The following is a 120923-nucleotide window of genomic DNA, read 5'->3' as shown; positions in this document are numbered from 1 at the left end:
GCAGGCTGGCCTCCAGCAGTTTTATTCCAGGCCTGGGTGGCCAAGTGCAGAGAAAAGCAGACGCCGACTTGGGCAAGATGGGGAAGAACAAAGCATCGCTGCCTGACGCTGGACATGGGCAGGCACAGATGCCATCTTGTGAAAGGACATGAACTGAAAACAGGGTAGCCTGGCTTAGCACCAGGAAAGACATATCGTCTCAGTGGCAGCTCCAGTGAGCAGCACCCAGCTCTGCTGACCAGGCCCTACCAGGCCAGTTGATCAGAGCAAAACCACGCATGGCTCTCAGTGGCTCTATGTATTAAAGCCAAGACAGGGTCCCGACTTTCCTGGTGGCCAGGGTCACCACAGATACGGGCTGCCCTTACAGGCCTGGTGTCTCTGTAGGGAGCTCCCTGCCCAGACACCACTGAGGGGCTCTCTCCAGCAGCCTGAATGGGGGAAAAACCCTAACCCAGGCTGTCATGCAGGGTGTCAGGCGGGGTCTCAGCTCCTGCTCCCCACATAAGAACACAGGACATGGTGAGGCCAAAAAGGAACACCCACGGAGCCATAGATACGGGAGTCATACCACTATATTCTCACTGGCAGCTGTGTTGGAGACACAGGAAGAAGGAGCCACACGATCTGCAACCTGCTGTCCGCTTCTCTGCCAACCAACCAACCTGTGGGGACAGAGCCCCAGAGAGTAGTTTACAGGCTCTCGGCCTCACGTGGAGGGGTGCTGGCTCGGGTGGTGGATGGCCGTCGGCTGTGGCCGGTTAGCCGATTGGCCGCTGGTATAACTGCTGCGGCTACGGAGGAGAGCCGAGCAGAGCCAAGGAGAGCGGAAGAGGAGAGCCGAGGAGAGTGGAAGAGAGGAGAGGAACAGGGTCAAGAGAGTGGAGGAGAGTCGTCGGTCAGGTCGCGCGTCCCGTGGGCCCAGCCTCCAGTGAGACCATAGTGGTATGACTCCCCTACCTATGGCTCCGTGGGTGTTCCTTTTTGGCCTCACCATATCCTGCGTTCTTGTGTGGGGAGCGGGACCAGAGACCCTGCAGGCTGCCCCGCCTGAAAAATGGCGCGGTGAGCAGGGTCTCCCGCACGACACAACCCCAACTTGCTAGCTGCAATCCATGCTTGCTAGCTCAGCCACCATCTTCTTGCTAGTCCCCATTTGCTGCTAGCGTAGCCACAACAGTTATATTAGTGGCCAATGGCTCACTGGTTACAGCTGACGGCCAACTAGCCACAGCTGATGGCCATCTAATCACAGTTGATGGCCATTTACTACCCGAGTGAGCACCTTTCCACGTGAGGCCAAGAGCCTGGAAACTGCTTTCTGGGACTCTGTCCCTACACAGGGTTACCAAAAATGTGGGCCTGAGGCTCCCAGCATCAGGATTGTATGAGGAACAAACCCAGCTGTTTTAGCCCCACCTGGGCCTCTCTAGGGGTGGGCTTGAGAATCTGTATGTTTGATGAGCTCCCCACCCCAAGTATGAGAACTACCACACCAAGCCTTCCTGAGAACTCACTTCCTCCCTGCTCGGGCCCCAGGTAGCTGATGAACCTTCCATGGGGGATGGTTCTCAAGAATCAAGCCCAGATGGTCCCCTTCCGTATAGCCTTTGCAAGTCATACCATCTCTGTCCCAGCTGCTCAGCTCTGCATTGTAGTGTAAAAGTAGCCATAGATAACACGGAAATGGATAAGTGCAAACGGATGAGCAAGGCTAAGTTCCAGTGAAACTTTATTTACATAAAAGGGCGGTGGGCGGGATCTGTCCACGGGCTCTAGTTTACCGGTCTCTAATCTACACTGCAGACCCACAGGTCAATGGTTACAGAAAGGCATGCTGGGGCTTCTGAAAACCCCTTCTGTCCTGAGATGTCAACTCAAACCATTTCTACTAACAGGGGTCAGAGCAGTGCTGAAGTGAGGGGTCAAGACCAGTCGAAAAGAAGACCACAGGGATTCCGGCTTTCTGCTGGCAGCCTGGGTGCTGCCCTCAGGGGCCCAGGTGGCTGGATTTGGGGTGTATCAGCCAGGGTTCTCCAGAGAAGCAGAACAGGATATTTATTTTTATATATCTTTAAATGTCTATGTATTTCTATATGTCTTCTTTATATACATATTTATATAGATTTATTTTAAGGAATTGGCTCACACTGTTATAAGGGCCAGCAAGTATGAAATCTGAAGGGCAGTCCAGCAGGTGAGAAACTCGGGCAGGCGTTGATGTTGCAGTCTTAAGGCTGCATTTCTTCTTCAAAATCTCAGCGTTTGTTCTTATGGCCTTCAACTGAGTGGATGAGGCCCTCCAACACGAGGGAGGGTAATCTCCTTTACTTGAAGTCGACTGTTTGTAGATGTTGACAAATCTACAAAATGCCTTCACACAACATCTAGATTAGTGTGTCATTAAAGCCTTATGTACCATGGCCTGGCCAAGTTGACACAGAAAACTGACCATCACGGGGGACTGGGGGTGGGGGGGTGGGCATGGTTCCCAGGCTTCACTCCTAGACCACAGCACCTGGGCATGTGGCAGAGTTGTCTTTGGCATATTGTGAGCTCTGGGTTTCCTCACTCCTTTGCCAGCTTGAGCGTCAGGTGGCAGCAGTAGCTGCCATCTGTCATGTACATGTGCATGCGTGCCCTGGTGTGCCCAAACGAGTGTCTACTCAACGTCAGAACATGAAATCTCGGAGTGGGGTGTCCGTGTGAATGGACACATGACTGGGTAGGCAAGTGGCTAAACAGAGGTGCCTGTGTCCCTTCGTTGTACCCCCCCCCACCATGAGGCCCAGGTGTATCCTGAACCCCACGCTTGTGCCTGGAAGACCGTGGCAGGAAACCTGGGCTCCATCCGCCCTGGTGATTGGTCAGTGCAGTGGGGCAAGTTGGTCAGCTCTGCACTTTGTGGTCCTGAGCTGTTGTCTCTCCCTGTCCTCAGCCTTGGCCTTATGTCAGCGCCTGGCACAGAGTGGAATACAGTCGTCCCCCCTTATCCACGGTTTTGCTTTCCATGTTTTCAGTTAACTGCAGTCAACCATAGCCTAAAAACATTAAATGGAAAATTCCAGAAATAAATAATTCATATGTTTCAAATTGCAAGCCCTTCTGAGAAGCGTGATGAAATCTCGAGCTGCCCCACTCTGTCCCACCCAGGATGTGAATCATCCCTTTGTCCAGTGTCTCCATGCTGTACGTGACACTTCCCCTGTTAGTTACTTAGTAGCCATCTCAGTTATCAGATCTACTGTTGTGGTATCGCAGTGTTGTGTTCAAGTAACCCTTATTTTACTTAATAATGTTTCATTCACCTCACTTCATCTCATCACGTAGACTATTATCTCACATCATCACGAGGAGTCCAGTACAGTAAGATATTTTGAGACAGAGCCCATATTCACATAAGTTTTATTAGAGTATATTTTTGTAATTGTTCTATTTTATTAGTTATTATTAATCTTTTGTGCTTAATTTAAAAATTAAACTTTGCCAGTATGTATGTATAGGAAATAATATAGTATACAGGGTTTGGTACTATCCGTGGTTTTGGGCATCCACTGGGGGTCTTGGAATGTCTAAGAGAAGGGAGGGTGGGTGGATAAGGGGGGACTATTGTACATGTTTAGAGAGGAAATGATTCATTCGAACACAACCCTGGCCTCTGTTTATTGAGCTATTTATTGAGGCACCCATCCTCTGGTAGAGCGGAAATTGTTGGACCCCATTTTGCAGAGGAGGAAAACTAAGGCACTGAGAAATAAAGGCCACTCGTCAAAGTCAGGCAGTAGTGACAGTGCCAGGGTCCTTACCCAGGTCTCTCTGACTCCGAAACCTGATTATGTCCACTGCCCCCATGTTGTCTCCCAAATGCCTCAAGTTTATTGAGCACCTACTAGGAACCGGTCACCTATCCTCACACCCCCCCACCCACTGCCCAGCTCACAGAAGCTGTGCGGCTCATCCAGCCATTACCAAGGCTGCTCTCAGGGCCGGTAGGGGATAGGACCTCTGCTGGGCAGGCCCCAGCCCTGGGCTTCCAGAACCAAAGGTCATGCACTCACCTCAGGCTGCCTCCTGGAGGAGCCTCTCAGGGAGCACTAGGATCAGGTTTCCTCCCAGGGACTTCCCAACTGGTGGAACCTGTGGAGGCACCCCACCCGACCCCACCATCTGCTTCCTCATTCTTCTCTTATCTCTCCCTCTGCCTGAGCACCGGCTCCCTGACTGCCTGTCCCCCCCCAAAGGGAGGTGCCACCTCATGGAGCCTGTGCAGAGCCAGGCGGGGAGCTGTCTGCAGTGAGCCAGCCCAGCAGCAGAGGGTGAAAGCAAACACCAGGACCCAACCCATGACAGATAGGCATCTTGGAGGCTCTGGGGCTCAGCCGCCATACCCGGTCTTGTTTGTGTCTGAGCATCTCTAAGGCGCGGCCAGAGCCCTCAGATGCCTCCCTTGGAATTCCAACCCCATCCCCACGGAGAGAAGGTCAGGCTGGACAGAGAGAAGGAGGTGGCAGCTTGAACTTGGACAGAAGGACAGAACCAGGACAGGCAGTGAGAGGCGGGAGGCAGTCAGCACACATTTAATGAAGACCTGCGTGTGTGCACATACACTTGTGTGTGCACATATGACATACAGACGATTGCTGCAGCAGGATAAGGGGAAGGAAGAAATGCCATAGGACAAAGTTAGAGAGCTGCTGTCTTGGGCAACAGCCTCTTAAATCCGCTCTTTCTGGCTGGTGTCTAACAACCAGTTTCCTAGTATCCAACAGGGCCCAGGCAGTCTCCTTTTCTGCTTTTCCCACACTCACCAAGGGGTCCATAGGGTGTTCTGATGGGTTCTCTGATGCCTGATTTGAGTGCAAGGGTCTCTGGAGGGACAGGGGAGTATCACAAAGTGTTTGCTGAGGGCTTGCCAGGGTGGGGCAATAATTTGCATAGGACCCTGATGAGATGGCAAAACAAAAGGAACATCAGGGATCATTGGCTGCATTCTAAGTCTCAGGGAGAAGTAGTCAAAAAGCTTGGTTGGGCCTTTAAAAGTCAGCGATGGAGGCTGCTGTAAGTTTGAATTCTATGCCATTGGGACAAACAGTTCCAAATCAGCACCGCCCCCACCCCTTTGTTTTGGTTAGTCACAAAGACCGGTGTCCCCTCTGGAGAAGGGGGGGCTCCCACACCTCCCAGCGATGTCCAGGTGCCTCCAGAAAACCCAGGAACTGGGAGTAGCAGCCCATCCACCCTGAACGATAGTATGGACACGGTGATTTTACTGACAAGTCATAATGGCCTCGATACCTTCAGAATCTTGGCATCAACCAGAGCCTGTGCTGAAAAACAGGGGATGAAGTCTGGGAGCCCCGGAGAGCCACCCCAACTCCAGTCCACAGGGTTCTATTCTGTTCCTTCACTTCTGCCCATTTTTGCTGTCTCTGCTCCCAGCAGCTGGCATCAGAGGGAGAAGATCCCGTCCACAGATACAAAGAACATCACCGACCAACAAAACACCAGGCCTTCCCCAACCCTGCCAGAACTTAGGCCAGAAACACAGACGGTGTGTTTGTGACAAGCTGAGCAGAAATGCTGGAGGACAGGACATCAGATCAAATCTCAGTGACATTCCCTGTGCCACCAAGGGCCACACCCTACCTTCCAGAACCTTCTCTGATGTGCTTTTGTGGACGGCCCTGCCTTCTCATAGGTACATGTGCCTTTCAGACAGTGTTTTGGTTCTTTTCTCTGTCGGTTCCAGTTTGATTTGCCCACTTGGGAAAGGAAGGGGCCGGGCCACCTAAGAATTGTCAGGTGTCCAGGACTCTGAAGACCAAAGGACAATTAGAAACCATTTCAAAGCCTTTCATATGGGATGCCTCCTTTGTGCTTCACACAACCCCGGGGTTGACTATTACTGTCCCTATTTTCTAGATGCAGAAAAAATTTCAGAGACTAAGTGGTGACTAACCCAAAGTCACACAGATGTCAAAGGTCAGTGCTGGGGTCGATGTTGCTCAAATGTTAAGGCCTGGTTCCCAGGCTTTGCACATAGGAAAGGGGGATGGGTGGACTCTTCTCTCCATCAAAGGGGACTTTTCCAGCTGCTTCAATCCTGGTATTTATTGGGCGCCAGGAGATGCTGAGAGGCGCTGAAAGATGCTGCGTGTTTTTCACAGCAGCAGGGCAGCTGTTCGCTTCCTGAACGTTTACAAAGTGCCAGGAGCTGTGCCAGGGATGCTATGTAAATGATCCCACGTGATCCCCACAATCACCCCGAGGCTAAATAACTTGCCCAAGATCACTTTGCAAGGAGGAGGCAAGACAGGGATCCAAAACGTACCTTTACCTGAAGGACACAGGCAATCACAGGAAAGGCACGGCTGTGGCTGCTTCATCAGCCATTTCCATAACCAGTGGCACTGACCAAGTGACGTCCTCAGCGGAGCCTGGACTATCTGTGGCGTCCTGAGGACAAGCAGGGAATTGGGTGGCAGGTCTTCCAGGTGATGGGAGGAAGTGGTGCACACAAATTTGTTCAGTGGATGTACCTCGGTTCATTCCCTGAGCACCCAGCATGCCCCAGGCCAGTGTTGAGGTTCCAAGACCCTCCTAAGATTTGCAGTCTAGTTGGGGGTGGGGCAGACAATAAACAAGTAAACAAGTAAATTGATAGGTCAATACCTTCAGATATTGGTAAGTGCTCTGAAGAAATTACAACAGGACAGTACAACCAACTTGGAAAACAGTTTGGCAATTTCTTAAAAAGCCAAATATACACCCGCCATATACGGTCCAGCCATTCCACTCCTAGATATTTACCCAAGTAGGTGTTCAATATCTATTCTCTGAATGAATGAATGAATGAATGAATGAATGAATGAGTGAATGAACTAATGAATCTATTCTGCATGTCAGATTCTTTGCTGACGGTACAAAGATAAAACTTGGCCAAGACAGACAGGATTGGTCAGGGACATGAAAAATTTAAACTTGGGGCGGCTGGATGGCTCAGTTGGTTAGAGCATGAGCTCTCAACAACAAGGTTGCAGGTTCAGTTCCTCACATGGGATGGTGGGCTGTGCCCCCTGCAACTAAAGATTGAAAATGGTGACTGGACTTGGAGCTGAGCTGCGCCCTCCACAACTAGACTGAAGGACGACTTGGAGCTTGATGGGCCCTGGAGAAACATACTGTTCCCCAATATTCCCCAATAAAATTTATAAGAGAAAAATGTAAACTTGACTTACAAAAGTATGACCCCCAAAACCTTGTGGAATATGCTTTGTGGGGGTCCATTTGACCTTCCATAGTTACCACTGGGTCAAGGCAGGAACGCTGGCTCCTTTGAGAATGGTTTCACTTTCTTTTGTTCCTGTAGGCTCCCTCCCCACCCCAGCCAACTGGGTCTGTCCCCACTTCCCCAGCTGGTCAGGATGAATAGTGTTACTGGGTGGGCTGCAGGGACATTCCACAGACCCAGCCGTGTGCTTCCCCTGGCTCCAACCTGTCTTCCCCTCCTTGCCTCCATCCTTTGCATCTTAGCCTGGGCAGTGTTTCCCTGTGAGGTGAACAACGGAGCTGAGTGGCTGAATGTCAGGGGACCCAAACCTCCTTGGTCCCCAGCCCAGTTTTGTATCAGCTAGTGATGTACCTTTGGGCAAACCTCTTAACTTCACTAAAGCTCAATCACCTTACTCTGGATAAGAACAGTAGCTACAGCATTGGGTTCCTGTGAGGACTTATTGTGAATACTTTTCACACTGTCTGCCACAAAATAAGTACTTAACATGTTGCGTGTGGATCACGAGAATCTTCACGAGGGATTTAAACCCCGCCGTACGCAACATGTTAATAAATGTCAGCTCTATCCTGGGAATTGTTTGTTTTGCATTTTCTCCTTACAAGGTAATCAAGGTCTTATTACACACTAACAGGCTTGGATTCAACACCTCTAGGATCTGGGGTGGATGGAGGATATTTCTTAGAAGGAAATTGATAAATAGTAATCTAATAATAATATTATAATATCCACCACTTGGGGCTAGCCTGGTCGCTCAAGCGGTTGGAACTCCGTGCTCCTAACACCGAAGGCTGCCGGTTTGATTCCCATATGAGCCAGTGGGCTTTTAACTACAAGGTTGCCGGTTCGACTCTTCGACTCCCGCAAGGGATGGTGCAACTAACAATGGCAACTGGACCTGGAGCCGAGCTGCTTCCTCCACAACTAAGATTGAAAAGACAACAACTTGACTTGGAAAAAGACCTGGAAGTACACACTGTTCCCCAATAAAGTCCTGTTCCCCTTCCCCAATAAAATCTTAAAAAAAAAAAAAAAATACCCACCACTTATTGAGGAATTACTCTTTTCTACGTACTCTACTGACAAGAATAATTAACAATAATACACTAATAATTACTAATAAAAGTATAGCCAATCCTGACTTAGTGCTTACTGTCCGCCAGACACTGTCCTAAATGTCTTTCATGTATTAATAAATCCTAACAACGTTTTGGAGGAAGACACTGTTCTTATCCTCATTTTACAGATGAGAAAACTGAAGCACCGAGAGGCAAAGTGACTTACCCAAGTTCAACCAGTAAGCGGATAAAGCCAGGACTCAAACTCTGTTGCCCTGTTCTAGCGCAGTTCCCCTGTGCTCTAAATCCCCAAAAATCAAGCTAAATGAGCTGTACCCATTGGGCTGGTCTCTAAAGATCACCAGCTCTCAGTTACAAGGGCAGATGCTATGCTGCTCTGCCCCTGGGCTGCAGGGCTTTGTCTCTGAATGGGGCATTAAATTAGGTCAGTGGGTCCTGCAGGTCTTGCAGTCTTTCCTTTGTGTTGGAGAGAGTATATGTCTTGATATGATCTCAGGACCCACCCAGGCAGTTTCGCAGGTTCCCACGTGGTCTCCTGTCCTGGAGACAAGAACAAGTTGTCAGACAGACCCCAGGGGACCCTCATCCCCAGGTGACTCTAAATGAAAGCTGGTGTTCTCTAAATAAAGTTTTCTCCGGTCATGGGTGAAGGATGGGGTGGAGGGGAGGATGGAGGTAGTGGGAATTTACATTCCTGTTGGGAGGTGGTCAACAGCCTTTGAGATGGCAGGTGAGACAGCTCTTTCTTTCCTCAATTTCTTCCGTTCTTGGTTAAGAGGCAAAGAGGTGTCTTGACAGAATCTTTCTTCACTAGTCTGCTTTTTTCTGGAAACACGTGTGTCCTATAGGTTTTCTGCTGGTCTTCCGGCTGGATTTTTCTACAGCTTTTAGTATGTTCATTCAAGTGGCCCCTTGTGTATTGATAACAACAATATTTTGTATGTACTGCTCATCTAATAAGTGCCAGGCACTGTTCTAGGCACTTTACTTTGACAAAAACTCTATCCTTGACCAAACTTTAGTTAGGCCCATAAGCCTTCTCCTCAAACTAGGCCTCAGCCTGGCCTCGGTGTGCAACCTGTTCTTGCTGGGCCTGCATAGCCCAGTTTTAGCAAGAATCCCCCTGCCCTTGATAACTGATCACCCTCCCATCTGATCAAGTTCCTCACCTGCCCCTCCTCACTTTTCCATGTCTAAGTCCTTGGCCTGCCTTTAGCAAGAATCTTGTTAGGTCAGTTTAGCAAGAATCCCCCCAACTTTTAGTGTCTCCTCTTAGTAATTTCCCATCCACGGACCCCTCACTCTGTGGCTTGGCTATAAAACCCCACTTGTCCTTGCTGTGTTCATAGTTAAGCTTGATTTTTCTCCCCTCCTGCAACATCCCTATTGCAATAGTCTGGGATGAAGTCTTCCCTACCATTTTAACAAATGTCAGAATAAATTTTTCTTTCACAAAATTCGTTCATTTATCCTCACAAGGATCCTCTTAGGTAGGTACCGTCAATGTCTCTAACACTGGAAGGTAGCGAGGACGGAGGATGCCCTAAAGGATGAGACAGCAGCTGTGGCCACATCCTCACTTTGCACCTGGACATACGCCCAAGTGCTCCTGGCTGCAGGTGGTCCTTCGGTCCACCTGTTGGGATATTAACCAGGCACGATATTGCTCCCTTCGCGGCAAAAGTCCTGATGTTCTCCAGCCTCCCCCGGGAACTCCCCGAGCAATGAGTGGACAGAGCTGGGAGCCGGCGGGTGGCGGGTGCTGGCGGTGCTGGCGGACGCCGTCACCTAGCAAACCGGCAGAGGTCATGTGACCCGACTCACGTGGCCCGGAGCTGAGCTGGGGTTGGAGCCCAGGCAGCAGGGCTGAGTGGGGCCGGCAAGTTTGCTTCCCGAGTTCCAAGACCCCGCGGCTGTCGCACAGGTGCCTTCCGCCTAGGTCGGGATGGAGCTGCCAGCCGTGAACCTGAAGGTGGCGACGGGCGGGGCGGGGGTGGCCACGCCGCAGGCGGGCGGGCGCGGGGCGGGTCTCCTGGAGTGCGGGGGCCGTTTGCGCTTTTAAAGTAGGATTTTAGAGGTGAGAAGGCCGGGAGTTTGGGAAAGAAGAGGGGTAGGGAGAAAGAAAAGATACAGACCCCAGGGGAGAAGGAGGCAGGCAGACAAACCAAGGCCGGGAGGGAAATCCAGGAAAAGGCCAGGAGGGAAAACCAAGGGAACTGGAGGCGGTAAGGGAGGGCAAGGGCCGCCCCCTCCCGCAGGCAGATCCCTCCAACTGGGAGCATTCGGCCCTGGAGGATTGCTTTGGCCTACGCCACCATAATTCCCCTGGAGAAAGAGGAAGGCGCAGGGGAGGGACTAAGACCCGGAGTGGGGCTTGGAGGCGGGACACCTCCCTTCCACCTGGAGGGAGAGAGGGAGGGCGGAGGAGGGAGAGGGAGAGAGGTGTTAGACCTTTCACCTGGCCTCCCATAACCTCACGGTAGCCTCCTTTGTTTGCTAAATCCGGTTAAGAAAAGTAGATGTGCCCGGACTGGTGGTTTCCAAAATGTATAAACCCTGCGTCCTTATTTCCTAAGAAACACGAATTCCAGTAGAAGTTGCTTAACAGCAGAAAACCACAACTTGGTGCACTTAATAAAACACTGCAGGGCTGCCTGGGATGTCTTCATTTCCTGAGCGGCTCTCCACAGCTCCTCAGGACGCCACTGGCGGAGGTTCATTTTCTCTCGCCAAACCCCAGCCCGCTGTGCTTCTTGGCTGGGTTTGCGACAGAGGGGCTGTGGCCATTAGCTTTGGTCAGGAGGGTGTGAACCTTCACCAAACCTGCCATTTTGGGTCTCGGTGCAGTCCCCTTTGAGACTGTATCCAGGAATGCCCTTTTACTCACTGGTGACAAAGCATTTAGCAGCCATGGTGTCCGGTACTAAAGGAACCCAAGAGATAGATGACTACAAAACAGCACATCACTCATATTTGGGTTTTGAGACGTGCTCTGTGCTATGACTTCATACAGGCAGACTTCCAGTAATCACACTCGCTGGGACCAACCTCCCTGAAGCTTCTAGTCAACAGCTGCGTGGAGAGATGGCTGGAGCAAGAGAATGGGCTTGGGTTGATGGTTTAGCTGGGAAGAAATTGCCATGAGGGAAACATCCATACTCACTCTGTTCCAGGCAGTGTGGAGTTAATGCCAACTGCCTTTTCTCTAGATATTTGCCTAAAACAATGCTAAGAGAAAATCAGGTGAAGGACAAAGCTGCAGGAGTTGAGAAGGGAGAGAACTCTCATTCCTGGGGCATCTGTGGTGTGCCAGGTTATTTATTTAATCACAACAGCCTTCCCGGAAAGCTGATATTGTCGTCTTTTACGGATGAGCAAACCTTGGCTCAGATCAGATAAATAATTTGCCAAAGTCCCACAGGGATTAAGTGGCAGAGTCAGGATTTGAACCCACCAGGGTCAGACTTCAAAGCCAGCCTGTGACCTTGCCTGGTCACCAGTTAGGGCTGACTTCTGCCTTGACAGTTTATGTCCATCAGGGGGACTTAAATCTGTTTGGGGCTTTTTTGGAGCGACTTATTGGCCTGACAGACCAAGCACCACCATGGGGGTGAGCTGTGCTGGCTTTCGGTGCCCAGAATGAAACTCTGGTCCTTCCCTTGATTTGGGAAAAAAGACCCTCTGTCTCTATATAGGTCTTCTGCTGTTACTAGTCAGAGACAAGTAAGTGTCAGGAGGCCCTGAGGGACCAGGGTTGCCAGGTAACATATAGGATGTCCAGTTGAATTTGAATTTCAGATCAGCAATGAATAATTTTTTAGCGTACGTATATTCCAGGCAATATTTGGGACATACTAACAAATTATTCATTATCTGAAATTTGAAATGAAGTGTGCTGTATTGTTAAATCTGGCCTTCCTATGGAGGGTAGCTGTTGACTCAGGGTTCACAGGCACGTCCGTGGGTCATTCCGAGATCCAGGCCCTGAGGGAGCTGGGGAAATGCAGCCCGTGGGCCTGCACTCCCTCCCCACTCCCTTATTTCATACATTCTTTGGGAATTGGCCGAATGCCTGCTTGTGCCCAGCCAGAGTGGACAGTGGTGCCAGGTTAAAAGAAATAGCTGCCCTAGGCCCTTTGCACAAAAGGTAGTCCCTAACTGAGCCCCATCCCTGAGGCAAGTCTTGAGCCGGAGGGATGACATTGTGACAAGCTTAGAAAGGACTAGACTTGGGTTCATGACGTCTTGTGGAAAGAGGCCCTTGTGGGAAGAGGGTGGGGGTGGGGCGGGTAGTGGAGCATTTGGGTTGAGAACTCAGGAAGCTGACTTCCTGTAGTAAGGAGGACGGCTTTGTATCGGGGGCTGTTACCTGGTAGGCACTGTGTTGAGTGTTTCACATACCTCTCCACTTCCCTGTACCGCTAGATCCGCACAACCCTATGAAACAGGCATATTGTCCCTACTTTACGGAAGAGCAAGCTGCAGTTCTGAGAAGTCAAGTCACTTGCACAAGGTCACAGAGCTTCTGCAGCATGGAGCCAGGATCAGATATCTGGCTGCAGCGCTCATGCAGTTAACCACTGCCTGACTCCGCCTCCCCTCTGGGCAGCCCTGGTTTGTGTCCCTTAGCCCTAGCCACCCTCTGGGATCTCACTACCTCAGATAACAAGTCATGGAGTGTTTGCACGGGACTGGTAGGACTATATTTCATATGTCGATCCGTATGTTGATCTGAGAGGTCAGTGCACTACCTGTGGGGAAATCCCCCCCTACCCCCCGCATCCCTCATGGGCTTCTGGTGGCAAAGTAGTCTAAGTCCACAGGACCCCTTGGTTTCCCCTTAGCCTTCCCTTCTCCAGGTTAAACCTCATTTCCATCCGCTTTTCCAAACCCTGACAGTATAGCATATGGACAGAGCACAGGCCTTGGGGCCAGACATTCCAGGCTGGGCTTTGCTACTTATTCACTGTGACCTTGAGCAGGTTTCTTAACCTGTCAGTATCAGTGTCCTCAGTGTAAAAGAGGACAAAAATAAACCCTATCTTCTAGGGTGATAAGAGGAGGAGCTAGTGGTCCAGGAGGTGGTGTAGCTTTACATTTTTACTGGCATAAAAACTCAGACCAGATAGACCATCTGAGATCTGCACCTGGGCTCCCTTATTTGTAGGTGTTACAGTGTGGGCCAATTTACCCTCTCACAGCCTCCGTTTCTTCATAAGTAAAGCGAGATTAAGACTCCCCCCCCCTCCCCCGTGTACCGGTAGTTGCAAGGATGACAGGGGTCAAGTGCTCAAGGCAGTGTAGACACTGGCAGGCAGGGCTTCATCAATAGCAGGAGTTGCTTTTGCTGTTCACGATTATAGGGTACCTGTCCTACATAGGTACTCATGGTTATGAAGCAGACATGTACATTGACTGTCCAGATGCCTGTGTCTCTGCAGTTGAGGCATCCCTAGGGGACATACAGGTAATAGGTATTGCCTCCATCTCACAGAGAAGGAACATAGGGCTGACACAGAGGAACATGGCTTCTAGACCAGAACCAGGTCTCCTGTGTCTAACCCAGCATCCTGCTACCCTGTGTTGCCTTGGCTCACTAACCCTCTCCTCCCTCGGTCTTCTGACACATTGGGCACCATCTGGAAAAGAGCCCAGCAGCCCCCCTGGACCGTGCATTATATGAAGAGTCTCGTTCAGGTCTTTCTTTCCTCTTGCCCAGCCAGGAAAGTGCTTGGGCCGCCAGGCACATTTTCAGATTCCGCCCCCCTCCTTCCCCGCTTCTCTGTGGAGCCCAGGTTTCCCATTGGTTACTGGAAGTCTCCCCTAGAGCCAGCAGACAGTCCCTTTGTGCCCAGATGAGTCACTCTTCCCTCCTCCAGGACTCTGGGGAAAGGCAGGTCCTGTGGCCCAGTTTCTTGTTGGAGCTTTCCTGGACATTAGACATTTTTAGCCCTGGGAGGGTGTGTCCTCCCATTACAAAGATGGGGAACCTGAGGCAGAGGAGGCTTAGTCTTCAGTGGGTTTCTTTTCCCAGTGGCTTAAGAGAAGTGATCAGATAGTGCTAAGTTTCTTATATATGAGGACTGACAATTAAGTTTGTGAACTTGTAGCAATGATGTTGCTAACCGTTTTTGCTGTCAGAGGGATTATTATGAATTTTTTTTTATAGTGCCTGGTTAAATTATTATTACTATTTCCCCCCTTCTTCCACCTCCCCCGCTCCCACTTCGGTTCAAGCTGTTGTTTCTCAGTCCAGTTGTGTAGGACACAGCTCCCTGGCCCATGCTGGTGTTATGAGCCTTGCGCTCCCCTCGGCTGAGGCAGTCAGTCGCCTGTCGCTGGTCGCTAGTTGGCCACTCACACCAGCTCACGGCAGCTCTCGCCGGCTGCCAGCCGCTCTCAGCAGCCCACGGCCCCTCCTGCTGACTGCCAGCCCCTCACGGTGGCTGCCAGCTGCTCATGGTAGCCCGTGGCAGTTCATGGCAGCTCATGCTGACGTCCAGCTGCTCACGGCAGCCCAACTCCAGGGAGAACTGTTGTTCACAATCTTAGCTGTAGAGGGCGCAGCTCACTGCCCATGTGGGATTCAAACCGGCGACCTCAACGTTAGGAGCATGGTGCTCCAACCACCCAAGCCACCGGGCCAGCCCAAATTTTTTTTAAAGGCTTTTTAAAAAAAATCAACTTTTATTTATTTCAATGTGTTTTTCCAGGACCCGTCAGCTCCAAGTAGTTGTTTCAATCTAGCTGTGGAGGGCACAGTTCACAGTGGCTCATGTGGGGATCGAACCGGCAACCTTGTTGTTAAGAGCACTGTGCTCTAACCAACTGAGCTAACTGGCCGTCCTCATTATGAATTTGTACCAACTAGACAAACAGTTAACCAAATTTATTATTTGGAAGTGCTGGAAAAGTTGTGTGAAAAAGTTAGACCACCTGAAATTTTGCCAATATTTCATGGCTCTTGCATCATGACAATGCACCAGCTCACACGGCACTGTCTGCGAGGGAGTTTTTGGCCAGTAAACAAATAACTGTATTGGAACACCTTCCCTACTCACCTGATCTGGCCCCCAAAGACTTCTTTCTTTACCCAAGATAAAGGAAATATTGAAAGGAAGACACTTTGATGACATTTAGGACATCAAGGGTAATTCGATAGCAGCTCTGATGGCCATTCCAGAAAAAGAGTTCCAAAATTGCTTTGAAGGGTGGAGTACGGGCTGGCGTCGGTGCATAGCTTCCCAAAGGGAGTACTTCAAAGGTGACCGTAGTGATACTCAGCAGTGAGGTATGTAGCACTTTTTCTAGGATAAGTTTGAGAACTTAATTGTCTGACTTCGTATTTATAAAACAAAAGTGATGTCACATGGCAGAGACTGTATGTCTTTTGAGGACCTGCAATATTTCCAAGTTATGCTCTTTTCTTCCCAAGAGACGGCATGTTTTTAAACTTTGTCCAGGTGCTCATTCGTCTTACAGAACTTTCTGGCTCTAGGAAAAGTCTTTATCTCCCAGGTTCTGTAGAGTGATTTCCCCACAGGCTTCCCTGCAGATCAGCGGCCCCTGTGGCTCAGCGTTTCATGTCACCCTAATAAAGCCGTGCTCTGCAGGGCCATTTGTTCAAGACCTATTATGTGCACAGTCTAGATGTCGTAACCAAAGCACTGGGAAATAAAGACCCGTTCTGAAAGAGAAGACAACGGCGGGAAGGATCAGGTGTTCTTTTCAGGAGGAAGATGGTGATGTGAGCTGCCTCACCTGTGCCTCCTTCTGCCATGTCTTCTCTTAGTCTGAAAGCTGAACACCAGGACGCCTGTGGCTGCCCACTCAGCTTGGTCGTTGGCAGATCCCCTCCCCTCTGAGGGTAGGATTTCCTGTTAGAGGGGATGGTGGTTGGCTTTTAAGATAAAAATCAGAATTTTTCCCCATCAGATTCTGGGGAGAATCAGAATTCTCCCCAGGCCCAGCCCTGCCCTCCCCCAGCTTCCTGTCCCTCCTCCACTCTCTTATCTTCTACTCCAGTCACATTGGCTTCTTTTCAGTTTCCAGAATGTTCCATGCTCCCTTCTGCCACACAGCAGGTGATGTCCCTTCGGTTTGAAATGCTCTTCTTTTCTCTCTGCCCATATTTAACCTTCTGCTCACCACTTTCATCTTCACTTAAATATCATTCTCTCAGAGAAGCCTTCTAAGCAGCTCACTCCCCCACTGCTCCTGATGTAGAATGAGGTTCCTTTTCCTCTGCTGTAACTTTCCTTCAAAATGGTGTCTCATTGGCTCCCTCGTTCCTAAAGTGCTTATTGGATGAGCCAGTGTCTCCTGCTGGTGAGAACAGGGCAGTGCTACATCTGCTCTACTCACCACTGAATCCCCAGGGTGGCTGCCAAGCTGGTATCAGGCATGGTGGGTTACACTGTAAATGTTTAAGAAACTTAGGACCATATCTGATCGTTTCTCTTAAGCCTCTGGGAAAAGAAACCCATGGAGGACCAAGCCTCCGCTGCTTTCGTTTCCCCATCTGTGTATCGGAGAGAACACATCCACCCAGGCCCGGAGAGCCTAACTGTCATGGCTGAATCCTGGCTGCGCTCCTGAACCACTGTGTGACCTTAGGCAAGTCACTTACCTCTGAGCCTCAGTTTCCTCAACTATAAAACGGTACCTCAGGGGATGGTAAGAATTAAATGAGTTCATGGGCAGGAAGTCCTTAGAATGCTGCCCGACACACAGGAGGAGCTCAGGCACACACAAAGGTAGAGACGATCGTGAAGATTGCTTCTAGAGCTAGAAGACGCCTTCTGGGATGTACAGCCTGCCTTTTTCAGAGTCTTGGGACCTCCCTAAAGTTGGGAAGTCCTCACATCAGTCCTCACAGAATACTTTCCTAGTCTTCTGAGTTTTGGGGGGCTGGGGAGCCAGGTCCCTTTCGACTCACTCGCATTCGGCACCAGGGTGAAGGCAGGGTGTCCCAGGCTTCTGCTCCAGGCTGCCTCTCCCCCTACGTGTGGAAAATGCCCACATCTTTCGCGGGGCCTCCAGTGTGAAGGTTAGGTGCACAGGTTCTGGAGTCGACTTAAATTCTAGCTTTTCCACTTGCCATCGGTGGCGTCTTGATCAACTTCATTTACTTCTGAGCCCAGCTCTCTCATCTCTAAGGTGGGAATGATAACAGTGTCTGTCCCAGAGGCTATTGGGAGGCCCAGAGAAGGTCGTTGAGGCGTTTGGTGCAGGGCCTGTCACATAGCAGCTGTGCATTAAACAGTAACTCTGCTTTTCCCTCCTCGGCCAGAATTCTTTATTGCAGGGGGCAACTTCTCCTGCCCTTTCACGAGACCAGAAACCGGGGCCTTTCGCAGCAAGTCCATGCTGTGTCTGCCCTCTCTCTCTGGGCCTGGCATACTGCCCCTGCCCTGGGCTCTTGGCATGCCCCCCTCCCAGCTTAACTCCTCAGTCCTTTGAGTAAACTCCTCCAAGGGCCCCTTGATGCTCCTGACTTGGGGCTCCTGGCCTCCCATCGTGTCAGTGCCCCCCCACCCCCTCAGCCATTGCTACACCGTCTTCCTCCTCAAGGCTCTGGGTCCTGCCTTCTGCCTGCACGTCCATGCCCCCCCTCTGGAACACCTCACTCTCCCTCCCCTCTGCCTGGCTGATCCCCACTCATCCATTAGCACCCTCCTTCTTTGGAAGCTCTGGCTGATAGCTGCCCTGCCTTCCCAGTAGCATCTGCTCCTTCCTTCTTTATTTGCTTTCCAGTCAGGACCCTTTTGATTGCCAGGAGTAGAGACCAGTTCCAGTCAAGGGGGCTGTTATTTTAAGGACTCCTGGGCAGTTAAAAGGGTGGAGTATCATAGAAGCCTAGAAAAAAGCGAGAGGGATTTTTTTTGTCTTAACATAAATCAGGCCAAGTGATTTCCTTGCAGAAGAGCCTCCGGTGGCTTCCCTCAGTGCACTTAGGATGAGATCCATGCCCCTGACCGAGCCCACCGCCACCACCCCAGCCACTTCCCCTGATTCCAGAGCAGATTGCCAGGTTCCCCAAAGGAGCCTCCAGCCTTTGGAAGCAGGAAGGGGTGTAGGTGTCACCTGCCCCCAAGGTTATGGGGAGTAGTGTCGTGGCAGCGTCCCCTGGCCTGTGCTCTTCCTCCTCCTCTACCCCCAATTCACTTGCCGTGGCTGATGTTTCTTCAGACATTGGTGAAGCCCTCTTAGGTGCTAAGCAGGGGCCGCCTGTGTTTTCTGGCTTCCAAACCTTCCCTACCTCCCACCCCCATGGTCGCATTCACAGATGTCTTCTTCCGTCCCCTCCCCCCATTTTGTGCCATAGATGATTCTCCTGGTTCACTGGCTGCTGACGACCTGGTGAGTGACTCCACGGTGTCTGGTTCTGTATCCACCTGGCCCCTGGGATCTGGGTCCACATGTCTCCTGGGGTCTTGTCCACCTGTCTCCCAGCTGGGTCCATGACTGAGTAGCACCTTCGTCAATAGCATCATTAGCAAGCTCCCCACGTCCCAAGCTCCAGGCATTTCCCAGAGGTCTCTGCCATCACTGCCTCCCAGGCGCTTTGAGCCCTCATCCTAGGGGAGGTGGCCAGCCCAGGGCAGTGCTGACAGCTCAGCTTATCCTCCAGATACTGCGCGAGCCTTCTGGGGCTTGGCGTGACTCTGCTTCCTCCCCGAGGCCTCTGCATCCAAGAGGCCTGAGGTGCTGCAGCCAGGGAGCCGGTCTCATATGCCACGCTGCGTTCCCCGAGGCAGGTAGGGTGGACATCAGGTAGAGCTCTGTGTATCTGTGATCTTAGGTGAGTCACTTAAACTCCCTGAGTTTCTCATCTTTAAAATAAGTGCATCACTGCCCCTCCCATTTATCTCATAAGGTCATTGAAAGGTGAAAGCACGATTATAGAAATAACTGCTTACATGTGTGGAGGATTTCCCGGTGCCAGCCGCAGGGCTGAGCTCCTTGCCCTCTGTGGGTTAGCTCAGCAGCTCAGCAAGTAGACACACGATAAGGTCTACTGACAGAGGGGTGAGGTCACTTGCTTAGGGGTGGACCCTCACTCTTACATCACACCCCCTGCCCACAGACAGCAGACTCGGGATTCCATGGACCCTGGTCATGGCCTGGCTCTGGCATGTTCCAGCCAGGCCATCTTGAGCAAACGACTCCACCTCTTGGGGCCTTGGTTTCCATCTGTAAAATGGGTATAAGGCCAGCACACTCCTCAGGAGCCGTGAGGGAGAAGCGTGGCCTGCTCACCCGACACTGCCCAGGGCCTGCCACAAAGGGCTGGCTGGAGGATTGCAGCACTGACTCATCATTACTGTCTGTTTTATCTGTTGAGCCTCTGGGGAGATTTCTCTGCCAAACCACGAGTAGAAACCATGGAGTTCACGTGTGCACTTTGCAGACTTTGAAGAGCAGTGCACATGTAAACGGTTGTGAATACTGTGAACGGTGATAATCATGGTTAATGGCCTTGGGAAGCAAAGTCAAATACCGATTTCCCAGTCACACTCCCCAGCTTCTCAGTTGGTGAGTCTGGGCTGGGGCCCTAGAAAGCACTTGCTTTCTTAAAACCCCAAAATGAAATTACTTAAAGACCATGGAGCCTAGTTTCACTCTATCCTTAACTGCTTTGCACGTGTTTTCCGTATGGTACACTTCAGTGAATGTCATTTAAGTTTATGAAGTGCATCACTGCATGCTGGGGCAATCTAGGCCCAGTGGAAATAGTCAGAGCGAACATGGCCTCTGGAGCCAGACTGCCAGGGTTCAAGTCCTAGCTCTGCCACTTAGCCGCTGTGGGATCTTGGGCAAGTTCCTTGACCTCTCTGCCTCGCCTGTAAAATGAGGAGCAAAATAGTGCCCCCTCCTGGAGTTATGAACACAAATGAACAGAAATTAGGTAATTTAAAGCATTTAGAACTGTGCCAGATTCCAGGAAGGCCTCTGTGTTCACGATTATTTTCATTGGCTTGACAAGCAAACATATCAGTACCCTGAAAAATAAAATAGGGTGGGCATTGTGTCAGAAAGGGACGAGGTGGTACTTCAAATTGGGTGGTCAGGAAAGGAGTCTTGGAGTTAACATTTGAGTGGAGACTAAACTGATGAAAAGGGGCCAGGTGTTCAGGGTAGAGGGAGCAGCACAGGTGATGGCCTGGAGGGAAAGGAGGGTTGTGTCACGGTAACTCCCACAGGGCCCCTTAGGCCACGGGGAAGAGTCTGTTTTCTTCCAAGTGGGAGAGAAAACTGTTGGAGGATTTTCAGGAGTGACATCCCTGGACATTACTGCTATTTAGACAATGGCCTGGCGGGGGCAGGAGTGGAAGTCAGGAGACCAGTGCGGGAGGCTGCTGTGGTAAATCCAGCCAAAGACAGTTTTGACCTGGAGGGATCCGATTGGGAAGCAGAGCCAATGGGATTTCCTGACATTTCTGGGGCACAGCGGGGGAGGAAAACAAGTACCCTGTGGCCTGGAAGACTTTGGCCTCTTCTCAGAGGGGGCCCTGAGACCCTGCTGTGCAGGGGAGGTGACCTGTGTATGGGAGGGGGTGGGCAGCTGTGGGGCGGACACCACCTGACCTGACTCAGGCGCATCTTCCCACAGGGGCTGCCTCGTGTTCTTGGGCCCCTATGCCTGGGCCAACTTCACCGTCCTGGCCTTGGGGGTGTGGGCCGTTGCTCAGCGGGACTCCATCGACGCCATAAGCATGGTGAGCTGTGAAGCAGCGCGGGAACGGGCTTCAGGGTGCTCCATGGCCCCTGTTCTGTCTTCCCCTCAGCCGTCCCAGTCTTCTCTCTTTCCCTTGTGTCCTCATTTTCCATTTCCCACAGCCTTGCAGATAAGCCCGCCCAGGCTGCCAGCCCACGTGTGTTTTCACTGGCCTGGCCTGCCTCTCTGCTTGCCTGGCTCAGAGCCCAGAGTCTGCTCATTGTTTTCCCCAAGAAAGGTGTGGGGTGGGTTCCCACCAGTGCCCCAGACTGGTCACTCCCCGAGGGGAGTGGGGCATGTACCCAATAACCCCCCTCTAGGACCCTCTTTTTGGAGGGAGGGATGTGGCTGGGAGACCTGCAAAGAGGGAACTCCACTACTTTGTGAGGTCAAAGTGGACACAGCCCAGCTGAGCTCTGCCTTGGGGGAGCTTCCCGACACCCATTTAGCCCCAAGGGGCGGTGAGCGCTCCAGCACCAGCCTCTCAGCATGACTGAGGCTGGGGGCCTCAAGGACGACAGAGAAGGGATTTCCTTGGTGGTGGAGACAGGTTGGGTGAACTCTGGGGGACCTTCCGTCTCGGAGGTGCTGGAACCAAGCTGTGTGCCTTGTCATGGTCTCAAAGGTGATAGGAGACAGGTGGAGCCCCCGAGTCCCTGCTCCGGCCCTGCTGACATCAGGCATCTCCTCCACAGGGTCCTGCTTGCTTGCTTGGTCTGTTTTCCATCAAACTCTAAGGGCACAGTAGGGCACAAATGGAGCTTCCAGATTGGTATATGTGGTGGGGGAGTGATGGGGGCGTGAGGGGGCATCGCTGTGCCCATAACCTCCAATGACGTGGTCACGCCTGGGCCCTGTGCCGGCCTGTCTTGCAGTTTCTGGGTGGCTTGGTGGCCACCATCTTCCTGGACATCATCCACATTAGCATCTTCTACCCACGGCACATCCTCACGGACACAGGGCAGTTCGGCGCCGGCATGGCCATCCTCAACCTGCTCCTCAAGCCGTTCTCCTGCTGCCTCGTCTACCACATGTACCGGGAACGCGGGGGTGAACTCCAGCTCCACGCTGGTGAGGCCACCCCCTCCTGCCAGTCCCCGACTCCTCTCTCACCGGCCAGGGGACAGCACTGCCATCTCCCCACGTCTCCTCTGTCTCCCCCTCTGCCCCACGGCCCCGCCCCAGTGAGCTGATTTTGCACCAGGTGACGAGGGCTCAAGGTGCAGGGAGGGGCTTGGTGTAGTGCTAAGCGCCAGGCTAGAATGTGTGCTGGCTCCTGGGCTCTGCTGCAGGGGCCCCGTGGTCCCTGGGCTGTCCCAGCCTGGTGTGACCTTTCCATGGCCTTAGGCTATGAGCAGAGTTGGGTACAGTGGCTAGGCCCCCGCCCTTCTGAGCTCGGGCACAGATGCAGCTGGGGGTGTCATGCAGTTCCACGGGCAGCTGTGGGCAATCTGCATCCTGAGGCTTGAGGGCACCTGTCGGGCCACCTTCTCTCAGCTCCCACAGACCCGGTCCCCAGAACCTTGTGGGGTCTGGGTGGCCAAGGGAGAGAGGGTGCTGGCATGGGCCAGGGAGCCTCAGCCAAAGACAGCATTGAATGGCAGGTGCTTCCCCTGCGGACCAGTCCTCTTGCCTTAGTCCCGCCACACGCCCTCTCTGAGCTATACCTTCTTATATTGGCCAAGCCATTTTCCTGTTCTCTCCCACACACTTTCTCATTTCCTTTCTCTCTCTGAGAAATGGCCTTCTATTAACTTCACTGCTGAGAAGAGAGGCCCAGGGTGGCCCATGACCCGCCTGAGGGAGCAAATCAGCCAAGGGCAGGAGTGGCCTGGGGCCAACCTCAGCACTGCCTGGGCCTGCCCTGGAGTGAGGAGGGACCAGTAACATTCCTGCCATTGGACAGATGGGGAAACTGAGACCCAGAGCCCTTGGGACTTGTTCAGGATGACAGGACAGATGAGCAGAGGAGGGATGGGAGTGAGGAATGCAGGAGTGAGGAATCCCTGCCTTGCACCCCTGGCCCTAGCTCTCCAGCCTCTGCAACTGTGCCAGGCCCTGGGGCCTTCTGGATATAATACCACGGTGTCCATTCTCCCTGGGAGAGGAGCTGGGGGGGGGGGGGGGGAACGTGGGCCCAAGGCTGGGGATTCCCCAGCGCAGATTCCTGAGCACATGCTGCTTGGGGAAGTACCGGGCATAGTGCCTAAGAGCCCTGGCTTTGGGGTCATGCTGCCTACATCTGAATCCTAGCTCTCAGCTTCATGCTGTGTAATCTCAGACAAGTCAGTTCGTCTATGATGCTCAGTTTCCTCATCTACAAAGTGGGGCTAATAATATCTCTAGGGTTATGGGAGGATTGCATGAATAACACGTGCTTACAGCTTGCTGACTGGGGCTACGGCCACCATCACTGTCCTGGTGCCGGGATGCCCAGCGCTGGCCTGCCTGGTGGGGATGGAGTGGATCTTGGTTTGCACTTAGTGGGATGCCCTGCGCCCTCACCCATCATTTTTTCTTTCCCTCCATCTCCCCACCGCCTAGGTTTCTGTGGACCTTCACAGGAGCACAGCGCTTACCAGACAATTGACTCGCCAGAGGTGCCCTCAGACCCTTTTGCAGGCCCGGAGAGCAAGGGTCACACCCCCCAAGCGTACTGAAACCAGCCGCACTGGGCCTGGCCCCAACCCAGGGGCCAGTTTGACAAACTGTGGGGGAGGTCCAGGCTGCATCACCTTCCTTATGCCCTGGATGCCATCCTAGGACTGCTCCTCACCTGCCTTTCTTGGACCTAACGTGGAATGTGCCTTCCCATTCCCCACCTCAGGTGTTGCCTGAATGTCCTATGCCCACACCTGTCCCAAGCTCCCTGTGGCCCCCCTCTCTTCCAGGTATCCCACTGGTCCCAGGCTGGGAACCATGGTCTCTTTCCTTACCTCCACCCCTAGCTCCTCTGTGCAGGCCCCAGGTCAAGCCCTGTGGCCTTCTGGTTGTGCTTAGCCCCGGGAGTATTGGGTTAAGGCCCTTTGGCTTCTCACTGCCTGGTCACTTGGTGCCTCAGGACCCCAGGACTGGAGGCAGAGGTATCTGTAGCACCCGAGACTCACCACAGCTCCCAGCTGCCCTCTCGGAGCCGTGGTATTAAAGTTTGGGGACTTCTGTAGCTGGCTGTGTGTTGAGCCATGATTACTTTCCCAGCTGGGCTGGGTCCTGCACCTGCCATTCCCGGGAAGGTTCCCCTGCGACTCCACGGGCTGCCGGGGCTCAGCTGCCCAGAGGAGGGAGGGGCTCATGACCAGTGGGGCCTGCCCTGCGCCCAGCTCTGGCCTAGCTGAGGCCCCAACAGACAAGGGCATCTTCCAAGACATCGGTTCCTCTGAATCAGATGACTTAGGTACTGACTTGAATCTTGCGCTGCCACTGATTGTCTGTGTGTCCTTAGGCAACTTAGCCTCTGACCTCAGTGTCTTCTGGACAAAGTGTAATGCCTGCCAAAGGGCGATAAGGCAGAAGAAATGGTAAGTGCCTGGGCCACAGAAGGGCTCCCGAAATGACAGCAACGTTGTCAGTGGGGTTGCTCCTTGAGCCTGTGATGATGTCGGGTCAGGAAGCAACAGGCAGCCTCTTCCTGGCTGTTGCCTGTGCCAAGCAGAGGGGACAGTATAATCACAGACCCCAATTCCTCATAGTCCCAGAGCCCCAAGTCTGACTGGATCTTTGGGTGGGGGCAGAGGAAGGTTCTTGTCTTAAGTGCATTCCCCAGAAGCAGACTCTGAGATGAAGTGAGACATGGTGCAAAGCAAGGGAGCCCGGCTTTCTTGGTCATTGGCCACGGGCTGCCCCGGGGGGGAGGGGGGAGGGTGACAACCACCCACGCTACTCAGTGTCCCTGCCCGTTCAAGCAAAGTGGCCCAAAGAGCCTGAGCACCATCCTGCAAGGAGAGGTTCTCAGAAGCACACAGAATCGGTGAGGACCACCAGTATAGCTGCCTCCTTTCCACACAACAGATCTCATACGAGAGAGCTTGTAACATTTATTCGACATTCAAAAAACCTATGGGAAATAGGCAGTGTTCTAGATATTGGGGATACCAGTGGTACCTGGGAGACTCCATCTCACATGAGAGGGTTTGAGTGGGCGCGTGCCTGCCTGGCCTATTTGGGGGCACCACCAGGAGGCCAGTGTGGCTGGAGCCGAGGGGAGAGGGAGGGAATGAGGGCAGGAAGGCAGCAGGGCCCAGATGGTACAGGGTGAGTGGGTCATTTTGAAGACCGGCTCATATTGAGTGAGATGGGAGCCCCTGCAGGGTTTGGGGCAGGGTTGGACACAGTCTGATTTACATTCTAACAGGGCAATGTTGGTGGCTTGGACTGGGAGGTAGAGGTGGGGGTGGTGACAAGTGGTCATGTGGAACAGAACACTGCACCAATTGTCAGTCCCAGGGGACGACTCAGATCCTGCTGCCTATTGTATCTTGGTAGTGGAGGCGCCAAGGAGAAAACATGGCCGTCAGGCACTGGGTGGACGCTTCACTCACACCAAGAAGAGACAGCGAGATCAGCGGCAGTCGTGGGGGTCCATCCCCCAAGGACAGTCGGTCTCCTTGCCAGCTGCTACTCACCCTCTCATGCCAAGGTGGGAGGACCCTGTCCGCTCCCCGAGGGAGACAGATACAGCAGTGGGGTTGGCCGAGTGCCATATGACACAGACGCTGAAGTGGGACAAAAGAGCGTACATTGAGCCTGAAATGGAAAGACATGCCCACACAAGGTGACAAGCTGGGAACAGGCTGTGTGGGCTCTATCTCTTGGTAAGGATGTGTTCCAGGCCCATGGCCCGTTGTTAGGCAGCTGAGGGGGGTTGGAAGACAGCGTGCAGGAGACGAGGAGCGGCCTTTCCCAACAGGAGCGCATCCTCTCAACCACAAGGTTGCAGCTCCTAGGTACTTTTTGAAGGCAGAGCAGCAGGAGTCACTGATGGACTGGATGGAGGAGGAGGAGAGGAGTCCATGATTGCAAGGTTTTGGGCCTGAGCAGCTGGAGGCTAGAGCTGCCACTAGCCAGGAGGGAGGACAGCAGGAAGGCCAGGTTCAGGGCAAGGCTGGTCAGTCAGTCTTGGATGGGCCACACTTGAGGTAATGGGGCTTCCAACCAGACCTTACCACCATGTTCTTTTAAAAACACCAGCTTCTAAAAGGACTTGGAAATAGTCTACATTTTAGTCTGTAAGAGTCTGACATTCTAGAAACTGTCAACCACAGGAAGTAAAGTCTTCTTGTCTCTGGACTCCTACTGGAGAGGGCTGAAGTCATTTGTCTAGTTTTCTAGTTTACAAAGCTTTTTTTTTAAAATTCATTTATTGGGGAACTGTGTTTCTCCAGGGCCCATCAGCTCCAAGAATTGAACCGGCAACCTTGTTGTTGAGAGCTTGCTCTCTAACCAACTGAGCCATCTGGCCGCCCCCTCCAGAAGCTCAGCAGCAGCTCTTTGTCTTCAATCTAGTTGTGGAGGGCGCAGCTCAGTGGCCCATGTGAGAATCGAACCAGCAACCCTGTTGTTCAGAGCTCACACTCTAACCAACTGAGCCATCCGGCTGCCCCTAGTTTACAAATCTTGTGTTTCTTGTTTTCACAAAGCTGAGCCTTCTGGATGAGGAAGACAGAGGAATTGCCCAGGGTGGTCTCTGTTTTCTCCTTTTGGCGAAAACCAAACCAGAGCCAGTGGTTCCTACAGAGGCCCCACCTCACCCCCCACCTCAGGCCAGTCCTCAGAGTCTCTGAAATAGTCTGCAAATTCCAACTCTCTCAGCCTTCCTCCAAACCAGCTCTAGACAAGGCCTTGGTTTAAATCCAAACTGCCCTTTGTGATTGACTGTGTAAAAGACTAGACTGTCTCTTAACCTTACTGTGCCTCAGTTTCCTTATCTGAAAAATGGGGATAATAATAGTGCCTGACTTAGGGATTAGTGAGGATTGAAAATCAGTAACATGTTTCATAAATGTTAGATCTCATTACCTGTATTCAGAGAGCGGGACGGTGTGGCCTGTGTAGGGGAGGAGAACGTTTTCTTCGACCTTCTTAGGGTTCCTGGCTGGGTCTGAAAAGAGAGGAGTCCATGATCGCAAAGATTGCACTGTTTGCAGAGATCAATCAGGAGAAAAGGTTAACAGGAGAAAAGCCTACAAGTTTTATTGAATTTTTATATATATATATATGGAAGCCTTCACAAAAGAATGAAGACCCAAAGAGATGACCAGAGCAGGAAGCTTTTACACCTTTTAGACAAATTTGTAAAGAATTGACAAGACAAAGCGGTTTGAGCTAGAAATAGTAAACGGTAAAAAGTAACTAGGAGGATAAGGGTGAGTTTAACAAGGCTCCTTTGTACAATTTCTCAGCCATAAATTCCCTATCTCTGGTGAGAAGAATGTCTTTCCTCCTGCTAGGAGGAGGGAACCTTTCACAGAGGAGATGTATGACCTGAGAAGAAGGCGAGGTGGGGGGAAGGTCGGAGTAACCTTCCTGCTTCTGCCATTTTCTCAAACAACTTCAGTTTAAGATATTTAATATGCCACAGTGCCATATTTTGGGGTAGCATGTCCTGAACCCCATCACCAGTCTATCTGACCATCCATTCATTTGTTATTAATTCTATAAACATTCACTGAGAGCTTTCTACAAATTCTCAAAAGACTGAAAAAATTGTCAGGAAGTAAAACAGAGATCTTTATCTGGCAACCGTAGAACTCTGTGGGTCCAGCTCTCGAAGTGGCTGGGGGCTTGTGTGCACACTTGTCAGTCCAGAGACCATCAGCGGAGTCCATGGGTTGCTCTAAAATATTATCATCTCGGAGAGCTAAACACAGAATCACAGATTTGAACTTGAAGGGAGCTGAGAGCCTCCCTAACCAGTGGATTGAAAAGTCTATTTTCTTTCAAACGCTTTGTTTAAAATTAATCTTACCCAGTATATTAAACAGAGCTAGTCTGACAGAGCTCAGCGCCACCATCACCACCACCACCGTAATCTGTGACCCCCAAAGCACAAACTGATGAAAACTGATCCCCTAGGACCTCCGTATTCCACAGCTGAGAACACAGACCCAGAAAGAGGAGACTCGGACAAGGGCACATGGAGATTTCTTGATTTTAGAGCCAGAATGTGGCAGTATGGGGACTGGGATGCCGAGTTAAAGGAAATAAATAGAACTTCTACAAATGAAAAAAAAAAAGATTGAATTAGAAACTCAATGGATAGATTAATTCCTAGAATAGATACACTGGAAGAGAGAGGGGCCGGCCCGGTGGCTCAGGTGGTTGGAGCGCGGTGCTTCTAACGCCAAGGTCGTGGTTTGATCCCCACAAGGGCCAGTGAGCTGTGCCCTCTACAGCTATGATTGTAAACAACAGCTCTCCCTGGAGCTGGGCGGCCGTGAGCGGCTGACTAGTGACCAGCGATTAGCAGTCAGAAGGAGCACAAGGCTCATAATACCACAATGGGCCAGGGAGCTGTGTCCTACACAACTAGACTGAGAAACAATGCCTTGAACCGGAGTGGGGGGGAGGTAGAAGAAGGGGGGGGGGGGAAGAGAGAGAATCAGTAGCTTTGAAGATAGATTTGAAGGACTTATTTGGAATGCAGCAAAAAGAAAGACTATGAGAAATGAGAAGGTCTCACATAACTACACTCAGAGTTCCTGCCGGGGACAAAGGGCGAGAGACAACATTCGAAGGCACAAAGGCAGAGAATTTTTCAAAATAAAAAGACACCAAACCTCAGAATCTGGAAGCCAAGTAATCACTAAACAGAATAAGAAAAAAAAAAAAATCCACGCGTATAGTCATCATGGCGGAACTTTGTTCATATGCTGCTTTCAGCACCTGGAAAGGTGCCGGCACCTGGAATAGTGCCAGCATCCAGTAAGTGTTTTATAAAAGGTGGGGAATGAATGGATGAAAAAACTGTGGAACACCACACACAAACATTAATATCCCCAAAGCAGCACGTAGAAAAGATATCTATCGTCCTAAAAGGAATGACAATTACACCAGCAGCTGATGGCTCAACAGTGACAATAGAAACCAGAAGATAGGAATGGTATCTTCAAAGTAGTGAGAAAAATAACTGGCAACCTAAAATTGTGCACTAGTGAGTTATCTTTCAAGGATGAGGGTGAAATAAAGACGTATTCAGAGAAATGACAATAGAGTTTATCACCAACAGACCTTCTAAATACAGAAACATCTAAAAATCTTTTTGTGGAAGAAGGAAATTTTTCCATAAAGAAGATCTGACATGCACAAAGGAAATAGTAAACATGTGACAATAATAATATATTTCAGGAGGAGCTGCCCAGACAAACGTACTATAAAGTCTTTTTTTGTCTGGCAGAAGGGTAAATACTGCATTACCTTTAGACTTTGTCAAATTAAATGTACATATTAAAATGTCTTGGATAACCACTGAATGAATAGAACTAGAATGTAATTTTCAAGCCAGTTGTGCATGTGTGTGTGTGGGGGGAGGGATATGAAAAAGAAAACCTTGATTAATTCTTAAAAAGGCAAGAAAGGAGAAAAAAAATAAAAAACCCATGAAGTCTGACTATTAGTAAGCGCAAAAATAAAATAGTTTGTATAATTATGTCACCATCACACAGTTGTAAATTATTTTTTTAATTCTAAAAAAAAAATTCTAGCCATATTGTGTGTATAAGAGACACACCTGAAACATGTAGACAAAGCAAGGCTGAAATTAAAAGGATAAAAAATTTAACCAGGCAAATAACCAAATTATAGCTGATGTAGCTGAATTAATATCAAACCAACTTGACTTGAAGGCAGAAGTATTACTAGAGATATAAGAGGGACAAGACTTAAATACCTAAAGGTTCAATCCACCAGGTTTAAGAGGAGATATTAGATGCATAGACTTAAGAAGGAAGTAATGATCACCCCGTCCTTCAAGAATTGTTTTAGAATTTAAAAGGCTCATTGGCATTTATTTGTCAAACATCTGACTCTCATATCAAACCAGAGAGGTAGTAGAGTAGGTGTTACCACTCCTCTTTTACAGATAAGGACCCTGAGGTTCAGAGAAGTTAAGGACTTGTCTAAAGTCACACAGCAGCAGAACGATCTTGATCACGTGTCTCCTGACTCCCCGCCCAGTGCTATTTCTCTTTTAAAAAGGAGAAAGAATACAATCTGAACAGAGGTAGTAAAGGGCAGGGCAGAACGCTGTGGGGAACAGCATGGAACAGGTGGAAAATGCCTAGCGGGAAGTGTCATTAGGCCAAGCACACAGCGCAGAGAGGAGTGGGTAAGAGTGGATTCATTTCAGCCAGTTTCCAAGGAACCCGAAGGCCGGCAGTCTTACCTGTCTTGCATGTGCAAAAAGTTTGCACGGTCCTTTGCCATCGGATGCTCGGCGCAGGGGCCCGAACCCTCTTGCGGAGGGACCGTGCACTCCCGCGGAGGGACCGCGCACTCCCGCTGACGTCCCCCTCCGGCGCCCTCGGGCCCACGCGCGCGCAGAGGCTGCCACGTTCGAGCCCCGTGCACCCTCGAGGCAGCTGCCCGGCACTGGGCGGCGCTCTCTGACGTTGCCCCCAACCCCCACCTACCTGGGTCGTTGGCCGTCCTGCCTGAGGTCCCCTCCAGGTTCAAACCCAAGGAGGTGACAGAGGACCCGAGGAAGACAGACGCACGGGAGGGCAGGTCCAGAAAAGCGAGATAACTGACTGCGAGTTCTTTGGGTGGGAAGAGGAGGAAGGCTCTGATGTCCTTAATCATACAGGGATGCGGCTGGAGTGGCGTGGGAGCGGGCAGACAGTGTTGGGGAGGAGCAGATAGACAGAGAGACAGGCATGCGGTGGGGAGAGGACGGAATTGAGGGTAGAAAGGGATAAGTGGATTAAGCGGCCTCAAGTCTCCTTTGGAAAGAAGTGGGGGCTGCGTGGTCCTGGCTAGGAAGCATGGCTGTAGAGTCAGCCCCAGGAGGTCCCTCTGCAGCTGCTGACCAGCTGTAGGGCCTTGGGCTGGGCACGTAGCCCCTTAAGCTCCAATTTCCTCTTCTCTAAAACAAAGAGCCTCATTCTTAGGGCTGCGGTGCAGATTAAGTGACAGGATAAATCCTAAAGGCTGTGTGGTGCTTGGCATGGTTCATTGATTTAACAGTGTATGAACCCTGTTATGTGCCAAGTCCTATTCTATGTGCTGTGAATGCAGCAGGATAAAAGAGAATGGCTCATAATCCACTGGAGGGAGAAAAGCAACCATTAAGTTTTTCAGCCAGTTAGGTGGTGGTAAGTCACGGAGAAAAATCACACAGGGTAAAGACAGGAGGGAATGGGGAGGGTGCTGTGGTCAGAGAGAGGGTGGTCAGGGAACGACTGTGCTGTGTGAGACAGGAATTGAAGGAGAAAGAGAGAAAGAAAGAGAGTTCTAGGCAGAGAGAAAGCAAGTGCAAAGGCCCTGAGGTCAGAACATGCAGGGCATCTTAGAAGAACAGCGAGGAGGCCTGTGTGTTTGGAGCAGAGAGAGCACAGGGACAGGAGTAGGGATGAGGTTGGTAAGGTAACTGGGAGCCAGGTAACTGGGGCAGGGGTCAGCAAACTTTCCTAAAAGTTGGAGAGTAAATGTTTTAGGCTTTGTGGGACCATAAGGTTTAAACTACGCTGCCATGTAGTGAGAAAGCAGCCACAGACAAGCCATAAACAGATGAGGCTGCGTTCCAGTATCACTTTATGTACATAACAGGCTCCCTGATGTAGGGTCTTGCAGGCCTTCACTGAAGACAGAGCCGTTGGGGCTTTTGAGTTGAGTCAGGATCTAAATGTTCACAGGATCACGCTGGCTATTGTGGGGAGGTGACTGCCAGGTGTGAGGATGGGGGGAGAGTGGGAGACCAGGTAGGAGGCAAGAGGTGTGGTCTCTTGACCTAGGGGGGTGGGGATGGAGGTGGTGAGCAGGATCAGAGACTGCGTATTTTTGAAAGGTAGAGCTGATGGGATTAGCTATGTGAGGGAGCAAGGAGCCAGAGTGGCTCCGGGATTGTTCCCTGAGCCAGCCGGAGGCTGGAGCCACCATTCTCAGAAAAGGGCGGGAGGATGGGAGTCTGCCTTAGAACTGTCTGAAGCTGAGATCACCTGGGGTGTGGGTGCCTCAGGGAAGGGAGGAAGCAGAGGGCTGAACCCTGGTGCCTCCATCGCTAAGGGGCCGAGAAGAGGAAGAACAAGCAAAGACTGGGAAGGAGACAGCCCGCAGGAGAGAGGGAAGCCAAGAGGTGGTGTCCTGGAGTCAGGGAAGCAAGGACTCCAAGGAGGACAAGTGACCATCGTCGTGTTGCCACCACTGGAAAACCAAGTGCTGAGGACTGGCCAGGGACCTGGTATCTCGGAGGTCACCTAGAGGAAAGCAGTTTTGGGGTGGAGGGGAGCCCAACTGCAGTGAGGTCAGCAGAGGTGGTGGTGGGAGAGGAATTGGAATTTGCATCTGATGAGAAGGGGAGAAATGGTCTGGGAACTGGAGGCTCAAGAGGGGGAGGGTGTTGGTATTTTTGCTTTTGCTTTTTAAAGATGGAAAAAAATAACCACCTGTTTATGTGCTGGTAGGAATGATTCAGTACAGAAGGGGGACGTGTGGATGATGGGGGTGGTGGGGACTTCAGGAGCAGGGACAGGGCCCTGACATGTAGCCTGTGTCCCACCCCCCAGCTCTGTGCCCTGGTGTGTGGTGGAGTCAACTATGGGGCTTGGGCTCGTGGGTCTTTTTCCTGATTGATAGAATGGCACCTGGGAGGTTGTGGTGGCCCTGGGTGCTGCCCTTGGACAGGGGAGATGGGATGGCACCCAGAGCTTAGGGGAGGGTCAGGCTGGGGGGCGGACCACACGGGATGGGGGAGGGGCAGGAGAGGCTATGGGCATGAAGCTGGTGGGGGAGCTGGTGGCCTATCTCTTCTGATGGCTCTGTTTCATGTGTACAACAGGAAACAGGTCTGCTGTGGGGGTTGTGGGAGGAACAGGGCAGAGGTTTGAAGACAGAGGAGAAAGTGTGAGTTAGTATCTAAGAAGGTGGGGAGGAGGGGACAAGACTAGTCTGATTCTCCAGCAGCCTGGAGGGCTGGCTTGAGACTAAAGGTCCTAATTTTGGAAGGAGGCCGTCCGTGCAGTTGTAGAGGGTTCTTTAGCCGTTTTAACTAGTATTGTGATTTTGCTGAGTGAGTGTGTCAGAGAGGGAGCAGTGGGTGTGCAAAGGGGGTGATTATAATCCTGGACGGTTAAACCTCAGAAGGAGGGGAGAGAGACATCAATGGGCGAGGAACCAAGGGTGGGGGCGTGGGAGAGTCACGTGGAGGGAAAGATTGTTGGGGTTGGGGCTCTCAAGGGAGTAGGCTGGAAAGATGGGGTTGGGCTCTGAAATGGAAATTCTGGAGGGGTTACTTAGTGTGACAAAGTCTGGGGGACCGGGAACAACTGGCTGAGGTCCGGTGAACAGCAAGATGGTGGGAAGGGAGAAGGTCAAGGACCCCACAGGCCAAGAGTTGGAGGGATTAGCCATGTGGATGGTGAAATCTCTAAGAGTTTAGACAGGTGTGTGTCGGAGAAAGTGACTGTGAGCCGGAGTTGAAATCTTCAAGGAATGATGGGGGCATGACCAGGATTTCCTTCATTGCCAGCCTGGAGCTTAGAACCTGAGTGTTTTTGAGAGGAGGGAGGGAGAATGAATGGTCAGGCAGTGGTGACAGGAAGCAGAGAGAGCCTCACCTCACTTCTGGCCAGGCAGGGGTGCTGGAAAACACAAGAAAATGACAATGGAAAGGGGGTGGGGAGAGGATACCTCAAGGGGATCTGACCAGCACAGGTGGGGCTGAGCCCTGAGGGCAGCCAGGGGTGCTGGAGAAGGGTGGGGTGGAGACCAGGGCTAGGGCGTGCCCAGGTGGGAGCCGGGGCACCCTGTCTGTGCCCCTCAGATTCTGTCTATTCAAACAGGCTTGCTGGCTGTGGTGGGGACCAAGGACACTGCCGCCCTGGCTTTGCCCTGCAGCCCATGGAGCTGAGACCTGGCACCAGCCACAAGGAGAATGTGCCCCCCAGGCCTGCGACCCCCCTGAGGCCAGGCAAGAGGCTTAATGGGTCTGGGTCGGAGATGGCAGGAGCAGCGTCCCCTCTAGGTATTGGCTCGGAGCCCGTTCCCCAAACAGGCTAGCCCAGGGCCTCGCTAATTCCAGAGGTTACCTGTACAGGGCCACCTGGGCCAGGACAAAGTCTTCCCAGCCTAGGGCCCAAGGGAGGGTCAGGAAGTCAGGAAGTGAGGTCAGGAAGAGGGGGGACAAGGAGTGGGCCAGACTGGGGCCCCTGGCTGAGAAGGGGCCCCCACAGTTTGGTCTGTGTCAGGGGTGGTGGGCTGGGGAACATATGTGCTCATGTGCCTGGGGCTTCAAGAAGGTCACAGGTGAAGACAGCCCAAGAACAAATTCAGATTCCGATTCACATGCCAGTTTCTCCAGCTGTGTGACCGTGGGCAAGTTGCTTAACCTCTCTGAGCTTTAGTTCCTATCTACAAACTTTTATGGCCCACTCTACCTGCCAGGCCCTCCCAGGCAGCTCACCAGCCTGCAGGAGGCCTTGTTTCCTGTGGATTAGCCTTGGGGGCAGTGGGGGGACGCATGGGAGGCAGAGGCTTTAAGCCTCACCCCATCGTCCCCACAGCTCATTTTTAGCTGTGCTCATACGCTGGGTGTTGCTTTCATGCTGAGCTGCTGCCTCCTCCCAATTACCTCTTTGCTCAAGTTGGAAATCAGGGACTCATTTCTTGACTGTTCTCTTTCCTTTGCCCATCTTCTAAGTCTCCACATCCATAGCAGATCTAAACCTGTCTCCTCTCTCCACCCTTCCTGCCACGCCCGATTCCACCCCTATCGTCTTGCCTGAAACCCTTCCAAAGCCTCCTGTCTCCCTGCCTCCCTCTGCCCTCTTCTGAGTCACTGGTCTTGCTCAAGATCTCAAAGCACTGCCTGTCAGTCTCCAGAGCTGACACAGAGCCCTGAATTTTGGTCTCGTTCCTGCCTGGGACCCTGTCCCTCCCTAGCCCCACCTGTCCCATCTGAGCCCTGACCACCTATCGGGTCCTCCCCCAGGGCATGATTGTCTCTACTCTCTTTAGAGCAACAGAGACTCCTGAAGAGCCTGAATATCAGCCTGGGCAGTGGGCAGGTCCGGTGGGTGCCCATGGGCCAGGCTGAGAGGGGAGGGCCTGCCACCACCCCCTCCCCAGGGGCAGTGCTTCACCAGGAGCCCTGCCGAGTCCAGACCAACCTGGCCAGCCCTAGCCCCCGCCTGGGCCTCACCCTGAAGGACAAGACTGGCCAGCGGATGAACTCAAGCTTCTGGCAGCAGAGCAACCTGCGGCCCCTGGGAGTCCTCCCCCAGGGGAGAGCCCGAGAGTGTGCCATTCGGCAGAGCAACCTGAGCATGAGAGAGACCAGCTCAGCTGAGTGTGGAAGTCACACCAGCCCCCACCTCTGGTCAGATCCTCAGGAAAGCTTCTGGCCCCACATGATGCCCCAGGGAAGCCCCCTACCCCGAGGGCCACTGGCTCGCCCACCCTCCAGCCTGAGGCAGTCCCGGCTGCTGGCCACAGACACCCCCTGCCGGGACTTCAGGCCTGCTACAGGCTATGCCCCTTTTGATGGGCAGACACGGCCAGGCCCCAGATCCTGGGGTGGCCTGGGGAGCTGGACCTCCAGGCTCATGGGGGAACCCCTCACCCTGGAGGACCTGGCTGTCCCTGCCGAGAGCCAAGGTCGGGCCCCATCCCAGGCTGCCATCTCCCAGTTGCTGGCCTCTGTGCGACGCCTGGAGCATCAGGCAGCCCGCCTCAGGTGCTGGGCGTCCCAGGAAACCCCTGGCCCTCCTCAGCAGGAGCCCTGGACCAGTAATGGCCAGGCCGTCTCTGCTCACCGCCCGCCCAGCCAGCCTGTTCTTGCTTCCTGGGATGAGAGGAAGCAACATCCCCGAAGTCTCAGAGGAACTGAGGATTTCCCAGACACACCAGGGGTCTGGGCTCATCTCCTGGACTCTCAGGCAAGCAGCAAGCCCACGTCACTGGAGGCCACTTTGGAGACACTGACTGCAGAGTTCCTTGACCCTGAGCAGGGGGTCCTCTCTGCCTACCCTGCAAGGCGAGGAGAGAACAGATCCCCGGGGCCTACATACAGCAAGGAGCAGAGGGGGGACCCCTTGCTCCCTCTAGGGGTGTGCAGCAGGGATGCCAGACTCTGCTCCTTTGCCTTCTCCAGAGCAGCCTGGGGTGTCCTTCCTGGGGGGGAAGGAGGGGAGCAGGCCCCATGGGAGCAGGTCAGCAGAGAGGAAGGGAGAACGGCTTCCTGTCCGCCAGACACAGCCCCAGCCAGAGGTGCCCTGCAGGTAGAGGCCAGAGGAGTCTGGGAGTGGGAGTTGGGGGGCTCCGGGGGTCCCCACTGCCTCTCCCAGGAATTCTCACTCCCAGCTGGCTGTCACTACCCTGTCACACCCCCTTCCCTTAGAAAGGGAGGCCTTGGGCAGGCAGGCTTGGCAGGGGTGTCTTGTCCTGCTTGTTTCTTGACCTGAGAGCTGTCTTGTCATTTTGTTTCCCAAGAACAAAGCCAGAAACATTGTGAGCCTGGAATCTGAGATGACCCGGTGAGGCCATGGCTGTGGGGTGGGTCTGGGGCCCCACTTCTGGGACTGCTCCTCTCCCATTTCCCTGGGCGAATGGACACTCAGGCCTGATGGCAGATCTGCGCAGGATTTAAGGGGGAGGGGACTTCCTTCACACTGTCCCTGCTGAGGTGACAGGGGCCTCTGGGCCCCAGGTACAAGAACGTGGGACCAACCGTGTGCTGCACCTGGGAATTGTAAACTGCTGAGGCATTCTCCTGTCTCCAGGGGAGTTCTTGCCTGAGATGTCCAAGGCCAGCCACTGATACCTAGAGGGAAGGCCTTCCTACTGTGCCGCGGGCATCCCCCTGTCACCCCGGGCAGGACTGGAGAGGTCAGGTGGGGGGCGCTGAGCCTTCAGCTGCTCCCTGGGGCTGAGGGGCCAGGCCCTGATCAGCCGTGGTCCATCCCCAGCCGGCAGCTGCTGTCCAGATGTTTCAGAGCCTGGTGGCAGCTGGTGTGGAGGCAGCAGGCGGTGGCAGTGGCCCTGAGCCGTCGGCAGCTGTTACGCAGGGGCCTGCAGGCGCTACGGTGGGCGCTGTGGCTGCGGGAGGCCCAGCTGGAGGTGGCGTGGGGGCGACACACTCGGGCCCTGCTGGGCCGGAGCTTCCACAAGGTCAGGGGCCTTCATGGTGGGCCACGGGGAGGGGATGAGACGCTGACACGACTGGGGAGGAGTGAGCAGCAGTAGAGCAGGTGGTTGTCAGCCCACCTGAACCATTCTGCCCCAGTCCTTGCTTTCCTATTTTCTGGCTGTGTGGCCTCAGGCAAGTTACTTAACCTCTGTGCCTTAGTCTTATATCTCTAAAATGGGATAATAATAATAGCACATACCTCTCAGGGTTGTTATGAAGTTCAATAAATATAAGGGACTCAGAGCCATGCCTGGCACAAAGCAAGCACTCTGTTGCATAAATGGGTGCTGTCTTTTACCAGTGGTTTGTGGGCCAGGACTGGGAGGGCACTTCCTTCCTCAGAAAAGGGTGCTCTGGGAGGACGCAGTTCCGAGTTTGGTCTCCCAAGGAAAGCCCTGCCTCTTGGGCTCCATCTCTCTGGTCAGTCATGCATTCCCAAAGAGGCGGGGTAGTCTAATGGTTAAGACCACAGGCTTTGGTGTCTGACCAAAATGTTTGACTCCTGTCCCTGCCCCTTCCTGGCGCTCCCTCTCAGGGCACATTTGAGGCTGTAGCCAACGTCCCTCTTCCTCTTCTCTCTTGATCCAGTGGAAAAAACTGACTCAGCAACAGAAACAAGGGAAGCCCCACATCCAGGCTGGTCCAGGACCTCCACCTTCTGGGGGAGGCTCCTCAGGAAGGAAGCCAGTGGTGGACCCTGCCCAGAGAAGCAGGTAGTCTGGGACCCCCGAGTGCGGCTGGGGCAATGTGGATAGCTTTCCCTCCTTGTCCCCTCCCCTACAAGAGAATGAGGACAAAACTAGCAGATGTTGACAAAGATGTCCATCACAGCGTTATTTATCTTTGTAAACACTTTGAAACAGCTTAAATGCCCAGTGAGTGAGAAAATTGTGGTTTAACCATGTGATGAATATTTGGCAACCACTCAACATGAGATTCATGAAGACTTAAAAAATTTCTCCCCACTCTTTTTTTCCCCTTTTTCTTTTCTCCCCCTTCTTTTTCTTTTCTCCCCCTCCCCCCCACCCCCCCACCCCCACCATCTTCTGCCTCCCCTCCCCTCCACTGCCTCCGGCTGGAGTGGACAGGTTGGATCGTGTGGCTTCCCACAGCCTGGGCCTCACTTTCTCTCTGGGCAACTTTACTTTCAGTCTAGGGAGCCTGAGGGAGGAGGCAAGAGCCCAGCCGATCCCATCAAGCACTGCGCCAAGACCAGATGGAGGAGACGGGAGAGTCCAGAGCCTACAGGCCCTGCAACAACTGGCTGGTGAGATGTGGGGCCCCGGGAAAGCAGGGGAGGTGGAGCTGGGCAGGGCTGAGCCCCAACACGGGCTAGAGCAGGGGGTCCTGAGTGAATGAGTGTTTATTGAGCATCTACTCTAGCAACTTTCCAGACATGATCTCATTCGAGCTTCACGGTGACCTCGGCAAGACATTGTGTCTGATGGCGAACTGAGGCACAGGAAAGAAAGTTTCCAGCTTGAGGACACACAGTGTGAGAGGTGCACATCCTGCGTTTGGAAGCCGTAGACACTGGTAGAAGTCCAGCAGAAGCTTGAGTGTTAGACCTGCAAGTCCCTTAGACATCACTCACTCACGGGAAAACTGGAGCCCCGCGATGCGGACACAGCTTGGTGTCGTGGCCCCTCCTGGCCTTCATCCTCCCTCTACTCACTGTCTTCTCTCTGCTTCTTCCCTCCCTGTACAGTCTTCCTCCTGTGGTGCCATCAGAAGGAATGGGCCAGGCAGGAGAGGGTGGTCCAGGGAGATGCCTCCCGGGCCACGTTGAGGACTCAGAAGATGGAGAGGCCCCCCCAGGCCCAGTGTTCTCCTGCTGCACACGCAACCTTCACAGCCCCACTGGACCCCCAGCAGCAGAGAGATTGGCTTTGCAGGTGGGTGGAAGGGTATAGAGTGGGGCGCCCCTTCCCTGAGGCAGAGGGTGGGTGAGGCACAGCTGGGAGATGCCCGTCCAGTCATTTCTTGACTCCTTCTAGTATTGAGAGACGAAAGTGAAAATAAGAACTGAAAACAGCAGCCATTTCCTGAGAGCCTAAGACCTGCTGGACACTACTAGACACCACCCAGGAGCTGGGATTTAGTTATAAGCAAAGTTTAGTGCTGGCCGCCACCTGCGGTGGTAGAACCCAGGGCCAAGTGGGGGGACAGTCACAAAGCATGTGTGTGACTACCAGCTGAATGTTGTTGTGAAGGGAAGGAACATGGACCTGTAGGAGTTTGATTTTTTTTTTACTTGTTAACGTGTTTGTTTTCTAAAGGTGGCCAATTTTTTTTTTAATTTTATTGGGGAATATTGGGGAGCATTGTGTTTCTCCAGCTCCAAGTCGTTGTCCTTCAATGCAGTTGTGGAGGGCGCAGCTCAGCTCCAAGTCCAGTCACCGTTTTCAATCTTTAGTTGCAGGGGGCACAGCCCACCATCCCATGTGGGAATTGAACCTGTAACCTTGTTGTTGAGAGCTCGCGCTCTAACCAACTGAGCCATCTGGCCGCCCCACTCCCCCTTGTTAACTTTTTTATTATGAGACATTTTTATCTTACACAGAAGTAGAGAAAATAGGATAATTAACCCATGTGCCCACTGCCCAGCCTCAAGAAAAGCACCTCCTGAGAAAACTTGTTTCATCTGTACCCCAATTGCTCCCCCCTCTACATGATTTCAAGGCAAACCCCAGCCATTACCCCATTTCATCCATAAATATTTCTGTGGCATCTCTAAAAGATAAGGGCACTTTTAAACAACCTAACCGCAATGCCATGCTTACACCTAAAAAATGAACATTAATACCAGCAAATGTCTGGTCAGCCTTCAAATATCCTACTGTTTTACAAACATATAGTTTGTTTGAACCGGGATCTAAATAAGGTCCACATGTAATTGGTTGAGAAGTCGTTAGAGTCTTTCTAAGTTATGGGCTCCCCTGCATTTCTTTTTCTTTTTCCCTTGCAATTTATCTGTTGAAGAAACCACGTTGCTTGTCCAGTAGAGTCTCCTGCTGTCTGCATTTTGCTGATTGCATACCCCTGACATAGTTTTCTATGAGAAGTTTTTTTGTTTGTTTTTAAAGATTTTTATTGTGAAAGGGGAACAGGACTTTATTAGGGAACAGTGTGTACTTCCAGGACTTTTTTCCAAGTCAACTTGTTGTCCTTTCAATCTTAGTTGTGGAGGGTGCAGCTCAGCTTCAAGTTGGTGTCCTTTCAAGTCTTAGTTGTGGAGGGCGCAGCTCAGCTCCAGGTCCAGTTGCCGTTGCTAGTTGCAGGGGGCGCTGCCCACCATCCCTTGGAGGGAGTCTAACCGGCAACCTTGTGGCTGAGAGGATGCGCTCCAACCAACTGAGCCATCCGGGAGGCAGCTCAGCTCAAGGTGCCGTTTTCAATCTTAGTTGCAGGGGGTGGAGCCCACCATCCCTTGCAGGACTCGAGGAATTGAACCGGCAACCTTGTGTTTGAGAGCCCACTGGCCCATGTGGGAATCGAAACGGTAGCCTTCGGAGTTAGGAGCATGGAGCTCTAACGGCCTGAGCCACCAGGCCGCCCTATGAGAAGTTTTAACAAAGGGAGCTGAGTTTAACCAGGGTTCAGCAGGGATGTGAAGGATGAATGGAGGGGAGCAGACGAGAGAGCGCCAGTCAGAGGGAACAGCGTGTGCAAAGGCCTGTGACAGCAACTGTAGTCAAGTTGGAGCCCTGTTAGTATGGGGCGGAAGGCTGGGGATGGTTTGAGATGAAGTTGGAAAGGTGTGCTGGTGGCCTTGCGGGCTTCGAAATTTTATCATACAAGCTGCCACTGGAGGATTTTAGCAGGGGAGTACAATGATTTGATTTGAGATTTTAAAAAAATCACTCTGGTTATTGAGTAGAAACACTGACTGGAGTGGATGCAGGTGGCCAGGTAGGAGGCTGCTGAGGCCATCCAAGCACCCAGAGGTGATGGTGTCAAGTCCCATTTTATGGATGAGACAACTGAAGCCCAGAGAGGTGAAGTGGCTTGCCCAAGTAGTATGTCTGGCATGTGGCAGGTGGCTGTAGCTGCAGTCTTTATTATTAGCACCTGCACTTTCTCTTGACTCTCCCAGGTGCTTTTGGGCCTGGCAGCAGTTGGTGAAAAGAGAGACCCGATACTGGCACCACCTGGCCAACTGCCAAGTGGGGACACTGAGCATGTGCCTGCAACAGTGGGTGTGGATGAAGCAACTCCGGGCCTCGGATGGGGTGAAGGCGACCCAGCTGACCCTCTGCCAGCAGAAGGCAGGTGAGTGTTGGGCCAAGGAGTTTCACTTCCCTCCCACCCCAGCAAACAGTGTCACTTAAGCTCCTTTTGCAGTGGGCCCAGTTGAATTATATATTCTTATAATAAGAGGTGATGGAATTGGGACCTTTCTTGGGGGTGCAGCCTGGTGGGCCTGGGAGGGTCCAGGAGGGGTCCCTGGAATGGGCTGGCCTTGGCTGGACCCCCTCCTCGTGCACATCACGAGCTCCTTTAAGCAAGAGAATTTGTTCCATCTTTTGCCAGGAAGGTCCATGCTCTTGGGAAGCTCCTGGTCTGAGTGGGACATGGCTTCTTCACCCCACCAAAACCTGACAGGGGAAGATGGGATCTTTGAGGGTCCTGGAGAGGAGGGTGTGGAGGCGGTGGGAGGGGGAAGTGCCCATGAGGGGAGAGGGCCTAAGGGGACCTGAGGCAGCAGCCACCAATGGCTTTGGACAGAGGGAGGTCACTGGAGACACAGCTGACTTGTCTCTTGCCTGCTTTTCAGGAAACATGGCCCTCCACAGCTCAGCCTCTGGAGGGGCCACAGCCCATGGCCTAGGCCACTGCCCCCAGGGGCTGCCCCTGGAGCAAGGCCAGGGTTCCCTGCAGAAGGCCCGCCGGAGATTGGCCCTCCACTCAGTGCTGCTGCTCTGGAGGAAGCGGCTCTCCCAGCACCGGCAGGCAGAGTAGGTGTCCACGAACTCGTGACCTGGGGTTGGGCCTGGGGTCACAGGGTGGTCAAGGGAGCAGCACTCAGCCAGCCCTGGGAGGAGTGTCCCATAGGGAATAGGCCACATCCTGCTCCTCACCATGGCCCGAGCATGCGGCCTGGCACACTATGTGTCCCAGTGGGTGTGGGGCCAGGGGAGGTGGCAGGGACACTGAGACAGTGATTGAACAGAGAGCTGTGGGGACCATGGGGCACCTGGGGGCACAGAAATAGAGTGCTGCCAAGTTGGTGGGAACGTGATGGGGAGGTTGGTTTAATTCTGTCTCCCTCCTCAGAATCTGGAACCATCTCTCACCCATCTCCCAGCTGGTGGCAGGAACCCTGTCTGTCTCCTCACCACTGTCTCCCAGCACCTTGTAGGTGCCTGGCCTGTCACAGGCATGGAGTAGATACTGTAAATAAATAAGTGAAGGAGCCACTTTATCCCCCTGCCCCCATTATACAGCTAGAGAAACTGAGGCTCAGAGGGGTCAGGCAGCTTGCTCTAAATCACACTGTGTATCAGGAGCAAGAAGGTGGGATTCAGAGCCCAAGCTGAAGGTTTTGTGTGAGGAGGGTGGTGGGGTCAGGAGGGGTCAGCTTCCCGACAGGCTGTCAGGAGGAACTTAAGCAAGCAGTTACAGGGTTAATAAGTCTGTCCTTGAAAGCCGTTCGCAGGGCTGGCCCATGGTACAGGTGGCTCGAGCACCGAGCACCGTGCTCCTAACGCTAGGTTCGATTCCCACGTGGGCCAGTGAGCTGCGCCCTCTACAGCTAAGATTGTTAACAACGGCTCTTCCTGGAGCTGGGCTGCCGTGAGCAGCCTGAGGTCAGCATGAGTGGCCCGCAGCCCGCGGCTGTGGTGAGCAACCTATGCCCACGGACTGCCTCAGCCGGGGTAGGGGTGGGGGGGCGGTGCACACAAGGCTCATAACACCAGCATGGGTCAGGGAGCTGTGTCCTACACAACTAGGCTGAGAAACAACTGCTTGAACCAGAGTGTGTGTGTGTGTGGGGGGGGGGAGTGGAGGCGGAAAAGGGGGGGGGGAATTATTTTAAAAAAAACAACAGAAAAAAGAAAGCCATGCACCTGGCATCCATCAGCCTCACACCCACTTGGTCCACTTGGACTCTCAGTTTCTTTTAATGCACCCCTGGAACTCCAGGGAAAAACCAGTTAACCATGATCCTTTCTAATGTAACCCTCCTGCCCCCAGTCCGTCCTCACTCAGGCCTTTGGGCATCAGGGCACAGTCGATGTCTCCCTGTGGCATAACTGGGCTGACTGGTGGTCTGGGATGAGTGTTTGGATCCCAGGTCTGCTGCTGTTTGGAGTCTGGGGCAAGGCCTTCACCCAGGCCAAAGTTTCCCTATCGTTATAACACAGCTGAGGCAGAAGCACTGCCGTGGTTATGCACGTGGCCTGTTGAGTCGGGTCCCTGAGCCTAGGGCCTGGCTCCACCCCCATCATCTGTTAGCCCCCACCCACCCTGGGAGCATGGAGAGGCTCAGCCAGGTGGTCAGCACAGGTGGAGCGGTGGTCAAGCTTTCACTGCTCAGGAGCTCAGGCCACACCCTGACCATGAAGCCAGAGTCCCTGGGGGTGGGACCCGGTGAGGCAGCGGACAGCTGGTTTCGGAGGCGGTGGTGCAGAGCTGTAGCCAAGTGTTTGGCGGCGCCCTTCCAGCTCAGCCCTTTCCCTGGGTCCCAGCTGGGGGTGGCCCCTGCTTGGCAGCCACCCCAGATGGGGTGAGACTGGGGCCCAGCGACTCATTTGCCCCTTGTAGCTCCTATTTTCAGGGCACACAGCGGCAGATGCTAAGGTGCATCCTGAGGGCGTGGCACCTAAAGGTGTGGGGTCCTGGCAACGTATCAGGCAACGCCAGGATCACCTTGGCTCCAAAACCGCTACGTGGCATCCTGGAAGAGGAGGCCTCCCTGGGCTGCAGCGCACCCCACAGCTCACTGGGGAAGGTGAGGGGCAGGGGTGGGATGGGCCAGGGTAGATAGGGACCAGGTGGGACGAGAGGGAGGAAATGGAGCAGGGCTGGGTACTCAGGACTCTACATGCCTTCTCCAGGCATCCAGGGCTCCCGCCCTCCTGGAGACCCTTCGGCTGAACTTTCTGTGGGCAGCTGGGTGGCGGCAGCAAAGGCAGTGCCTTCTGCTCTGGCAGGCACGGGCCCAGCAATCCCAGGGTGCAGCAAAGTGGCACCAGCGCACTCTTCAGAGGCGGTAGGGACCCCTCTCCAGGACAAGTGAGCCATGCCAGTCACTACTCAGTGGATTTACTGTTTCCCTGAGGTCTCTTTCCCACCAATCCTTGAACTTCACCACAGCATTCCCTTGGGGTCTGTATCCCAGAGGGCTCCCCTCTCACACCCTAGTCAGTTGGCTCCCAGACTCAGATCCTCTTACCTCCTCCTGCCCCCCTACCCTGACCTGCTGAGAGGTTTGTGTGTGTGTATGTGGAAGGAGGATAGGCACTTAGCAGGGTGACCATTTCTCTCAGAGACGTCACAGCTGTGGTTCATTCATAGCACAATGCTTAAGAGTCAGTTTGCCTGGGTTCTAATCCCAGCTTTGCCCCTCACTGGCTGTGTGATTTGGGTAAGTTGCTTAACCTCTCTGTGCCTCCATCTCTCCATTTGTAAGGGACTAATAATAGTACTCACTCGGATAGAAATCATGAGACAGCGGCGCATACACCCCCTAGCCCAGTGCCTGGCACATAGCAAGCACTCAGGTCACAGCAATGTTTATTACTAGATGCTGAGTACAGAACCTAGTATTGGAGCTCTGGGGTCTCATCTTATCTTCACCACCTGTCCTTGGGACCTTGGAGTAGCATTTCAGCCCTCCAGCCCCCAACCACCCATACTCCCCCATGATGGAAACAGGGAGAAGAATTATCCCAAACCCATCCCTGCCGCTGAGGGAGGGGAGAGCTGGTCTGGCCACCAATGGCAGTGACCGTCCTCCGGGTGGACACTCCCTTTCCCAGCATCCTCCTCGGCTGGAGCCACTGGGCAACAGCCCAAGGGTCCCTGAGAGAACTGGCTGCCCGCTGGACCTGGGACTGCAGCTGCAGGGCCACCCTAGGCCTCTGGCGGCAGCGGCTGGAGCAATGGCAGGAGGCGGAGCAGTGGGCCAGGGAGCGAGGCCGGAGACTGGTGCGTGATGCCCTGCGCCACTGGCACTCCTGTTGGCAGAGTGAGTCGGGGACTGGTCGGGGCAACAGGGTTGAGAGGGGGCCTGGGTCTATCAGGGATGCCCAGCATTCTGCCCTCTAGCACAGAGTTCAGTGATGGGACCTCCCACAGGGCATGCCCAGGACTGGGGTGGCAGAGCAGGACCTGGGGGCATGGCCACTGGCCCTCAGGTCCATGTCCCCGCTCTTCCCTTCTCTGGCTGTGTGGATATTAAACAAGTTACTTAACCTGAGTCTCAGCTTACGTATAAAACAAGGATAACAGTAGTGCCACCTCGTGGGGGTACTGTCAGGACCCTGTGAGGCACCCACCAATGTGCGTGGCTCAGAACCCAGCTCCCACTAGGGCTGCTCTTCATCCTCGTCCTCCTGGCCTGGCTTTCAGGGGTCACGGGTCTGAGCACTCAGGCACAGGAGGCAGGGATCACTGGGGGATTTTAGAGACTTCCCACTACACCGATACCTCGTATTGATGGGCTTGGTTGTTCTAGAAAGCTCAGGTCCTAGCCACAGTAGGCAGGTGTTTCTCCAGCCCAATTGCTGTCCAGTTGCCCAGGAATGCTGGCCCGGTATTGCCAGACCTTCTAGTTGTTAGAGAAAAGCTGGAGATCTAGATTTTTACGAAATTCTCAGGATTCCTAAACATTATCAAGAAAACAAAAACTCTGTCAGTTGGGTTGGCTTGGTCACCAGTATGCCACCTATACCCGAAAGATTTTAACCCAGGCAGTTAGGGTGGCCTCCTCTGTTCAGACTTGGGTAGAGGGCAAAGGGCTGGCTGAGCAGCAGCCCATGGTCACGTGGGGCCCAGGGCTGAGGCTGGGACAAGCACCCAGTGGCACTTCAGCATCTCTCTGGCCACAGGGCAGCAGTTCCTCCATGGACAGTACTGGAGGTGGGTGCAGGCGCACCTCCAGGGCCTGCGAAGGGCCGCGTTCTGGGGCTGGCAGCAGGCGGCAGCTCGTCAGAGACACATGATAGCCAGGTCAGAGCAGCTTCTACTGCAGAGGTGCGTGGGCTGGTGGTGGGAGCAAGGGGGAGGGTCGTCTGCACCCTGGGAAAAGCAGGGAGAAAGTCCAGGGGGCCATGAAGGGAGGCCCCAGCTTGGAGCTGTAGAGCCATGACCACCAACCGTCCATTACCTGCTTTGTGAGGGAGGCGGAGGATGGCAAGCCCCTCATCCCACCTGATGCCCTGATAAGCTCCAGGCCTCCCTGCTTTTGGCTGGGTCAGTCCTTTGGTTTCAGAGGATACAATTCAGATGGGGAAATCAATTCCTCAGACGTGCACCATAACGTGTGTTCCAACACGGTGTGTTGTTTGAGGAGTGGGCGTGGGGAATCCTACTGTATACAGTAGCTCAGAGAAGAGAATGAAATCTTAACTAGAGATGCTCTCGTAAAACACACATGTAGTTCATTAATGCACATTTAAAAGCAGAGGGCACAGATGATGCTTCCTCCCACCGCAGTTACAAATTTGCAAAGGTTCACAGTGTCCCCCAAGGCCAATGAACCTCAGAGTGACTGATTTCTGTGATTTCACATATGAAGAGCGTAGACATGTTTTTGGTCCCTCAGGGAATGGGGACCATGTTCCCCTAACTGGCGTCCTGCCCCAGAGCAGGCTTATGAGGGGAGGCTGGGGTGGCCTTCACCCCAGTGGAACAGGGGCTTGAACCCACAGCTGCCGGGTTCCCACATGATCCTTGGCAGCACATTCCTGCCATCCCACCTTCTCCAGCTGGAATGTGTGTGGACCAAGGCCGCAAATGAAAGCCAGCACTTTCCCCATTGTACATCAGTCCCTACGTTTCTAAGGCACAGGGTTGTGTATGCAGAACCGTATAGAACCTATGAGACTTTGAGGGGGAGAGGGGGTTGCGGTGTAATTTTGAATAAATGTGACTTTTGATGGTGACAGCAGCTGGGCTCCTCCTCTGCTTGTGCTTTGCAGCCACTTCCAGGCCCAGTGTGAAGCTGTGAGAGACGCAGGGATGCTCTGGGTGCAGCCTCCACCCTCCCAGGATGGCCTGAGGAGAGGGGCACTAGGGGCTGCATTCGACATGTGGCAGGAAGGCCGAGTGGCCACAGCCCGGGCTTGGGAGCAGCGCTTGGCCCGGGCCTCCATTGCCCACTGGCGAAGCCTTGTGCAGGGGCGCTGGGCTGACAGGCAGCGGAGGAGGACCCGGGTCCAGCAGGCCTTCTTAGTGTGGCGAGTGGCCCTGGGCCAGCGCTGGGAGGCCCACCAGCAGGCAGCAAAAAGAGTTCAGGCCCGGGCGCAGGTAGCGCTGTGCTGGACATTGTGGGTGCGTGAGTTCCGCCTACACCGGCTCAGCCGGGCCCACGCTGCCCGGAAGCTGAGCACCAGGTGGGTACCCACGGCCCCAGGGCAGCCCCCCACACTGTGCTTTTCAGCTTGGGCCTTGAACTTGCTTTTGGCAGGGATAGAGGTGGCCGGTGCCAGGGCTCAGGAGGCTAGGGGTGATAGGGAGACGTGATCCTGGTCATTGCAGCTAGTCCTGGGGTCACATCCCGTCTCTGCACTTTGTAGCTCTGTGACTCCTCTTGGCAAGTCTAACCTTAAAGGTCAGAGGAAGATAGCAGGCCTACCTTGCAGGATAGCCTGAGGATTAGAGAAACGGAATGCAAACTTTCAGCTCAGCTCAGGGCCAGGGCAGACACTGACACAGCAGGTGCTCTGTCTAGGAAAGAGGAGGCAAAGTGTAGCTGGCAGAACTGCTTCTCTCTGTCCCCTAAACGGGACGCTTGTCCGTTATGTGACATTGAGCTGCTCTCCTTGCCCATTTTGACCTGATTTCTCCAGGAGAGGGGTATGGTTGGAGGGGCACAGCACGGCACTGGGCTTTGCCTGGTGGTCACCTCCTGCAGGGCCCGGGCCCTGATAGCCTTGAGTGTGGGCTCTTCCCTCTTCCCCAGGGTCCTAGAGATCTGGGCCCAGTCAGCTGCCCAGGGCCGTGTCCAGCGGGTCACCATCACCCAGTTCCAGCAGGCTGGGCACAGGCGCCTCCTGCAGACCCACTGGGCCCAGTGGCGGACGGCACTGCTCAGAGTGTGGCTGGAACCTCGGGCAGAGGCCCAGAAGGCCAGCACAGCCCTTCCCAGACCCAGCACCTGCCTCAGGCATCCGCTCAGACTGGCCAGCAGAGGACACCTCCTGTTGCTAATGGATGTTGCAGCCCCATGGAAGCAGGTGAGGTAGGGCCCAGGTGGGATAGGAGGTCCAAAAATGCACCATGAGCCAGTGGCCTCAGAATCACCTTGTTTCAGCCCATGGTGGCAAGCATGGCTGGATGCTTCTCTAGGGACACAGCCTCCTGTGGACATCACCCCTCCTTGGTTCTTGGACAGCCTTCTGGTTCTGGAAGACAGCCAACTCCAGGTCCATCAGCAAACATTTACTGAGCATCTACTGAGTGCCAGTCCAGCTCAGGTCCACTGCAAAGATGAATGCTGGGGTCACAATCTATTAGGGAAATAGGCACCGAAACTCACTAAGTGTCATGCAGTCTAGAATCAAGACAGGAACATGGGGACAGTAGCAATTTTTTTGTGTGTCAAGTTCTTTGTTTCCTTATTGAAAAAATGAAACATGTGCATTACAGAAAAATCAGAAAATATAAATGAAAAAAAAATTATTTTTATCTCTCTACCCAAAGGTAACTGCCAGTCCTTCTCCAGACCAGAAGCAGTTTAGTTCTGATACTAGCAAATGGTGACAAGAGCTTGATGGCCTTGCAGGAGGGAAGAGATCACAGTGCAAGTCACGCACAAGAAAAGACCCTGCATGGCAATCCTGGGACATGTTATGACGGGACACACAGCCCCAGAGTTAATAGCAAAGCCACATGGTGCTCCTAAAGATGAGTTAGCACCATCAAGAATCCTGTTTCAGAATGCCAGCAAGTGTCTAATAGACTCTCGATAGTCTTAGAAAAGGGATTCAAGTGTCGGTGTGTTTGTTTAATGGAATTGAAAAGGACTAGCTTGGTCATTTGCAGAATCCACATATTCACATATATGGGGCGATGGCAACAGCAAATTCTAGGGGCTCAGGGTATTTTATTTCTAGGTCTTTGTTATGACACAACTTCATTTTCAGAGTATGTTTATAAACACATCCATTCCACCCCATTTACTGTTGGAGGCTTATAGAAACACTGGAAATAAATGCTGGGAGTGGTAACCAGGGTGCTTAATTCCGGGCCCCTCCTTTCTACCACATGAACACGCGCCCAGGCAGCCCCTGCCTAACATTGTGAGCAGCCGTTGTGCCATCTCACGGTGGCAGAGTCCCTGAGAGAGCCCCTGGTCTGTATAGAGCAGTAGCTGGGCTCTGGGGCTCTGGAGTCAGACCACTCCTGAGAGGGGGTGGCCTCAGGCAAGTGGTTTAACTTTGGAAAGTTTACATGGGAGAGTAATGTGTGCCTCACAGGCTGTACCTGGTATGAGCAGGCTCTTATCGAGTGGTAGCTATTATTAATCCACCTCGCAGCCCGGGTCTCCAGCGGCATGGCAGGATGGGAAAAGGGCAGGGGTGTGTGCTAATGGCCATAGCATGCTTGGGCACCTGCTTTGTCTCCTCTGGGAGCCTCTGGGCTCATGGGCTCATGTGAGGCCATATGAACTGGCCCACGTGTGCACACAGAAGTAGGAGGCCCCGCTATCTGTCAGGGGCAGGGCGGGAAAGGAATCCCACCAGGTCACCCGGGCCCCGGGAAGGCCAAGCCCGTTGGGTTCAGGTTTTCCTTTCTGGCTGTTCCTTTAGACCCGCAGCTGCAGGCCACAGGCCACGGGGTCCATGCTGCCCAGCCCAACACAGCACCGCAGCCTCGGTGGACAGAGGAAGTGGAAAGAAACGTCCTGGGCTCAGAGTAAGGAGACCTGTCCGTGGGGATAAACATCCGCAGTGTCGGAGGAGACAGTCACCAGCCCTCAAGGGCCTGGAATCCACGTCCCGTCATATGTATTTATCTGTATTTCCCTCACCCATTTCCTCTTCTGGACTATCTCAACCATTTTGAGAAAATAATTACATTTTCTCCTGTTCCACCCATTTTTTCTCCGTGGGCAGCAGCCCAGGACCGCTGGAGGCTTGGGCAGGTGTGGTGGAGGTGGCAGGCACAATGCTTAACCCCATTTGTTGTTCACCCCGCTTCGTTGTCTCAACTTCTAGGAGTGGACTAAAGGAGAATTTGCCCTCCTGAACGAATGTGTTAACCTTTTCTGATTCTATTCCTATTTCCAGGTAACAGGGTGTCTCTCCTCGGCCTGCAGTGGCCTGGATGCGCCAACTGGGCCCAGCGCTGGCCCCGCACAGGACCAGGGGAGGACTGCAGGTCTGAGACCAGCGCCATCAAGGGCAAAGGGCAGATGGAGACAAGGTGGCTGGGGGAAGAGCAGCTGCGTGGAGACGGTGGGGTTTGGGGGGCCAGGGCTGAGGGGCTTGCTTGAGTCATGGCCAGAGCTGGGCCTCTCTGGCCAGTGCTCTATACTGCAGGACCCTGGAGGCGCAGGCCCAGGCCTACAGCTCTGCCTTTTCCTGGCCGTGAAGGGGTCATGATGCTCTTGCCACCAGGAGGAAACACCTGCAACGCTGGCCCCTTGAGGCACTGATTTGCCAGCTGCAGGGCTCCCAGCAGGCAAGGCGCCTGGCAGTGACATGGCAGCGCTGGGTAGATGCTACGGGGACAGAGGAGCTGGGGCGCACACTGGTGAGTGGGGACTGCTGGGGAGCACAGCTGCCCGAGGTGGCAGTGGGCCCAATTTGGGGCCTTCTCACCAACTGTCCACACAGCTCAGGCAGTGGCACCTGAGACGGGCCTGGCGAATGTGGCGGCAGTGGGTTGTGAGGCTGAGGGTTGCTCGGCAGTTACAGCAACAAGGTGGCTGGGTCCTTTCTCAGGTACTGGTGGGGCAGCCCCCACCCACCCCCAGCAGGCCCTTCCAAACCTAGTGCCACACCTGGACATTTCTGAGCTGTGGACCCTCCCTGCTTGCCATCCCCAGGACCCCTTCATTTTCAGGGGAGGGGTCAGTTTGGTCAGAGAAAACAGCTTGGATTCTGGAGCCCTTTGATTTCGCTGGTAGCCCAGCCCAGTGCAGTCCTACCCGTCACTCAGACTGAGCTGCTCACACGGGCTTCTGTAAGCAATGGGGCCCCGAGTGTCCCATCCCTTCTCTGCTTGGAGCACAGCTTCCCAGATCACAAGTTAGATCTATTCTGAGCCCATGCATTTGGCCTGGGGTGGGGCTGGCTGGTTGGCTGCCTGGGGTGGAGGGAGGCACCACCTGTTCCTTCAAGGGACAGAAGGAGCTGGGTACCTGTGTTAAGTCTAGCCTAGACAACACAGACTCAGGAGGGAGCCGAATAACCTTTCCTTTCCACTTCCTGATTCCAGGCCTTTGAGAAATGGCACCAGAGCCTGGCAGCCAGGGGCCAGAGAAGGGGACCCACCAGCAGCCCAAGACCGCCTGAGCAAGGAGGGCACCAGGAGCCCTAGGGGCAGGCTGGAAGTTGCCTGAGCCCCTGCGTGTGATGGACTCGAGGAGCAGGGGGCCCAGCTCAGCTGTGACTTTTTCCCATGGAAAGAAAAATGGAACCAAGCCCTGCCTTCCTTGGGAAGGAACTGTGCCCACCGCCCAGGGAGTGCAGGCTGTCAGGCCACAGGGCTCTCCCCTATAGCCTAGTGACAGAGGGAACAGCTCTGGGAGGTCTGAAGGACAATAAAATGGCCTCCTTAGTCCCAGCTGCTCGCTCCATCACTCCTAAAGGCTGTCCCTCTGCCCCAGCCAGGCAGCCTGGAAGGAAGGGACAAGCGTGTACCATCAGACTGCCTTTGGATGCCACCCCTACCCTCCTTCCGCTGAGCCAGCCTGTGTGCATCTGCCAGTCACCACCCCAGGCAGCGGGGCTTGAGGACTGATTCCTGGGGAGCAGTGCCAAGCAGCTAAATTCTGGGATGGGGCGCACAGAAGGGGGAGCAGTTGGCAGGAGGAGGTCCCACCCAAAAAGTAAGCCAGGAAGAAATAAGTCCTGCTTAAGCAGCCTCATCTTTGCCCTCGATGGTAACGCGCAGGGTATCCCTCCGTGGCCAGGGGGAGAAAGGGAAGGCCGAGGGCCTCACCAATCACAAGGGTTTAGACACCTGGAACTCCTAAGCGATACTTTGCTAAGCCAGGAGAATACAGAGACAGCTGTTTGAAAAAGCAGCATTCTAGAAAGGTGAAAACCCAGCTGAGCTCTGAAGTGGAAGGTGGTAAGAAATGTTTGTATTAAGTTTCAGCCCCAGACCCATCCAGGGGCCTGATGCCAGGGCAGGACAGTGTCTGCCGTTTTAGGCACAAGGAGGAAATGCCCAGCTGCTAACATCTTGGAGGCGGAAAGGGGCAGCGCCTCGCTTTGCCACAGCTCTTCTGCAGTGCCACAAGTGCCTGCTGCCCATGTTCGCTTTGCCCGTCCTCCGTAGGTCCCAAGTGCGAGGTCACTGGCGGCTCCAGGCCGGCTGCTAGTGGCTGCCTCAGTCAGCACTAACCAGTCTCCTCCCCTTCTCAGGTCCTCTGCAGGATGGAGGCGCTCCTCGCAAAAGAGCAAAATCTCCCGGCTGAGCAGGGAACACCAGGCTCCTGTGTGGGGCTGACTCAGGTCCAGCCAGAGCCCGGAAGCCTCACACCAGTCTAGCTGGCATCATCATACAGGGCAGCAGAGGCCAGGGCTCGGGAGAAACAAAGGGGCCTCCAGGACTGGAGAGGAGGAAGGCAGGACGCAACTGGCCTCTAAGGATGGCAGGGGGCTGGGTCACGTAGCCTCCATCTCTCTGTCAGTCTGAGGTGGGCGGTCGAGAAGCTCAAATGTGTCCTCTATCACCTGCCACAGGCAGTTGTCCAGGGGGAAATCATTGTCCACCAGGTTGACCAGGAAGTAGTTGTCGTGGATACACTGGATGATTTTCTGGGATGGGGACTCCTCGCCGTACAGCTTGCCCCACTGCTTGATCCACAGGGCGAAGGCTTCATCCTACACGTGCACGCATCACGGGCACAGATGCACACACAGGCACAAGCACACACCGGCACACAGAGATGCATGTACACAGGCACAGACGAGCACACACAGGCCCAGATAGATGTGCACACACAAGCACACGCACACACACACACACACACACACAGGCAAGGTTACAGGGCTGTCCTTGGGGCAGGTGTCATGCATGAGAGCCTCAGCCACTGCCTAACAGGTCATTTCCAGGAATAGAAGAAGGCCCACTGCCAGTGCCACCTCCCCCCCCCCGGCCCAGAAATAAACACTGTGACTCAGAATCAGGGTACAGCCTAGTCTGCCAGTCCTGGGGGATGTGGCCTCCAGCCACACACTGGGGCCCAGCGGTACTGCCTGGAGGTGGGCAGGGTAGGCCTGCGGCCGGCTCCCTTACCTTCCAGAACATGAAGCTGACAGGATCGACCACCATGGGCTGGATGATCTCTCGCCCAGGGAAGATGCCCCAAGTGACAGCGTTGGGCTGCAGCTCAGGGGCATTGGTGATGTTTTCACCCTGGGGGTGGGGGGGAAGAGGCCACATCAGAGCAGACAGGCCAGACAACTGCAGTGTTCTGATTTCCCAGGGAGCGCTCTGCTCCACACCCTCCACCTGCCCCTCCCTCCAGCTCTGCAGCTCTGCGAGCCCAACACCTAGATCCTGGCCATTTCCTCCTCCTCTCTACGCTTGTTAGCTCCATACCCAGTCGTTCCACTTGCTTCCTTTCCAATCTGTCCCCTCGTGTCTAGCTCAGCCAGGCCTCTCTTTGCTACTGGAGGGTCTCTGACTAGTCTTCCCAGGGCCCATTAGCCATCAGCTGTTCACTGTGACCTGCCTAAAACAAAATGCGGAGCCAAGGCATTCCACAGCTGAGCAAAGCTACCTCCTGCCTTCAGGGGAAAGCCCACATTCCACCAGGACCACGGAGACCCCTGAGGACCTGGCCCCTGCTTAGCACTTCGGCCTCACTCTGACCCCAGGCAGTGTCCCCACAGGCCTGCAGCCGATGCCTTTGCACACCATCGGCCCTTTCCCGGGAATGCCCTTTTCCTCCTCGTGCTTAAAGCTTCAGGCCACACAGGAGCCTCCAAGAAGCCTCTGTCACCTCCCAGGTTAGCTGTCCCTCCCCTGGGTCCCCAGTATCCTGTACTGAACTGCACTGTCCTCATTATCCACTGACGGGCCTCCCTCACTAGGATGGGAGCTCTGAGTCGGGACCTGGCCGAGGCCAGGTGCCCGGTGATTGCTGAGCCGGGGAGTAACTGTGGGTGCCCTCAGCGCTGGCAAGCCGGCCCCGCTGAGTGCCCTCTGCCCCTGGAGTGGGCCTACCTTCACATTCACGATGTGGTAGTTAACCCGGAACTCGTACTTCTTCAGAACCTGCAGAAGCGCTTCCACTGTCTTGCGGGAAGTGAAGAACTCCAAGTAGGCCTGCAGGGAAGACAGGCTCCTGTCACACAGCCCAGGTCCCTGCCGGACGCCTTGCGTGTGCCGCCGAGCATGCTGTCTACACTCAGGGACATCAGACGCCTGCCCCCTGACCATCCCCAGGAGGGACCCACACACACGTGTGACAGGACACAAGGCATCGGGACTGGGGGGGCCACACGGATCGAGCCATGAACTGTGGAGCTGGCAAACACACAAGGAAAGGTGAGGAGAGCAGATACGTGAGGGTCTGTCTGCACAGGTCTGAGGGACCTCTGCCACCCCTCTTCCCATCAGTCAGGGAAAGCTCCGTGGAGAAGCCACTTCAGAAGCTGCACGGGAGGTGCCGTTGGGCAAGCTAAGGCTTGTCAGGGGCCTGCCACGTTTCATGCCCCCCACTCCCTGGATGGTAACAACTGCACTGAGGGCTTCTCAAGCACCTACCGTCTATCAGGGATTAAACTGGGTTTATTTAAACTCGTTTGCTCTAATGCTCATGATACTGCAGGGTGGGCCCTATCATCCCTATTTCACAGATGAGGAAAGTTCAAGAAAGTTGAGCAACTGGGCTGCCCTGAAGGTACACAGCAGAACTAGTCTCAAACCCAGGTCTTTCTAAACCCGGAGCCTGGGGGTGGCTCAGTTCAAATGTAATTTTAACTTCAGCAGCCCCAGGAGAAAGGTGTCAATTCAGAAGCGTAATAACAGCCCCCAGTTAGAGAATGCTCCCTGTGTTCTTCCCACATGCTAAGCTTTCCGTGCTTTGTCACGTTTCCTCCCCAGAAGGTGATGTGATAGAGCCCCGCTTTACAGAAGAGAAAGCTGAGGCTCAGAGCAGTCATGGGGCCTGCTACCCAGGGTTGTCTGCCTCAAAGTGACAGCTCCCATCCACCCTGATCCATTGCCACTTGGAATGAAGAGCCCCCGGAGAGGAAGGCTTCTCTGTCCCCATCTCTGGGCCTCCCGGATGCCAGTCAAGGTGGGGTAGCCCTGTGCATCTCTGCCACACCTTCTGGAAGACATAGCCCCCGCTGGGGCCCCAGCCCAAGACCGGGTGGGAAGATGGCTGCCCGTTGATGTTGGGCTGGGAGTTGATGGTGAGAACGCCCCGCCGGTTCATGCGCAGCAGCTTCTCCTGCATCAGGCCGGTGTCGGTTGCCAAGGGCTTGTCATTCCAGGGCAGGCAAGTGACCTGAAGGTGAGCGGGCGGGGCCAACGATGGGATCTGGCAGCCTGGGTCCCTCCCTTTCTTGGGCCCCATCAGAGACGCAGACTGTCTCTGCCTCCATAGCCCCTCGAGGGCCCCCCAGGTGGGGGCTTCCTAACTCACCCTTCTCCCTTTGCTGAAGTACCACGTCCAGACACAGAGCGATGAGGCTCAAGGTGGGAAGTCCCAGCCCCACGGTCTGGCCCCCAGGGAGATGAGGCGGGGGCATGTAAGCAGGACTCCCACCCCAGCACCACTCACTTGACAGCCATTCCGGTTTGGCTCTCCCGAGAGGTAGTGCGTAAAGACTTCAAAGACACTTTCTTCGCTGTTCAGCTCCTCCCCCCACATCTTCAGCAGCTCCTCCTTTGGGCATGCGCTCTTCAGGTAGAAGAGGTGGTAGTCCGTCAGCTCCCCAAAGGCTGGAGAGGAAGAATTGCCCCTGGGGGAGGAGGTGCCCAGAGGTCAAGGCACACTCCTGACCTTGGGCTCCTGACAGAAGGACAACTGTCCCCCTGTCAAGGAGGCCAGGACTCATTTGCAAATGACTGTCTACAGGCCTCACCAGCGGCCCTTGGGGAACTCATCCCACTCCTGGGTGCGGTAGATGTAACTCTTTGGTCTGGAGGCCCAGAAGATGGGACGCACGTCTTCCTCCCAGCGTTTGGGGTGGGCACTGACAGCCCAGGGCAGGAAACGCCTGGATGAGAATGGGGACAGAAAGGGTAAGGGACCGGCTAGAGGGAGCAGGGATGGGGGGGGCACCACTGAGCCTGGGTTCTTCAAACTGACTCATAAACGTCCCGCTGCACACGGACTTCTCACTGAGATGGGAACCCCCGGTGTGCCACTAGCCACGGCACACATCCCCCTGCACCTGATTGGAGGCCCGCATTGCTAGGGGGCATTCTTTCTGTGACTTCTGACTTCCCTGCCTGGGGCTCCTGGGCCTGAATTCGGGGTCACCGGTCTCACCTGGGGTCTTCGGTCCACATGCCCAGGCGCTTCAGCACTTGCATGGCAGCCATGGTGCGGTTGAGGGTGTAGAAGTGGAGGCCTGGCACCAAGCCACTTGCCAGCAGCTTCTTGCACAGGCTCACAGCCTGATCGATGCCATAGTTGCAGATGGCATCATCATTGTCCTTAATCGGCTCGATCTTGTCCTTGATCTGCTGTGGCACCTCCAGCTTGGACAGCTTCACGAGCTGCTGGAGGGAGTGGTAGTTCTGCCAAGACATGACAGGGCTGTGGGGCCATCTCCCAGCTAGTTTCTCACCCTACTTATCCTTCTTTTGCCCTCCACCAGGTCTCCTGGCCAACTCTAGGGTGACACAGAGTGACCCAGCAAGTCAGACCATACTGTACGAGGACCCGGGCCTGGTCCTGCCTTTTCCTCTCTGCAGAGGACAGCAGCTGCCCAGAACATTCCCACCATCGGTCTGATGCAGCCCTTCAGGCCCTCAATGGATGTATTTACTGATAACATGGTGACCATCTAACTCAGTGATTTCCAAGCCTCACAGACCATCAGAATCAGCTGTAAAACTTAGGAGGTACAAATCCTCAGGCCGACGACATCAGAACTTCTAGGCACGGGACCTGGAAATCCATCTTTTGAAAAGCTTATCAAAGGATTCTGATGACAGCCAAGCTTGGGAAACACTGATTTCACCACAATTTATAATGAGAGCTATAATCCCTTTTAGGGGCACTTGTCAGTAAGCTAAAGTATAACAAACCCCTCCAATAGGCACTATTGCGGTCTTTCGGGGGGAAATTAGAGGTAATCAAAATGGGGTGGTGAGACATCATTTTGCAAGGAGTATCTCACGGGAAATCTAACGAGCATCAAAGAACTTGACCATGAACTCATCACCTCACCCCAGGGCCCTGGCCTGTGCTAGGATGGGGGCTGGGAGGAGTCCATTAGCCTTCCTGGGATCCTCACCTGGATAAGAAAGATTCCGGGGAGGATGGGGCAGGTAATGCCTATCTCGGAGCAAGCCTTAAAAAACTGGCAGAACGTGTCAGCCTCAAAGAAAAGCTGGGTGATGATGAAGTCGGCTCCTGCAGAAACCTTCTCCTTCAAGAACTTCAGGTCAGACTCAAAGCTCCCTGCGTCGGGGTGGCCTTTGGGGTAACCTGCCAATAGGGATGACAGTATGGAGAGGCTGGCTCCACCTGCTCACGGTGAGGAAAGAAGAAACCAGAGAGCTGGGAACTGAGAGTTCTCTGCCTCTGAGGTTCCGGACTCATACCTCCCAACACCACAGCATAGACAGTGAAACAGTTAGTGGCTGGGCTCACAGTGGATGTGCTCCCTCACCTTGGAGATGACCTTCAGTGAGAGGTGGCTTAGAGCCACCCTTTCAAGAGTGGGGGTGGATTGCTCCAAACTCCCCACACTGTCCTACCTGGCGTCCCTTGCAACCAGCCAGACAAGCCAGGCCTACGCTTTGTGGCCACAGAAAAGAAACAATGTTACGTTAAGTACTGGTCAGGCAGCATTTGGGGTATTGGGTTTGACTCTGGGCACTAGATTACAGCAGCACTTTCATCATCAAAAGAACTCAGAGGTCCAAGATAGTGAAAAGTTAGACACCATATTATACTAGAAAGAAAGTGGAGATGTTTTGCTTGAAGAAAAGAATATAGTAACTATTCCTAAATGGCCAAAGGTCCATCACAAGGAAAAAGGATTCGCCTTCGTCGAGTTCCTTATTAGGCAAGTTCTGTGATGCTTCTGATGGCAGGACCAAGATCAATTTCCACCAAATAACGAGCTTCTGGGACGTGAAACTTTGGGGCAGCTGGGATGCCCACGTCCCAGGGACACCAAGATGGATTCTGCGACTGCCTGGGAGGTGGAAACGACTGGCCCCTGGGCTCACTAGCTCCAGGAACTAGGACCGCTGAATTCACTAGCGGCCAGGCCTGCACAGGAAGACCGTAAGCCTTAGTGAAACTGCAGGCAGCACGCTGGCTTCCTCAGCCAGAGCGCAGGGTGGGACCCCGGAAAGGGGGCAGACCTGAGACCCAGGCCGTTGGGAAGCCAAGCTGTTTTCTTGTGATAAGGCAGCATTGTTCTTAAGAAACTCCAAGTCCTCAAAAAATGGATATAAAAACTATCGTTTTAAGGGGTAAAAGGGTGGGAGGATTAAGCACCAGAATTTTCCATCTTCAATAACAAGGTTATCTTTCCAGCAGAATTCCAGAAACAAAGAGGTTTTAATAGCTGAAACCCTATGGCTATAAAACCCCAGTGTCACTAAGCAAATCTAGCATTTGCTGATGTTTGGGTTTTGCTTGGTTCACTATATTCTTTTTCTGTCTCGACCAGCTTGCTACTTGCCAATCCACTGATCCTCTTTCCCATTTTTCTTCTTTAATTTTTTGTTGGGGGAATATTGGGGAACAGTGTGTTTTCCAGGGCCCATCAGCTCCAAGTCAAGTCATTGTCCTTCAATCTAGTTGTGTCTCTTTCCCATTTTATAATGAGCAAAGCACCAAACCACACACCAACTGTATGCTCTGGTTCTCACTTGTGACCCTGACTCCACCTACACACCCCATTGACTGAGAGAAGTGGAAATGTACCCGGGTCCTGGGACTAAGCCCAAAATCACCCACAACAAGTCATTTCCTTGAAGCCATGTGGCTTATTTTTTTTTTTAATTCAAATCACTTTGATACACTACTCCATAATGTAGCCATGTTTATTTTAGTATAAGAAGATACGATTTCCCCCAAAATATTTGAGGAAAATTGTCAAGCCAAAAAAATGTGCCAATGAATCCCTGAACTTCTTGTGTCCCCAGACACACAGCTCACCATACCCAAGCCCCCAGTTTGAGAAGCTGAAGGGCCCAACCCCTATGAGTGGGGGGAGGAAGGAAGGCCACGCCATTCATTTCTAGCAGGTAAACCTTGTCTCCGGGCTGTAGCCAATGGAATTAAAAGTGGAGCTGATCTGATTCTCCTGAGAATTTGGAATTGACAGTGAAGCCTGTCAATCAGTCTGGGCTATTGGCTGGAACTGATCGTGTACACTCAAGAGCAGGAGGCAGAGATGGGGGGATTCTGTGGCCCCAGAGAGAATAAGGGAGGACGTTGGTTTCTGACTGCATCCCGGTTCCAGCACCTGGTGAGGTCTGGTACCATTTCCTGATCTTGGATTCTGATACTCCCTGTCCCCTGGAATCTTAATAAATATTCTTCTTGCTTTAAAGAAGAACAGGCTGGGAAGCAGGCCAAGAGCATGAAATAGGAGAGGAAAAAATACTGATGGGGTGGTGGCAGCCTGGGCAGGCAGCGGATGACAATGTGAGTCACGACATTCATTCACCTGTGTACCACCCTCATCCAGCACTGGCTCAGGCCTGTGGGACGCTCGGTTACCAGATCCTGAACTGAACACGGGTGCATTCTCTGTGCCTCTCTGGGTGTCTCCTCCTTTTCCCTCTCAGTCCCCACTCACTGGGACACTCCAGCCACTCACCTGCCACACCGATGTCAAAGTAGTCACCAAACTCACTTCGGATATGCTTCACCAAGTCTACAGCGTAGCAGAAGCCTCCTTCCTCCTCTTTCCACTGGTCACCTACAGGGTCTGCGTGGTAGGTGGAGGTCACGGTCACTGGGGCTCGCCTAATCTCCTTTCTGTTCCTTCTCCCTCCCCTTCCACCCAGGACCATGAGCCCTTCAAAGGCAGAGCCTTCTATTATTCAAGTTGGTGTCTCCTCTTGGTAAGTAGTGGGAGGGAAGCCAGCACCCAGCCTGTCAGATATTTACTGAGCGGCGACTCTGGGGGCACCGTGCTGGTGGCAGTGAACAGGGAACAACAGGGGACAGTTGCTACTCTTCTTTAGCTTGGAGTATCTGAGACCACCCTCCACTCAAACCTGGGTGTGTTCAGGGACCCTCACCCAACCCCACTGCTCACTGACCCCTCTCTTGGAGCGCTCTGCCTCCGGGAGAATTTTCTCATCTCAAATGAGAAGTGGTCTTGTGGTGGGGAGCACAAGGCCACAAGATCCCACCCATCCCGTTCCCTCTTCCCACACTTGTGGCCTGATGACAGCAGGTGCCAAAGGCATAAGCAGCTCTTTTGTCACTCCAGGGACAAATGCCAGAAATGCACTCTTCAGGCCAAGAGATGGGTGCCACCAGTGATCCATGAAGCTGTGTGTAGCCAGGGCAGAAGGTTATCAGACACCGGCTGCATTCCTGACTGAAGTCCTGACTGAACTCGGAGTTAAGAGGTGGCTCTGTCTGTGTAGTGCCCACGTTTCTCACTACCCACAATGCCTATGGATGCTACCGGCAGGGATGGGACCCTGAGCGTGCCCAGTGTGGGATCTGGAGAAAAGCACAGGACCATTTCAGGGACAGAAAAAGCTTTCGGGAAAGCAAGACCCCAGAGAGTAGAGTGTTGGCTCCACACCTCCCCTCAATGCCAAGATGTTCTTCAGGCCCAGACGCTTAGCCTTGTGCAGATGGCACGTGATCTTTTCCTGGCTCTGACAGCAGCAGGTCATGTGCAGGACGGTCTCCAGGCCACAGTAGTTCACAGCAGTGCTGGCAATTGTCATGGAGGAGGTCTCCTTGTCAGAGCCAGGGTCTCCTGCTGGGCGCCAGGTCACGTCTATGAAGAGGGGGCCGCCTGCCCCCATCTGGTCAAATCTGTAGGGAATTTCTTTCTGAAGAGGGGCTCTTGGGGGCACACCACCCTTCGCCACATTCCCATGGGGTCGGGGAGTTAGAGAACCACCACAGCAGGTTAGACTCAGATTGACCTGTATTCATAGCCTGGCTTTACTACTTACTAGCTGTGTGATCTTGGGGAAATTGCTTAATCTCTCTGAGCCTCAGTTTCTTCATTTCTACAATGTGGCACAGAACAGCAACTACTTCATAATAATACCGTGAGAATATTATGATAGATGGCCCCACAGCTCTTACGACAGTGCCTGGTACACAGTGAGCTGCTCTCGTTGTGGTTACTCTTTCTGAGGAGATAATATATAACAACAATGCAATCATTTTGTGTGACAGAAGCACTTCAGACTTTTGAAAGTGCTTGCATGTTTATTGTCTTTGGGGACTTAAGACATGTCAGTGGTCAAAGGTTGGGGAACCCTCAGAGTGGCAAGCAGGACCTCATTCTAGGAATAGGAAAAAAGATGACACAAGTGTCTTTCATGCTGTCCCCCCCCCCCCAGTCCTGATGCAGCAGCCAATAGTCCTGTAGAGCAAAGCCACAGTCCAAGAATTAGACTCAACACGCACATTGTGTTACAAGCTATAATATGGAGTATTTAAATATTCTTGTGCCTTAAATTTCAAACCTTGGGAGCGAAACATGAAAAGTGCAAATGGTAAAAAGCATAAACTTAAAAAAAGGAACTGTGATTCAAAAAGTGCTAACATAATTCAGTTAGCATTTCTACATTTCAAGAGGCATGATCCAAATTCCTAACTTGCTAAAAATGTTCTCCAAACTGCTGCTTTGTGACTTCCTAAACCGTACTTAAGATCGAGCTCCAACTTTGGCCAAAGAATGCAGTCTGAGAGAATCAACATTTTAACCCATTAGAGTGTGTCTAAAAACCACATGCTTGGGGGGACTTTTACAGACAACTGAGAAGCTGCAGCTCAAAAGACCAACCGTGCCTTTACTCTTTCTGCTGGGTCAAAGTGGCACTGCCAAAGCGCTGACAGTTCACCTTCTCCCGCCCCCACCCCCTAATCTGGCCCTACTCCTTAACCTCACAGCAACTCACCCTGAGATGAGATTGGCAACTCCCTCAGCAAGCCGAGGAGGGAAGAATTCTAGGGAGAACCACTTGTCACCAGATTCCATCCTCCTCCTCATCTTCTCCCTCAGTCTTTCATGCCGCTCAGGCTTCAGACCCCGTGTGGAACATCTCGAACTAACCATGGAGCTCTCACGACCAATGCTGCGGCCCTCCAGGCAGGGGTTGGGGCCGCCATGCCCTCCAGGTTCGTTCACCATGGCTGAGTTCCTGCTGCACAGGGTGGAGGCAGGAGGCGTCAGACGGCCAGAAGCCAAGCCCCAGAGTGACAGGGTGAAGTGAGAGTTGCTGCATATCCATGTAGGAAGAAGGCCGCAGAAGGTAAGGAAGACAATGCTCCCACCCCCTGGCTCAACACACCACAGCTACCACAGTCTGCAGTGCCCCAGTCAAAGCTTTTCCCTCTGCTGCCTGGCTCCATGTATAACAGCCCCCACCCGGCACAGAAGAGAAATGCTCCTTCAGCCCAGGGATCTTCAGTAACAGCTACCTGATGGAGGGTGGCACAGAGAACCTCACGCTGCCCGCCTCCAATGCCCACATTCCCAGGGAGGGGCAGTGGTGCCCGGCTGGGAGGACCTTGGGTTTTGGATGGTCCATCTCTGCGGCCTCCGACGCAGAACCCACTAAGAAACAGAGGAAACTTTCCCAGCGGGTGAGTCTTGAATGGGCGGAGCTGTGACAAAGTAAAAGCTTTAAGCTGGAGCTGGGGCTTACGCAAGGGAGAGGTGGGCGGGGGCAAAGCCTCCAGACCAGAGGGAGGGCTGAGGCGGTAGCTGCAGAAGGGAGATGGAAGGGGGGGACGCCGGCCAGAGACTGCAGACGTTCAGGGTCACTGGATCACTCTCCAAAGGAATAGCTCAGCCTGGCCCTGCCTGCAACATCTCCTGTTACTTGGAACAGTTGGTGTGCAGGATGGAAGGGGTGAGGGCTTGACAAAGCAACCAGATTTCTCCTGAGTTCATGCTACCCCAAAAAGACGGGGTCCTGGGTTAGAACTTGACACTGGCTGGGTTTCAAAAGTAGCCAGACCCAAGTTCAGTAAGGGCATGAATTGATGTCCAACTCGGAACACAGGCTGCCTTCCAGGCATATCACTGAAGTCAGTTAAAGTAATTATAGTGACCGCACAGCCACCACAGCCACCACATCCGAAACCCTGAATCATAACAACCACAGGCAGGCCAACAGAGGGCATAGTGGCACTGGGCAGTTTGGTGGGAAAAATAAGACAAATGCTTAAAAAGAAAACAAAACACTACTCTTGCCCAGCAATGTGCAAACACACAGTACTGAAAACCTGGTGTGTGGTGACATGAAAATTGGGGGAACAAACAGACCAAGTTCATTCCTTTCAGGGAAAGTCCACTGCTAAGCCGGTGTTCTTAACCATTTTGGGATCCTAGAGTCCTTAGAAACTGATGAAATGCACTGTTCTTCTCTCCCAAAACACACAAATGCACATAATACACACAGACACGCCCAAAGTCAAGGAGTCGAGACCACACCAAGAACACTTCTGCCAACGCTTCCCCCCCCCCCCAGATGCCCATTGTGCTTCTGACCTAAAACTCCAGCTTCTAGGTGAGGATGGCCACTGGAATTGAGAGAGGGGTGAGTGTCAAGATCAGCCTAGCTGGCCTGTCTCAGGAATTCACACCAGTGCCTAGTATGAATTGTCCGCTGGAACAAAACCAAGAGAGAGGGAGGTGATGGAAACCAGTTACAAATTATCTGCTCCTTTGTTTGTTCAATAAAGACTTACTGCATTCCCAGTGTGTGCTAGGCATGCCCCCTTTTTCACTTCTTTCTTGTGCCACTACTTATCCATTTTAAGCTGGGCTCCCGTAGCACCCTGGGTTGTAATGTTGTGGGTTCACAGGTTAGTCTCCCCTCCTCGCCCCTGTTCCATGAGACCAGGGTGGTATCCTGCCTGTGACTGGTATCCTGGTATCCCAGTAACTGGTACAAGGTACTAACAGCTACCAGTGAGGTCCCACGGGCCAGGCGCTGTCACTCCGTTCTCAAAATAACCCTCTGCCATTTACTGAGCACTTATTTAATCGGTGCCAAGCACTGAGCAATGAGATTATTCGGAGCCCACCACTCCCTGTGCGCAGCCCGACGCACTGGGCACCGGGGACAGCAGTGTCAGCGGCCCACGGCTCTTCCCCAGGTGCAAGGCGGGGAGACAGGTTTAAATGGTTGGAGCCGGAAAAAAACGCCTCCGACGCCCAGGTGGCTGGAGGGCTGCGCATCGAGTCACCCGGTCACTGGTGACGGGGATGCAAGCTGAGGCCCCGTCCCGGAGGGCTGGCTCACCACCACCGTCTCATCCCCAGACCTCCATCCAAGCTGGGGGCCGAAAGTGAGTCTTCGCTTCACGGCTGGGGGTCGCTGGGGGTGGCAGTCATTGAGGGTTACACTAGTCCCGCGGATGGAGCTCGCAGAGGGCGCAGGCGCCCCCCACCTAGAGGGGAAGGGCCGGCCCCCATCGCTCCCAGCCCATGGGCAAGTTCCCGCCCGGGTGGTGGTCTCCGGATGCCGGGTCTCTGCACCCGGAGACTCCAGGCCACAACATCACTCACCTGCTGTCGCGGGTGACTCACAGTGCGCTCATCAGCTACAGCTGCTTGGCTGCTATCGAGGGAGGGGTGGGGCGTGCGAAGCGGGCGGGGCACGCGGGGGAGGGCAGCGGCGCCAGAGTTTGTTGCTAAGGGAGGCGGGACAGGAGAGCCGAAACCACCAAAGCAGGCGACCGGAAGCTCCGCCCCCAACATGGCCGCGCCCACCGGTCTTGTTGGAAGCCGTCCTACCATCGTCATGTGATGAGGGCCCTCGCCCCACCCGTCTGCAGCCACTCGGAGTCTCCGTCCCGGAGCTCGAGAGGGCCACGTGACCCTCCCAGGGCCAGTCACGTGAGGCGTGGATCCCGAGTGGGAGGGGGTTGGCACTGGGGTCCGGAGTGGCAGTAAAAGAGGACGATGGCGGGGTGCAGGGGGTCCCTGTGCTGCTGCTGCAGGTGGTGCTGCTGCTGTGGTGAGCATGAAACCCGCACCCCGGAGGAGCTGGTAAGGCTCGGGCGGAGCTGGGCTGAGGAGGGGAGGTTGCTAAGGGACGGCGAGAGGCGTTGCCGGAGGTGGGGCTGGGCCGAGCTTGGCCCGCAGGTGGCAGCGAATAGGGCCTGGGGACCGTAGTTTGGGCTCTCGAAGCATCTCTCCAGCTTCACGTGCCCAAGTCTGGAGCCTTTTTTCCTAACTCCTCCCTGGAATCTGAGGAGGAATCCAGGCCAACTCCAGTTAATCCCATATGTATTTTATTTCTATCTGAAAGGAGTTTTGAATGAGGCTCTTCCCTGGACTTGGTGCTTATCGTGCCCCTGGCTTAGTTTCTCCAGCTCTTTCTCACTCTCACCCTTTCTGGGTCACTGACAAGCGAGCTTCCTTCTGCAAAACACCCTGGGAAAACTTGAGTTGCTGGGTCCCCAGAGTTGACAGGCCCCTTCTGATTGATTTCAGATTCGCACATTGTCAGATGGAACCTGAATCTTTACCCCCCTTACGCTAGCAGTGTACATCTTTGAGGTGTCCTGAAGACAAGAGTGGTTATTTGGAGAATGTTATCAGTAGAAATGAAGAGCTCAGCTGGAACCCCCGCCCACATCACCCCCTATCCCAAAAGGTTTTCGTTTGAGATTTTGTTCCCATTGATGATAATGGCTCCAGGTGATTTAGAAACTAGCAACATTTCAGTAAAAACTTCTGCCTTGTTCCACTTTTAACCATTAAAAGCGTGTTCCTACTGTGGATCTGTTTCCCTAGACCATCCTTGGAGAAACTCAGGAAGAGGAGGATGAGATTCTTCCAAGGAAAGACTATGAGGTGAGATTCTTGGATGATGCCTTGGGTAAAAAAAAGTAGTGAGTGACCTGGTCACTTCAGACCAAAGCATTAGGATTCTAACAAGAGGTACTCTTTGACCTTCTCTCCCAGGGAATGAGTGGGTTAAGAGGTAGGTAACTTCCCTCTGGGAAAGGGGCTGTTTAACAAGCCCTTTTTTCACCTCATCTGCAAAACAAGGTCTGGCTGTCTCCATGCTTTCATAGATTTATGGCAGCTTAACCTGGATAAAGTATGTGTGTGCCATTAAACTCTTTGATTTGCAACTCGTAGAGACCCAGAGACAAAGCCAGTGACGGTGTATGCTCATAACAGGTCTTGGGCCAGTAGACCTTGCTACTCTTTTGAGAGAACTTAGTTTTCAGAAGATTGTTTCCTGCTCACGCAGCTTCTCTCTGGAATGTTCTTGATTTTTAGTTCCCTATTTCAAGGGACTCTTAGCCGGTGTGTATGTGTGTTTTAGTAAGGCCAACACTGCAGGAGTGAAACTTAACACACAGACTTTTTTTTTTTTTTTAGGTAATCTTTCCTGTTTACCTTTTTTATTTTTAACTTATTTATTTTTTATTTTTTTTAAGATTTTTTTTTTGGGGGGGAAGGGGAACAGGACTTTATTGGGGAACAGTATGTACTTCCAGGCCCTTTTTCCAAGTCAAGCCATCGTCCCCTCAATCCCAGCTGTGGAGGGTGCTGTTTAGCTTCAAGTTATTTCTTAGTTGTGGAGGGTGCAGCTCAGCTCCAGGTCCAGTTGCCGCTTTCTAGTTGCAGGGGACACAGCCCACCATCCCCTGCGGGAGTCGAACCGGCAACCTTGTGGTTGAGAGGACACATTCCAACCAACTGAGCCATCTGGGAGCTCAGCGGCAGCTCAGCTCAAGGTGCTGCGCTCAATCCTAGTTGCAGGGGGCGCTGCCCACCATCCCTTGCGGGAGTCGAGGAATCGAACTGGCAACCTTGTGGTTGAGAGCCCACTGGCCCATGTGGGAATCGAACCGGCAGCCTTCTGAGTTAGGAGCATGGAGCTCTAACTGCCTGAGCTGCCTGAGCCACCTGGCCGGCCCTAATTAATATTTCTTAATTAGCTGTCTTCTGAGTTGGAGCTTCTTGAGAACATTTGCTTTGTGTAACACCAAATTTAGCTAGGCACTTAATCAGAAAAGACTGCTCAGATTGTATTTATCAAGGCTCAGCTAGAAAACCCTTCTGTTGAAAATCTTTCTAAAATGTGTACATACTTGACTCTTTCTTTGATTGGTTGGGGGTCTTACAAGATGCTAGACTCCCCTTTTTGACATCCATTCTCATAGATGGCTTGAAGTATAATAACTCCCTATCTGTGAGACGGTGTCATTAACAAACAGTAATGTTTTCATGCAGGTCACAGAGCCTGTATTGCTTTTTTGAGTTAGGAAAAGGCACCCCTCAGAGCAGAGGACTTAGATAAAAAGGGCTACCCCTCTGGGCCACCTGAAGGTGCTTTCTGTGTGAGCACTAGGAGTCCCTCCTGCTTGAATTTGGGCTGCATTTCAGTCCCCACCTGCTTCCTTGGCCAGGCGCCATTTTGCTCATAACCACAGGCAGCCCTACAGGGCATCTGTAAAAAAATTTTTTTTTTTAAATTTGCTAGTCTCCCAAAGCAAAGAGCAACATACACAGCAGAAATAAAAGGAAGGAAGTTAGTTGTGGCAAAGGAGAAATAAGAATATCTGATTTTAATAGCATCATATAGCCCATTGGTACATGTTTACAAAGTGTCAGGCTCTCAACTGACTTCTTTAAGAAAAAAAAAGATTGATGTTCTGGCACTGCAATTGTTTCTAAATGTCCCTTTAAAAAGTTTAATGAGCTGTACAACCTATCCATTTAAAGTGTACAATTGAATGGCATTTTTCAGTGTAGTCACAGAGTTGTACAACTATTGCCAAATCAATTTTAGAACATTTCCATCACCTCAGAAAGAAACCCTGTACCCATTAGCGTCCCTGCCCATTCTCCTTGCCCCTGATCCTAGGAAACCATGAATCTACTTTGTCTCTATAGAATTGCCTGTTCTGGACATCCATAAACCTTTTAAGTATTTGTGAAGTCATAGCATTATTAGACAAAACCATCAAGCAAATAATTGGCCAGTAATTTCTAAATATTTGGTACGAAGGCTATTCATATTTTTCAACATTTTGATTTCTTTCCCTGTTTGTTCCTAGAATGTGATGTCACTCACTTGATTAAAAAAAAACAAACATATATATTTGTGATTTTGGTGAATAAGTTGTTGGTCATTATAACAGAGACTGCCTTATCTTTTTCCCTTCTTTTTGTTTGTTTTTTAAAATTAATAGCCTGCACTATTTTTCATACTTTTGCTTTCACTTTATGAAGTGAAAGTGAGCCTGTAAAGCACTCAAAGGTGTGGTCTCTGATATATATAGTCACTCATGGGTGAGTCTAGTTTCCCAGCAGAATTATTTTTTACTGACTGTGGTTTTTTGTTTTGTAATCAGGAAAAAAAATTTTTTTCTCAAATGTAAAAAGTACACCATGTTTCCTATGAAAAGTTCAAACAATACCCAGATGGGAACCCCTCCTAAAATACCAACTCAGAGGTAACCACTGTTAACCGTTTTCCAAGATGTTTTTGCTTTATGTATGCTGACACACAAATCATCTTAATTTCGTTTCCTCAAAATGGGATCGTATACCACATTATGACTTTGTTACCCACATGTCCCTCTTTCAGAGTTTGGATTATGATCGCTGTATCAATGACCCTTACCTGGAAGTTTTGGAGACCATGGATAATAAGGTGAGTCCCTTATTGCTCTCCTGGGACTGAGTAGGTCTTGTAACAGTCTGTCTTTCAGTTCTAAATGCTCCTGTAAATACCCTTGTCTCTTGGCCTTTTAACCCCTTTCGTGAGATACTGGCATTTATTCCTTGGACCTTTGTCCTGCCAACCAGAGTACCCACTGGCCAAGCCCCCTCAAGTTTATTATTTTTGCATTGTAAAACACTCTCCGTATCAGACATCACCTTTGCCATTTTTGTTGCCCATGTGAAATTGACTCAAAATGGTTGACCAAGAATGTATTCCTTCCATGCTGCCAACATAACCCTGTAACCAACTGAGTCATTTTTTTCCTATGAACAGAAAGGTCGCAGGTATGAGGCGGTGAAGTGGATGGTGGTGTTTGCCATCGGAGTCTGCACTGGGCTGGTGAGCAGGCGGAACATGGGAAGATGGTGGGCCAGAGGGGTGGAAGGGGTCAGAGGGCAAGCTCCAGCCTGGTGAATAAGTTGTTGGTCATTATAACAGAGACTGCCTTATCTTTTTCCCTTCTTTTTGTTTGTTTTTTTAAATTAATAGCCTGCACTGTTTTTCATACTTCTCTTTTGCTTTCACTTTATGAAGTGAAAGTGAGCCTGTAAAGCACTCAAAGGTGTGGTCCAGTCCTGTCTCTATGATATGGTGTGGTCCATCAGGTAGATACCATAGGAGGGAGAGTACTTAGTGGACCTTGAGGTCACTCTGTAGGGAAAAAGCAAAGTGGTGGGAGCAGAACTGAACAGTATGCCCTTTCTTTAGCACGAAGTGCCAGTAAACAGGACAGGTAGATCTCCGTGAATTGATGGTGCTGCCCTGGGGTTCTTCCCTGCACGTTGCTGGTGGGCAGAGGCATGGGGTCCACCGTCACAGTTGAGTCACCGACAAGAAAAGATGATGAAACATTGCCCGAGGTTAGAGTAGCACAAAGTCTGGAACCATAACTGCTGATTTACCGAAGGAAAGCTGGGAAAGTTAGCAGACAGAATGATATTAATACATGTCAAATCTGATTTTCTGTCACTACAGTGTTAGATTGGAACAGGGGGTTGTCCATTTGGGCTGCTATAACAAAAATGCCATAGACTGGGTGGCTTTAACAACAGACATTTATTTCTCCTAGTTCTGGAGGCTAGGAAGTTCAAGATCAAGGTGCCAACAGATTTGTGTCTGTGAGGGCCTCCTTCCTGGTTCATAGATGGCCATCTTTTTGCTGCATTCTCACATTGTAGAAGGGGACAAGAAAGGTCTCTGGAATCTCTCTGTTTTGTTTTTATCATAGTAAGATTGGTATACAAGATTATATATATTTAAGGTATACAACATTATCATTCCATATTTGTATATACTACACAGTGTCCATCACTATAAGTCTAGTTACTATCCATCACCGTACAGTTGATCCCCTTCACCTGTTTTGCCCTCCCCCAGCCCCTTCCCTTTTGGGGTCTCTGTCATAAGGGCACTAATCCCATTCATGAGGGCTCCACCCTCATGACCTAACCACCTCCCAGAGGGCCCACCTCCAGATACCATCATATTGGAGGGTTAGAATTCCAATGTATGAGTTTTAGGGGGAGGGACACAAATATTCAGTCATAACGGGGGCTATATATGTTCCTAAACAGCAGCCTATTTGTCACCTTTCTCTAGGAGTGACCACAAGTCTCATACTTAACTCTGCATGATATACCCGTAAAATTTAAACACATTTAATATAATATAGCCACAAGAATCTACCGCCCTTTTTATTTTCATGGCACTTGTCAAATTTTTACCATAGTAAATTCAGAAGTCAAGGAATATCTTGCTAGTTAAGACGAATGGCATGTAGCAGTGTCTTTGGTGACATTCTGATGGATACCATTGTTGGGGGGGAAGCTGGGTGATTTAATTATTTTGGGCAGTAACTAGGCTTACAGTGACGAACACTGTGTAGTCTGTATAAATATCCGCCTTTATAATGGAGCAACCTGTTCCTCCTGCTCCTGGCTCTCCTACCCTTTGATCTGTCACCACTTAGTTGCTTCAATACTTAAAAGCCTCTGGGCATTGGCCTGAGGGGAATCCAGAGTTAAAGGCATGAAACCTTTGATCCTGAATCTACAAAATCAGAGGTCTTTCCAGTTCTCCTTTAAGCCCAGAGTAGGGACTTTCGAGAGGGGTGTAGTGCAACTTAAGTGGTTTTCTCTTATTTACCAGGGAAACCATTGACTGTATAAGACATAAGTCAAAATAGTGACGTACTATATAAAATAGTAATAACACACATGCAAAACCCATATACACCTAAGTGAACCTCGTTATGCAAAGTAATACCCTAAGCTGTGTGCTTATCCAACTAAGCATCACTAAAGACATTTTGGAAGTTTTCTTTTGAAACTGCCTTTGAAAACAGCTGAGCAGTTTCTCACACAGCTCCGAATTATTACTTTCTAATCACGGATGGTCTGCCTTGGTCTCACATCTTTTTTCTGCATCCCTTCCCTCTTTGTCTTCCTCTCCTCTTCTCAACATAGCTTTTGTTCTTTGGCGGGTGGTGGGGCCAGGCTGGAGCGGGGTCTCCTGGAGAACCAGGGTGACTAACGAAAGCCCCTTCACCCAATGCTGGTGAGCAACGCAGGTGCGTGTGACCAGCCGCCGTAAATGCGGTGGGCAAGTCGGTGCTTTCAGGGCGAGTGCCTGTAACCCAGCGGGGGAAAGCTGTGTGACGGCTCGCTTGCTTTTCACAGGTGGGTCTCTTCGTGGACTTTTTTGTGCGCCTCTTCACCCAGCTCAAGTTTGGAGTGGTACAGACATGTATCCTTTTCACCGTTCTTGGTATTCCCGGATGTCAGCAGTCCCTGACGTGGCTTTCTTGTCTGGAAACGAGACAGTAGTATTTATTAGCCATTTGGCTTTAAGATTTTCAATTATCACTGAAGGACACAAAAGGGACACTTTAATAAATAGAGAGACTTACATTCGTGGTTGGTAAGACACAAACAGCCAAGATGCCTGCTTTTCCCAATCAGTCTCTAAATTCAATGTAGTTTCAGTGAAAATTCTAATAGAATATTTGTGGAACTCAAAAAATTCTCTTCCTAAATTTGGGTGGAAGAGTAAAGGGCCAAAAGTAGTTGAGATCGTCTTGAACAGCAAGCAGGGGAACTTGACTAGATGTCAAAACTTATATAATTTAAGATACAGTAATTGAAATGGTATCACATTAGTGCAGGAACACCCAGTTAGACAATGGATAATAATAGGGAGGCAGGAACTGGCCTGTACGTGTACAGAAGTCCAGTAAATGTAAACAGAGTAAATTTATAACAGAAGTGCAGTAAATGTAAACAGTAAATTTATAACAGAGTTAGTGTTATAAATCAGTGAGGAAAAAATGGATTGCTTAATGAAAGATGCTGGGGCATTGGTCATCCAGCTGGAAAAATATAAAATTAGATTCCTACTTTGTGCTATAAATTAATTCCAGATGGATTGAAGCTATAAGTAGGCAAAACAAAACTTTAGGAGGCTGTAAGATGTCAGGAGTAGGGAATCATTTCTTAAAACTCCAGAAGGCGCAAAGTGCAAGATCAGTAAACTTGACCACATCAAAGTAAGTGCTCTGTTCATACAAACAAAAACCCCCCAACAACAGAAATAAAACACCATAACAAAGGTGGAAAACAACTCCCCAGCCTCAGTGAGGTTGTTCGCTATGCATTTAAGAGACAGATAATTCATATCCAAAATATACTAGAAAGAATGGCAGCTCTAAGAAAAAAAGCCCAAACAGCCCAATAGAAAATTTAGCAAAGGATGAGAACAGGCTGTTCTCAGAAGAGGAAAATTGAATGGCCCGTAAGTAAACCCGTGGGGAAGTGCCCACCTCACAGTGATCAAGGAAATGAAAATTGAATAAATAAGAAGGTTATGGCTTAGGAATTCCTCTCCCAGCTGTGGACCTTAGACATCTACAAAGATGTCCATTGTAGCTTTATGGTTGCAGAAGGTTGGATTCACACCAAGTAGGAACATGGGAAAATTGTGGTATGTTCATATGATCTAATTTTATGCAGCAGTTCAAATGAATGCACCAGAACTGAGTGTATTGATCGACATGGCTAATTCTCAAAAACTTAATGTTGACGGAGAGAAAAAGGGAAGTTGTCATATGTACCTAAAATACAACACTATTATTTTAATTTTAGAAACATAGAACAGTATGGATACATAGGAAAATATACAAGTGTTATCCTAAAAATACAAAGCCAAAGTGAGGGGCAACAAAAGAATAGCTATTTGGGTGGCACTGATTCAGGCAGAAACCTAACAGTGTTCGGATTAGGAGGCAAAGGCAAGGGGTATTTATGATAAAGGGAAGGGGAACAATTACATGAATAGAAGGAAGAAATTTCTTTGGGTGTCAGTAAGCTAAGGACGGACTATCTATAAGGTGCAGATAAGCTGACATAGTAATGCTAATTCTACAGAACAGTTAAGGTCTGGTAGTCACGTCAGCTTTCTTGTTATTTTTGCAAACAATTGTCTGGAATACAGTGCTGCTTTAGGCCCCGTCCAAAGGTTAACTTGCCCAGTTTTAACATTCCAAATGTTTAAGGAGTCAGACGGGAGGCAGTCCTCTAAATAGCAGCTCTGACTCCATTTCAAAGTGGCTTCATTTGTATTATTTGTCAAGGAAAAACATCCAGCCTAAGAAAAAGCTTATAGGAGTTTATTTGAGCCAAACTGATGGCAATATCCGAGAAGCAAAGTCTCAACGGATTGAGAAAAATGCTCCAGAAAATGGCCGTTTTGCAGCTTATTTTATACATTAGAATCAAAGAAGGAGGGTGACGTGAAATCCATGGTTGTAGATTAAGGGGACGGGAGAAAGCAAAGCGGGGAAATCTCTGGGATTGGATAAAAAGTGAAATGGAGAGACACACACTTCTTTTAGATTGGTGGGTATAGGATAGGTAATAGCATTTTACAGCACATAGAGATAGTATTTGGGAAACAAGATAACGGGGGGATTTTGTAGTTTCCTGCTCTGGTGTGGTGGGTTGTGCCCCCTGGAGGGTCCGGAAAAAGGGATTACTCTGTGACAGTCCAAGGGTATGTTGTCTTAGATGCAAAAAGACAACAGACAGGCTCACTTAAGATAAAGACTGACCTTTGTCAAGGAAGCTACAGGCCAAGGATGTGACTACCGGCCACGACTCACTTTTAGTTAGGACTGTTTATGTTCAGACCATCTTACATGGTTATTTTCAGTCTCCTGGGCTTGTCGGGTTTAATCTGTGGCCCCTTTTTCAGGGGGAAGGATGCACAATAATTTCAGGTTAGTGGTTTCTCCCAGGGGAGACAGGGACAGAAACATAAAGGTGTTGTTTTTTTTTTAATGGTACTTCATGTTTTAGTTTTTAAAAAATACCTGGAGCAAATATTGATGTAGGAATATGTCTCTGTGAGTCCCCAAATGACGTAGGGGATTTTTGTGTGAGTGAGTGATGGGATTGTGTCTCGTGAGACCGAAGAATGGAAACACGGACCAAGGAGAGGCGAGAACTTTTTAAAAAGAGGACAGTTTATTGAAAGCAAAGGGTCAGGCTCCCGAGCAGGAGGGGGTCCCGAATGGGAGTGCCCAGTGACTGAGTCAAAAGTTCTTACTTTTATACCTTCCCTTGCCTGTTTGGGGAAGGGGGCTGGCGCCTTTTAATGGAATTTGTCTACCAGGTTTGTTCTGTTAGCCCATCCTGAAGGAATTAGCAAAATAATCCACTCTTATCTATCAGATCTGCTCCGTTTTGGGGGCCAAAAGGAATTTTATGATTAACCTCAAGGCGCTTGTCCTGGAGCAAAGGAGTGATTTCAAAACCTGAAGTTGCAGAATATATCTGTCTGGTTTATTCCACCAGGGACCTCCCTGTCTACCTAACAACATGCTAACTAACCTGCCTCAATATGGCATCATGTTGAGATTTGTTAAAAGCCAGGGCTGTGGGGTATGGGATTTTAAAAAGAGGATAGTTTATTGAAAGCAAAGGGTTACCTTTTGTAATGAGTGAAGCATTTCATAATTAAAAATGGTTCCTAATGTAAAACACCATCTCAGGCAGTTTTTACTAACTTTGTATGTGGAGAACAAGAAGGTGAGCGGTAAGCAGCCAGCATGCTTTAGAAGAGGAGACGCCGCACTGGCTCACGTGGTTGCAGGAGCTCCCCCGGCGACCTGGCCAGCAGTTCTTCCTTGACCCAGTTTCCGTAGCGGTGGAGGAATGCAGCCTGAAGGGCTGCCTGGCCCTGTCCCTCCTTGAACTCTTGGGTTTCAACTTGACCTTTGTCTTCTTGGGGAGCCTTCTTGTCCTAATTGAGGTGAGGTGGTGTGGGTGCTGCCTTTTAGCTTACAAGGTTTGGGATCCTGCTTTCTTTCTCCTCAACTCCGTTTCTGGAATGTCAGAGAGAACTGAATTAGACTTGGAATACGCGTATAGATTCCTGCAGAAAGTGTCTTCCCATCCACTTAGAGATGTTTCTGAAAGTAAAGGTTTCAGGCCTCCGGTGAGATTCAAGAGGAAAAATCTAGGTTAGGAGGGTGGTTCTCCACCTTGGGAGCACATTGGAATCCCCTGGGGACCTTTCGAAATGAACTTGGATACCTGGCCCCAGCTCGAATGAATGAGATCAATCTGCGGAAGTGGGGTGCCTGCATGGATTGTTGAATGGCTCCCCAGGTGATACTGAATCACTGGGGACTCGTAAGAAGTGCACATGCTCCCAGAAACCCCGGGTGTGGCCAGGGGGTGCTGGTGCTAATGAAGAAGTCAGTTCGCCCTCTGTAGGGAGCTTGTCGAGGGTAGGCCATAGGGCTAACAGATCTGAGCATACAGTGTGCCCATTTTCCCCGCCAGCCAGTGGCTGCAGGTTCTGGAATACCTGAGATCAAATGCTATCTGAATGGCGTGAAGGTGCCCGGAATCGTCCGTCTTCGGACCCTGCTCTGCAAAGCGTTTGGAGTGCTGTTCAGTGTGGCTGGAGGTAAGGAGGGCCTTTCAGACTCTGACTTTCAGGTGTTCAAGGGACAAGACGAGGAGAAGCATTAAGTGTAAATGAAGTCGGGTAGGCTTGGAGGGCCCGCCCTCAAACAGATCGCTGCACTTTTTGTTGATAGGTTTTGTTTTTCTTTTAAATGCAGACACTGTTAGAGTAAGTTACCATTCAGAGACCTCTGACAAACTCACCATTCAGTTTTGAAATAGAACGACCAGCTAGTTGGTGTTAGCTTTTAGCAAAGTTGGTGAGATTTTTGTGTCAACAGCCAGACAGTCAGTATTTTAGGCTTTGTGGGTCAAAAGGCAAAATGGAAGGTATTTTATAGGTACTTAAACTAACATAACCATTTAAAACGTATCCATGTAAGAATATAGAAACCATTCTCAGCTATCTGACTGTCCAAAGAGTCAGCGAGCCTGTCTTGGCCCATGAGCTGTAGTTTGTTGGTGCCCAATTTAGAGTTTGAAAAGTATTTCCTCTTATTTGATGGGAATTTGACTCACTCTCTTATAAAGTCACATGATCATCTCCGATTTTTAGTTGTCAAGAGAATTAACGGTTTACGTAGCAAAGGTCTCCTGACCTAGAGATTGTTCTGTGCTGACTGATGGCCTCCCCTTCTTCACCTGTTCCCAGGGCTCTTTGTGGGGAAGGAAGGGCCCATGATCCACAGTGGAGCAGTGGTGGGAGCTGGCCTCCCTCAGGTAAGGGTTGATGGGTTGATGGGTTGGGAAGGGGCATCCCCCTCTGTGGTTTCCCGGGCAGAGGCATGTCCTAGGGTCATGTCTGCGATTCAGTTGGGAGAAGTCTGTTGGGAGCGCCCTAACATGGCTTCGGAATCTGATGTCAGTTGAGTTGATGTGAAAACTATGTGGCTCGTCACCCGGGGGAGCCAGTAACTGGTACCGTGAGGTTTGTAACAAAGCCCAGCTGAGTCCTAGGAGCAGAAATGGGACATGGAAAAGGTCTGTTCAGATGAAAGTCACCTGGTGCTCCCATGGCCATTGCCCAGCATCGTTACCTAAGGTGGCCGAGTGGGTCAGCTCTGCTGCCTAATCCCAAGGGGCTGGAAGCACATCTGAGGTGGTTCTGGGCACAGGTCTGAAGTAGCCCGGGAATAGTAACAGCTCGGTGCTTTCAGGCCACACTCTCCATGTACCGACTCCTTTTTTCTCTGACGCCACCTCAAGGGTTTAATTGTCCTCGTCATTCTCAGAATAGGAAACAGCCTTAGAGAGGGTGAGGCGCTAGCTCAGGACTCCAAAGCGCCCATCCTTCTGGACTAGTTCAGGTTCCGGGCTGCAGGTTTGAGAAGTCTCAGTTCCTCGTGATCTATCACTTGTGGACGTGTACCACTCCCGTTCTGAGGGGACACAGTGACTGTCATAGTGGTCGAAGCAAAGGAGAGACGGCTCTGGTCCAGAGCCCATGTTTTGGTCTCTCTCTTGCTGCCTCTTTTCCTTCATGTCAAGCACCTGGCCTCCTGGAAGTGAGCTGAGAGGTGGAAGGAGCCCAAGCTGGGGCTGGGCGGTAGCGTGAGCATTTGTTGGACAGACTGAAAGCTGGCACGTGGGGCCGCTTCCTTTCCACCATCCCCGGAGCAGGAGTGACTTTATCTTCTGTAGCCGCTTTTCGTGGCTCCCAACAGTTTTCTCAGCTGTTTCCTCCCCCTTTTTCTTTCTGACTTGTTGACTATGAACAAAATGCAATGTTCAAAGGTTCTAGACTTGGGGGCAGGAAAGGAAGTTCCTCCCCAAAGTAACTTCTTTTTTTCCGGGAGGCTGTTCTGGATTTTTCTTTCTTGTAGCACATCTGTCTAGGTATACTCAAGCAAAGGGGGCTGCCCACTGCTGTGGGCTCCTGCAGCTTTGGTCCCTGTGGGCCCCCTTCTGACATCGTTTTCTCTTGTTTCAGTTTCAGAGCATCTCCTTACGGAAAATCCAGATTAACTTCCCCTACTTCCGAAGTGACAGGTACGGAAAGGTTAGGCATTGGGTTATTTTTGAAAAACCACCTGTTCGTGTACTGCCCCTCAGCCCCAATACTCGCTGTAGCTGGCTCAGGGTCTCTGCCCTCCTGGGCAGGCTGCTCGTGACCCGGCGTCAGAAAGAAGGTGGACTTTGAGTTATTCTTCTGAAAATAAGAAGCACAAGGGCCAGGCTGGCATCAATGGCTTCTGTTCTGTCATGCCACACGTCCTGGAACCATCTCAGGCCATGGAAATTAAAAACACAGGCATTTCATCAAAAACGTATATCATATGCCAAAGCGATGTACTTGGTCTCCCCCATTTCTGGGTGAGAAGGTGCTCTTCTCGGTCCTCCCACCCGGTGGTATCTGTGCGTGTTAAACTGTCCTGGCTCACTGCCAGAGCTATCCGCCTTCTCATCTTGGTGTCCCCGCAAGTCCTTGTTACCTGCTACTGTAAGATGTAACCTGCAGTTTGACATTTTCACTGATGCCGTGGCTTTGTGGGGGGAAGATTTGGTGAGAACGACTCAGCAGTGGCTGAGCTGGGGCTGCGATTCCATGTGCAGAGTAGACTGACGTCAGGGGGCCCTCCACCTGGAGGAGCTCAGGCTGGCGAGGGTGTCTGGCTCTCAGGTGAACCGTATTTGCTGCCGAGTCAGCCTCACCAGAGACCTGCCCTCATAAGCCCCGACTTCATGGATCCCGAGATAAAACGTTGGAGGGTAAGGGAAGTGAAAAACTGCTTTCTGTGGCCCAGGGGCTCTTTCTCGGGCGAACCATCTGAGGTGAACTGTCTTCTCTCCTCAGAGACAAGCGGGACTTTGTATCAGCAGGGGCAGCTGCCGGCGTTGCTGCAGCTTTTGGGGCTCCCATTGGGGGGACCTTGTTCAGTCTGGAGGAAGGCTCGTCCTTCTGGAATCAAGGGCTCACGTGGAAAGTGGTGAGGAGAACCTTCGGTGCTAACCTTCTCCTAAGCTTAACCACATCCCAGTTTTGAACTGGGTATATCCTACTTGATACATTTGCCTGTAGTTTTGATGAGACCGGGATGGTTGATTATATTGGAAATTTCTTAGCTCTAGACACCTTTAACTGCCGAACTATGGCCTTTCCATATTCATGCCCTCCCCATCCCCACATGAGACGGCCCTTATCCTCTGTTGATGAACCATCTGATGTACAAACATGGAATGGGCTGTGGTCGTCAGGCAGGCAGCGGCAGCCCAGGCTTGAACCCCCATCTCCTCCCTCAGAGTAGCGTGCGCTTCCTCCTGTGTTTACTGGTCCATAACTGGCTGTAAGTGAATAGGCTCTCACAACAGGCTGCCGGAAGGGGAACTTCACACTGGGGTTGTCTGCAGTGCAGTGGTTGCCGGGACCCCATAGCAGTCCTGGAGTTGACAGTTTTCCGTGTGGAGCCGTAGGTTCTATGAGGAAGTGTCAGGGAGAAAGTAGGACTTGTTACTATTGAATGTTCTTGATTTTGTCCCCTGTCCCCTAGCTCTTTTGTTCCATGTCTGCCACCTTCACCCTCAACTTCTTTCGTTCTGGGATTCAGTTTGGAAGTTGGGGATCCTTCCAGCTCCCTGGATTGCTGAATTTTGGCGAATTTAAGGTACGTTTTGTCCTTCCCCCCAGAATTTCTTAGTTGACCCATGACAATTGCTCTTAAGTAAAGTACCAGAGACAAGTGGTCAGAAGGGTAGGTACAGCTTCCAGTGCATGGCCACCTGCTCAGTGCAGGCAGGATTCCAGCCCTGCCATTGGCTCTTGTAGAGAGAAGCCAGCCTTGCCCCTTGCATCTGTCTGCTCTGCTTCTGTACCTTCCCGTTCTCATGGGTACTATGGTTTTTCTCTCTCCTTCCCTTTGCCCCTTCTCTCAGTGCTCTGACTCTGATAAAAAATGTCATCTCTGGACAGCTATGGATTTGGGTTTCTTCGTCGTGATGGGGGTCATTGGGGGCCTCCTGGGAGCCACATTCAACTGTCTGAACAAGAGGCTTGCAAAGTACCGTATGCGAAACGTGCACCCGAAACCTAAGCTCGTCAGGTACCTGTGCAGTCGCCTCCCTCAGCCCGCCGTGGCTGCCTGTGCTTTGTGTGGGCCGTCTCCCCCACGGGAGGCGACCACGGGAACAGACCCTGCTTGCCACACCGGCTTTGACTTCCTGTCTAAGACTGAGAATGTAGCTGGGCTCATAAATCTCCTATACTTCTCAGCCAGGCCGAGAGGCTGAGCCTGAGCTTAATTTTTATCAGAGTTGTTGGTTGACCCCTCACCTCTCCTGACTTGCCACTAGGACACGTGACAAAGTCAGAAGGGTCAGTGAGACTCTCGCCCCCGGGACCTAAAATGAAAGGCCATTTTGTTCCTCAGAGAGAGATGATATAGATGCAGCAGCCCACGTCCCTGGCTACCCACTTTTTGCACAGAAATTGCTGGAACGCAGCAAATCGCTGGCAGATTCTGCACATGTTGACTGATGAGGGTCTACTGCGCATGCTATTTGGGGAGATGAGGCTTGGGGGGTAGGTGGGGTGTGTTTTTGAGTTCCCAAGACCGGGTGTCTTTTTGATTGCCTAGTAACAGCTGTGCTTTGCCTTCTAGAGTCTTCGAGAGCCTGTTGGTATCTCTGGTAACCACCATGGTGGTGTTTGTGGCCTCGATGGTGTTAGGAGAATGCCGCCAGATGTCATCTTCGAGTCAAATCGGTAATGACTCGTTCCTGCTCCAGGTAACCCAGTGTACCTGCTACCTTTGTCCTACACCCACAAGAAGAAGAATCCAGAAATGTATGATGTGTCTGTTTCAAACTAATGGATGTGTACTATCCTTTTGACCTAAGAGAGGATATGTACTGTCTCTCTTTTTCACTTCTGTGAACAGTCCTGGTTATCATTGAAGGGGATTCTCTCTCTCTCTCTCTCTCTCTCCCCCCCACCCCCCTCTCCCTATCTCTCTCTCTCTCTCTGTGCTGAGCAAAACTAATTGGAATCAGAAGCTGGGGAAATGGACCATTTGCTGCTTCTCCAAGCGTCAGTTTACCCTTCTAGCTCTCCACACCTGAAAGGTGGCACCAACTTACTCTACCCTGGGCTTTTTGGGTCCAACCCGGTGGGTCTGAGAGCTGGACTGTGGTCAGCAGCTGTGTGGTTCTTGCTTCTAGGGTGGAGCCTTGGAAGTGCTGTCTAAGCACCTGTCTTCTTGGTGCCCCTGAGTAGCCCCTCGAGTCACTCCACGCCCCTTTGAGGCCTTTGTCTTAGATGGTTGCCAGGACCAGTCTGTGAACAGCTAGAATGTGTCAGATCAGGGTCCACAAACTACAGCCCACAGGCCATACCTGACTCTTGGCAACTGCTTGTTTTTGGGTAACCCCCCAGCTAAGAATGGTTTTTACATTTTTAAAGATTTGAAAAAGAAGAAAAAGAATATACGATAGGGACTATATGTGGCCTGCGAAGTCTGACATATTTCCTATCTGGCCCTTTACAGGAAAAAAATTGCTGACCCCTGTTACTAGTTATTCCCAAGGCCACGTCATTACCAGGCCAGGATTTCCCAAAATGTGTGCTAAGGAACATTGATTTATATGATTCCAAAACAAATGGAAAGGATTCTGTGGTCAAATGGCTTAAGCAGAATTAAATAGGTTTCTTTAATGCAACATTTCCTAGGACCCTTAAAATTCCAACAAGAGCTGTGAGTGTTTGGAATGTCTGTTTTCTGCCAGGTGGCCCATAAGTCCTCACCGCTACCATGTGGGTTAGTAGTGTTATCCCATTTTACAGATAAGAAAATGCAGGCAAAGTGAAATCTCGACCAAATAACTTCTAGCATGAAGTAGGTATTCTTCCCATTTTATTGATTAGGAAGCTGAAGCGTCACAAAATGACCTTCCCCAAGGTCACGGGAGAGTGTCAAATCCCTCTGATTATGGAGCTTCTGCTCTGCTTTTAGAGGATACTCTGATTTCCAACAAGCGTTCTGATGCTTCTCAATGCGTTTGACCACAGAATTCTTTCCAGGGAGCCTTCAGGCCTGCTGTGCCTCCAGACTGGTTTGGGAAACACTGTATGTGTTGGTTATGGCCCTATAGTCTCAGCTTGTGCACAGGACACTGTTACGTGAAATGTATGCAGACATGTGTCTCCTCTGTCAGGTTCCACCAATAGGGGGCGCTGTCCTGTTTCCTATGGCAGCCCTCATCCATCTGTATTGCCCAGCCAGGTTCACCTGGTACAAGGATTATACAAACCCACCACCCACCTGGTATTGTTACAGTGTCCCACATCAGGGCACCTCTACAGCATCAGTAGAATTGAATCCAAGGAAAATCCGTATTCTTAATGAGCTTTGTAATAACGCTCTCTATTTGTATGCCCAGTGATAGGTGAGAAGTACACCCCCATACTGCCGTGCACCATCAAGTAGAAAGCAGGGACTGTCATACTCCAGATACCCTTGCCCTCTGACGAGTCAGGCAGCACCAGGATCGCATCTTCCCACACAAAAGATGGAGACAATGAGACATCTGAAATGGGGAGAAATTCTCTTTTTCCAGTTGGGATTGTGTTCAGCCAGGTGGAGCTCGGGGAGAGGCAGCCAGGAGCACGGTGTCTGCGCCAGGTTTCTGCAGAGTGGAGACATTTTCCATTTGGAACCAAAGTTGGGGCATTAAGTCAAGCAGTACCTTGGAAGCTCCTCCACAAACCTGTCAGCTCCCAGCCACTGTCTGTCATCTGCCTCATCTCCCCCCAGTCCGTGGGGTTCTGGGGCCAGGCTTCCAGCAGCATCGCTTACAAAATTAGCACTAGGAGAGGAGGCAGGGTCGAATCCGTGGTGAATCATAACTGTAGTGACATTTTCACTATGAATGTAAATGAACAAGGGCCCTCATCCTGATTCATTCATTCTCAAAATGCAAGGACTACAATATCAGTTGGCTCCTTACTCTTGGGCATAGATCTATGTTTTGCTGCCTGTTGACTTCCTGGGAAAAGCTGGCAAGCCAGACTGGTGACCTAGCTGGGGACCTCCCACTTGAGGGCTCGAGTGCCACGGTCAGGTAGTACGTGCTCACTGACCTTGTACTGACTTGGATTCGTGTTTCTTAGGTCACATCAGAAGACGTGAATTCAAGTATCAAGACCTTTTTTTGTCCCAATGAGACCTACAATGACATGGCCACACTCTTCTTCAATCCCCAGGAGTCTGCCATCCTTCAACTCTTCCACCAGGATGGTGAGTGTCTGTGCACCTACCCACTCCCAGGTGCTCGGTTTTTGTCTGCGGAGAACAAATGGTTATTATTCCTCTGACCCTCCATTGGCCCTCAAACACAGCCAGGCTTGCCCTGCGTTCTGAGCAAGAACAGGGCTTTCCCTCTAATACCAATCCAGACAAGACTGGAGTTTCTGCCTCAGTGTTGGAGGTGACCTGGTTGGGGCACGGAAGGATCTGGGAGGAGCCGCGGCAGCATCTGGTAATGGTTCTCATGGCCGTCCTTGCCTTGCAGGTGCCTTTAGTCCCATCTCTTTGGCCTTGTTCTTCGTCCTCTATTTCTTGCTTGCATGTTGGACTTACGGCATTTCTGTTCCAAGCGGCCTTTTTGTGCCTTCTCTGCTGTGTGGAGCTGCTTTTGGACGTTTAGTTGCCAATGTCCTCAAAAGGTACCGTGTGTGTGTGTGTGTGTGTGTGTGTGTGTGTGTCTAAGCATGCACATGTGTACACATGCCCGAGTGTTTGAACCATAGCCCCAGTATGATTCTAAGCCACGTTTTCGGTTTCTTTCTTCACCAGCTACATTGGATTGGGCCATATCTATTCAGGGACCTTTGCCCTGATTGGTGCCGCGGCTTTCTTGGGTGGGGTCGTCCGAATGACCATCAGTCTCACGGTCATCCTGATTGAATCTACCAATGAGATCACTTATGGGCTTCCCATCATGATCACTCTGATGGTGAGCGCTCCCCTTCTAGGCATCTTTCAGGTTCAGGGCCAGGTTCACCCCACATCAGCCTCTTTCCACGTCTTGGCTTTCTGTTTCAGGTGGCCAAATGGACAGGGGACTTTTTCAATAAGGGAATTTACGACATCCACGTGGGCCTGCGAGGAGTGCCGCTTCTGGAATGGGAGACACAAGTGGAGATGGACAAGTGAGGCCATGATTTCTCTGCATATCTCAGAATTTATAAACTCTAGGGCCCAAAGAATGTATTAGGGTAGGAAATGGTGATTTAAATTCTTGGGTGGGAATTAAATGAAACAGTAAATAACGGGAAGGTCCTTAAGACAGCAGACGTGTGTTTGGGAACTTTGAACAGTTACAGTGTGGCTGGGAGCTAGGATGGGGCAGGAGACCAAGGAGCAGGGTGGGGTCTGAGGTGGGCGCGGCCGCTCCATGGTTTTGTTTGGCTCCTGTGGCATTCTGGTTAAATAGAAGTGCGGCCTCTGCATAAAGTCCGAGTTGGGATTGAATGTTTAAGGGTCTGCTGAGCCCTGTGAGAACTAGATTGCGACATGTGTGCCTGAGGGACTGGCATACGATCAGCAGTGGTTCTTCCAGGCATAATCACCAAATTACCCATCAGCCCACACATAGTTTGGGCCTCCTGTGTCTGGGTGTCACACATCGCCCTTATGGTCTACTGTAGCAGTCAGCAAACTTCTGTAAAGGGGCAGGGAGGAAATATTTTCAGCTTTGCAGACCTGAGGTCTCTGTCACAACTTTCCAGCTCTTTGTAAGGCAGAAGCAGCCATAGGCAATATGTAAATGAGCCAACCAGGGGATTTGACCTGTGGACTGCAGGTGCCATCCCTGGTCTAAAGGGCACCCAAACCTTTTATTTTTTATTCTAGTCATAATTAGCAATTCAATGGGTAATGTACCCTAGAGCGCTAGGGAGGGGATGACCGATCCCCTGGGCAAGTGGATGGGCTCAAGGTGCAGGGGTTTTCATATTTAGGGAGGGATGAATACAGGCCCACGGGTCTGATGGCTGCAAAGGGGATGGAAGTACAAAGGGAAACCTGTGTGGACGGAAATGCTAGCGAAGTTCACCAGAGGCCCCGCAGGTGGTCCAGGCGGTGCCGGGGAGCCAGTGCAGCTCCGTCAAGTGCTGTGGGCTCTGTCATGCTGCTGGATGGCTTCCCTCCCTCCCAGGCTGAGAGCCAGTGACGTCATGGAGCCCAACCTGACCTACGTGTACCCGCACACCCGCATCCAGTCTCTGGTCAGCATCCTGCGCACCACCGTCCACCATGCCTTCCCGGTGGTGACCGAGAACCGGGGCAATGAGAAGGAGTTCATGAAGGGCAACCAACTCATCAGTAACAACATCAAGTTCAAGGTAAAGGAAACAGCCCGAGAGGAAACGGGTGAGCGCTGGCAGGTGGTTCCTTGGTGCTCACCGAGCTCGTGCTAACCACACCCCACAGATGGGTGGCCCTGGTTACTCTTAGGGGAAAGCAGCCCATTCCGTGTGACAGCGAGTGTGGACTTTGTCAGGCCCTGGGGACAAGACCTGGGTCCATTTTCCCAGTCAGCACATGGACAGAATTGTTAGTTTTTTAATCAGTCTTCTTCATGATTCATTATTGACAGTGTGCAACGTGTAACAGGGAGGGTTCTGGAGTTTCAAACAACAGAAATGCACTCTGGCCTACCTGGGGGAAAAAGAAAGTAATTGACAGGACTGACCGGAAAGCAAAAGGACCCGAAACTGTGTGCTCAGGTGTACGTGGCCACAGGACCCCCGTTAGGGCCCTGGGAGGCCTCGGCATCAGCTCTTCTGTCCTTAGGTTGCTCTCAATTTAAAATCCAGGCAGCAAGAGAGTCCCTTTGCCTCACTTGGGTCGTGTGCCCACCCCTTGACTTTGGGGGCTGGGGAGCACACAGATTGACAGTCCCACCAAGACATGACATGGCAGAGGGCTTGCTCCCCACTGGAAAATTGAGGCGCTGGTCCCAAATCAAAGGACGGTGGGCTGGTAGACACCTTGGGGTCTGCGACAAGCCCTGTGGCTCCAAGAGGTACTGTGACTCACAGCCCCTGAGCCACTGCGAAGATTTCTCGTAGTTCCTGTGTCAGCATGTGCTTTTGACCCTTACCGTCACCCAAATCCTCAAGCCAAGTAGATGCTGTGTCGGTGTGCCCACGTGCAGCAGGCCACGGGCTCCCGAGTAGAAACCTGCCTTTGTCACGTCCCCATCCACAGAAATCCAGCATCCTCACCCGAGCCGGCGAGCAGCGCAGACGCAGCCAATCCATGAAGTCCTACCCGTCAAGTGAGCTGCGGAATATGTGTGACGAGCACGGAACCTCCGAGGAGCCAGCCGAGAAGGAGGACCTCCTGCAGCAGATGCTGGAGCGGAGGTGAGAGCACAGCTCCCCCCACCAGCAGGCGCCACCAGCCTGCGGGGTCCAGGAAGGCTCAGCCCTTTGCTCGGGCGGTGGCAGGTAGCTCCTGAGTTTTGGGGGAATTTGGGGAGTGGGTTGAGGATGTGGAAGAGAAGCAATCCTGCTGAGGCTATACTAGGCAGCGTCTGGTTTTTATGTAACAGATACACTCCCTACCCCAACCTATACCCTGACCAGTCCCCAAGTGAAGACTGGACCATGGAGGAACGCTTCCGCCCTCTGACCTTCCACGGCCTCATCCTTCGGTCTCAACTGGTCACCCTGCTCGTCCGAGGAGTTTGTTATTCTGAAAGTCAGTCGGTACGTCTCTCTTCTTGTCCGAACCAGGATTTTGGAAGGCACGAGGGTGGTAGGCACACAGCCCTGTACTTCAGGGAGGAGAGGTGCACACTGGGAGTCCATGGCCAGTGGGCTGCTGTTGAGGGGCACGCGTAGCCCCCGGTTCCCTGCGTTGCAGTCAGCATGTCCCTGGGTGACATTAAGCGGTGGGGTGGAGGGGGAGTTTCCCCCAATCATTCTCCACTTGGTCACTGCACCGGTTGTCAGGCAACATTCTGCCGGCCTGCAGGCTTTTAATATGGTTTCTGCTTTTCAGTTTCTGGTATGAATGAACTTTCTTATTTGTTATCAAAAGAAATTTCATTCTTCCCATGAATTTCCCTGCAGTTTCTTCTTTCTCTTTCACTTGGTTTTTATAGAGAGAAGCAGGGCTGGGCTGGGTGTGTTGTTCAAGGTGGTCCTACAGTGATCTGAGACCTGCTCACCCTCACACACTTCGTCCCTCTAGATGGAGCCTGAAAAAGGGGACTGAAAAACAAGTTGCTCTGAGACCTAGCTTTTCCAAACTGACTCTCCTGGTTTGGGTCTGGCCCCTGGGAGGCCAGCCTGAGGTCACTCGTGGTTCAGCTGGCATATGGAAGAGCAGCTAACATGTGGCAGGACAGAAAGAGCCACTGTGGAATTGCTGGGTCTTAAGGGTGTGGTCTGTGGGGAGGACCAGCCGCAATGGAAGTGGAGCAGAGGTGACGTGAGGAGCAGGGGACTAGGAGAGTGAAATGGGCCAGGTTACAGAGCCTTGCCGGCACGCAGAAAGCAGCCAGAGCTGGCCTGATACAGCTCTGAGAGTTGGGTGGTGACGGAGAAAGCCATGTACAGAGCGGAGTTAAGGGGAGGGAGATGGGGCAGAGCAGTGACCAGCACTGTGGCGGTGGCCCAGGTGCCCAGTGACAGTCGGCAGCAGTGAGAGCTGACAGAAAATCCAGGAGACTCAGAATGGAGGGACAGTAACAAGCTATGGTGTGCGTTTCCTATGGCTGCTGTATGTAGCTGCCACAAACTGGGTGGCTTCAAGCAATGGAAATGTATTCTTTCATAGTTCCCAAGACTGGGGTACAAAACCCAGTGTCTGCAGGGCTGTGCTCTCTCTGGGGGCTCCAGGGGAGGCCTCTTTTTTCCTTCCTTTATAGTCTGTAGTGGTTGCCAGGCATCCTTGGCGTTCCTACTGTAGACATGACCTCTGCCTCCTTGTCACCTGGCCTTGTCCCTGTGTGTGTCCCCTCTTTTTATAAAGATACCAGTCATTGGATTTAGGGCCCTCCCTAATCCTGTATGACCTCATCTTAAGACCTTATGACTGTATTTCCAATAGGCCTCATTCACAGGTACCAGGGGTTAAGAATTGGACATTTCTTTTGAGGGGGGACACAGTCAACCCACACAGCTCTCTATTTGTTAGCACTTTGCTCGTTTAAACTTCAGAATAACCCGTGCCCGCTTTACAGATGAAGAAAGGCTGGTTCAGAGAGGTTAGGAGACTTGCCCGGGTGACACAGCTAGGAAATAGCTTTGGATCACTACATGTCACTCCAGAGCACTCGTTTTGGCCCTGGTCTGCACCGCCTCACTCTCAGCTGAGCGGACACAGGCAGAAAGAGGGAGGGGCTGTCGTTATGACCCTGCCCGTTGCTGTGCTCGGTGCAAGCACAGTGTCTCTGTTGGGATTGCAGAGCGCCAGCCAGCCGCGTCTTTCCTACGCCGAGATGGCCGAGGATTACCCACGGTACCCTGACATCCACGACCTGGACCTGACACTGCTGAACCCACGGATGATCGTGGTGAGAGGGGCCGTCCCATTGGGACGGGGCCGTGGGAAAGGCCCACCGCTTGTCTGTCTGCGTCTCCTCCTGCTCAGGGCAAAACCCGCCCCAGGTAACTTGTGTTGTCTTACCTCTGCAGGACGTCACCCCGTACATGAACCCTTCTCCCTTCACTGTGTCACCTAACACCCACGTCTCCCAAGTTTTCAACCTGTTCAGAACTATGGGCCTCCGGCACTTACCAGTGGTGAATGCGGTGGGAGAGGTGAGTCAGTTCAGTGGAGGAAGGCGAGTCCGCGGGCCTGCAGCTGCGCCAGCCTGTTGGCCATCCCCACCTTCTAGAAAGGACCTGTAGCCACAGCGCTGCGTGAGTCAGGGCTTCTCAGCCCAGAGCACACATCAGATTCCCACAGGGAGGTTTCTCAGATTCAAACCTCGACAGCTTCCGGAGCAGTAAGAATGAGGGGACAGAGTGGGCAGGTGGAACCTCCTGTAGCTTCAAAACCGGTCCCTCTTGTGTTTCTTATACGCTGTGTCCTGCATGGCCAGCAGATGTCACCAGCGGCTCACTTAGGGCCGGCTCTCTTCTTCACCCTTGACCTGCCAGCTGGTCAGGGTCAGTTCCCCACCTATTATGGGCATTTGTAACATTAAATGAGAGAACTTCGAGCAAAATACTTGGGGAGTTTTAAAAGATGGAGACTTCCAGTTTTTCTTTTTACAACTCTATTTTTTTCTTATGCAATATTGTTTGTAGAAAAATAAAACATAGATAAGCAAACAAAATACCAGACCGGATCCTACAGAGGTCGTCATGTTAATTTTCCAAGGTATAGCCTGCGTCTTTTTTCTCTGCATCTCAAAATAGACATTTTACGTATCAAGTTTCAGTGAAAATGTTACCACTACTTATACTGTTTAATACCCTAATTTTTCACTCAATGTATAAAAAAATTACTTTCAACGGCAGAAAACTTTCACTTGAAATATTTCCGTGGCTCGATAACACTCTGTTATATGGCCATCCAGTTACTTATTGAGTAGCTTTGTATTGTGGGATATGTACTTCAATTTCACGGCCGTCGTCACCCTTTTGAGGCTTTCCATACGTGTCGTCAGGTTGCCCTGCAGCAAGTGACACCTTTCTAGAGCAAAAGTGTCGGACAGCGGAACGCTGGCACACACAGCTGGGTCTGACGCGGGTTTATTGCAGTGGATCAAATTGTGTTCCTTGAAACACAACTGCACTGACAGTCCCAACACAGTTTATAGGGTGGGGCACCCACACCCGTGACAGATGTGTCAGTGCAGCAACTGTGGAAAATGACCATTTAGGAAAAACTGTTTCTCTAAACTCTTACACTCTACTTCTGTCACCAGATGCGCGGGGGTTTCCCCACATCAAGCAATTCTCTGATTCTCTGGACACCAGTTGCATGTCTGTCCTACAATTTAACTCACTGTCTACCTGGAGATAGCAGATCTCACACGTGAAGGGCTCAGTCCCACAAGATGGTCCCCACTTCAGATGTCCATGTCCGGGTTGTCACCTGTGCTTCAGACCAGCTGGCTAGAAATCAGTTTCCCACCACCCCCAGTCACAGAACGCAGGAAAACAGTTTACCTACTAGATTACTGCTTTATTGTGAAAGGATGTAACTCAGGAACAACTGGATGGAAGAGATGCACAGTGCAAAGTATGTGGGAAGGGACGTGGAGCTTCAGTGCCCCCTTCAGCACGCCACCCTCCTGGTACCTAACGTGTTCACCAGCCTAGAAGCGCTCCGAATCCTGTAGTCAGGGATTTTAAGGGACGCTTCAGTACATAGTAATGATTGATTACATTGTTGGCCGTTGGTGACCTAGTTACCTTCTAGCCCCTCCCCCCACACACACACACAGGTAGGGGGTGGGGCTAAAGTTCTAGTCCTCTAAACATGTGGTTGGTTCCCCTGGCAACCCCTCCCCATCCTTAGGGGCTTTATAAAAGTTTCATCATTAACATAAACTTAGGTATGGTTGAAAGGGGTTTGTTATGAATAATAAAAGACACCCTATTACTCTTATCCCTTAGGAAAGTCTAAGGGTTTAAGAGCTTTTTGCCAGGAATTAGGACGCAGACCAAATATACCGGGTTTCCCCGAAAATAAGACGTAGCCGGATGATCAGCTCTAATGAGTCTTTTGGAGCAAAAATTAATATAAGACTCGGTCTTTTATTATAGTAAAATAAGATACAGATTCAGATTTCAGCTGGCCCAACTACAGCCTTTTTGGAGCAAAATTTGTCCCATTGGCCTCCAGTTTATGAACCCTAGTTATCTGTTTATCTCGTTCCATCTAGAAATTAGGTAGCCTTTGAAGTGAGTGTCCCGACCACGTTGGCACGTCTGTTCATACCGCACGGGACCAGCTTCTGTCTCCTCTGCTCCTCGTGGCAGGCCAGGCGAGCTGTGTTCACTCATGTTGTTGCCCCCGTGGGTTTTACTGTGCAGGTGACTTGTGTCTTTTTCTCCTTTCCTAGATCGTTGGGATCATTACCCGTCACAACCTGACGTACGAGTTCCTGCAGGCCCGTCTGCGGCAGCACTACCAGACCCTCTGAGGGCCAGCCCACCCTCTCCTGGAGCGGCCCGGGGAGGCGGCTCGCGCGTGCTCTGCCACCACGGCTAGCTGGGGTTGGCCCGGGGCGCGGAAGGCTCCCAGTCACCCACTCGCTCGGAAAGCCTACCAGTCATCGAATGCTTTGTTGGTCAGAGATGCCGGGATGGTAATGAGCCATCAGAGTTGGGACTTGTCCGACTTTCTCAGCAAGTATCTTCCTGTTTCCTGCTCCCTGAGTTCCTACCATCTAGTGTTGGTGCAGGCGCAGGCCCCTCCACCCACTAGTGCCAGAGCCCAAGAGGGAAGTTAGGCCTCACACCCGCTGGAGGGCGACACCCACGGCCGTGTCCCTGGCCCCTCTTCGCGGCTCTCCTGGGGAACCCAGCTGTTGCCTTACACTACGCTGGGGAGACTGTGGCAGGGCCAACACTGGGGGAGTGCCAGTTGCAAAATTAAGTGAGTTACTAAATTCAGGAATTGGGCACTGAGAAAAGGACCCATGTTTCAGGGAGGCCTTCCTTCGCTGAGACTCAGCTTAACATCTGCAACATTTCATTTTATGGGAAACGTTCTGCTTCTGGGCTGTGAGCTCTGGTGCTCTGGTCTGGCCCCCGGGGTTTCAGTCTCCTTAGAACCACCACCTTCCAGAAGCACAAAGCATTCAAATCCCACTGATACTCTGAACGATAAGTCTGACAATAGAGTCAGGTTTCTATTTGCCCTGGTTTTTAACATTGAACTTTCTCTCCATTTCCCAAATTACATGGTCCCCTAGTGACACGTGTTTACCCTGATTTGTCCCTGCTCCTTTTCACCTCCACTGAATTACTACACTTAAGTTTTTACCTGCGTCTTCCTGGTAAAGCAGCCACAGTCAAGAGGATTTTAGCGTTACCCCACCCCCACCCCCACCGCAAGTTAACTAAAAGCCTAGCACCCCTACATAAACCTGCCCGGCTCTGGGGAATGGTACAGCTATTTCTGAAATGGAAAGGAGTGAGCTCTGAGCCAGTGACCACTACAAGGTACGTGATGTGGCTTGAAGCGCCTGAGTGTTAGGATAAAAACAGATGGTTTATTCGAGAAGGGTGTCTGCCCTTCACAAACCCGTCTCACTCCCCTGCCTACATCCCCAGCCTTCTGAGGGGCTCAGAAATGGAATCTTCAGGAGGGTCTGCCGTGCTGCCGGCTGGCTGTGGTAGGGAGGGGGAGAGAGGCTTCCTGCCAGCATGTGCCCCAAGCTTTGAGCATCAAACACAGGCAGCCTCCCTCCGTCTTTCAGTGACTTAGTTTGTCTCCAGGCTGACTGGCCCTCCCTCTGCACGGGTACCAGAGGGAACATTTGGGTGTCGGGCATTTGCACTTTCCTCTTCCTCTGCGCTCGCTCCATGTTTGTCAGCATCCTAGGCCCATCAGGCAACCCAGTGGCAGATGTGCTTTGGGTTTAAGATGGCATTCATTTGCATTTAGGTTTCGTTTTTTGTTGTTTTAAATCCTGGAAGTTGCCTGAGGGCATTGGTACCTGGCCCTGGCAACACCGTTCCCTTGCCCCCGGCCTCCTGTTGACTTCAGATGCCAGCCCCTTTCATCTGGGGGTGGGTGTCGGTCCCACTTTGCTGGCTCAGGTCTTGTGCTCAACACACATGAGGGAATAATAATCCCACTTAATTGAGTCAGCTGCTTCAGGATCTTTTCCAAGGGACTGTGGCCTCTTCCGTTCTTCCCATTTTCTTATCCCGTAGACCAAAAGGACTTGGACATCGAAGTATTTCAACCCCGGATGCACTGCATTTGTGAAATGTGGATGAAACGCCCAGTAAATTGTTCGTGAACTCACAAGGACCAAAAAAGGCAAGCCCTTCTAAATATGATTGTGTTCAACTAGCTGCCACTTTATTTTCGAGCAGCGTTCAGAGCTTGGCCACGTTGCTCCTTCCTTTTATGAAGAAGGAAACCAATTGCACAAGTCAGGACAATGTAGTGACGGCCCATCCTAGAAACTGAAATCTCCTCTTCCCAGCCCTCGCTGAAATTGGCAGAGCGAAAGTCCTGCAGGAGGACCCCTGGTCTCCAGGGGTCCGGGTCACCAGCCGCTGGCCTCGAGGCTGCCTGGGTGAATGTCGTTGAAATTTACCCCTCGTGCACATAGTGTTGCTCTTAAGTCACCAGATGTTCCCATCGGTGTAGTCCAGAGATAAACGGCAGAATGCAGATGCCTGCCTCGCCCTGAACTGACTGGGTGGCTGCCAAGGAGGACCCAAACCCAGGCCCCTTTGGAAAGGAACGTTGTTTTCTGTCCTCTGTTAACGTCTGTCCTTTCCAGATAAGATAAGCCCACACACAACCACTGCTCCACTTGTAACAAAGTAACTGGAAGCCTCGCTCCTATGATTTCTGTTAGAAACCTGCGTTTTCAGCATCTCACTATTACCTGCCCCATGACCTCCCGATGATCTGGCTCCTTCATAGATAAAATCCGCACGGGCTCTGGGTTTGGCAAGCGGTGATTGTGTTTTGTCTCCAGCTTGGTGTTTCGTGGTTCCCTGGCCAAGGGGCTGAGGGGGGGTGGGGCAGGAGTCCCTCCTGGCTGTGGGACCCTTGCACCTTGGGGGATGATTTGCTCTGACCTTGTTTAATGAACGGTTCCTGACTGGAATGGATGCTTGTTTGAGCCAACCAACCATCTGATGTTTCTGATGCAAAATTGCACGCTCACAGAGCCCTTGGTGACAAGAAAGCCTCAGGAAAGGCTGGAAGTGCCCTCTGGGGCCCGCAGTATTGATGTGCAGACAGTATTGCCCCGCGGCTCCTGTGGACCTTGGTCGTTTTGACAGCAGCTTCCTTCTCTGTTTGCACTGTTTGTTTATGTGATAATGTTAACTAATTCCACTGTGTATATAAATTGTACTTTTTGTTTAATTTGTAAAATTCTATTTTTATTTGAACTTTTGGAACTTGGAATTCTCCTTGTAACTTTAACAGGTCAGAATAAAACATCTTGGGGCCCGCCAGGTGGCTCAGGTGGTTGGAGCGCTGTGCTCAACACTGAGGTCGCTGGTGCGATTCCCACATGGGCCAGTGAGCTGCGCCCTCTACAGCTAAGATTGTGAGCAACAGCTCTCCCTGGAGCTGGGCTGCAATGAGCTGCAGCGGGCTGCTGTGTGCTCCTGTGGGCTACCAACAGCCGGTGGCCAGCGTAAGTGGCCAGCAGCCGGCGAGAGCTGCCATGAGCTGCTGTGAGTGGCCCACTGACAACTAGCGACCAACTGCCTCAGCAGGGGGAGCGCAAGGCTCATAACACCAGCATGGGCCAGGGAGCTGTGTCCTACACAACTAGACTGAGAAACAACTGGCTTGAACTGGAGTGGGGGGGGGGGAGAATAAAACATCCTCATTTGTCTCCTTTGTCCTTTTGTCTCCACAGTGTTCTTTCTTTAGTGGTACTTGGTTTTTATTTTACTCTTTCTAATATGTAAAAATTGCAAAGCTAGAATGTAGTTTTATTGTCTCAGAACTCGCCTGATACAGTTTTCCCAGCAAGACTTCATCACAGGAGACCACTTCCTACCTTAATAACCAATTTAGGCCTTTGGATCTTGGCAGAAACCAGAAAGGTACCTCTCTTCTGTTTCCCTTCCCTTTAACATTGTTCGATTTTGTTTGCTTAGCCTTTTCTCCTGTAAAAACCTGCCTATTCCTTCCAGCTGCTGCTTCCCAAAGCAATAGGTGGAGAATTCCTGCCAGTGCGTGTTTAGGAATTTGTCCCACTAGCAGATGCCCCTGATAGCCAACCAGAAGGAATGAAATTGATGCTGAGTCTAGATGTGTCAACCTCATGGCCAGCTTCTGTCGGTGCCATCTGTCATGGCTTTTTGTTCACTTCTGGTTTGGCCAGCAATGTGACTTTCTTTGTCTCTAATTGATCTGCTTCACGATGCCATTCTATCAGCAGTAGAAATGGTCTCAGTCCATTCAGGCCCTTCTATCTATCCCCAAGTTTCCTAAGTTCCAGAGACATTTTCTGTGTATTTGGCACTTTCAGTGGATTCCATTCAGTGAGAACCCACTGTGTCACGGTGACACCTTGGGAGTGCCCATCTCACCACCCTCCCCTCCTAGCAACTCCCACGCCCCCAGTGCCAGACCTCAGGAGCCTGGGGTGGACAGATTCTTCTTCCAATCTCTACCCTTGTCCTTCTCTGATCTTGTTTTTCTGCCCTTCTGTGTTTGAAATCCACATAAGGAATATTTTTATTGAAGTGGTTAGGTCATAATTTTTTCCCCACCTCCACTCCCTAACCATCAATTCACTTCTGCCCCCCCATTCCCTCTACAAGGAGTGAATTGCCACTTTATTACGTCTTTTCCCACTTTCTGTGCAAGATGAAGACAATTTCATGGACATGTATAGAGCAGGGACTGTGCCATGTGTGCCGGGGGCACTAATGATGCATTTAACCTCAAGGAGCTTGCAATCCAGGGACGCACACAACTGCGCACCAAGACAAACTGTCGGATAGTCAGGGAAGGCTTCAAGGAAGAAGTGGCATTCACCATGAGCCTTGAGGAAGAAGGTGTAGGTGTTCTCAGGAGCCCTGGATAAGGGACATTCCAGGTGGAAGGAACAGCATAAATAAGGTCATGGAGAAGTGACAGTATACATGTAGGGGTATTGGAGGAAGGTCATAGAAGCAGATGTGTAAAGTGAGGTGTACGTGTAACGGTGGGGAGATAGATTAGAGAACTACTTACTGCCTGTTGTAGATGAACTTAGTGCTTGGTTGTTTCTGCTTAGGACACCTTTTCAGAAGCAGATACAAAGGAATAGCATCTCTCCAGTGGCTCCCACCTCAGTAAAATCTACAAGTCCAGGCACCTTGGACCTGAATTAGGGAAAAGTGGTGGCTATTTTTTAAACACGTGTTAGTACCCCCAAAGGACATAAACTTGCAATTTGTGAGCATAGCAAACATTTCTTCACTTAGCTTTTTTTAAAAATGTTTTTCACTTGGCTTTTAAACCCAAGTTCTCTGCCTACTCTTCTTAAAATTAAAAGTGCAATTTACTCAGCCGCAGCAGCTAACTTTCCAAATGTACCAGAAAATTTACTGCCCTCATTTTATAAATGTCTTAAAAAAAAAAAAAAAAAAAAGCCGTCACCAAAAAGTACTCAGTCTGCAAAAACCACCTGTTATGTACAAGCTATGTTAGATGTAACCAGAAAAAAAGCTCAGATGTTTGTAAGTTCTGTTTTGCTTTTAATAAATAAGTGCTCTGAATCTGAGGAAATCTGAAAAATAAATGCCCTTTCTGTCTCCCAGGGCTTTTTCAAGATCTATGATGAGGCTGGAGTGAAAAAGCAGGTTGAGAACTGCAGTTGAGTACCCCCCACCCCGCCTCAAAGTAAAAAAGAAAAGAAAAAACAGGAGAGGGAGGAGGAAAAGAGGAAAGAATTTGTCCAAACCCACAGAATGTGAACTCCGTAAACTATGGACTTGGGGTGATAATGACGTGTCAATGCAGGTTCATCAACTGTAACAAATGTACCATCTGGTGGGGGATGTTACACGGGGAGTCTGAGCATGTGGGGGGCAGGGTGTCTCTAAGGCAATCTACTTTCTGTTTAATTTTGCTGTGAACCTAAAACTGCTCTAAAAAATAAAGTTTGTTAATTATTTTTTAAAGGGAGGAAGAAAGACACTGCGCATTCTTCTCTCCGAGAAAAGGTAAAATTGAAAAGGATGATCAGGCTGAATTATTTTACCCAGGAAACAGAAAGAAATCACGCCAACACAAGCTTTGGGCTTCTGTCCGTGGTGCTGAAGTTTATTCATTTTCAAATCTCTTTCAGTAACAGGTGAGGGTTTACCCTAAAATTTAATGCATGGGGTGAGAGAGAGGGGGAAGCCACAGTTAAGCCACTTGATCTACATTTAGCATAAAATGTGACAAATGTTAATAGGAGGCTGCAGCTTGAATAGGGTGCTTGTCACAACTCGGTATCATGGAGATGGGACAAAGTTGAGTGAGAGTCCCCAGGAGAAGAGGGTTTCTTGCAATCTGCCGGAGTCTGGCCATTATCTTCGGTACTACAAAGAGAACACAGACATGTTTGGTTCAGTGACCTGGCTCTACTGGAAACGTCAGCTTTATACGACTGCTCACTTCCCACCAGCCCCCTCTTCAGCCTGACGACCCACTGAATTTCATGAACTGGTAAACAAGTTGCTCATTAGAAGCTGGTCTATTGCAATTGACCTTTGGGGTCTGACAGTTCCAGAGAGGAACATGAACAGCCAATAGCCCAGCAGTATGAAGGTGACTTGGCACCATGAATGTTGGAAGGGTCCTGTTCTCGTGGCAGTCACTTTTTTCTCCTTGGCATTTTCTAAGCAGGCTATAGCTAGGAATGATGTCATTGTCCCAAGATTCATGGGGCACCCACCAAGTTGGGGCAGAAATTTCCAAGGGAGTAAGCTTCTATGCTGGTCCCTGTCCTACTGAAGCTGGCCCCTGGTGGTATTCTTTGACAAGGTGTGAGTCTCGATGAAAACACAATTTCCTTCCTCCCCATCCCCTTTCCATCCCGTTTTTCTTACCCGGAAGCTGTTGCAGCCGAGTCCACTCTGAGCTCCAATCCTGTCCATCCTGCCCCCGAAGCAGCTGGACCTCCGCAGGCTCCGAGGGGCAGCAATCAGTGCCCTCAGCTTGTTTTTCAGGAGGGCAGATCTATCGAAGGAGTCCCAGGGGCCCCGCCCAAGGGCACCCGCTTCTCTCTGGGCTGGGTTGACCTCCCCGGTCCAGGGAGGCACCTCAGGGAGGGGGCTGAGAGCTGCCCCAGCTTCCTCATTCTGCTCACTTAGTGCTTGTGGGGGCATGACCTCATCTTCTGAAGGCATCTTGTCCTCCAAATGGTCCAGCAAATTCTTTACAGAGGGAAAACACAAGGCAAGGAAGAGGTCTTACTGACTGGCAGATGTCACAAAGCCCCCTGGCCCCAGACCGTGCCCCCTTCCTGGCCCTACCTTAAAATCCATCAGGTCAGCGTTGGACACAGAGCTGTACAGGGGGTTAGCTCTGGTTTGCCCTGGGAACTGGAATGCCAGAAAGAGGAGGAAGCTGATGGTGATGGTGGAGATGGAGCCCATGCTGGCGTCAGTCAAGGAGTGGTCTGCTGCTTGCTGCCTCTTCTCTCTCCTCTCTGGTTTTCCACTACTGGCCTCCGTCCGTCTCTGTCTTCCAGCTGCCCTGCGCCTCCTCTTTTTATAGCCACCCAGCTCTCCGAGAGAGCAAGAGGGATGGAACCCTCCCCATTCTGTCACTTGCAGCGATAAAGCAGCTGAGTGAGGAGCCAGCAGAAGATGCCCTTTTAAAGTTATCTGTCCAGCAGAGCTTGTCACAGCCCCTCCGCCTTGAGCAGCCCCAACAACCCCCCGGGGACCTCGGCAGCAAGAGCCACATTCTTGTTGATTTGCCTCAAGAGGTTCCCACTTCAAAGGTGTGAGAAGAGCAAAAAAGAGTCCTTGGTTATCTCACAGCGATGCCTCAGGCTTCTTTCTCCTCGCAAGGCAACGGAACCCATGCGGGGAAAGCAGAGTGACAGTTGGCCAGTGCCCAGCTTGCCTGCTTGGTTTGCAGCTCAGCTGTCAGGGCCTCCAAATAAGGGTGGGAGAGGAGGAAATGGCAGACAGCTGGCTGCTCGGGACAAATTAGTCCAGATGCTCCAGCTGGCCTCACACCTGACTCATCAGCCGTGAGGGCAGAACCCCTCCCTCCAACAGGGCTGCCCTCACTCCTGCCGCTCACTCTCCATGGTCAGGTGAAGAGTTTTTCCCGGAGTACAAAGTCAGCGGGGAACCAAATGTGATGAATGTCCCAAGAATTCAGCTCCCAAATAGGAACCAAGAAAAGTTTTGGGAGCACAATCAGCCCTCTGCAAATCTTCCCCTCCAAGGTGTTGAGGGAGATAGGTGCTGAGAGGAAGGCGGACGTTTTCATTTCCCTGCTCATAGAAGCTCAGATTCTTTGAGTGTGAAACTTTAAATACCCCATCCTTCCCAGGAGAGCTCCCATGACGAGCTGGCTGATAGAGTGAGGTGGGAAGGGAATGTGGCACATGCAGTTTCCCTGAATGTCCTTCTCCGATGGCCAGGCAAGTGATGAGCCACTGGAGTCTCAGTTTTCCCGGCCCCCAAAGAGAAATAACAGGCAGCGAGGCTGCCCACGCTTACTGAGTGGTCTCCATTCCCTAAGCACTGAATTCAACGTTAGCATGTGATTCAACGCAGCGTACAATGGAAGGAAAGCACTGCATTTGCCGTGTTGAGAGACCTGCATTGTCGCCCCAAACAAACCAGTTCCTCATCGGTAAAAACTTGCCCCCTTCACCCCTCAGCGTTATCATGAGGCTCCAGTCAGCTAATAAAGTGTGAACTTGTTTTGAAGTGGAAAGTGTTATATAATTGCAAAATGCTGATACTCCTGCCTGCACTGTCAGTTGTAATGTGCCGGGAGCTTTATTTATGTGGATTATTGAATTTTCATCCCCATCCCCATGAGGTGGGTAGTAGTGTTCCCATTGACAGAGGGACAGAACTGAGGCTGAGCTTATGTCACTGGCCCGATGTCACCTGGCTCATAAGCGGCAGAACTAGGACTGGACCGCCAGGTCTGATTCCACTGCCCATGTTCTTAACCCATTTCACGGATACCGCTGCTTCTTACAAGCCCTTCAGGTACAGTCTCTGATGAAATGCACCCCTGTTCCCAATCTCTCAGGCTGCCTCCAAACAACAGCATCTCACCTGCCCCCTGCCCTGGGAGCTGTAGCTTTGTGTGCTTGGCAAGTCTGTGTGTGTGTGTGTGTGTGAACTGTCTCAAGAAAAGCACTACATCCAACCATAACCCACTGACATACTTCACACGTTTTGATCTACTTCACGGAAGCCCAGGAAATGTATTTTGATGATCCTCTCCCTCCTGACCAGACCCCTCCCCAGCTTGACCAAGCGGAAAGGCAGAAAGGCTGTTATACTTCAAGAGGGCAGGAAAGCAGGGCAGTGCGTGGCCAGAGAGCACGAGAAGTATCCAGGGTGATTTTATTCTAAGACAGAAGGAGAAAGGAGCCCTCTGCCGTAAGTGATTTGGGCCAGCCAAACTCAACTTGAAATCCGAAATGGGTGCAGTTCTGAGTAGGATCTCTGGGGGCAAAGAACCGTCATATCCTGGTGAGTCCCTGGAATGTGCTCAGAGCTTAATTGCCTGGTTGGCAGGGTTATTATTAGCGAAGAGGATTCAGTGAGCAGCCACGCTGGAGGGAATTGCGTGCGTCACACAGCGAGTCCCCTGGTGATGCCCTTTAAGATAGGTCTTTCATGTGGACGAAGACTTCCAGAAGGGCAACATGGCATGGCGGGTGGCCTCTGTCCTCAGCCACTTCTGAAGTCTGTAGGTGGCCCAAGAGAAGCAGAAGTCCCATCCAACGTTCCAGAAAGAGAATTTCAGAATTTGCCCACCTCCTTTTATTAAAGTCAATTTTCCTCCTCCGGAGTGAAACTAGAGTAGGGTATGAGTGTCATTTGTTGAGTTTATTCTGTTTGCCAGGGTTGTTTGTCTGTTGTTTGTTGGTGGAACGGGGCTGAAAGAAACAGAACAGTCAGTTTCATTGCTCTGAAGACTTTGTATAGAACCAATACCACCTCCTGCACTAACTGGCCCCAGTGAAAACAGACAATTCCCAAATACACTTACTACCCCAAATCCCACTAAAGCCTTTGACTTGAGCCTGAAACAAAAAAATGACTTGATGTAAAGTTTCTCTTCATTTCCATGTCCCTGCTCAACTTTGGTGTGTGTGGGAGGAGGTGTAGACATTTACTGGGGTGTTAAGAAGCCAGCCTGTAAGAGTGAGAGAGAAGAAAAGCAAAGGGCACAGAAAACCAGAGACACACACTTACCCCCTCCTCTCTCACTAGCTGAAAAATCAAAAGCCTTTATTTCTTTATCACTGGAAAGAAGTCATCTTTACTCATATAAGAAATGAACATTGCAAATGGGTGGGAGAATCCAGAATGGGGGCATCTCCCATTTCCAGCCCTGTGTTTGGCTTCACGTCCATCCATGGGGATGCTGTGGGCTGCTTCATGGAGCCATGAGGTCTTGCGAGGTCACATATGTGCAGGAGTGGTATGAAAAACCCATCACTTAATGCCTTCCATGCCCTTTTCTGAGACCAGCAAGTGATGAGCCACTGAAGACTCTCAGACCCAAATCATCCAAAGCAGAAGCCCCAGTTGGGAAAAATGGGTAGGACACTGTTGCATATTGAGGGATGGTTACTTCTGACTTTGAAAATGAGGGTCTGTTTCTTTGGTACAATATGGAGGTCACTGGGACTGGAAATGGGAGCAGGTTCTCCAGAAAACAAAGCCCAAAGAAAAATTCATTTGTTAAAGCTTTATGGGGGATCCAGTTCAAAGGAAGAAATAGCACAGAACAAAAGAAAAGTGAGGTAGTGTGTTAGTTAGCTACTGCTGTGTAACAAGTTACCCCAAACCTTAGCAACTTAAGAAAACACACATCTATCATCTAAGAGTCTCCATGGGTCAGGAATGTGCCCTGCTTCCTGGGTGCTCCTTGCTCAGAGCTCTCACAGGTGCTGCAGTTAAGATGTTGGCCAGGGCTGTGGTTATCTCAAGGCTTGGCTGGGGAATATGCTTCTATGCTCCCTTCTGTATCTGTCGGCAGGCCTCGGGTCCTTGCTGACTGTTGGCTGGAGGTGTCAGTTCCTTGCCACATGGGCCTCTCCATAGAGATGCAACTGACTTTCTTTAGGGAGAGAGAGGGAAATTATGTAAACCACAGTCTCTCTGTAGCCTAATCTGGGAAGTGGTGTCCCATCATTTTTGCAGCACTGTGTTCATTAGAAGTGAGTCACAAGGTCCAGGCCACACTAAAAGGGAGGAAATTACAAAGGGCATGGATGCTGGGAGATGATCGTTACTGGGGGCCATCTCAGAGGCTGCCCACCACAGGTAGGGAAAGAGAGAGAGCAAATATAAGGTGATATGCTACCAAGCTGGCCACAGTTTTGCAAAAACACCTCAGTGGCTGGTTGGTCATGCTGAACATCTCCAGAGAGCTTCTTGGAGCCTGGCACAGTGGACCAGTCTGTGAGGAGAGAAAAGGGTGAGGGCACTACAGTAGATCCGTAGGGTGCTGTCACAAAGCACCACAAACTGGGTGGCTTAAAACCACCGAAATGCTTCACAGTTCTGGAGGCTAGCAGTCTGAAATCAAGGTGTCAGGAGGGCTCCCTCTGAAACCTGTGTGGGAGGACCCTTCCTTGTCTCTTCCAGCTTCTAGTAGCTGTGGGCGTCCTCCGTTCCTTGACTCGCAGATGCATCTCTCCAGTCTCTGCCTCCATCATCACATGGCCATCTTCCCCATCTGTCTGTCTGTCTCTTCTTAATAAGGACACCAGCCATATTGGAGGAGGAGACCACCCTACTCCAGTATGACCTCATCGTAACCAATTACATCTACGATGACCTTATTTCCAAATAAAGTCCCATTCTGAGGTTCTGGGGCTTTAGGACTTCAACAAATCTTTCAGGGGGACCTAATTCAATCCATCACAAGCACTTTATCTGTGGGCCCCTTTCCGTTTCCTGTCTCTCACTGGTCAAAAAGCCACCACCACTCTTACCCCACCCCTGCCCCAGGGCATTAAGTCCCCTGCACTTCTGTGTTACCCAGTTCCTTCAGGCAGTGGCCAGGGAAAAGAGACTCCCTGGTCCAGTCCGCTGATGGACTGGCCTGGCAATCCCTCCTTGCCAGTTGATCCTGTTGGGGTGATATTGGAAGTGGAGGGGGTGTCGGATAGCAGCATGAGAACCAGGTCAGCTACTGCTAAGGCTGCGTTAGCCAGGAAGCCAGAGGCTGAGCAGGTATGAGGCAGGCCATGAATCAGCTACAGGACCCCACTGTACGCCAGCACTTCACATGGGGCTGGCACATACTGAGTCTTTAGAATGTTTGAATCAATGATTGAATATGAAAGATTGAATCAATGAGTTTGCCTTCAGTGCCTCTCCTCTACCTCCCCCTGCCACACACACACAAAGTACATACTTCAGTGTCCAGCGCTGCACCTTGCCCTCCCTGGGGACCTCAAGGGAGGGGGAGTCACCCTCATGCTGAAGCATGAAGGTTCTGCTCTCTCCCCAGTGCAGGAAGAGCCAGATCAGGGAGTCTGGGGTGGAGAGGCCAGTTAGGAAGCTGACCAATGTTTGCATGAGTGGCGAGGGTCTAAACCAGGAACGGAAGTGAGGCTGGTGTGTAGGAGGTGCCTGAAGGAAAGAGGAGTGGACCTGGGTGCGTGCCTGGGTGATTCAGAGGGAAAACAGAGCCAAGGAAGATTCCCAGGGCTCTAATCATTGAGGGTGGGGCCCTGGGAGAAGGTTTAAGCATTTGAGAGCAGTTTCTTAGTTTGGGTTCTCCTGAACCTGAGACAAGGATTCAAGCAAATGAGTTTATTTTGGAGACAATCCCAGGAAACATCAGAGAGAGGGGACATGACCAGGGTAAGAAGGAAGCTAATGACCACCATAGGCTCCGGTTTCACCCCCCTTCCTGCAAAGGACTGTGGGAACCAGTGTGAGATGGATGTCACTTGTGACTCTAGGGTGCGGGGGTTTTTGAACGCCCACTCCTGCCAAATGTGGGTTGACTGCTGCTCCTGGTCCTATGACAACTTCCCAGCACTTCCTTCCTGTCCCAGAGGGAGCCAACTGGGCTCCGGCAGCCAGAGGAAGTCCTCGGGCAGGACGGTGCAGTGCTGCTGGGTGGAAGCAGGGTTGGTGTGCCCGGAAGCGGAAGTGGCAAGGGCAGGGGCTGAGTGCGGCCGAGACAAGAGAGCTCCGGGCACAAGAGTGGGGTCCGTGTCCCAGGGCAGGTAAGGAGCTTGGTTTTAGAAATACTCCAGGAGGGGCCGGCCCGGTGGCTCAGGCGGTTAGAGCTCCATGCTCCTAACTCTGAAGGCTGCCGGTTCAATTCCCAAATGGGCCAGTGGGCTCTCAGCCGCGAGGTTGTCAGTTCAATTCCTCGAGTCCCACAAGGGATGGTGGGCAGCGCCCCCTGCAACTAAGATTGAACACGGCACCTTGAGCTGAGCTGTCTCCCGGATGGCTGTTGGTTGGAGCATGTCCTCTCAACCACAAGGTTGCTGGTTCGACTCCCACAAGGGATGGTGGGCTGTGCCCCCTGCAACTAGCAACGGCAACTGGACCTGGCTCTGAGCTGTGCCCTCCACAACTAAGACTGAAAGGACAACAATTTGACTTGGAAAAAAGGCCTGGAAGTACACACTGTTCCCCAATAAAGTCCTGTTCTCCTTAAAAAAAGAAAAAGAAAAAGAAATACTCCAGGACATTAGCTCTGTGGGGCTGGATCCCAACCCCATGAGAGAAGGAGGTCACTTGGTGGAATCGGACTGATCATGAAAGCTAAGGCCGTGCATGAAAAATCCTAGAGACAGAGTGTGGGGACAGAGCCCCAGAGAGCAGTTTCCAGGCTCTCGGCCTCATGTGGAAAGGTGCTGGCTCAGGTAGTAAATGGCCAGCACCTGTGATTGGATGGCCATCAGCTGTGGCTAGTTGGCCGTCAGCTGTAACCAGTTAGCCATTGGCCACTAATATAACTGCTGTGGCTAAGCTAGCAAACGTGGATTGCCGCTAGCGAGTGGGGTGGGTTTGTTGGCAGAGAAGCAGACGGCAGATTGCACATTGTGTGGAGCCTGCTTCCCATATTTCCAAACCAGATGCCAGCGAGACCATAGTGGTACCCATGGCTCCGTGGGTGTTCCTTTCTGGCCTCGCCATATCCTGCGTTTTTGTGCAGGGAGCGGGATCACAGACCCCGAATGACACAGAGATAGAAAGCTGAGAACAAAGACAAACGGCCAAGTTCATAATATTTTTTAGACCTGGCTCTGCAGGAAGAGAAATGCTTTTTTCCCCCTTGCCTCCAATCACTCTCAGAAGAGTCCAAGCTGTCACAGGAGGGATGGAGAGGGGCTCAGCAGTTTTTGAGAATGTCACAGGTGCAGGACCAGCAATGAGATGAAGCATTCAGGCCCAACACTGTCCTGACTCATGTAACTTCAGCACGGCTCCCAGCAAAGCCGGTCTACCCTCTACTGAAACTCCTCCCAGCTCGGAAGCCTCAGGCTAGACCTCCTTGGGTCTGTTTTCACCAGCACATCTTTCTGGGAAGATTAAAATGACAAACATCCATGAAGATATATCATCTGGCAGCTTCTTTGCAGGACGAGGTTGGTAAGAGGGAAGTCAGAGATGTTAAGTCCATGGCTATAAGCTATGTACGTGGGGGGTAAGAGGGGTGTTTCAAGGGGCCAGGGTCACAGGTGAGGGAGGCTGGTTTTAAGGGGCATCCGTAGACAGTGTATGTGCTGCCCTGCTGCCCACAAACACCAAACACAGGGACAACTCAATGAGACGTCACTCCATTGGGTACATCGGGCCACCCAACCCCCATCCTCCAGGAGTCCCGTTTGGCTCCTTAGCATTTGCTTTCGGGGTCTCTTTCCCGGGAAAAGCCCAATAACAGGCTGTATCTGTATCATATATACCATCTGAGCCCTATTTATGGAAGAGCAGGATGTCCTGGAAGAATTCTGAAGTGCTGGCTGGGTTTGGGGAGTGGATGTTCTGGGAGGGGTCTTCTTCGTCACCTTCGTCACGAGCAGAGAGGAAAGGTTGCCAACAGGCAGTGGCACCAAATGTTGAACTGAGTGATACCATTCGGAGGGGAAACTTCCATCCTACCGGGAAGCCTAATTCACTGACTTGGGAGAGGCCAAGTCAAGGGGTTAGGGGCCTGGGTGCTGGGGCCAGGATGGGTGGGCTTGAATCTTGTCTCTGCCAAGATCCTGATCCTGAGCAAGTTAACATGGCCTCTCTGTGCCTCAGTTTTCCCCATCTGTGAAATGGGAGCCAATAAGAATTCTTACTTTGTAGAGTTTTTGTGAGAGTTGTGTAAGTTAATGAAACTGTACCTGGAACTTAATGAAGCCTCTCTAGACGTTCACTATTCTAATTGCTCATTGCCCTCCCTGAGTCAGAAACATTAGGCGAAGCTGGCTCACCGTTTTGTTGGAAAATAAGTTGCTCCCAAAACCTCATTTTTAAATCCTTGTTGATCTCATTAGGTGTCCATAACCTCTGATGCACACTGGGGTCAAATGAGAAACGGCACAAAGACCCACAGCTTCAGGTTCCCCTCTCCCTCCCTCAAAGAAACATTGCTGGGAAGAGCAGAAAGGCTGTGAGAGTGCAGTTCAACGCCAGGGGCTCAGGGAGACGGCACAGGCTTCAGAGTTGCTCGGATCTGCACTCAAATCCCAGCGATGGCATTGAGTGGCCGCATGGTCTCAGGTAGGACACTTCATTTTTTTCTGAGTCTCGGTTCTCACATCCATAAAACGGGGGGATAAGAATAATCCCGTCTCCTTTAGCTGAGTTGGACCATAAAAGACATGGCGAAGGGAGCAGAGGCCTGGGACCCTAAAAAGCAGGGACAGGCTCAGTAGTTGTTCAGAAGGATGCAGGGTGAGGGGCCCACAGGGGACAGGGCAGGGATCCCTTCCCGGACTCCCTGCTGACAGCAGCACAGTAGGATTCTGGCGTTTGTCTCCTTTTCTGCCTTAGAATGAGGGCCTTCTCTCTCAGGGCAGGAAGGAAGTGATGCTGCAGGGTCCCAGGGAAGGGGCACCCTGAACTGCTGGGCCTCTTGTCAGACACTTCTAATCTTATGGGCTTGGGAAATGAAAATGCTATCAAACTCAGGTTTTGAAAGCTCCTTTCAGGATGACATCAGGAATTGAAGGCTTGAAGCTGAGGTTTGCGTCAGGATAAGGGGCTCACTCCCCGCCCCCCTTCAGGAATGCAAATGAGCTAGTGGTGTGCGCGTGTGTTTGTGTGTGTGTGTGTGTGTGTGTATACATTCACACGCGCATGCACACACACACTGCCCCCAGTCTCTGAGATTTTAGGTTAGACCTTCTGGAAACAACAAACACCAGGGAGAGTGGAATTCTAATGGAATTGCAGGCAGAGGAAAGAGGAGTCGGGCAAACACTGACACACACGCTCACGTTGCACAGATACATCAGGCACCATTCCTCTCTCAGGGAGAAACTGCCGGGCTTTGAAAAGCAGTTTCTGGGAAGTGTCTGAAATGCTTGAGGTATTTCTAGACATTTCAGAACATGAAAAACCCTTAAAAAAAAAAAAAAAAGAAAGCCCCCTCCCCACTCCACCCTTGTTTGACCAGCTCTTGAGACCATGTCCCTACCCCGTCGTTAAGACACTTTTGGGACCTCCAAAAAAACACAGAGTTTGGAGTTTCTTTTTTGAAATGATGCATTATTTTGAATGTACAAAGACAAAACTGTTTCAAAAGAAAAAGCTTTAATGTTGATTTTATCTCACCATGGAAAATTTGTGCTCAAAAGTGAAAACTGAATTACATAAAACAATCAAATAAATATTTTTTTAAAAAGTAAGCAGGAGTTGCTTCAAAGGAGACCAGAGTTGATGACGAATCAAGTGCCAGTGTCTGCCGCCAGGATTTCCTCTTAATCTTCCACCACTGTGGGGGCGGAGAAGGAGGGTGATGATGGTGTCAGGGTGGGAGAGTGAGGCAGGCTCTGAGCTTCCCCTCACTGTGTGCCATCCCTGCCACAGCCCCCCAACCTCGGCTGATCTAGATATTTGAAAATTTGCAATAATTCATCTCTCAGTGCCTCAGTTTCCTCATCTGTCAATAGGATTATGGCCACCCTGATGATCCTGCCCTCTGCCTTTGCAGCCATAGACAGTTAATGGGAAACCAGAAAGAAAATGTGGGGGCAGATGGGTGGCTCAGTTGGTTAGAGCGTGAGCTCTGGGCAACAGGGCTGCAGGTTCGATTCCCACATGGGCCAGTGAGCTGCGCCCTCTGCAACTAGAATGAAGTCAATCAGCTTCCGCTCAGCTCCTGGGTGGCCGGATGGCTCAGTTGGTTGGCTCTCAACCACAAGGTTGACGGTTCAACTCCCATCCGAGGGATGGTGGGCTGCGCCCCCTGCAACTAACAGCGGCAACTCGACCTGGAGCTGAGCTGTGCCCTCCACAACTAAGATTGAAAGGACAACAAACAACTTGACTTGAAAAAGTCCTGGAAGTACACACTGTTCCCCAATAAAGTCCTGTTCCCCTTCCTCAATAAAATCTTTAAAAAAAAAAAAAAGAAGGAAAATGTCTAGGGCTCTTTCTGCTTCCAGGAGGAGCTGCCAGACATGCTGGATGGCACCCTAAAGCAATTTGGACCTTTTGATAACAGGTACAGGAGGAGGATTGAACGTGGGTGGGTCTCATGGGCTTGGTAACATTGAATATTTCCAGAAAGGCACTCCTTGGCCCTGAGAACTGTCAGCAAGAGGGAGCAATGTCCAGGTGTCCCTTTCTCAGAGTGTGGTCCCCAGAGGCAACAAACCCAGAAGGGACTCTCATGGTGGAACACCCAGGAATGAGGGTGGGTGTGGCCAAGGTGGCAGGGAGGGAGCTCACCATTGCAGCCCAGGCGACTGATGGAGTTGATGCGATCCATCTTCTGCCCAAAGCAGCCGAAGCCAGGCCTTATCGTGGGGACTTGTCGTCTCTGCTTGGGCTGGAAGTCGCTGGGCCCAAGGCTGCCAATGGAATCTGCCCGTTTGGCCTCCCAGTCTTCTACAGAACGACTGTCCTGCTGGTGGGGCTTTGGGGCCATCTGCTCTTCCTGCTGCTCTGAAATCTTGTCCTGCAGATGGCCCAGTAGTTTTTGCGGTGGGTGGGGATGCCTGAGGTTTGGGAGCCCGAACCTGAGCCCAACCACCTTTGATGGCTCCCTAGTGAACCGACCGCCTGGCTCCCAGTCTCACCACTTTCTGATTCCCGAGGGAGGGTGAAGACTGCTTGTGACAGTAGGCGGAGACCCGTTCACTGCTGCTGCCTGGCCCTCCAGGACCGAGGGGTTTATGCAGTCTAGCAGTGCTCACCTGTACTTTGAACAGTTCCATGGCAGGGCCTGGACCACCCATAGGGTGGGAACGACCTCCTGGCGGTGAGAGGTGCAAGAGCAGGAGAAGCAGGAGCGCCCGGGGTAGCGCCATCTGGGGGTCCATGTGGCTGGAGGGGCGGAGGTTGCTGCTGCTGCGTCTGGGTTCACGTCTCACCTCCTCGCGGCCCACGGGTGCTCTACTGGATCCTTGGGTGCCCAAAGCCTTTTATCCTGGGCCCGGGATCCTGGCTGGCCCTGCCCTCCATGGTTATCTAGATTTACCACCCGCATTCGCTCGGGCTGAGGTCAGGGCGGGGGAATGCACCCTTCAGTGCCTTCGACCTGTACTCCTCGGGATAGAGCCTGGGAAGAGCAGGCCTTGTGTAGAAATGGGCCGGGCAGGAGGCGGGAGCACGCGGGAAACGCCAACGGGTCCCTCGTCTCCTGCTTCCTCCTTTCCTGCAAAAATCCCAAGGGCCTTAGAGCAGCGCTTTCTTTTTCCTCCCCACCCCCAACCATTCCTGGAGAGGGACAGGAAAACTCCAGCTTATGGAGGCCCGATGCAAGTGCGGGGCGGGTGGGGTGACGCAGAGTGAGAACAGCCTCAGCCAGCTCCCACCACCGCAGAGCGTCTTCTCTCTCTTCGCAAATTCTCTCACCAGCCTGTAAACTCCGCACTCCTGGCTCTTTGCACCCTGCCGGGTCTCCCTGTGCCCTGACCGCTGTCCGTGGTTCTGATCTCCCTGAGCAAACTCAACGCAAAAGGTCTTGCTCCCTTCAACACAGTCTAGCCAGAAAGACAAGTGTGGGGCAGGGGCAAGACCCCACCCCACCCTCCCACAACCCCTGCACTAGGATGCTAATTCTCCAATGTCACCTGATTAAAAGCCTGGGTATGACAAGGACTTTCTGGAATGCTGACCCGGCTTTCATCCCTTAAAGGGTAGAGCTGATTTGGCTGGAATTTTGAGAGGCAAGGCCCAGAGATGAAGTCATCCAGGAATGCCTTCTATCAAATCTCCTCCAGGTGCCAACACCTCCTCTCCATCACCAAGCCAACATATGACGGGAAAAGCAAGGATGACTGGAAGATGCTTATCTATTTGGTGGGGCCCTAGAGGTGTGAGGAGTGCCCTCCCCCAGGCCTTCTTCATCTGCTCATCCATGATCTAATTCCTATTAGCAGATGGTCTGGACCTCCCATCTGTGATTACAAATGAGGCTCCAAAAAAAATAATGGCTCTGGGAAGAGACACAGATTAAATCCCCTGAAAGTATGCATGACCGATGTCACCACCCCTTCCAGATAACTTGTGTTAACAAGCAGTAGGATGAGGGAGCAGTGTTGTTCAGGAAGAGAGATTGACCATGACAGAAGTGGAGGAAGGGACAATAAGGGGCAGAAGCCAGGACCGCTAAGCAAATTTTGCCTTAAAAAAAAAAAAAAAGTCAGGGGCCAGCCCGGTGTCTCAGGCAGTTAGAACTCCATGCTCCTAACTCCGAAGGCTGCCAGTTCGATTCCCACATGGGCCAGTGGGCTCTCAACCACAAGGCTGCCGGTTCAACTCCTCGAGTCCAGCAAGGGATCAGTGGGCTGTGCCCCCTGCAACTAGAAAATGGCAACTGGACCTGGAGCTGAGCTGCGCCCTCCACAACTAAGATTGAAAGGACAACAACTTGACTTGGAAAAAAGGTCTGGAAGTACACAGTGTTCCCCAATAAAGTCCTGTTCCCTTTCCCCAATAAAATCTTTTTTAAAAAAATCAGCATCTGCCAGGTATGGAGTGAGAAAAATACTGTTATTTTTCCTCATGTTTCAGATGAGGAAACTGAGCTCAGAGAAATTAATTTACTTTCTTAGGGTCACACAATTAACAAGTGGTGAAGCCTAGATTTCAACCCAGGCAGTCTGGTTTCAGACCTGAAGCTCTTAATCACTACCAGGGAGATTGCAAGATGCTTCTACTAAAAGGAAAATTAGATTAATGAGTTGTCATCTCTCAAGTTACAGGGAGCTGTGCTGTGAGGGTATGTAAGTCTGGCGGCTGTGCATGCTTATGGTAAAGTTGAGCATTTTGCAGATGAAGATAGGGGAAAGGCATGTAAAGATGCCAATCCTGGGAAGATTCTGGGGTCTGGGGCAGTGTGTGTGTGTGTGTGTGTGTGTGTGTGTACATACACATACATACCACAGGAAGACTATCCAAAGACTTAGTGGCAGTGAGAGAGAACAAAATCCAGTCAAGTGCAGAGCTGAGTCAAAGGGTTGGGGGCTGCCAAGGGTGTGGAGTCCCTCATGCTGGGTGGCATGAGGTCAAGGGTTTGGGGCAAGACAAGAGTCATTCAACCAGCCCCTATCAAGAACTGACTGCATCTAAGCTGAGCCTCGCTTTGCTCTTCTGCAAAATGGACATATGCTCCCTCCTTGTAGGCGTTCAACGGGAGAAAATGATGTCTGCAAAAGCCCAAGGCAGTGTGGAAAAAGAATTCAGAATGAGTGTGAGATTTTGTCCTTGTACTGTGATCTCACTGGGGAAACAGTCACCCAAAAGGAAACAACTAAGTGCTAAGTACTCTGACAGTTGCTACCTGCCCCAGTGGACAAGATATGGGAGACTTTAGAGAAGAAACAAGACTGAATGCATAGGGCAGGATGACATAGTATCAATCAGCATTCACACCAGATCATGCCCCACAAACATTTATTGAGTGTCTACTGTATGCCATGCACTTTCCACTTCTATTAAATGGAGTTAATTATACCATGTGTGTCACGGTATTGACACCTAAGGATTAATGAGATGGTATATGTGGCAGGCTGCATAATAGCACCCCAAAGATGTCTGTGTCTTAATCCCCAGAACCTGTGAATATGTTACTTAACATGGCAAAGGGGGCTTTGCACATGTGATTACATGAAGGGTCTGGAGTTGGGGAGACTGTCCTGGATTGTCCAGGACGACCTAATGTAATCACAGGAGTCCTTATACGAGGGAACCAGGAGGGTCAGGGTAAGAGAGAGAAAATGGAAGGATGGAAACAGGTCAGAGAGGAGAGAAGATACTACACTGCTGGCCTTTTTGAAGATGGTTTTGAGGATGGAGGAAAGGGCCACACTCTAGGAATGTAGTTGGCCTCTAGAAGCTGGAAAAAGGCAAAGAAACGGAGTCTTCCCTAGAGCCTCCAGAATGAACACAGACCTGCCTGCTGACACCTTGATTTTAGCCCAATGAGACATATTTCAGACTTCTGATCTCCAGGACTATAAGAAAATAAATGTGTGTGATCATTTTTTTTTTATTTTATTTTTTTTTTATTGGGTAACAGTGTGTTTTTTCCAGGGCCCATCAGCTCCAAGTTTTTGTCCTTCAATCTAGTTGTGGAAGGCGCAGCTCAGCTCCAAGTTCAGTTGCCATTTTCAATCTAGTTGCGGGGGGTGCAGCTCACCACCCCATGAGGGAATCGAACCGGGAACCTTGTTGTTAACAGCATGCACCCTAACCAACTGAGCCATCTGGCAGCCCCTAAATGTGCATTATCTTTAAGCCACTAGGTTTGTGGTCATTTGTTTTAGCAGCAATACAAAACTCATGCAGTATATGTAAATGCTGGATACAGTACCTGGCACTAGTAAGTCCACAGTAAAGGTGGCTATAGTGGCATGGTGGTTCTCACCAATGTCAAACCCTGAGTGCTGGGTGCTAGGTGCTGGCTACTGAGAAAGAGAGGAGACGCTTAATTTATGCAACAAGACTTCATTGAAGGCCTGGGGTCCCAGTGGTCTGGAGTCCAGACTCTGGATCCAATGCCACCTCCACCTTCTGCTACTTCTGTGACCTCGGCAGTTGATTTGTCTTGCCTGATGTTTCTTCATGTCCACCGAACAGGGCTACTGTGAGGATGAAATGGGCCTGTGCAAGTAAAACTAAGCTTTCTGTTGGGAGGTAGGAATACACACTGGGAGAGGCAAATCGCGCCTTTGAGGAACATACAGTGTAGGAAGAAAATCAGACTCAATCACATGCCCCTTCCCCCCCATGACAGGACCACTGATACAGCGCCTTTGCTGTGTAGGTCCCGGCCCCCCACCCCCACTCCTGGGCCGCCTGCCTTCAAGGGCACCGAAGCCCAGCAGTGGCCACCCAGGATGGAGCAGTGCAGCCCTTGGCACAGAGGATGGAACCTGACAATGCCGACCCCCAGGCCGCGTGGCTAATCACTGAACGCAACCGCTGCAGCCACACTGGCCCGGGTGTGTCCCCACACTCCTCGTAGTCATTGCTCCGCAGGCTCCCCAACCCACGTCTGTCCCCCACCCCAGTCCCTCCTTTCCTATCGAAGCAGGAGGGCCCATTTGGGACCGACCCCCCCCCCCATAGTACAGGCCTCTCAACGTTCCCCACCTCACCTTTTCCTTGATCTATCATTTAACAATAGGTCATCCCCCCTGCGGCTTCAGTTCAGAATGTCCCCTGTCCCAGTTCCCTGTTTTAGAAAATTACCCTGAAACTTCTGATTAATATCCTGAGGCTTATTGATCACAATCTCTATGGTCTAGCATTCTTTCCAGGCTACTCCCGTCATTGTTCCTGGAGTTGCTGACGCCACCTGAGAGCCAGGTTGCCAGAGGGAAGGCTCCATGCTGACCCTGTCTTGTAGCCTCTGGAGGAATGCCTAGATTTTCCCTTAAATACCCTAAACCGGTCTGAAAAAATTACGGGCAGTTTTTAATGGTGTTCAACGGTGCTCACCTGCTGCCTTCTCACATCACCGGTGCTCAGACAATAAACGGTAATCCTATAGCCCAACTTCTGTGTCTGTCTATTGGCTGAGCAGCAGGCAGCATGAGCCCCGGACTCGGTTGCCCTCCAGTTTTAGTGTCAGGGAAAAGAGCACAGGCTCTGCCGAACTTCCCATCCCAGCCAGGCCTCCATCACTGAGCTTCCAGCTCTGTGCAAGTGCACCCCCTGCGCCCCCAGTCTCCCCTGCCAATGCCTAGGTGGGGCTAAGGAAAGGGTGAGGTTTCCAGCACCAACCCTCCCTGGGTGCTAAGAGCGCCCAGGTCCCAGCTGTGCTGTCTGGGGCAAGTCACTGAACCGCCGGCCTGTGCCCCTCTTTTTCTATCTGTAAAATGAAAAAATATGGTCTTTGTGAGGATTAAAGGAATTAACTTGCATACAGCGCTTGGGACATGACCTGGCAAGAACCGAGCTCTCAGAAATCTTGGAGACTCTTTCGGCGTTTCCTCTTAATTCTCCACCTGTGATTCAGCAGTAGATTCTTGACTGATGGGACTTGGAGCCTCCGTCTTCTCCTTTTGGGAAAGTGTACGGACCCTTTCCCAGGAGAGCTTTCACGTGAGGACCTGACTTCTTCACCACCAGACATGCATTAAACGAACTCGTGCAGCGTAGCTTTGGCCCTTGTCCCTGGGTAGCGCCTTTTGCACGTGGCCATCCTCTGAAAGTTTTGTAGTCAAGAGGCTTAATTTCTACTTGGTACTCGGCACCCTTTCTGTTGTCATATCAGTTCAGGCTGCAGGTTGCTTTTCCCACAGACTGTCAGCTCTTGGAAGGTAAAGGGTCGTTCTGCAGTCTCCTTCTTGCCTGGGACATGGTCCCAGGCCCACTGGGCAGAGGAAACGTCATGGATTAAGAGCTGAATAAAGAGCAGGATGAAGTCTAAGCTCATCCCTCCCTTAAAATTGATCCCAGATCAGGTCAACCCCACGAACAGGATTTTAGGAAGGATGAAAGAGCCCTTATGATGTAGGTGATGTTGGATCTGCCGGCAGTTTCTGAGTGCGGGCCGGGATCGTGTCTCGTGAAGCCGAAGAATGGAAACATGGACCAAGGAGAGGCAAAAAGTTTTAAAAACAGGATAGTTTATTAGAGGCAGGAGAAGAGGTTGCAGCTCTCGAGCGGGAGGGGGTCCCCAATGGGGGTGCCCATGACTGAGGCAAAAGCTCCTATTTTCATACCTTCCTTTGTTTGGGGAAGGGGAGCTGTTTGGAGAAGGGAACTGGTTTGAAGAAGGGAACTGGCACCTTCTAATGAAACTCGTCTACCAGGTTTGTTCTGCTTGCCCATCCTAAAGGAATTAGCAAAATAACCTACTCTTTATCAGATCTGCTCCGTTTGTCAGGCCAAAAGGAATTTTATGATTAATCTCAGGGCCTTGATACATTATGTCCTGGAGTAAAGGAGTGATTTCAAAACCTGAAGTTTTAGGATAGCTGTCTTTTGTTTATTCCACCAGGGACCTCACTGTCTACCTAGGGACATGCTAACTCCTGTATCACTTAGAGGCACAGAGTTTCACCCTGTGCTTGTTTTGCTTTGTTTTAGCAGCAGAATCTTGTACATAAACAAAATCTAACACAGAAGCTCCATAGGAAAGAGAGAGAGAAGTTCCAAGCTACTCTGGTTAGACTAGCCTGACCTTCCCCACCCCCCCTCAGTTCTCTTCTGTCTCCCCCACCCCATCTCAGCTTTCATCCTGGAAAACATGACTTCTGGTCCCTCTCCCTATTTTACAGATGAGAAAACAGAGGCCAGGAGAGATAAAGGTCCCTGCCCAGGGTCATACAGGAAGGCAGTGTTTCAGTTGATTGTGAGATAAGCGAAAGGTCAGTGTCTGCCTTGCAGGGTGGCTGTAGGAACTGAGCACCAGTGCGTACAAAGGACTCATCACACAAGGTAACACCCACACTTCCAGGTACCAAAAGCTTTCTAGGGGTCAGCCGCCTTTTATTTTGAACTACTTTCCAATTTAGTTGCAAGAATAAGTCACATACCTCTTACTTGGATAAAACCATTTAAAAATATTTTGCCACGTTTGTTTTCTCCTGGATTAGTCAAAATATGACACCTAAAGCAAAGACAACTGAATTAAAAATAGGTAAGTTAGACTTCATGAAAATTGAATGCTTGTGCCTCAGAGGACACAGTTGAAGCCGGGCCTGGTTGGGACCCCCATAGTAGAAGCCTGGCAAAAACCGACCTCACCTTCTCCTTGATCTATAGCTTAACAATAGGTCATGCCCCCTGCGGCTTGAGCACGAAAGGTCTCCTGTCCCATTCAGTTCCCTGTTTTAGAAAATTATCCTGAAATTTAAGATTAATGCCCTTAGGCTTATTGATCACAATCTCTATGGTCTAGCATTCTTTCCAGGCTACTTCCCTCATTGTTCCTGGGGTTGCTGACGCCATCTGAGAGCCAGGTTGCCAGAGGGAAGCCTCCATGCTGACCCTGTCTTGTAGCCTCTGGAGGCATGCCTAGATTTTCCCTTAAATACTCTAAACCGGTCTGAAAATGTTACAGGCGATTTTTGAAGGTGTTCGCCTTCTCAGCAGTGCTCTCACAATGAACACTTATCCTATTTTAGTATATGTACTGTGGAAGCGAGCGTGCAGCCAGCAGGAGTCCTCTGGTTTCACTATCAGAAAATGAAAAGTGGGGCAGCCGCTTAGCTCAGTTGGTTAGAGCGCGGTGCTCTTAACAACAAGGTTGCTGGTTTGATCCCCACACGAGCCACTGTGAGCTGCACCCTCCATAACTAGATTGAAACAACTACTTGACTTGGAGCTGATGGGTCCAGGAAAAACACACTTAAAATAATTTAAAAAGTTAAAAAAAAAAAAAGAAAATGAAAAGACAATCCATATTTGAAAATATTCGCAAATCATATATCTGATAACAGTACAGAATATATAAAGAACAAACAGTAAAAACAATTCAATTTTTTAAATGGGCAAAGGATTTGAATAGACATTTCTTTAAAGGAGATACACAAATTGTGGAGAGCAAGATGTAAGCTGACAAGGTCCTTGCAGCCTGCGAGGTCATTCCAAGGGCCGCCTCGCCTCAGCATCCTCCCCCAGAAAGAACAAGATAGCACAATCACAGCCGCAGACATACAAACTTGCAAATACACGTAACAGAAAATTCTACTAATACTTGCTTGAATAGACAATTGTTCTAGACAGTATATAAACCGTGTGAAAAATAAAAACTGCACCACTGCTCTGCCATCTGTGGACAGTGGACCTCCTGATCCCAACTTTCCTGTCTCTGTGATGTTCTTAATCCCCCCCCTTCCCCTTCAGGCCTAGCCCTCCTGTCTGCGCTGGATGCTGCACAAATGGCCGATAAACACATGAAAAGATGTTCAACATTGTTAGTTATTAGGTAAAGGCAAATCAAAACTACAGTGAGATACCCATTTATACACTAAGATGACTATAATAAAAAACAGTGTTGATGGGATGTGGAGAAATTGGCACCTTCGTTCATTGCTGGTGGGGATACAAAATGGCACAGCTACTTTGGAAAACAGAAAATTTAACATAGAGTTACCATATGACCCAGTAAATCTACTCAAAAAATTTAACATAGAGTTACCATATGACCCAGTAAATCTACTCCTTAGTATATACCCAAGAAAGATGAAAATGGATCATAAAAACTATGTTCATAGCAACATTATCATAGCTAAAAAGTGGAAACAATTCACATGTCCATCAACTGATGAATAGATAAACAAAATATGGCACATTCATGTCAGGGAATATTATTTAGTCATGAAAAGGATATAAAGTACTGATACAGGCTACTTCATGGATGAAACTTGAACCCTGAAAACATTATGCAAAGTGAAAGAAGCAGACACGAAAGACCACAATATTATGTGATTCTATTTATATGAAATGTCCAGAATAGACAGATCCATAGAGACAGATAGTAGATTAGTGTTTGCCAGGGCCTGAAAGGAAAGGAGGGATGGGGAATGGTTGCTAATGGGTACAGAGTTTCTTTTTGGGGTGATGAAAACGTTCCGGATTTAGTCATGATAGCTGCACAATCTTGTGACTATACTAAAAGTATAGTTAAAATATGGGATGTGAAGTATACCAATAAAAAACTGAAGAACACTCCTTAATTTTCTTGACGCTCAAGTTGTGGTAGGATTTCCTCATGAAACCATTTGGGACTGGTTTTTTTTTTGTTTGTTTTTGTTTTATTTTTGCAGGGGTAGTTTGTGGAAAACGTTTTCTGCCTCTTCTATGGAAATTGGTCTGTTTAAGTTTCACATTGACTCAGTGGCAGTTCCTGTTGGTGAACCATATTTCGCTAATAATTTCCCTATATGATCTATTATGGATTTTCACATTAATGAGCATAGACATGTACAAAGTAGTATCTTTTGACATTTTAACCTTTCTCTCTATCGATAGGTACTATTATTCCACCCATACCCTCAGCTTTGTTCTAGGTTTTGCTCTGCATGTAAATATATTAAATGTTCACCATCAGTCCCTTAACCTACATGTTCCCAATTACCTCGTCGTTGGGTCAAGCTCATCTTCTAGTAGATTTCTCCCAAAAGGCACCTGGGAACAGTATTCCTTGAGTTCAAACCTGTTCTTTAATACGCTTGGTATTTGAAGGACAGCTTAACTAGAGTTTTTCACTCACACTTTATTTCCTTGAGTCTTGAAAACATTGCTGTCTGTTGTCACCTTCCTTTATATGTTGCTCTCCAGATGTCTAATTATAGCATAATTTATTATCCTTATAAATGATTTGATTTTTTATTTTTAGCCAGGGTGACGTGGTAAATTTTTTATGATAATTTTATCAGTGTATGTCCTGGAGTTGATAGTTTCAGCTCAATTTCTCAGTTTTCTGGGAATTTATTTTTCTCTTCTTTCAGAATGATTTTCTTGTGTTATGGTTTTAAACATTAATCATATTACATTGTTTCATTTTTATTCTTCAGGAATGACAATTATCTCTATGTTGGACTTTCTTTGCCTGTCTTTATTTCAACAACCTTTTTCCTTTTTACGTCCTTGTTTCATTCTCTCTGTCTCTCTCTCTCCTTTCTTCAATGTGCTTTCAAAATAGTCATTTGAATCTATTTGCTCCTGGACACCTTGTAATTTATTCTTCATTTCTAATATAATTTTGTCTTTATATTCATAAAATTTCTTTCCTGAATTCAAGCAACTTTCACTGCATTTCTTCCTGTTTTGTGTCCATTTTTCTCCTTAGTTTTAAATTTTCTAATTCTAGGCTTTTAAACAAATGGCATAAAGCAGGTTTGAGTTCTCATATTCCTGGCTATTATATGGTTTAAGAACAGCCTTTTCTGTCAGTGTAGTGGAGTTTTAAAATGGCTGATGTTAGTGGGTTGGGGAGGGGGAAGGCTGGGGTGGGCGTATTTTGTTCTATAGTTTCTTCAGGATTCTTCATTTCCCCCACCCTGTACTAGTTTGCTAGGGCTGCCATTGCAAAGTACCACAGACAGAGTGGCTCCAACAATGGAAATTAATTTTCTCACAGTTCTGGAGGCTGGAAATCTGAGATCAAGGTGGCAGCAGAGTCGGTTCCTTCTAAGGCCTCTCTCTCTTTGGCTGTAGATGGCTGTCTACACCCTGTGTGCTCACATGGTCGTCCCTCTGCCCTCTATGTGTGTAATTTCCTCTTCCTATAAGGACACCACTCATTTTGGATTAAGGCCCACCCTAGTGACCTCATTTTAATGTAATTACCTCTTTAAAGACCCCATCTTCAAATACAGTCACATCCTGAGGCACTGGAGGGGAGGGAGTGGGACTTCAAAATATGAATTTGGGGGGATACACTTCAACCCTGAGCACCCCCTTCATTCCTTCTTTCTATTCACTGCCATGTCTCCAAGAGCATCCATTCTTCCCTATTGTTTTGTTATCTTTTGCTGCATAATAAACTACCCCAGAACGTAGGGCCTTAAAATAACAACCATTTTATTGTGTTTCATGGTCCTCGGGGGTGATGAGGCTCAGCTGTCTTGCTGTCACTTGGGG

The 120923-nt window shown here is 51.1% G+C and overlaps 7 protein-coding genes and 1 long non-coding RNA gene across 19 annotated transcripts; 4 read left to right on the top strand and 4 right to left on the bottom strand.

Annotated features, from left to right (window-relative positions):
• The first annotated feature begins 10185 nt into the window (after positions 1-10185).
• Positions 10186-24254, top strand: AGTRAP (angiotensin II receptor associated protein). Its single transcript, XM_019756342.2, has 5 exons — positions 10186-10342; positions 18698-18732; positions 20987-21092; positions 21967-22162; positions 23636-24254. Exons 1-5 carry the CDS (start codon positions 10316-10318, stop codon positions 23749-23751), a joined length of 480 nt encoding a protein of 159 aa, XP_019611901.1. The 5' UTR covers positions 10186-10315; the 3' UTR covers positions 23752-24254.
• An 851-nt stretch (positions 24255-25105) lies between these two features.
• On the bottom strand, positions 25106-31388 carry LOC141572047 (uncharacterized). Of its 2 annotated transcripts, none has more exons than XR_012497062.1 (3): positions 30718-31388; positions 27107-27188; positions 25106-26073 (listed from the first exon to the last, which is right to left on the bottom strand). It is a non-coding gene; the product is annotated as an uncharacterized LOC141572047 (long non-coding RNA). The 2 variants fall into 2 exon arrangements; XR_012497063.1 differs by having other exon boundaries at positions 25106-25803; positions 30718-31371.
• A 3205-nt stretch (positions 31389-34593) lies between these two features.
• On the top strand, positions 34594-52373 carry LOC109460669 (uncharacterized protein C1orf167). Its single transcript, XM_074334044.1, has 14 exons — positions 34594-36519; positions 36731-36774; positions 37207-37408; positions 38016-38140; positions 38579-38694; positions 39136-39322; positions 41524-41699; positions 42205-42385; positions 47576-47989; positions 48559-48832; positions 50408-50513; positions 50888-51023; positions 51218-51353; positions 52041-52373. Exons 1-14 carry the CDS (start codon positions 35323-35325, stop codon positions 52140-52142), a joined length of 3396 nt encoding a protein of 1131 aa, XP_074190145.1. The 5' UTR covers positions 34594-35322; the 3' UTR covers positions 52143-52373.
• LOC141572351 (uncharacterized protein C1orf167-like) lies at positions 43493-47324 on the top strand. The gene is made up of 5 exons (XM_074337103.1): positions 43493-44382; positions 44489-44643; positions 45413-45621; positions 46484-46628; positions 47306-47324. Exons 1-5 carry the CDS (start codon positions 44224-44226, stop codon positions 47322-47324), a joined length of 687 nt encoding a protein of 228 aa, XP_074193204.1. The 5' UTR covers positions 43493-44223.
• A 516-nt stretch (positions 52374-52889) lies between the features above and the next one.
• On the bottom strand, positions 52890-65842 carry MTHFR (methylenetetrahydrofolate reductase). 10 transcript variants are annotated; one of them, XM_019756297.2, is made up of 13 exons: positions 65714-65821; positions 64691-64808; positions 63093-63338; positions 61754-61992; positions 60809-60919; positions 58259-58452; positions 57286-57536; positions 56876-57010; positions 56572-56752; positions 56113-56295; positions 55005-55106; positions 54072-54191; positions 52890-53656 (listed from the first exon to the last, which is right to left on the bottom strand). In XM_019756297.2, the coding sequence occupies exons 3-13, from the start codon at positions 63323-63325 to the stop codon at positions 53438-53440; spliced, it is 1968 nt and encodes a 655-aa protein (XP_019611856.2). In that variant the 5' UTR covers positions 63326-63338; positions 64691-64808; positions 65714-65821; the 3' UTR covers positions 52890-53437. The 10 variants fall into 10 exon arrangements, with proteins under 10 accessions (XP_019611856.2, XP_074190146.1, XP_019611858.2 ...); XM_074334045.1 differs by having other exon boundaries at positions 63093-63335; XM_019756299.2 differs by lacking the exon at positions 64691-64808 and having other exon boundaries at positions 65714-65842.
• A 133-nt stretch (positions 65843-65975) lies between these two features.
• Positions 65976-95383, top strand: CLCN6 (chloride voltage-gated channel 6). Of its 2 annotated transcripts, none has more exons than XR_012497061.1 (23): positions 65976-66196; positions 66947-67006; positions 69762-69827; positions 70173-70238; positions 72578-72644; positions 76099-76205; positions 76742-76868; positions 77520-77587; positions 78798-78856; positions 79662-79794; positions 80356-80469; positions 80738-80904; positions 81463-81589; positions 83970-84096; positions 84371-84524; positions 84655-84814; positions 84904-85010; positions 86018-86204; positions 87073-87230; positions 87453-87575; positions 89282-89389; positions 89511-89636; positions 91895-95383. XR_012497061.1 is itself a non-coding variant. In XM_019756293.2 (23 exons), exons 1-23 carry the CDS (start codon positions 66110-66112, stop codon positions 91973-91975), a joined length of 2613 nt encoding a protein of 870 aa, XP_019611852.2. In that variant the 5' UTR covers positions 65976-66109; the 3' UTR covers positions 91976-95383. The 2 variants fall into 2 exon arrangements, 1 of the variants encoding a protein (XP_019611852.2); XM_019756293.2 differs by having other exon boundaries at positions 87419-87575.
• Positions 95384-97772: 2389 nt separating this feature from the next.
• On the bottom strand, positions 97773-99274 carry NPPA (natriuretic peptide A). Its single transcript, XM_019756322.2, has 3 exons — positions 99000-99274; positions 98574-98900; positions 97773-98063 (listed from the first exon to the last, which is right to left on the bottom strand). Exons 1-3 carry the CDS (start codon positions 99120-99122, stop codon positions 98052-98054), a joined length of 462 nt encoding a protein of 153 aa, XP_019611881.1. The 5' UTR covers positions 99123-99274; the 3' UTR covers positions 97773-98051.
• A 9179-nt stretch (positions 99275-108453) lies between these two features.
• On the bottom strand, positions 108454-110940 carry NPPB (natriuretic peptide B). Its single transcript, XM_019756323.2, has 3 exons — positions 110072-110940; positions 109605-109833; positions 108454-108645 (listed from the first exon to the last, which is right to left on the bottom strand). Exons 1-3 carry the CDS (start codon positions 110195-110197, stop codon positions 108632-108634), a joined length of 369 nt encoding a protein of 122 aa, XP_019611882.2. The 5' UTR covers positions 110198-110940; the 3' UTR covers positions 108454-108631.
• Between the last annotated feature and the right edge of the window lie 9983 nt (positions 110941-120923).

This window comes from Rhinolophus sinicus, linkage group LG06, assembly GCF_036562045.2.
Source record: "Rhinolophus sinicus isolate RSC01 linkage group LG06, ASM3656204v1, whole genome shotgun sequence".
In the NCBI taxonomy this organism is placed as follows: domain Eukaryota; kingdom Metazoa; phylum Chordata; class Mammalia; order Chiroptera; family Rhinolophidae; genus Rhinolophus; species Rhinolophus sinicus.
The sequence above is the reverse complement of the archived record's forward strand: the minus strand, read 5'-3'. Positions and strand labels throughout refer to the sequence as shown.

Bases quoted from the DNA above. Each gene is read 5' to 3' on its own strand.
- AGTRAP (XM_019756342.2), top strand. From the start codon at position 10,316: ATGGAGCTGCCAGCCGTGAACCTGAAG. The intron at 10,343-18,697 runs GTGGCGACGGGC...TTTGTGCCATAG, and splicing joins TGCCAGCCGTGAACCTGAAG to ATGATTCTCCTGGTTCACTG. The intron at 21,093-21,966 runs GTGAGCTGTGAA...CCTGTCTTGCAG, and splicing joins CCATCGACGCCATAAGCATG to TTTCTGGGTGGCTTGGTGGC.
- LOC109460669 (XM_074334044.1), top strand. From the start codon at position 35,323: ATGGGCCAGGCTGAGAGGGGAGGGCCTGCCACCACCCCCTCCCCAGGG. The intron at 36,520-36,730 runs GTAGAGGCCAGA...TTGTTTCCCAAG, and splicing joins CAGCCAGAGGTGCCCTGCAG to AACAAAGCCAGAAACATTGT. The intron at 41,700-42,204 runs GTGAGTGTTGGG...CCTGCTTTTCAG, and splicing joins CCTCTGCCAGCAGAAGGCAG to GAAACATGGCCCTCCACAGC.
- LOC141572351 (XM_074337103.1), top strand. From the start codon at position 44,224: ATGCTAAGGTGCATCCTGAGGGCGTGGCACCTAAAGGTGTGGGGTCCT. The intron at 44,383-44,488 runs GTGAGGGGCAGG...TGCCTTCTCCAG, and splicing joins CCCACAGCTCACTGGGGAAG to GCATCCAGGGCTCCCGCCCT. The intron at 45,622-46,483 runs GTGAGTCGGGGA...CTCTGGCCACAG, and splicing joins CTGGCACTCCTGTTGGCAGA to GGCAGCAGTTCCTCCATGGA.
- MTHFR (XM_019756294.2), bottom strand. From the start codon at position 63,725: ATGGACCATCCAAAACCCAAGGTCCTCCCAGCCGGGCACCACTGCCCC. The intron at 63,339-63,615 runs GTAGCTGTTACT...CACCCTGTGCAG, and splicing joins TCTGTGCCACCCTCCATCAG to CAGGAACTCAGCCATGGTGA. The intron at 61,993-63,092 runs GTGAGTTGCTGT...AATTCCCTACAG, and splicing joins GTTGCCAATCTCATCTCAGG to ATTTGACCAGATGGGGGCAG.
- CLCN6 (XM_019756293.2), top strand. From the start codon at position 66,110: ATGGCGGGGTGCAGGGGGTCCCTGTGCTGCTGCTGCAGGTGGTGCTGC. The intron at 70,239-72,577 runs GTGAGCAGGCGG...TGCTTTTCACAG, and splicing joins TCGGAGTCTGCACTGGGCTG to GTGGGTCTCTTCGTGGACTT. The intron at 87,576-89,281 runs GTACGTCTCTCT...TTGGGATTGCAG, and splicing joins GTTATTCTGAAAGTCAGTCG to AGCGCCAGCCAGCCGCGTCT.
- NPPA (XM_019756322.2), bottom strand. From the start codon at position 99,122: ATGGGCTCCATCTCCACCATCACCATCAGCTTCCTCCTCTTTCTGGCA. The intron at 98,901-98,999 runs GTAGGGCCAGGA...CCCTCTGTAAAG, and splicing joins CTGACCTGATGGATTTTAAG to AATTTGCTGGACCATTTGGA.
- NPPB (XM_019756323.2), bottom strand. From the start codon at position 110,197: ATGGACCCCCAGATGGCGCTACCCCGGGCGCTCCTGCTTCTCCTGCTC. The intron at 109,834-110,071 runs GTGAGCACTGCT...GGCCATCTGCAG, and splicing joins TGGAACTGTTCAAAGTACAG to GACAAGATTTCAGAGCAGCA.